We start from the raw sequence: 112,002 nt of genomic DNA on the forward strand, positions 1-112,002 counted from the left end.
TGTGGCTGCCATATTGACTAAACGGCTTGACCGATTTTCGAAATTGAGGTATCATTGGAAAGCTCTTGATGGCCCCTACAACATATCAAAATTTCAGACCTCTACCTATAATAGGGGCTGAGATATAGCGAAAACAAAATTTTGAGGTTATCCAAAATGGCGGACGGAGGGGTGGGGGGGTGGATTTGACTTCATAATCGGATTTCTTCAGGTCGATATTTAAACTTTGCCGTTTACCGCAAGTCTCTATCTATCACCGTTCTCTTGCAATTTAAGTTTATAATCCGGCCGGACGGACGGCCGGACGGCCGGCCGGCCGGAAAAAAAAATTTTTTGGCGCATACGTTTTTTGGAATGTGGGGACCCTAATTCGTGCTCATACCAAGTTTGAGCCCGATCTGACGACTTTCGATTTTGCTCGGTACACAAAAGCTGTGTCTGAAAGAAACACAGCTAAAATAACTAAAAGAAACATGCCGCAAAAAGCATAAATTATTTTTTAATTTCAACACATTAATTCTCCTGTTTATTTTATTACAAAATTTATTTTATTGCTATTTAAATTAATAAAAATTAAATAATTTAAAAGAAAGCAAAAAATCAGATCTTTCTAGGATAAAGCATTTTAATTCTGAATGAAAATCTGCTCGTGGTCATTCTTTGAAAATTTTCAATTAAATAGGAATTATTATACTTAAAAATCTCCCTGAATTGGAACAATAATTGAGCTGGATATTAAGTTAATACATGACCGCATTTAGAACCATGGCACAGATCATTGCAGAGTGAGAAATCAGCGATTAAGAGAAATTGAAGAAAATTTGAGTAATTGTTGGGCCAAGATTGACTTTGAATGAATCACGATTCATTCAATCTAATGTCTCGGATTTTTATTTGATTTGTCAGAATATTAATTTTTAATTTAGACTTTTTTACCCGAAATATTGATCAAAGGAGTTTATTTTATTTTGTGTGAAAATCCCATCATTTGAGGAATGAATAAAAGCATGTGTAACCAAGAAAGAATTTTAAAAAAAAACTAACAGAGATTCTCAATTTTTCTTTTAAATTATTTGTTAAACATTTCAATTAATTGTTTCAGGATTCTCACAAAAAGCAACAAATAATCATTTCCACTTTACACTTCAATTGCACCACACTGTGGTATTCTTAAACTATTGTTTGTCTTGCTAAAAATCATGAGATTATTGAGCACCTTGCCAGCAGTGAGTACTTTGTGGGTCAGATTTATTACGCTCTGTGAGAAATTACTTTAATTCATAATTCTTCGTTGAAATTACTCTTCTTAAAATTTTTCCGAAAATTGCCCCCACGTGCTGGAAATTTCTTCAAGATTTTTTCTTCTTCTTCTCTTTAATAAATAAATGCTTGCTTTTACTGCAACTGTATTATTTATTCATTCACTGCACTTTAATCTATTACATTGCTGGTTTACTTGGGTGGAGAGGAATTTGCAAACCATCGAGCCACGTAATTCCCTTTCGCCGTTGCTTATTTGCCTATTGACCCCCTATGTGCTATGTATCTATGAAGTATGATTGAGGGCTTTTTCCTCTTAACTGCAACGTGCTGATGTTTTTTTATTTGCTTATTTTTCTTTCAGATGAAGATGCAATTAATCAAAATTGTTAATTGTCTAAAAAACGAGCTGGTTACGGAAATGGCACTACATGGTGAGGTTTGTCTGGTGTTGTGTGGCAAAAGAAGTGCGACTGGCTGTGATTTGGGTAAATTGCAAGGAGAGAAAGTGGCAGCACATGGGTGGGATAACCCTCGGCGTGGGGTAACCCCGCAAGTGGCCAGAGACACCACAATATTTGCGATAGACCAATAGGTGAGCCATATATATGGTGCCATAATATAACATAATAATCCCCACACAGGTGCCTCTCGAGACACTCTCTCCACCGTCCAATATGCACCAGGTGCACTTCACTTGCACTTGCATGAGCCACTCTTTTTTAGTTTCGTCAACACTTTCTACGAGGAATAAGTCGCTCCTGCTTTACGCAAAAGTGCCCTAAAGATCGTTTTTTTCTTCTTCTTCTCTTACTCCCAAATCTCCTGTGAAAAGGAGTCTGTGCAGTGTAGTGTTCCTGTGTTGATGCTGCGTGCATCCTCTGTGATTTTCGCGCGCAAAAATCTTGCTCAAGTGAAGGATTTTCTGATAAATCTCCCTACATAGACATTCTTTGCCGGAGATTGCAGTGAAGAAAAAAGTGAAAAAAATAGTATTGAGTGTTTGTGAGAAAAGTGAAATCTCATGAAACACTTTACAGCATAGATTTAATTACCTATATTATATTATTTGTTATACATAAAGTATGCAGTGACCAAGAAGTGACGATAGAGTGCAAATTGTGCCATTTTTGTGGATTATTTAAGCACCTTCCACGAAGCTGGTGTGAGATATTTAAATCAATCAAAAAGACGTTTTTTTTGGAATAATTAAAATATTCCAAAAAAATAGTATCTTCCTCTGTTCTAATAAACTTTGAATAAATTACGTCAAAATGTTCTTTTTTTCAAAATTCAGGAAAATTCCTGAAAGCAAAATATTTTATTCAAATATTTCAATCATTTCAATGAATTTCTGCTTACGGTGGCAACGACTTAATTTTTCAAACAAACTGTTCTCGAGTGATTTTTTTTCTACAAAAATACTTCTTTAAAAAAACAGAGAAGATAATTTAATTTTCAGTCAATTTAACCATTTTCAGATCAATCAATTTTTAAAGTTATTTTTAAGACATTTTATTTAAGAGTCAAAGTCATTTAAAGTGTTTCACACTCTACGGCCAATATTATTGAATTTTATTATCCAATTATTGGCCACGCAATCTTTGGCCTTTTTTCTTCTTCTTCGAAACCTCCCACCATCCCCCTATGGCGCGGTTTCTCCACCGCATGTTTATTTTTCCAATTATTATCTATACAACAAAAATGAAGGAGGTATGGAAAGCAAAAAAAAAATAGTAGGGTATATAAGAAAATATGTAATGGATTTTCAAACACAGGGCCGCGACGACGTAATAGAAAAACTAATAATTTAAGAAAAAAAAAGTGAGAATAAAAGCCACAGTCTCACCCTCGTGGAAGGTGCAAAAAAATATGATTTCCCCTGTATGTGACGTGGGTTTAGCTATTTCATTTAGTTATAAATATTATGTACATAATATTCTTGTAGAAATGAAGAGAAGTTGGAAATCGTTATGTGAAGTCTTATATGAAAGTTGTGTGTATGGCCTCTGAGACGATGTATTGCCATTTACGCGGGAAAATGATCATGAATGCGGTTTTCCTCATCCTCTTGACTACATGGACGGCACAGGGGCATACGGGTGAGGATGAGCACCCCAATGGCATTGACTATGCACCCGGGAGCAATAATTCCCTGGGAGGTACCAACATGGAGACACCGCTTGATGAGGCGGTGAAGATTTTGCGCGAAAAAACATCCAATGCCGGTCTCTTTGATTTCAATCCAGACGATCTTGAGGACATCCATGCAAATCTCACGAGCACCCCAATGCCCATTACCACCGAGATGACGGAACGGCTGGAACCGACAGTGTCGCAGAATATTATAAAAATTGCCAAGAAGAAGGTGCGGATGGAGGTGGCACCAGAGGGTGGACGCATGGACAAGGATGACACCCCGTACACCTTTGATCTCATCACGCAACTCTTCAATCACAATCAGTGGAAAGTGGAGAATATTTCTCGTGAAATTTCACCAAAGTGCCAGGGAGATGTTGGTGTGTATCTGAGTGAGCTGAAATTGGGCAGAGCATGGGCATTAAAAGGTAATTCGCAATTGCCAAGATCAACTCTTGGTGCACCAACAGAAGATTACGCTCACAAATCCCTTCCATACAAAATTGCATAATGTCGTGCAATTTCATACCTCGCGCGCATAATTCCCCTCCCTTTTGCGCTATTATCAGATCGCGTCTCCCGTACCATGATGCACCCATGATCTCTCTTTGCAGTAGTAAATTGATCTATTCGAGACGCTAGAGCGGAATTCCATCGCGGGCTGCGTGGCTGCTTTTTTTCTTCTTCTTCTTTAGCCTTCTTCTGGCTTTTCCACTCAAAACCTCCATTGAATTTGCTATAAAACTACGCGGAGAGCACTTATCCCTCCCTCCAATGGACAATTTTACGCAATCCTCATGGATTCTGTGCGCGCTCTCTTGGGAACGACTAATTAGCTTTTTGTCTTTTTACCGTGGGTTACAGCCGAGACCTCTTCTAAGATCAATCACAAGTCTCCCCTCTACGGTGGGGGTTTATAAGTTATGTTAGAAAAATTTAAGTTTATAGTTATTAAGGAATGTTAATAATGATTATATCCTAGACGGTTATTCGGTCGTTAGGTCAATGAGAAAGATCGCAGAAGGACCAAAACTCAAAGATTCAGACAGAAATCTATTGAAGAGATTGTTTCTAACATTTAATTCTGAAGTTTGACGTCTTTTTTTAACTCCTATTGGATTTTTTTCCAACGATCAACGTTCGTTTCCAACTTTTAACTTTTATTTTCTAAAATTTTAGATTAGGTTTCTCTTCCAATGGTTGACTTTTGTATTCTAACATTTTTTTCCTAACGTTTAACAGTTTTAAGGATTTAACGTTTTTTTTGTAACATTTGAAAACCCTCCTTTAATTTTTAGTCCTAAAATAATTAATTTTTATTTTAAATATTTGAACCATCTGATTTTTGTGGGAATTATTAGTGTCTTAAAATTAAGAAGTTATTTCAGCAGAAATATTTAGCAATTCAGGCAATTCAGCATAAAAAAAATAATTTGAATTGAAAATTAAACATAATTAACAATGGAAGAATATTAAGTTTTAGCTTAATAGAACTTTAGTATTTGAATAAGAAAATCGGTATTTGATTTTTTTTTAAATTATTATCAGAATTTGAATAACATCTAAAAAAATTATTTAAAAAAATCAGCATAAAAATTCAATAAAATCACGCAAAGTTGATTACGTACTTCTGTATTATTCAGCTAAATCAAAATTCTGTAAATTCGGAATTTTTCTTGAGCTACTGAATATTTTTCTTAAACATGCTGTATATTGTTTTTAAGCTGCTGAATATTTTCTTCAGTTAACCAATATTTTTCTTGTGCAGCTGAATATTGTTCTTAAGTTGCTGAATATTATTCTTGAGCGGCTGAATATTTTTCTTGAGCAGCTGAATATTGTTCTTAAACTGCTGAATATTTTTCTCGAGCTGCTGATTTTTTCAAAACATTTCAATACGGAATTTGTTCTTTTCACTCTTTATTTAATTTTCAAACTTTCATTTATTTTAAATTTCGATAGCTCTAGAAAAGAAAATAAGAAATATTAAAAATATACGACCTAGAAACCACTTTCTTCTTAAAATTTCCTTTAAATAAGTTATTTTGTCATGGATTTCAGCATAAAATACAGAAGAGATTCCTCTTTAAAAACCATTTGTTTTCACCACTAGTTTGTTTTGCATAATAGCAATTGCAGATCATAAACTATTGGTACTAACTATGTACTCGCGTAGTTTGCTTAAAGTTTCTTCATATTCATTTAACATATGAGAGTTACTTCCTCATGGCTAACGTATTAATTATGTATTAGAAATTGAAGTGATGGCCATTTAAATTAACGATTTCGCGGTATTTTCTTACAAAATGCATTTTTTTCTGCAAAGAACCCTCCGTGTTGCATCTACAATCAGCATATGCGGCTTTTATGCTCTTCAACACTTGAGAAATTGATAAATTAATTAAAAATGCAAGGTATGCAATAAAAAATTGTGAAAAGGAAAATGTTTATTGCTGCCCCAAATGCAACAAAAATGGATGCTAAATGTTTCTCTTATATAGGATTAATTTGCATATTTTTTCTTGATGCAATTTTTTTTTGTAAATTTTATTGGATGCATTTCGGCATACAGTATTGAATGAATATTACTCAATTTGACCACTCTTGCCCTGCTTCTTGTTCTTCAGAGTAAATACTTTATAAAGATAATGTAGGGTGCTGAAATTGATTGAACAAGAAGGTTATGCAAGAAGAATTAAATTCACGCGATTGAAGGAAAAAAAGAGAGATTAAAGAAATTCTAAAAGGCAGCGAATGAAACATTGAATAATAAATTTTGCGTGAGATTGTTGAGAAATTCTTATGGATGTATTATGGCCTAAATTGAGAGGATATGCATTCCTTCGCCTAAACCTATAAACCCCCCGCACATGGCCAAAGAAAGACTTTGAGCTGTACTGCTTCATCTATTCTCAATCTCTTCTCCGATATTTTATTTACATTGTTGAGATTAGACGAGTTCTTTTTCGAGAAGTAAATTTCCCCCCGGTACGTGCCTCAATTCACCTGGAGGGCAATGTGTTTTATGAATAATACACCACTTAACCGTGAAAAATTTTTCTATTATATCAGATTTAATACATCCACTTGTAATTGAGTGTTTCGCTCCGTAGAACCACCGCCGCGTTCTCGAGAAAAATTGTGCAATTCTTTCGTGTCCTTTCCCACGAAAAATAAGTAAAAAAAAAATACAGAAGAACATAATACATATAGCAAATTCAGATGACATGAAGAGGAAAATGCGAGAAGAAGTCTATGATGAGTGGAAGATTAGAAACCGCTATGGTGTCGTGCAGAAAAAAATCGCATGCAAATTTTAGAACTAATTTAATTTCAAATATCTCGTGGAGTAGTAAAAAGTATTCGGACTTCTTTTTACAATTTTATTTAAACAACTTAATCTGATAGGGGATACAGGGGCGCAAACAGAAATCTATTCTTGGTGGGTGAGCTCAGAAAACAAATAATTATTGAACGGATTACAATAAAGCTCAAAATGGATTAAAAATAGGCGAGGTTTGAGAAGATTGAGATTAATTAAACCATAAAAATGGCATTTACCTTCGAATCAACAGTTTTCGATAATTTTTTGCTCAGTTCTTATGTTTGACGTTCTTTTTCTAACGTTAGATATTTCTATTCTTTTATTTGTTATTTCATTTCTAACGTTTACTGATAGATCTAAGATTCCATGTCTGTTATCTAACCGTTTTAATTTATTTCTTTGTCGTTTCTTTTCTAACGTCTATTCGTACTTTTCTGATGTTTGACGCGTTTGACGTATATTTTCTAACGTTTGGCGTTTTTTTTCTAACGTCCGAATATTCATTTTTTACGTTTTAAGGTTATTCTAATTTTTAACATGCAATTTGACATTTATTTTCAACCTTTAACGTATATTCGAACGTTTAACATTTTTAAAATCATTTGAAATTTCTATTTTGAATATTTTTAATATAAATTTTTAGACTGAAAAAAATTATTTATTAATTAATCTAATTAATCTAAACCTTCTGAACTTTAAAGATGTTTATCGATACCCAATCTCCCGAATTGAACACCTCCAAACACCCCCTAATTGAAAATTATATAAAAAAAATGTTTTTATTTTAAAATAAAAATTCCTTTTCGCAGTTAGTGACTCATCGGGGCGCTACCGGGGACAATTTTTATTTGGAAATCTCTTCTGGATGGGCTCAAAGCAGTACTGCCATGACATGAACAATGAATTGAGTCGGCATACCATCAAATTCCAATACACCGTAGCTAGAGTCATGATTAAAATGAAGCCTTTTATATCAAAGGTATCACACGACAAAAGAGCGCACGAAAAGAAGTGTGGTAATTGGGTAATTAACCGCCGCTTTTCTGACCACTTTTCTTCTTTTTTTTTCTTTTCTTTCGCGCGCAGACCAAATCCATTCAAGTAGGGCAATGCCTTCCTACAACGTGCTCAACGGATGATGTGAGATTGCTCCTATTGTCCGATCCTACGCTACGTACGTGCACCCAGCTAGCCCGGAAGCTGTCCAGCGGGGAGGATAGTTTCACGCTGAAGGTAACACAGGTGCGCACAGTGCCAGGGGAGTACAGGTATCAGGATGATAAGCGTCTCAAGGCACTCGCTATCACATGCAGCATCACCCTCATCATTATGCTGCTGGCGACAATGTATGAGTGTCGGCTGCGTGGTAAAAATGCTCGGAGGGAAATGAAAAACGTCCAGGGGGAGGATGGTGTTGATTGCGCATGCAAGAGTCACACAAATGGTCAGAGTAATAGCATCAGAATGTACGAGACTGGCGCCGAGGATAAACCGGTGGACATTGAGATGAGTGGACGCAGGGAGAAGGTGAAACTCGCCAAGGAAGAACGAACAGGTAAATTGATTTTCAAATCACGCGGCACCCCTGAGGCGAAAATCGTCATCACCACTAATTGATGCTCCCCATTGACAGGAATTCTCGCCCAATTGTTCCTCTGCTTCTCCGTGTGCTCCAATGCACGGGTCATCCTCTCCTTGGATAGGCCGCCACGGGATTCTCTACCCTTCCTGCACGGCATCCGCTTCATGTCACTCATGTGGACCATTATGGTGCACACATACCTCCAGGTCTTTGCCATCGGGGAGAATCGGGTGAGTAGTTTCTTGAGTCATGCCACATCGTCTGCTCTTCTCTTATTTTTACCCATAAAAATGATTTTTTTCTTTGCAAAAGATGCAGCATATTGAAAAGAAAAAACTATAAAAAATCATTGTGACGAAGCATGGTTTGTCAGTTTCACCCGTCTCACCAGTTTCTCTAAACTAAAGAAGAAAGATTTATTTTACTATGAATATTGAATTTATTCAATATAACACAAAGGAACTTTTGTTCTTGGAAGTGGTGGAATTATGTCTGAATAATTTTTTCTCATATATATGACACATAATTGAGCCTCCATAAATCAACAAAATTATTATCGCATTTTTATGTGAAGGGATTTTGCATTTTGCTAAAGTATTTGCTTATTCATAGAATATTTTTACACCTACTTATTCCATCATGTTGAGAAAATTAACAACAATATTCCCGATATTCCATACCTTTTAATAGCCAGTTGATTATTGTTGGTTTTACATTTTACAAGTAAATCATCAAAAAATCAAAATGACGGGGTGATTTTTCCATAAGAAAAGCTAATTTTTCACATTTTCATAGCATTTTTCAACGTTTTATTGGACGTTTATTTATTGGACTTTTCTATGTTTCAATTATTTAACACGTTAAACAACGATTTAATACTTGAAAATAATTTTTCTACACCACGTGTAATAAACAGTTGAAAAATTTAACCCGGCTGGCCTATTTACCAAGTTTAGTTTAATAAAACTTGGGAAAATCGGGAAAATCACATATATTAAAATTTCTAAATACCGAAAAGGGGTTTTGGGATTCAAACAAATATTTCTATTTACTGTTACAGCATTTTTCCTGACTATCCTATCAGTCTTCAAAGGGTTAATTACACACAGAAAAAGATATAAAAATAAATTAATTCACTACCAACAACAATATTTGCATTAAATTGCTGCCACACGTGCAAATTCGTTAATAATTTAGCAAGAGTGTAGTATAAAAATAATTGCAATTTTTCTATTTCATTTAATTCACATAATTTTATTTTTATTAGTTGTTTCTATTTTGTTGAATACTCAATACAAGCAACTGCATGGAAAGTAATTTGTTGGAAAAAAAATTAAATATATTTGCTCTTCACACACCAAACTTGTTTTTCCATAATGTTGGTGTGGTTTTTTAGTGTCATGCCCGAGGATTAAAAGTTTTTAATAGGAAGTGCGTATAAAATTACTTAACATTTGAGGAAATTAAATTACCTACTGCGAATTCCCTCCCGCAGACTAATTGCATAAGTCATTGCAGTGGGGGGATAGGGGTATGCAATTAATTTTAAATAAAAATTTTTGCAATAAAATATAATTTTATTGAGAATCTCTGTGGGAAAATATGATGCAGAGAATTCTTATTATTATATTCTTTTTTTTTTGTTCTAAATGAAATTAGAGCTCTCTCTCTCTCCATGCAAATGACTTCCCATGGGGACACAATGATGCTTCCCCATGCGAAATGGTTTTGTGTTCTTCTTTTTCCTCCACGATGACCACGGTGGAAGAAAAGAATAAATTTCACGTAACAATACGTTAATGCGTAAGAGATGGCAAAATGACCATGAACAAAAGAACAATTTGGCGCCTTTTAGCGCGCTTCTTTCTCACCGTGGATGGCCTTTCTCTTGTACGTCTCTTCTTTTCTTTCCAGTACACCCGTGATCTGGCAGAAAAGTCATTTTTCTATCAAATAATTGGGAACGCGACATTCTCAGTGGATTCATTCTTCTTCATTAGCGGTCTACTGGTCACACTTATTTTCTTGCGGAAGCACACAGCCAGTGGTGGAAAAGATGCAAAGGATTCGCGTATTGCAGTGAAGAGTAACATCTGCAAAAGTATCCTACTTGTGGTGTACAGATACCTGCGCTTAACACCCGCTTACCTCTTTGTTATAATTGCAAATGAGGTCTCACTCAGGTGAAGTACAACTGATAAATAAGCATGTTAGAGGACAGTACCAGGCCGTAGAATATTAGCATTACAATTCAAACATTTATTCACACAATCTGTGCAGAAAATACCGTCAAGTGGGGTGAATTTGGGGAGAAGCATTTGTCTACTTTTCCCATTTTTTTGATCAGTAAATTTTTTGATCAGTAAATTATTATTTTGATAAATTAAATGAAACATTTTACCGATCAAGTAGAACACTTTAATTGACAAATAGAATAATTTAGTAACCAAAAAAAAACAATTTTGTGATTAAATAAAATATTAATTTGATCAATATTGACACAGTGTCTTAAGAAAGAGTTTAATTTTCTGATCAAAAGAAATTTTTTGGATTGGATTAGCTAATTGGATTAGTGTGGACTAGCGATTAATCAGCCCATTTCTAAATTGTATAAATTACTTTCTTGATAAATCTGTTTAATTTTTTTCATTCCTTACTTGAACCTTTCATGAATATAAGTGGTTTTTCGTTAACCCTTCAAGGAACAAGACTTTTCCAGTGAAAAATCAGTTTAATATGGTTCTTTTGGCTTTAGTTTAAAGTAAATTAAGAAATTGTTTGGGTAAAACAGTTTGTGTGTTTTATTTTTCAATATCAATCCGAGTTTAACCGTTCTAATAACTTTATTATTGTATGCTTAGCAAACTTTGTTGACTTAGCCCATTAAAACGTTTTACTTTTGTATAATTAGAATGTATTTGATTAAAAGAAGAGTCTTAGAACGTTAAGACGTACGATTTTACGCAAGATTTTAAAAATTTTGGTTAAAAAATTCATTTTATAGACAATATTAAAGTCAAACTTCGTGGAAATTAAAAAAAAACTGAGAAAATCTAGGTTAAATCTTTATCAGATTTTTTTTTGTATAATAATTACGATGAAATAACCATTGATAAAACCCATCCTTGAAAATCTTCGCTAAGTCGTAAATATTTTATTTGCTGAAATACATTAATTACATAACTACAAAAAAACTACTGAACCAATTTCGATAAAAAAAAATTAGAAATAATTGTCAATAACAAAAGAAAATCAAAGATTTCAATATAAAAATTATTCCATTCACCTTATTAGAGCTATACTTAAAAGCTCTAATTAATCTCAATCTTGGAAAGCTTGTAAAACTGATCAAATTCACCCAATTTGACGGTATAAATCACCTTAGATGGGCACTCTGCTCGTAATCTTGTGTTTTTATTAAAAAATTTCACACTTGAGTGCACTAATTCTTTGGAATGTTCTTCATTTCGTACGAGTTGAGAAAGAGAAATTTCTCCATGTTCCCAATTCTTCTTTTCTTTTCTCCTTCCTAAAACTTCTTTTGCACCGTCTGAAATAGATTAAATTGATTCTAATGATGCGGTATTTTTGTAATAGAGAGGATGTTGATTGACCTTTGGAGGCTATTTTCACGTTGAAATTGGAAACAGTATGAGAGAATTTGGCATAAAATTCTCTTTTCTCGCCTAAAGTAGATTTTTTCTTGTAAGTGCGAATGAAAGTTATAGAGCATTAAAGAGATGTTTGTTGAATTCCAATTAAAAGTTTTTTGGATATTTTAAGCTGAATTTTGCTGACTTTTGAGTAGAAAGATTTTTCAAACTTTTAATCTTTTTGTAGAAATTCAAATTTCAAGAATGATCCATAAATGATAAGCTTTCAAGATCTTTTTTCTTGGCGGGAAATCTTAATAAAATTGAAGATTTATTTAGTTTTCTCTTCAGCACAGAAACAAGTGCAAACTAATAAGAAATATTAGCAAGAAAACTCCCCTCAAAACCCAAATGGCCAATGCTCTCAATTCTATGCTAAATTTATTCTCTTCAATGATGCAAAGAGACTTTTTGAGTTTGTCAATGAATTAGAGAAATTTATGCGTCATGCTTCTGTTTGGCATAGATCAACTTCTTGTCTTTTTTTTGTCTCTGTGAAGCCATCGCACAAAAAAACATTTACACATAATGCTAATTTCTCCGGCCACCCACTGTTTTTGCCGTACATGCGGAAATTGTTGGTGTGTAAATTCATTGAATGAGTATAATTGACGCACCTTATTAATTTGTTGTGATGATCAATTTTGTAGATTCACGTACGACGCCTCCGTTTTTGCACCTGGCCTCATAGACCACATAACGTGTCACAATTTCTGGTGGAGGAACATACTCTACGTCAACAATTGGTTCCCGTTTCATGAACTATGTAATTATTAATGTTTCTTTTACAATTTTATTGTGCACACATAGAACCATTAGATTCGCCATAATCCACCAAATTAAATCTCTCTTATATAGGTATGATCTGGTCGTGGTACTTGGCCAATGACATGCAATTCTACATTATGGCCGTACTGTTGCTTATCTTTGCCACGAGGTTAGTATTATGAGGGTAAAGAAAAAGATTTAAGCTGATTTTGGATTGTTTTTTTGCTTTTGAAGACATTTCAAGACATCCGCTGTGATAACTTTGGGCGTCTTATTCATCTCTTGGGTAACTGCAGCCACAGTTTCCCTGCACTATCGCTTCACGCACAAAATATCGGATCCATTTGAGTCATTTGATTTTCTTTACGACAAGCCATGGCAGAGGATTGGACCCTATATTATGGGTAAGTACAAACAGAAAAAATTAATTAATTTCGTTTTATATATTTAAAGTCTTATTTGGGATGATAATGAGGAAAGCAAATTACTTAACATCCTTTTCTATACAGTCAAATGGGGTAAATAGGAAAAACGAGCTCTGAAACTTAATCTTTATTTTATTAAGAGGTATTTCCCAATAGAAAACTCTCAAAAATTAATATTCAAATAAAATAAATTTCCTAATTTTTCGTTTTACTCATTTCCTATAAATTCTTTCAAAATGGCAGTTTGTTTTCAAAATTGTCTGCAGAAGTAAATTCTTGAATATAATTCTTAAAATTCCACGTAAGAAGTTCTTAAATTCTTATTTTCGATTTTTGTAAAAATTCAATCTTCATATGTTCTAAAATACAGTACATACAGTGGGGTATTTATTAACCTTTCAAACGATAGGTGGAATAATAAAGTAATAAGCGTAAGACCAAGATTTTGTTTGAAATTTGGAATGAAATTGTAAAAAAAATACGTTATAAGCCTGATTTTAGTAGCTAGAATGCAGAGTGTGAAATAAATATGCAAAATGTAAGAAAATTTCATAAATTAGAGTCTGAATATGATATTGAATTTATCGAAACGTCGCTGGAAAGAAGTATAAAATTGTAATAAATTGAATTCAACTTCAATTCAAAATTCAGAAACTCTAAATAGGTTGTCAAAGTCGTTGATTCAACCGTCTTTTCCTATTTGAGGCTTTTTGAAAAGATTTTGAAAAGATTGATAGGGTTAATTGCAAGAGGAAAGATGAGACCAAATAACACTCATAAGCACCAAAATGTATTTTATTACATGAATTTCTTTTGATACAAAATTAAATTAAGATGTTAACAATTATACTTGAGGTTTTTGGGATTTGTATTAAGTTATGTAAATTTATTGTGAAATTCACACCATCGGAGATTTAACGGTTATAATGAAGCATATTTTTTAGCATTATAAATACATATGTCCATGGAGGGCTTCCCGAAGAAGTGTCTCACCGCAGAATGTTTTTCTCTTCATACTTTGCATGTCTCTTTTTTTTTCTCCTTTCAGGGATGATTACTGGGTACATTGTATTCAGATTGCCAACTCCACCCAGAATATCTTGGCTCACCAACATGATTCTTTGGCTTCTTTCTGTGGGAATTCTCCTGGCTCTTGTCTTTGGCACATGGAATGGTGTTTTGAATATTCCACTGACCGCAATGTACGTGAGCCTCGGTCACTCAGGTAAGTGCGCGCCCCATCAAGTGGCACATCTCCTATACATCAATTTTCAATTCCATCCCGCACGAGGTCATCACCTCATGCGGATTTTTGGGGCGAAGGAAAAAAACGCTGCGTAATGCCTTTTATTGGGTGTTTACCTTCATGTTTGCATCGTGATCAGGTGAAAAAATATTTACAAAAGCTCTCTATTTGTTTTCAAACACCATTAGGAGGAAATTTTGCAGATCACTTTGGGTGGAAATGAGTTCAAGAACTGCAGGAGAGAGATTGGAAGATAAAAGATTTTATTTTTTTCTCTATGTGTAATGCAAAGTAGAACAAAATGTGGTTTGTAATCTCTTTGGGTTATATTAGAGAAATTTTTCTAAAAGATAGTTATGCTCATCTAAATAAACCATCTTGAACATGATTTATTCTTGGTTTGTGGTGAAGAATTCATTTTGTGATAGTAATGCGAAAAGAATCTATCGGCATGCAAGAATCTCTAAATTGGAAGGTAAATTGTTTTTGAACATCAAATGACCTGTAAAGGTTCTAAAAAACCTATTGCCTAGAATTGAAAATAATATAACTTGTGAATTTTCTTCTTTTGCTTTATTATTTTTCTAGCTATTTTGTAAATAAAAGATCTCTTCAACAAGAATTTAGAAAAATTTTCTTAGGAAATTATTTTCTAACGTTTGACGTTTCTTTTGAATGCTTTACGTTTATAACGTTTGAAAGTTCCTTTTCAAAATTTTTATAATATTTGTTAGCATAATGTTAAGTTTGAACCTCTTAAACATTTATAGGGTCTTTAAGTACCCAAACAACCTTTTTTTTCTTAGCAACGTCTTTGAAATTTTATTTTTATGTGTAAACTGAACATATTGCAATTACATTATATTTATGCTGCAACTTAAATGTTGGCATATTAAAAAGAAAATTGTTTAAAGCAATCATCTTTTAGGAATAATTTGAACTATAAAAGAAATATTGTTAGATAATGGTTCAGCCGGGTTATTTTTTTACATCTTGAGTAATTTATTTGTCACATATCACGTAAAATATTAAATCAAATTTTATTCGTGTATTATACTGCATCTCAGCGTAGTTATTAGTAATTTATTAAGAAAAAAAACTTTTTAAAAAGATTTTCAACCTATAATATAGCAAAATTTCTAAAACCAAGCGCAAAATTAAACGTAAAAATACATTTTTATTCATCCCAAAAGTTATTTTTAGCCATCACTCGACCCATTTTTTGAGAGCTATTAAGCTTTCTGAAAAATCACCTTTCAATATTCCTCAAGCAATCTCTCAAGCAAAATGAATATCATTTCGCGTGCCAATGAGATTAAATCTCTTTTTTTTGAGATGTTCACGCTAAAGTCAAAAAAACATTCAACAAATTTTTCCTCACTTCATTAATCAAAATGTGTAATAAAGCAAAATCCACGACGGCAAAAAAGCACTTTATGAGACACCAAATAATTTGACAGACACCAAGATCATGGATCTTGTGAGAAATATTTCACGGTGAATTTTTAATGAATGTAGAAGGAGAAAAAAAAAGAATTGATTGCTCTCGGGGGTCATGATCGTGCAGAATTCACGTGATACAATCGTCATAGATCTAGAACGCAATCAAGATCAATTTTCAGAGGAGCATTCTACTTGTAGATGATAATTTTCTCTTAGAAGGGGGTATGTGAGCAAAAAAAGAAAAATAAGGAGCAGCTATGCTGCATTGAAGGTTGATAATTAAATTTCTGCTGTCTCTCTAATTTGCCACATTAAATCATATTTTAATTGGATGATATAATCGATCGCAATGGGTTCAAGTTCTCAATGGAAATTGCGCACTAAATCGGCTGAATTGCGATTTTGAGATCACACGGCCACATGTTTGTGTGAGAAGAGATCTATATATATAGGGGAGGTTGAGAAGAAGAAGAAGATGATGAAAAAAATGTAAGAAGAACATTGCAACGATCGTCTGGACTGCGCTAATCTGTTCCATCTGAGTGATCGCATGGTGCGATTGCAAGCATAATTTGCATGATCAGCATTTTTTCTTTTCCTCTTCTTCCACAGCTTGGGGACTGAGTCTCATGTGGATGACACTCTCCTGCTTCTGGGGCTATGCAACATCAATCAACAACTTCCTCTCGGGCCGCATCTTCCTGCCACTCAGCCGGCTGACCTACTGCACGTATTTGATCCATCCGATGATCATGATGATCACATCCTTCCAAATGGAAGCACCCATCCACATGCAGCACAGCTTTGTCATCACAGCATTCTTCGGCAATGCCGTGATCTCCTTCATCACCGCCTTCATCGTGTCACTCATGTTTGAGGCGCCTGTGATACGAATGCTAAAGATCATCTTTAGGTGAGAGGACTTCCCCAAACTCTTTATTTTCTGTTTGTCTTTTTTCCCTTTTCCCCCAAGCTCCATTGTAATGAGGAATTTATATTAAAAAAAAAGAAGAATGTTGTTTCATTTAATGGCAGGGACTCTCTGCAAATTAATGGCTATTTATTCATTTCTATACATCTCTAACTCTGCAAGAGGGCCATTCAAAGCATGCTGGCTAATGCAAAAAGTTGAGAAAAAATTATTGAGACATTCCGCAGCATAATCAAATTCTCAACATTCTACACATCTCTAATTTCCGTGGAGAATTTTGTACAAAGAATTCAATGAATGAATGTGACAATGAAAAGATTCTTACCGGAAATGTTAACGCTGATTTTTTAAATAGATAATAATTCTATAAGATTTTTCTATTAAATCGATAAGATCGTCCGAAAGATTTTTATGAAAAAAAAAGTTTAGGTATTGATTATTGATCTGACCTTATAGATCCAGGGAATCATTTTTCTGACCAAAACGGAATATTCTTCTGATAAAAAGCAGAATTTTCTGACCAAAAGCAGAATTTTCTGATCAAAAGATTTGATTCGAAAATTTAATGAAATGTTGTAAAAAAAACTCGATTCTTTGTCATTTCTCATATTTTTTTTTTCATTTTTAAATTTTTCAAGATGTTCCGTGATGAAAAATTTTATATATTAGTTGGTATACCACAATTTCGTTTCAAAAGTGATCGCTTTGTGAATTTAAATTAAGTTTTAGAGAATAATTCCTAAAAGAGTTTTCTCGCTTTTAGCGTAGTCTGGTAGAGAGGATAATAAATGAAGAAAAAGTAGACAAATTTTCAATCTGAAATTTGCTGGGAAAAGTTGACAAAGATTTGTCTAAAAAGACACACAATGACGTTATTTTAGTGATTTTTGCGTCTTTGAATGCATGCAGAATAACATCTTAAAAATTATCGACAAGGTATAAGCATGAATGCTTCATGCATTGAAAGAGAGAAAAACACAATAATGACGTCATTGTTTGTATTTTTGGGCAATCTTTGCTAACTTTTCCCAATTGATTCCACTACAAAAAATGGAAAGTTTCCTTGGCGATTCGTTATTCTATTCTGATCTTTTATATGTACTTACGATTGGTCTCTCGAATGAGGAGTTTTTTCTATGAGAAGTGGATAAACTCCTTTAAATTAAAACTCTCCCAACTTTCGCAGCTAAAACATTAACTGGAGCATTATAATGAAAATTCATTGCTAAACAATTTTCAGCATGGCTCTGTCTACGTGATAAATTCTTCATTTGCCACAGCAATGAATGATCTTGGAAAGAACATGAATGATGATGAGTTTCATTAGGCAAAAAATGTGACACAATAATTGATAATCTCCGCAATGTTGTCAGCCTATGCCTAAATGATCGCCGTATGGCCACTCTCATAGATGATTTATTGATTGCCCTAGAGACTCGGTCAGTCGGACAAAATTCCCAAAATCTCTTCGCAGCAGCAATCTCCCGCCATCTAGCCACGAGTCATTTTTTGTATGTTCCTTCCTCAATCACTTCTTGCGGTAGTTGTTGATTGTGTTGGACAAGAAAAAAGCCACCTTCATATTTTTTTTTCACGCGTAATTCTTGGAGCAGCAAACACCGCGAGTCTAAGAAGGTATTTCACAATTTTCTCGAAAATTGCTGCATAAACGCAAAAAAATTGCCCACGTATAAGAACAAGTTTATATCGTTGAGGTTTTCTCAAGAATAGTGCAAAAGAAAAAGTATATTAAGGAAATATTTTCCAGTTTACTTTTAAACGTAATTAAATTACAGGTGTAAAGAGCTATAACAAGATGTGTAATTATGTGAAAAACATAAAAGCGGAAATTCTTGGAAATATTTATTTAAATTTCATTCACATTGAGAATAATTCTTAGGAAGTTTTCACTTAAAATAAAAACCAACAGCATTAACTCTCTCCGAAGAACTTTTCCCGTAAAATTCCACAGGCTTGGGAAAAGATTAGGAAATATGTTTTATGAGAAGTGTCTAGGAAAGCTTAGCGAGTCTTACAAGATTGAGAACAAATTGGAAGGAGATTGAAGTGAAAAGAGCGTTTCTATCAGTCCATGTTGCTCTTGATCCAATCCGTGTACTCGGAGACTTTTGTGTAGACACTGGGAGCTGTAACCCCATGCTCATAGGCACAAATCTGTGGACCAAATGATACAATCCCGATCACAAACCAAATGTCATCCTTCACCATCATCAAGGGTCCTCCTGAGTCTCCGCGGCATGCATTGACGCCTTTCCTTCCACCAGCACAAATTTGACTCTTCTGCAAGAAAAAAAAAAACGTTAAATGAAAAAATTTTTAGTAAATTTTTCAAATTTTAACGGTTAAAAGTCTTCTCCTTTAATTTTGGAACTGAAGGGGAGTATTAATAGGAGTCTCTTCAGTTTTCTTGGTATCATTTAGAGCTACAAATTTAATCAATTTTAAAAATAAGTTCAGTGTAATTATTATATTCAATTTAATTACAATGGAAAGTTCATTGTAGGGCCAATTATTGCTTCATTCGATGGGCTAAATAAGAAAAACTAAACTGACTTTTTCCATTGTTGAGAATTGAGGAAATATTGGAAAAAGAATGTTCAATATCTCAAAAAACCACGCCCTCATTGCAACATTGTCCCTTTAAATGTATGAAGCACATGCGTCAATGCTTTGATATACATTTTTAGAACTGTTAATTTTCTTTTTCTTCTTTTTATTTCCTTTTGGGTCGTTAACCAAAGTGACCACAGCAAAGACGAATATGTTTTATGGATCTTATACATTGAATGAAGGCGTGGTTTCTGATGCCCAAATTAGGAAATTCTTTCTGTTTTTTTTTAATTCATTTCAATTTCAAAATGTGAAGTTTTATAGTTTTTTTTTCAAATTATTTTTTTATCTAAAATATTTTTTGTGATTAATAAAATTGAATAGACTCCTTCAATTTTACGTCTTTGACTTGAACATGATTTTGCTTAATTGTAACGAATATTTTTCAAAAACATTCTCCAATTTTAAAGGAAATTTCATTGCAAAATTTTACGACAAAATTATAATATTACTTACAATTTGAATGTTGAAATTCCGATAGAAAAGCTGGCACTTATCGTGCTCCACAATACTGAGGATTGCCTTTAGCTTTGTGTCGCTGCTGGCACGTGTATCAATCCCATCACTTGCCCCCCATCCAGCTACGGAAGCATTCACGGTCACGCGATCGCTGCAGGGCAGGCAAATGGGGTGGATGAAGTCCGTAACTGGGGGTTTTTGCATCAACTTAATGAGCCCCACGTCGTTCTGCTTCAGCTCGGGCGTCCACTGTGGATGCCGCAGCACGATGAAATCATGATAGTCTATGGGTGGGTCGGCACAATCTTTATCCAGGGGATTCGCAAAGATCTGGCAATCAACTGCACTGCTCACATTGTGCTCCCCGAGGCGTACAAATGCCAACGTGGGCAGGAGGCAGTGGGCAGCCGTGAGGATTGTTCGGGTACCAATGAAGGAGCCACCACACCCCCATACATCTTCCCCATCGTCATCGTGATAGCTCAGCAAGGCCATCCACGGGAACTCATCAATTGCCGTCACCTCACCACCAACAATCTGTTGGCACACAGCGAAAGTTCATCAATAAATTCAATTTCCTTGTACACCAATTTAAGCAGCACCGCATGATTGAAATAACGCGCAAAAAAAAAGTTTCCGCGCAAAAGGAAACTTGTTGCGGAAGCATCAACGGAGGAAATTTCATTTCAACCAGCCGCCGCCATGCAATTGGAAGATGAAGGGAATTCCATTAACTTACCCTGTCAGAGAGTGCCTGGATGCCACATTTATTCTTACTGGTAGATGCTGTGTGAGCGAATGCGGGAGAAAAGAATGGATTAACATGAATATTTGTGCAATTAAACTCACCGGGATTTTACAAAATGTCTAGCTTTCATTACCGCATTCTCGGGCATTTTCAGTTGCACCTATTCGGTATGAAAAAAAAAGAAGAGAAAATTCCCTATTACGCTGAGGCATTAAAATCATTGCCAACAGGTGTGGATTTGGATTTAGGAGATCCCTTGCGCGAAAGATTTATTTTCCTTCTTTCAATAAATATTCTGTGAGAAATATTGGCATGTTCTGAATGAAAATAATAAAATAAATTTTCACGAAAAACCAATTTCGTCAGGATTTAACCCTTTCGCGTCCATTTGGTCACACTCTGACCCAAATGAGAAACATTTTATTTTCTTGAATTTTAATGAATTTATTTTTTTTGAGTTATAAATACGTTAAGATTACGTAGAAAAGATCAAAAATACATTTTGACTCCGAAATGGTCGTTGATAGCATTTTACAGAATAAATATCGCGATAAAATGACCCCATGTTTCAATGATTCTATGTTTCATGCAGCCGCGAAATGGTTACACTGAAGGACTTTAAACAGAAGGAAAAAGTTATTATTAATTCCTTAGTTTGCGTCTCATAATGCATATGCGTCTTCCCGCTTTTCATCTTCCTATAACTCCTCCATTTTTTTTTCTTTATAATCTTTAGACATTCCTGAAATCTTTTTTGTTGTATTTTTGGAATTTATTATTCCTATAATTACCTCATCTTAATAACCTAACAAAAATCTAAGGTTTACTATCTAAAGAAGCAAAGAAGCATAAGACGTATTCAATTAAAAACTTCATAGAACCAAAATGGCGTCAGGGTAGACTAAAGTAAAAAGGAATTCGTAGAGAATTAAAGAAATTGAATAATAATTCTATTAAACACAACAACTTCATCCATGTTGAGCAGTTTCATGACTTGCATTGCAATGCTTTTACATACTCCCAATAATCTCTGTAATTTAATTAAAGTATAAAAATAAAGTAAAATGGCGACAAGTTATTTATACAAGATATAGAGCATATGCAGTAGAGAACGCGCGCAAAATGGAGATCACGAATGGAATTCTCTTAACAAGCAAGTTCTTACCATAAATGTGGCATAAGAAACTTGCAAATTCTAATGATAACGATGTTGTTGTGGAAAAGATAGTCTAATTTGTCATATAACCATTTAGACTACTTCTCTAGAGCTTGTCTCTCTGGTTTGCAAATGTAAACACCTGGCAGGTGATGAGGTGTGCGAGTTCTTTGACCGTTTTGTTGACGAGATGGAAATTAATTTGAATAAAATGGAGCTACATTGATGACCCCATCTCGCGTCCATCAATTAACCTAATGCTGTGTTTTTTCGCAAAAAAATTAAATTAAGAGAGGAATGTAAAATGATGGAGTGTTCTCAATTGTTACTACGGAAGTTACCTGGCGCGGAGGAATGTAATCTTGAAGTGTTTGCCTGTGGATGGTGGTAAATGCAACGCCCTCACACACGCGTCGCCCTTGATCGCTGCGTGATCTTCCCGCGCGAGAAGCCGTTTGCGCTGATTCACTTTGGACTTACTTATACACATTGCGCTAAAACGGTTCTCTCAAATTGATAAATCCACATTTAATTTATTGATTAAACGAAGCTTTATTTTCATTTTCTCTCTTTTGACACGCTCACATCGCACCACTAAAGGTAATTTTCGTGTGGGATTTCAGCTGCAGAAGATATTCACCGGAGATTCTTTCTTTCTTTTTTAACTTAAATCTTGTGAGTTTGTGTGGAGAATTTTGCTGAATAATTATTGTTCTCGTGCAAGAGTGCCATTGGCAACACCCTGTGGGTCAATTTTATCAACACACAGTCCAATCTGAGAACCATTTAGAGGTGGTCGATGAGGAACTGAATGATTTTAAATTTTAATAAAATTTATTTCTACAAAATATTAGAAATTTTGGAATAAGGGAAGCTATTCATTTTTGAGGCTACGATCATAATTATGTAAAATATCATAAAATATCATATTTGAAAACCTAATGATCGCGGAAAGGATCTTTTTAAGTCATTTAATGCATGAAGCATATGCATTTTTGATCCATCAGACGGATTAACTAGCAAATTAAAAGTAGGTAAGTGTTGGGATTACTCAGACAATTAGTTTAAAAAATCTACTTAATTTATGTAGAGTAAGAATGTTTTTAAGGAGTTTAAAATTATTTTTTAGTTTTTTTTTTGTCTTGTTTGAAGTGTTACGATAATTTTCCGAAGGAGTTACACTGCTTCTTCCGGGAGCGTCAAGTCGTGGAAAGAGTATTGCATCGCCCACCAAAAATTATTTTTATAGAGAATTTCCTTAATTTCCTTCAATCTTCTAAGTTTTTGATTGAAGCATATGAGCATATGCTTTACATACAATAAAAAAAAAAAAAACAAAATACGGCATAAAGGGGGGTGTAGTGTTGGCAAGCAATTCTTCTCACATTGCGTTTTTATGTATGAAGCATATGCGTATTTGATTCACCACGCACTGATTAAACAGACATTTAGGTATTTTTTTACTCCCCTCTATCTTTCTCACAAATTTTTCAAGCATAAGCAACTGTCAATGAAATACGTAGTAAGAAAGAATGGAGCATATGCTTTACACAATAAAAGAACAAAATAAGGTACAATGGGGGCGTGATTTTGCATTATATTTCAAAAATCTATTTTTTCCTTAAAATAGAACATACAGATTTGAAAAAAAAAATTTAACAGCTTTTCTTTTCTAAGAAACTTCTGATAATGAGAAATTAATTTTTTTAGCAACAATTTATTGAAATTTTATAAGCAATTAAAATCAAACTATATATTGTACATAATCTACACATTCACCAACTTGGTTGTACTTTTAAGCTAAACAGGTTCTCCGTCGACTTTACTCGCGCGCCCGTAACAATCTTTTGCGCGATGTGATCTCATGTTTTCCTCAAATCCCATTACACGTTAATTGTTGGTGTCTCTAAATTGTTGGATTAGGAATCCACTCCTATTGGGCGGACAGGGCCAGCAAATGTTATATTATGGAAACAACTTACCGGTGAGTTGCAATGCACTCAGGTAAAGTAGAATAAGTGCTGCTACAACACTGCACCACATTGCTTTGGCTAAAAATCACTATACACGGAGGCGCTCACCACAAGTCTCACTCACCAATAGCTCCGCGGTCTGACCATCGCGAAACGGAACTGACACTTTTACGAGATCAGTGGGATTCTGACACAAAACTCCAGCGCGCGAGAGTTGGCAGTGAGTGAAAAAAAATCACGGTCATCGCGAATGTGGTGCGATGGAGAGACCCCAAACATCATCCCACCAGGTTGCCCCGCGGGAAAATCCCAAAATGGCAGGGAGTGCAATTGCAAGCGGTGTGTGGATGTGTTTGGATTAAATGGCGCCTCTTTAAAAAAAAACAAAGATAAATCCTTCTTGTAATCCCGAAAAAGAAAAACAATCTCACGGCACTCATCGCGTGAGTAATGACAATATTTGCTTCTTATGTTCATGCAGAATGTGCAGAATATGCTGCAAAAAGAGCTTTGATGGAAAAGAAAAGAAAAAAAAACAGCAGTCAGCGAAATTATTTCATGGGATTTTGATTTCTTGTCAGCTACGCGATATACATTATATTACTTATTTCTCAGAAATGCTTATCTTAACTCGCAATGTAGGTACATAACATTACCTATGTGCTAGTACAATTCAACGTATCTTGTTGACTTAATAACAAATGCCGTCCTGATTGAAACTTTGTTAACATTGCAGTTTTCACACATTTTTATGGTAAAAAATCGCTAGAATTTAGTCTATGGTTCTTGCTCAAGCATCCTATACATGAAAAGAATTCTTTTTTGTTATAATTTACAATTTTTAAGATGAAATAGGGCATGGAAAATTTCCAAGTGATAGAAATAAAAGTTGTAGATGGCGCTTTTTTTGAGAAATCGTTTCTTTATCAAATTGTTAAAATAATAAAAAAAATATCGTTACTTCTATAAAAATAGCTTAAATATTTTGGGAATTGATGGAAATTATTTACTTTCAAATTCTTAGTCAATAATAATTTGAAAGCTAATGAATATTGGTTGCAACATTAAAGCATATGCTTTATGAATAATATTTATTTCAAACAATTCTTTTTCTGAGTTTCCCCATTAACTTCTGAAAAGTAAACATCTGAAATGGTCAATTATTTCAGTTTTTCATGATTTTTTTCATCGTCTGATTTATTTGTCATGAGAGCATAAAAAAATGAATAAACTCCTTTCTAATAAATTTGTTCTTTTAGGCTTTTCCGACCAATTTCAGAATAGAAAATGTGGCTACAACAATTATTTATATGGGCATTTTGTAGAGTATTAATTTAGAATAGAAGATTGAAAAGAAGTAATTCAAATAGGACATAAATTCAACATAAAACTTTAAGAATAAAATATTTCTAAAGAATAATCCGTCATTAATCTCTTTTTTTTCGGGGGAAAAGTGTGTCAAAATCTAATGGGGGAACTTCTTCTGAAGAATGAGTATTTCAAGTAAACCAAACATTCTTTTTAGGCATCTCTGAATTATATTTATTTCTCTTTTTTTTCTCTGTGCCATTTAGAGACTTGTGCAAATAAGTGTGGATGGTTAGGTGGTGTTTTGTCTTAAAGAATTTGCGTTTCTTTTGTGCCACTGACGCCAAAGTATCCGCAACGAAAGGAACAATTTGCAATTAACTGTCTCTCTTTTGGAAATGCAAATTGATTTGACCCATTTTGCGTGCGCGCATTCGCGTCAATTTGGTTGACTTCTTTTCATCCCACATTAATTCTGTTTATTGGAGGTTTACCTCTCTTTTTTGGCATATGAGGAAGTTTATGATGTTCTGTGTTTGGCTTTAACGCCAAAGAGATTCCATCGCGGCGTATGACACTCTATATATTCCATCCAGAACTGTTATTCCTTCATTTTGGATGGAGCGTTTTATGGTAATTGTTTGTCTTCTTCTTTCGCAACAAAATCATCTCAATCATCTGGGTCTTTAACGTGTGTTTTGCTAGCGAAATCTCCTCATACATAAGCTTTTTTTTTATCATCGCACTATAAATTTGACAAAACATACTGTGTGGCTTTTCACAAAGACTTTTTCTGTTAGATGGGGTTTTTTCCCGCTCATAAAATGAGGCACAAGACGATAATTTATTTGTTTGCCATTGATGAGGAAAAATTCCACAATTATTTTACTTTATGCTCATTTCTCTGTAAACAAACTTCAATAAGATATTTGTTTGTCATTTTACGTGGAAATTCATCATGACACTGGAAACACATAAAACCATGGAAAAATAAAAGAAAATCCCCTAATTTTATAGAAATTTTTCCCCTATTTAATGGTACTTAAAAATCCCGTCATAATAAAATTTCCAACATAATGAAAATTGAGAAAATCCCAACACGTGCAATAGGGAGCTGTTTCAGAGGGCAAAAAGTTCCTATATACCTGTTCAGAATTGATCTGTAAATTACTTTATTATCCGCATTACCTTATGAACCAATGAGCCCAATAATGGGGGATTTATCAATACTAATGCAAGCGAGAAATTACTTATCATTGGAATTTCTTCATTGGTAAGTTTGATTTTTTTCTTGGCATCATCATCAGCATTGAAAGTTGTATACCGTTTGGCCAGGTGAAAGAGTATAATAATCTTCTGCACAAAAATTTTAATGATGGTTAACAGTAAAGAATTCTGCATAATAGACTGAATTTCAGAACCATGTTCTTTCATCGACAAAATTATCATTTTCTTGAATAATTCTCCTCTCTCGCATGCGCTAAAGAACCCAAATTTCCGCAAGTGAATTAAGATTATTGAATGGGGGGCATTAGAATTTATTGGAATTGGTGGTTCTTCCATAAAAGAAATTTTTTGATGACCTTGCAGTAAACACAGCATAAAGACGAATAACTGAATAATCGAAACTCACGTGTGTTACTTTATTTACTTTAACAAGTAAAAGGCACAAAGATATGGATTTTCTTTAGAATCTGTGATTTTTTAAATCTTAAATCGTTAGGTGTGTCCTTTAGAAAAATTACCGGGCGACTTGCGCCTTCTAGAAGTCTTGCAAATAGAAAAAAAAGTTAGCGAACATTGCCCATTTTAGTCTCATCATAACGTTTCAAAAGGGCATTTTTTTCTATTCTTTTCAATTGAAAGCAACACCCATATATATTTTAAGAATAATTTTCCGGGTTTTTCGTCGGTTAGATGGGGGTTTCTCATCCAGAAAACTCACGTTTTCCAGAGCTTTCGGCTTCTTTCGGAGCCTTCTTCAGTGGCTACAGAAAGTAGGGAATTTATTTACAAACATTTTCTTCTTAAAAATTCAATTTTCGCCTCATTCAAGCGTGGGGAAATTTTCCCTATCTCTGCGCGCGACAAAATTTGGCAGATCGAGAAGGCATCTATAAATTAACAAAAAAGAATTTATCTCTGTGGCCACTGAAGAAAGCTCCGAACGGAGCCGAAAGCTCTGGAAAACATGAGTTTTTCAGAATGAGAAACCCCCATGTAAGCGACGAAAAATCCGGAAAATTATTATTATCTCTACTCGTCGGAAAATCACTTCTTTTTTTACATTAATAGCCTCCTTTTCACTTTGCTATACACCTCGAAAATGAAAATTGAACTTTTAAAAGAATCCTTTATGAGGTTTCAGTGGAAAATAATCAATTAAAGTAATATGCACGTGATTTTATCATTTTTTTTTAATCTCAAATTCAATTTCATTTTAATTCTTTCACTGATTTTTTATAAAATAGGTAAATTCATTTGAAAATTGTATTAGTCTTGTTTAAGTTATAAAAGTGAAATGTTGAATTTAGTACAGACTCTGGGATGGGTTTTGTTCATCAACAAGTGGATCATGTTTCCTAATTTTGGATTAAATGAAAGGAAGAACATTCATTGGATTTATCTCTACGTCCAAAGAATTATTCGTCATATACCATTAATTGTGTTAATTTGTATTGAATTTTACGTCATCTACACAATTCAAATGTCTCTGATTGAGAATTATGAGATTATGAGCATGGCAAAAATTACTCAGGCATTCTTGATACTTTTTTTACTTTTTGTATCATTTGGGAATCTTTTGTATTTTCAATTTCGCCAAACGAGGCATCTTAAACTCTTAGAGGATTTAATTGAACTCGAGAAAAAATGTGAAATATTATTTGGGCCAATAAGTAATAGGAAGAAGAGAAATAAAAAAAATCTTTTCAATTTTGAGGCAACTTTTCGATCACTCTTGACACTAATATATATTTTCTTAGTTTCTCTACAACAAAATAATTTTGAGACAAAAAATATTTTTCATTTAATCTTGAAATATAATTTTATCTGGATAAATGAGATAATGTTCATATATGTTAAAGATTTAGTAAATATGTTTGGGTGCCTTGTACAGAACTACAACTTTGCAAATCAGCCAATTGATAGGCAAATACATATTTTACGTATTGTTGTTGATACGAAAAAAATTATAATGAAAATGGGATTATTTTATTCAATGGCAATTAAATGTATTTTATCACAAATATTTCTCTATACATGTTTTTGTTTACTCTATTTATTTCGTTTAATTACTGAACTTCCAGTTGAAATTTTAATCAAATCTTTTATATCTCAACTAATTAATTTATCAGCTTATATTTTACCATTTGTCATGTATTGCATATTTGTCAGAGAATCAGGAAATTTATTAAAAAAGGTAAATATGTTAAAATGGTCCTTACTCATCGACCAAGCAAACCCTTGAAATTTGCTTGAAATTTCAGTTCAAAATTCAAAGATTTTAAGGATTTATTTGGCGCTGAATAAGACCCAATATTGCAATTTATTTCTTCTATATTATAAAGATTTTTTTCCCTTTTTTGGTCAGTTTGATCGTGTATTCATAGATATAAGAAATATCTTCAAATACAAATCGGAATACAACCAGAGGACTCCATATGAAATTAGGCGGGAAATTTGTTTGAATTTTAATGCTAAAAATTTCCTCCTACAATACATGCATGAAGCGCAAGATATTGCAAATTGTGGATTTTTCAGCATTAATTCACCTTACATATTTTCGGTAAAAATATCTAATTTTTCAATAAATGTACAAGAATACTTTTATTCTCTTACACAGATTAAAAAAAATTTCTTTTTCCAGGCAATTTCAATTATTGCTTCATACTTTTTTGTACTTCTTCAATTCTATGAATTTGTACGTGTGGAAGAAGATAGATTTATTGTTATTGATGACATAAAATAATAAATTAAAAAACAAAATTATAACAATTTTATTTCCACCTTATAATATCCTTAAAAGCTTTTAATAATTTATAATAAAAAAGTGTATGCCACATGATATGTACACGGAAACCAATAATTTAAATCTAACCTTTATCTAATATCTCTTTGAAACAATTTACAATTACAAATTAGAAAAAAAAATATAAACTACTTTTATTTTTTTTGTTCAGTCCTTTATTTCAATTGAATTCTCTTTGTAAACGGTGGACGGCAAATAAAAGTTGAATAAAAATTCGATTAAAAGTGGAAATCTCACCGACGTGAAAGGGTTAATGGTTATCTGCTATTATCAACTAAAATCACACATTCTTTGATACAATTTTAGAACATTCGCACGTGCAAAATTCTCAGATTTCGAGAGTGAAATGTTGAATATAGTGGAGACCCTCGGATGGGTTTTATTCATCAACAAGTGGATCATAATTCCAAATTTTGGATTAAATGAAAGAAAATCTATGCTTTTGATTAATCTCTATATCCTTCGAATTCTTCGATATGTACCACTAATTTTGCTCATGTCTATTGAATTTTACGTCAGCTACACAATACAAATGAATCTCCTACAGAGTGACGAAATTACGAGAGCGCCAAAAATCGTTGAGGAATTATTGATACTTGTTTTACATTTTGTTGCATTTGGTAATCTTTTTTATTTTCATTTTCGCCAAAAGAAGCATCTCCAAATCCTAAAGGATTTAATTGAACTCGAGGAAAAATGTGAAGTACTATTTGGACCAATTAGTAATAGAAAGAAGAGAAATAAAAAAATTATTTTTAACTTTGAGGCAATTATTCGTTCTTTCTTAGTATTAATCTATCTTATACTAATTTCAGTACAAGAAACTAATACTGGGGCAGGTAAATTTTTTCAATACTTCTTGAAATACCTATTTACTTGGATAAATGAGATAATGTTCATATTTATTAAAGATTTAGTAAATATGTTTGGATGCCTTGTACAGAACTACAACTTTGCAAATCAACCAATTGATAAGCAAATAAATATTTTACGTGTTGTTGTTGATACGAAAAAACTTATAAAGAAAATGGGATTATTTTACTCAATGGTAATTAAATATATTTTAACATTAATTTTTCTTTATACGTGTTTATGTTTACTATATTTATTTCGTATAACTACTGAAATTCCAAAAGAAATTTTACTGAAAATGTTTTTATCTCAAGTAATTAACCTCTCAGCTTACTTTTTACCATTTGTCATGTATTGCATATTTGTCAGGGAATCAGCAAATTTATTAAAAGTGGTAAATAATGTTGTATTACAATTTTTTAAATTAATTTATGTTTATATTTTCTATCTTATGAAGCTTTTATTTTCCTTTTCTTTTGGACAGTTCGATCGTGTGTTCATAGATATAAGAAATATCTTCAAATACAAATCGGAATACAACCAGAGCACTCCATATGAAATTAGGCGGGAAATTTGTTTGAATTTCAATGCTAAAAATTTCCTCCTACAGTACATGCATGAAGCGCAAGATATTGCAAATTGCGGATTTTTCAGCATTAATTCACCTTACATATTTTCGGTAAGAACATTTTCCTTTTTTACACAAAAAAAGACAAGAATTCCCTACACAGATAAAAAAAAATATACAAATATTTCTTTTAGGCATTTTCAACCATTGCTTCATACTTTTTTGTACTTCTTCAATTTTTTGAATTTGTACGTAAAGAAGAAAAAATGTTGACTTTTAGAGATCACATGAAATGAAAAATTACAAAATGAATGGGAATACCTAATATTGTAGCTATTTTCAATTACATATTATATAAAAAAAATTTCAAAATTTCTTTGTGAACAGGGGGTAACCGACTATGCCCAGAATGTACCGCGAGACTGCACCGCGAGTGGCAAAAGTGGCAAGAGTGGCAATGAAAAAGTGGCATGACGTGCACCGTGAGTGGCAAGAGTCGGATACCCCCTGTTTGTGAAGAAAGTACGCTGTTGCATGTGTGATTTGTAATATGTAATTTGTAACAATAAAATATAATCTTTATCTAATAGAGAATTAATAAATCTTAATTCTATAACTGACAAAAAAAGGAAGACCTGAGGAAGGACATATTGACATCTCCTAAACGTCGTACATTATTAAAAGTAAGGGAAAAAAATGTCAAACCCTCTGTTTAAAAGGTCAAAAAAAAATATTTTCTCATCATTGGAAACATTTTCCCGGTTTACAAGAGCATAATTTTCTCATCAAAAGTTTAGACCTATGAGTCTATATTTCTTCTTGAATTTTTGTGGCCGAATTTAGCTTAAAAACTGTGCATGTTTTTTTTAAGAATTTCTCAAACATTTGAACTTTCGCAATTCATTTGGAAAATCGAAGAGTTTTTTTTTTCAGTGGCATTCTCTCATTTTGAGCAATACTGGGGGCATAATAAAAATTAAAATAGGCATTTTGACACAGTTTTGCCTGAAAAATTAGCAATAAATTTAAATGAACCCAAATTAATCTGCTGATGTTTCTTATGGAAACTTCTTTACAGTCTCTTGGCCATTGTGATGTACGCAAAATCAGCTTGTTTGTGAGTCAGAGAGATTTGCGTGCGCTGCAAGAAAAGTCGTTGGTGCGAATTTCCGTCTTTGGCAAAGTGACACGGATTTCTTGCATAAAGTGCCGAAAGGAGAAAATGGGTGGGTGGCTTATTGGCAACTTGAGATGCTTTTTGGTTGCCTCTGGGTCCAGCAGTGCAGGGTGGGTCGTTGCAGGTTGTTTCTGCAAAGTTGAAAAGATTTCTTTTTGCAAATTTATGTCTTTGGAACACCCAGCAGTGTGAAGAGGCGTCAATCACATAATATCCACCTGTGTGAATAATATGCCATCATCGCGAAACTTTCATTTTCACCTGGGATCACCGATCCTTGGCTCACAATTGAATTCAGTCAATCGTAACGATCGCACGCGGGATCTGTGCACGCAGAGCAATAGCAGAAGAAGAGTTTTTTCAAGAGAACCCACCGTGGTGTTTAGCCTAAATTTTCCTTCCCCTTCAAGCTGTGTGTGCGCTATTTTGGAGCCCCACAAACCAACGCGGTGTGCTCCGTGGTGAATGTGAAAGAAATTGCAGTGATTGAAAAGCCGTTAAAATAATGAAACAGTTACAGGTAAGTGAAGAAGTCTTTCACCTACTTTTCCACCCAATTTTTCAAACAACCACGATGGCGCTTTTCTTCATTTTCTCTCCACATCATTCTTTCTATCTGCCCAAAAGGAACTCTATGCGCGCTGCGGTGGCATTAAAAGTCCCAAACCACCATCATTCGAAAAGAAAAGAAATGATGAAGATTGTACCCAAAAAACAGTTAAGAACTTCTTCAATATTATGCGCGTGGAACTTGTCCCATTTCACTTTCTCTCCCACCAAAAAGAACAAACACAAATTCCCGCCAAAGCGTGTCCATTTTTGAATTTCTCGCGCGATCGCGAGCGCATTAATTCACAATAAAAGACAAACAGTTAGTCCGCGGGGCCGTATAAAATGGACAAAAGAATGAAAGAAGAAGGAGAAAAAAGTATGAAATGCACCTCTCAGGTGTGATTTAACTTGTGATGCTTCTCACAGATAAATTATTTTTCAATTAAATTGCGCGTTAAACCTTTAAAGATTGAAACATCAATTCCCCTCATCCAAAGGTGGAGTTTCTTTCCGCCTTCCAATGGATTTGATTTTTATGCTCACAAAACATGAGGAAATTAAAGCAAAATTAAGCACGATGCTGGTGGAAATCATAAAATTCTTTTTTTTATTTTGTACTAAAAGTTCTATAAAATATTTAAAAGAAATTAATGAAACGACACTATAAAATTTATTATTACAATATTATGAAAGGAAATTCATTTGAATTTACCTTTTGGAAAGAATTAATTGAAGAAAAAAGAGGGGAAACTTGGGCACACGGAGGAAATGATGTAAAGTCTGGAATTCTCTGCGAAAATGTTCTATTGAGAATTTATATTTTTTTCAAGACAAAGAAGCTTAAATTATTTTGAAAAAAAAAAATGGAAAACAAGGGGTGTTTATTTGTTGAATATTTTTATTAATTCGTGAATCAGAATATTTTCCAAGATCGATATATTTTCATTCTGTTAAGTATACTCCCTAATAAAAACCAAAAAAGTTTATTAGGCTTGAAATTCGTACAGTCAGGATAGAATTTAATATTCTGCTGGCTTGAATTTAGTATTTTTCAAGCTTTTTGTTCTTAATCTGAGCCTCTCTAATGAGAAAAACTTATTTTTCTGCTAGATTATTCATTTTGAACTTCAATTTAGTACTCTTCTGGCTAGAATTTAGACTTTTTAGAATTCTTGTTATTTTTTCTATTCTTTTTCTTCAATATTGGTTTGTTCATATTTTTTTTCTCATTGAAGAGAAAAAAATCCAGATCGTTATAAGACAACCTAATGCAGTTTTTTTATGCTCTTAAGTCTGCTTGTAAAATATTTCTCAGTGTACAAAATGATTAATTTCAAGTAATATTCTTTTTTATTGCAGAAATTCAATTTTTTTTAAAACAAAGAACAAATTAATTAAGGTAGATTTTTATTTAAGATAAAGCAAGTTTGTGACTTTGGGCAGAATAAGAAACTTGGGAAGAATAGTGGAAGAATTTCTGCAGAAGAAAATCCAATTCTTTCAATTATTTCCTAACGAACTTTTCGAAGTTTATATATAATTTTCTACACCTGGGACTCTTTTGCGGGGAATACGTATAGAGAATCTTAAATGTAAGAATATTACTCTATCAACAGAATTAGAAGAAGAAAATTTTATTAATTCAGTTTGTTTCTTCTCAAAGAGTAAGCAAAAGTAAAAAAATTTCACAAAATGAGTTTGTAAAATTCTTTAATATTTTTTGTTTGTTTCAACAATAAAAAGAATTTTCTCAATTAGAGAGCTTTTTGATGTTTTTTCTTCCAAGTAAAATCAATGCTGTACACCAAAAACTTGCTGCTCAGTGTAGAATATTTCCCCCTGCCCAAAAATATCTTACTTTGCATTTTTCATTTTCATTTAAATTTCAAAATGTTCGTTTTTAATTGCTTTTCGCTCAAAAGAATTTTATAGAAGAATTATTAGAAAGTAATGTATGCGCTGTGGAGGTATTTCACTTTTGAATAATTAACGCGAATGTTTCGCTTTTGTGGGCACAAAATAGAATTTACTTTCGGGATTTATTTTAATTAGAAGAATCTTATTTGAGATTCATCAAAATCTCCTCATAAAATTCTTCGTTTTATATTATTTCCCGGTCTGTGCACTCAAGTGAAATTCATTATAGAGATTTTTCTTTTTATGCGTTGCGTCATTATAAAACATTCATCCCACATCAAGGGAAAAAACTCGCACGCGCGGAGTTTTCTTATCAGAGAATTTTCATGTGTGCGGAAAAATAATCTTATAGTTAATTATAAATTGATAAAAAGATGTTTGGAAGTTGCGCAGTCGGTAGGATTCGAACCTACGCTCCCAGAGGGAATCTGATTTCTAGTCAGACGCCTTAACCGCTCGGCCACGACTGCCACGGGTGGGTCAGCGGGCAGAAATGAGGCTCACGCTGGTTGTGGGTTTTGGCGCGAAAGCAAATCTTGCCGTGTGTGGCTATTTTTATCTCATAGCAATTCGCATTTCTTGGCACAGATTTGGGCCATTGTACTGCTCCACGCAATTGCTGCGTCGCCCATCCAATTCCCCGACGATAGGCGCCAACAGTCGCAACAGAGATCCCTCAGTGAGCCACAGGAGCGTCTCCACAGCTACCACAATGTCAATGATTTGTTCAGCTACACCGGCACACGGTACCCAAAGAGGCGCCGGAAGCCCTTCAGGAAGCACCCATGCCTCCCACATGCCTACAGCCGACAAGCTGGAAATTATCTCGATGAGGAGCCCGATGAGAATGTTAATTCTAAATTCCTCGGATTTAATCTCTTCCTCACCGATGTGGACGTTGATGGGGTGCACTATAACCCCTTTGGGGGCTACCCATGCAGTCCGGGTCTCACAGATACATCGGGGCATCGACCTCAGAAGCCCCATCGACCTCATCGGCCACAGAAACCGCTCAGGCCGGAGAAACCAGATAAGCCCGTCGTTGAGGATTACGATGAAGGTAAACTTCTTCTTGTGACTCTCAATTTACTTCTTAGGGGAATGGCAATTTTTTTTTACTTGAAAAATAAACGCAGTTTATTCAATTATAGTGTTTAGCTGTAAGTGTGCAAAAAATTCCACAGATATGTGCACAACACCATGCGACAAAATAAGAAATCTTCGCGTACCAATATTTAAAGAATTTTTTTCGCAAAAATATCTCAAAGAAATCCCCAAAAATCAGAGTTAGAAGAAGAATTTGATAGGGGGACATTATAAGACATAGGAAATTAATTAAACAACAATTTAAGAATGAATCGAATGATTGAAAATTGGATTTATAATTAACGGTCGTTTAATTTAAATTTCAAGCACTTGACAATTTGTTTATTCAATTTTATCATTTGACATTCACTTTTTCTAACGTTTGATGCTTGTTTTTCTAATGTTTGAATCTAACTTTTGATTTTTAAGTTTGTCTTTTCTTTCCAAACGTCAATCATTTATTCTTACGTTTGACATTTGTTTGCTTTTTTTTTACTAACGTTTGATTCCTTTTCTGAATTTGACATCTTTAACATTTCATACTTTTCTTTCAAAAATTTTTATATTACCTATAACAAATTTTTTTCTTACGTTTCATTAGAAAGTTTTCTTTTCTAATGTCTGACATTTTTTTCACTAACGTTTGATATTATTTTTCTAACATTTTTACATTTGAAATCTTCAACGTAACGTTATAAACGTTACATTCCAGACATTAAACGTTTAATCTTACGCTTGAGATTATTTTTTCTAACGTTTAGTGTTCCTAAAGTTTGACGTTTTTTTAGACGTTTGAAATTTCTCTTCGTACAGAAATTTCTGTACAAAGCCTTCAAATATATATTTTTTAATATCTCAAGAAAAATTAAAATATCTCCCTGGCTACGTACTCAAAATATTCAAATAATTAAATGATTATAATTCGGCTCAGGTTATCAAATAATCGTGAAAGAACTTCAAAGACTTCTTTTAACTTCTAGGTCGATTTTTTTTATTATTTATTTATATTTCAGCAAACAATTTTGGAGCTGATTTGTTTTCTTTAAGTTGAAGAATTAAGATGATTCAAATTCTTTCAAATTTTAAAATTATTTAATTAATTTTCCCGCAGTGATTATTGACGATGTATCACCTGATAAGCCCGATACACCTGAACGACCATCGAGACCAGGGGGTGGACCTTTGGGCTTCTTCGGTGAGGGTGGTTTGTTTGATTTGTCAAATTTTGGCGGCCTCAATCGTCCTGGAAGTTTATTCAACACTCTCACCAATCTTGGATCACGTCCAGCTCTCACCGGTGGAAATGTTCTTGGGGATTCCGTGGATTCCCTGCAGAAGCCACTCATTGAAATCAACGTTCCAGATGCCATTAATGGCCTTGTAAGGAAAATTTTAAAGTTATATGAAGAATTGACTTGAATTTCCTCGGAAATTCAAAAATAATGTAGAATTTTTGTTTTAAGAAAATACCTAAAGACTATTTGGCTAAGAAAATAATATTCTTCTCTTAATTTTTGAAGAAAGTTCCAAGAAAGATTCAATGACTGGAACTGTTGAAATTTAAGAAAATCCTTACGCTCAATTACCATACATTGTGCATAACATTGTTATTTTTTAAACAAAATTCTAAATAATTCTGTAAAAATTTTACTTTTCAGAGGACCGGAAACTGGAATGCGCGCCAAGTCTTTGGAGATGTTTTGGATTCATTCTCTTCTCTAACATCGCTAATCTTTGGAGGAGGATCTTAAGGATCTGCTGGAACTTCAAATTTGTGCCATGGAATAATAAAGAAAAATCAGATTTTTTCTACAAAAACAATTTTTATTTAATTTTGAATTTGAGAGGGGATAGTAAGTTAAAAATTTTTGATCTTCAGCTTCTAGAAAAGTTTAATTTCGTATGCTTGATGGTCAGCATGAATGTTCCATGAATGATGAGGCAATGGTTCTGTGGGTAAGATACCCAGGAAGGGTTGACTCATGATTGGCAGCCAGGGCGATGAAACTTCTGGTGTATTTTGGGGGTCACCTAAAATCTGTACTGTAAAGGGAAAATGATTTTGTGTTAATTAGTTTGGGCGATAAATGCGGAGAAAATTGTGGAAACTCACCTCTCTGGCAACGGGGTAGAGATCGTTGATGTCGAATGTTGGAGCTCCCACCAAATGATGACCACCATGGCCACCATGGCCACCGTGGCCACCACCGTGATGATCATCTTCCTCTTCGCATCCCATATCAACTGAGCGGTAGTAGGAGTTTGTGTGACCTCCTCTGTAGCCACCGTGCCCTGGAAAATCACAGAGATTGCAAATTAATTACCTGGACCAAGTGGGTGGGACATTGTGTCTCTTTTGTGCCCAAATGTCAGCATTTTTGTACAATTTGTCATCTGCGGGAGCTTTGTGAACAACATTTTTAAATCTTATTTTTTTGGGTTTCTCTCCATGTCCGCTAATTGGTAATTAAATTGCCAACTATTTCGTAAGAATACAGACACGTCGCAGCTATAACTCACCACCGTGTCCACCGCCGTAACCGCCGTGACCTCCATGACCTAAAAATTGAGATTTTTTTTTATAAAGATTTCAAAAATTGCGTTAAAAATATCTCTGCATTTTATATGAATTAATAGGAATTTTGTTTCATTTTTATTTTTGAATAAAATTGATTTTCCTTCTGAGAAAATTTGAGCTTTTCATTGTAATCAATTGCAAATTAATATATAATTTGCATATGAAATTAGGGTTAATTGGAATTATTAAAATTAATACAGGTATTCAATTCCTTTTTTTTAATTTGGTAATTGAGGTGAGTGGGGTGGAGCTTTAATAAATAAATTATTTATGTTCTACCTCCTAATTTTTGAATAAAATTAATAATCAATTCGATAATTAATATTAAAGATAGGTACCAATATTGAGTTTAAAAATATCAGGGGTGTAGTCAGGTAGGGTGCGTGGGTCTCTGAACACCCGAAAAATTCATAAAGTTAAGATTTTTCTTAAGATACATAATGTAAAGAGCTTATTTTAATGAAATAAAACATATTAAAACTTAATAAAAGGAGAAATTTTAGCGATAAATAAACGTCAAACGTTAGAGAAGTAACATCAAAGATAGGCGTCAAACGATAAAACAATTATTTGAAGAGAAGTGTCAAACGATAAAAGAGAAATGTCAAACAATAGAAGTGAACTGTTAAAATATTTAAAAAAAAAAAAAAAAAAAACATCTAACGTTTGAATAAAAGTGTCAGTCGTTGGAAAAATGTCAAACTTTGAAAAATAAAAATCAAACTAAAGAAACGTGAAACATTAGAAGTAAATGTAGAAGTTTGAAAAAATTGTCAAAACGTTTTTAAAGAAAGTCAAATATTTAGAAAAAACAGTTGAACGTTAGAAAATATATGCCAGATGTTAATCAAAAGTTGTTAATTCGAATGCAACAGTCGATAATTTGATTAGAATACTCTATCTTTAAGTTTCTTTTGCGTCTTTTTTTTTATCCATTTTCAACATGTTTAAATTATTTAACAATAATTTTAACGTCTACATGAGTACGAGAGAGACAACATGACTGTTTTAGCTTAGGTATGATGGTTCCCTTAAATGAATTTTTGGCTACGCCACTGAAAATTAATTCAATTACTTTAGAAGCGTGGTTCTTTAGCTTTTGAAGCAAATTTTTTTTTTGATATTTACCAGTGGAAATTTGAAACGTTATTATTTGATTTTTCTTTCGTTAGTATTTTCATTACCATCAAATGTTTGGGGAGAAGAATATTCAAATGGAACTATGACACAAATAAAAGTCAATAGATTCCTTTTAGAGAAGTGACCCACTCCACATCCCACTCAATCATTATTTTGTTAATTTTATTGAAATTCCTAATAAATTACGTGAGGCAATTAATTTTCAATAAAACTCCCAAAACTGGCTCTAATTGAAATGTGAAAATTAATTTCAAAAATAGCCACTATTTTCCATTCCACGAAAAGGAATTCTGTAGACAATTTTGAATGGAAATTAGTGAATAGATTTCCATTTAGCTTCATATTTCAAAAGGATTCATATTCCACAGATTTAATATAGGTACTTCTAGGGTTTTATTTTAAACGCTTCAAATACTCTAAATGAATGTTTGTAATTGAGTGAAAATTAAATGCATCACATCAAATCTGAGATTAATATGAATGATAAAATGTGATATGAAACTAACCACTGCCACCCCCGTGTCCACCACCATGTCCACTCAGGGAGTAAACTGAAATGGGAAAGAGGAAAGCTGTTTGCATCACATATTCACACGTTTAAAATTAACAACGTTCTTCATTGAAAATCAAATAATAAACCCTCTCTCCTCAAGCTTCATGAACTTCAAGAATATTTCCACGAACAAAATTATCTGTTGAAAAGCTAAATGCATCCTTTTCATCATGAAATATCCTATTTTCTATCTAATTAGTGTCTGAAGTGAATTTTCCCCCTGCAAATTGAAACCATTAATGGCTCTCTACTAATAGTACAAAATACCAACTAATTAGCAACTTTTCTGCATCCCTCAATTTTTCAAACATTATTTTCCACATGTCCCCTTGTGGGCGAAATAAATTTAGCAACAAGCGTGGAAAAATGTTGCGCAAAATATTTTCCTCTTATTTGCAAAATGATTTTCCATAGAAAGGAAATTGCATTTAGAGTGCACGAAAGATGAGGAAATGAGCTCAAACCTTTGTATTTTATAGCACCACCCCCGTAGCTTCCGTAGCCACCATGTCCTGTGCAAAAAACACGGGAAAATATGTCAATTTTAGCTCATTTGAAATCTCCCGGCAGGAAGGTCAATTTTATGCAAAACAAAAAATGTCAAAGGCAGCAAAGCAAAATCAACAGGAAGAATAATATTGAAAAAGGGAGGGACTCACCACCGTATCCACCATAGCCGCCATGTCCACCGCCATAGCCGCCACCGTGCCCTAAAAAACAGTCAAACACTTCAATCCTGGGCTTTTAAATTGCAACCTCAAATTTAGATTATTTTAGCAGTTGGTTCACCCCTTTTTATACAAGCACAAGAGATTAATTTCAAAATCCCCTGAAATGATGTGTTAATTTGGCCAAAATTTAGCTAGAATATCAACCACAGAATGATTCAGGGGTGTGCGGGCATTTAATGTGTGTTTAAAGTGTTTTAAAGCTCCCTCGAGAGCCTCTAAAAGGGGAGAATTATAATTTGTGGATTACACCATATAGCAGGGAGCAGTATATTTTAAATTCCCGACTAAAGCCTAATTTAATATTTCTAATAACTTTTTTATGAGGGAAATTTTTTTAAAGGGATTAATAACAATTTTGGTATCATTGGGGCTAATTCAGCGACCAAGAAACTCTTGAAATTCGCTTGAAATCTTGAAATTTCAGTACAAAATTCAAAGATTTCGAGGGTTTTTTGGTCGCTGAATTAGGCCCATTATTTGATAAGAAAGCGTCAAATGGGGTAAATTAAATTTCTTTTTTACTTTAACTCATCTCTAAAATTATGGAAAGTTTTGAGATTTTATTGAGAGAAGAATGATTAGATGAGTAAGACGTACAGTAATGTCTCATAGACCGTGTTCTTTACGTAATGAGAAACATTTATCTTGATTTTGCAGAACTTTTCATTTATTCTCTCACAATTTACTGAATGAGATATTTTTCTTTTCCGTGTAAAAGAATTAGTGAATTTGATATATTCAGACTTAACTTCAGTTCTCTTAGCCGAGACACTTTTTTGTGCTATAAAAAATGAAATTTTCTCACTATGAAAAGTAACAAAAGAAAAACTCACAATTATCAGTAAATTGAAAGAACTGTATAGGTTTCTCTTATAAACTTTAAGAATTTATAAATCAGAGTAGTCTTATGGTATGTGCGTCTAGGCTATCATTGTATAAACTTGTCATTGCCATAATGTAAAATTTTCGAAGATCTCTTGTAAGACGTTCAGCCTCTGATATAAAACGCTGAAATTTACTATCAACTTCTAATTGCTATAAAATTATTCATAGCGCCATTATCTTTTATAATCACCCATGGTGATAAATTCCGAAAGCTTAGTATTTTATGGCAATTTTGTGAATCATTAGATGGCCTCCACTGCTACAAACTATAAAACGATAAACTTTTGGAATTCACCACTACAGACGTTAACATAAGATGAGGGCGCTGTACGTCAATTTTATAGCAACTGGGGTCAAGTCTAAGGAATTTGTAACTAAGACGCTCACGAATATGAGGACGCTGTTTGTCAATTTTTATAGCTACATATTTAGGCTTATTTTAATCTCTTAATTTAGGTAACATTTTTTACTTTAAATTATAAGAAATGTTTTTAATTTTTATGGCTGTATTTTAGGCTTTAAAAAAACCAAGAAGCTTACCTCCATGACCACCGTAACCATGTCCGTACCCACCACCGTGTCCATAGCCATGTCCGTATCCACCACCGTGTCCATAGCCACCACCGTGTCCGTAACCACCACCATGTCCATAACCGCCATAACCTAAAAATTAAACCGAGTTTCTATGAGAACACTCAAAATTACATAAAATTCAATTTTTAGGATATGCTACATCGACAGTCAACTAATATCTCAGAAAACTTTAACATACTTGTGAATATTAAATTTTTTTTTACATATTTTTTTTTAAATTATTTTTGTACTCCATTTTTTGTACTGACTAGCCCTCTGAAAACTGTTGGAGCGTTTTATTAATTAAATAAAAGTAATTTTTTCTTTCAAATATATTTGATGGTAAATGATAAAATGATTAAATTAATATGATTAAAAAATATTTTCACTAAATTTACATCGCTGGATAACTTGCGGCCTTAAAAGGGCTAAGAGCATTGTCTCAATTAAATAAATAAGTTATTTTTTTATTGTGATTAAAAAAAAATAATTTAAGTTTAAGTCTCTTTTTTCTGACAATTTGAATAATTTTTCTTTCATAAAATTGAAAAACAATCAAGGAAACTATCCTGAAACTTATTGGTAGTACAGAAACAATGAAGAGCTCCCAAAATTAAAAGATAAAGTGGTCAACTCACCATGATGCCCGTGATGTCCTTCAGGAACGACAATGTGCAGATTTTGGTGGTATTTGTGATGATAATGGTGGTGGTGATGCTGCTTCTTCTTCTTTTTCTTCAGGAAACTCCTTGCATCTTCGGGCATATTTTCATCTTCCATTTCTAATTGGTTTACACCGTAGTACTGTTGATCACCCACATATGGGGACACAGGTGCCATCATCTCACCCTACACAAAAACCGTTGGAAAAATTCTTTTAAAAAAAAACTGCAGAAAAGGGCTAATCATTGGTGGAATTTTATCTACATGTTCATTAAATTGATTCATTCCAAACTCATCGAATTGCTCATTTGGATTGCCTGAGCCAAGGAGGCTTAAGCCAAAAGGTTTAGCAATCTTAATGCCTCCAAGATTCCCGTACATGATACGTCCAACATGTCCCACCTTCAAGCCACCAATTCCTCTTCCTAAGGGTCCGCCAACCTCAAAATCACATACAATCCCTTAAAAATTCATCCCTCCACTGGGAATTTCAACATTCTTTTTTTTATTTAATTTTTCTACTCACCATTGGGGAATTATCCATAGCTTCGAGGTCATTTTCCTCAAAACCACCCTGCGCTCCTGTAAGCGCCACTGTTGCACACAGACCAAGGAAGGTCAAGAAATTCTAAAAAAGGAACAAGGAGGGCATGAGAACAATTTTCCATTCAAAGCGTGATCACAGAACTTGCCATTTTTCTTCTTATTAAAAAACTTCACTGCCACTGATTTTTTTTTCACAGAGTCCGTTGTGATGGAAAATCGAGAAGACACTGAGGGGGAATTTTAAAATTTTCAGGCCAATGGACGGGAATTTGAGGAGAAAAGCCCACAGTGCAATTTTTTGCAAATAAATCCCAACATTGGCAATTTTGCAGAACTCGTGAAAATTCTTCAATGCTTCTCAATATTTTCCGCAAAAGAATTATTATTAATTGATAAGATAAATGTCTTATACTTTATGCGCTGAAAGAGAAGAAAACAGAATGATGACGTCATCATGAGCGTTTCCGAGTAAAGTTTTGTCAGCTTTTCTCAATTCATCCTTGCAGTGGAAAATGAGAAGTTTCGTTGACGAATCCCATCTACTTTATTCTCTGTAAAATTACGCGTTTCCACGAATTTCCAATTTCCACGAACGACCAATTGACGTGAGTTAACCCACCGTTAGTACACAGAAGATATTCTTTTTGGGTACATAATTATGTTTTTCATTGAATGTGCGTGACTATTCTTTTTTTTCAATTAAATTATTCTATTCAGAAAAAGAAATTCAACAATTTCCATTCTTCTGGAAAGCTTTTTATCGATAATTCAAAATGCTCTTTTATTGTAAAAATGGGGTCAAACTTTTCTTCAATGACTTCGACTTATATTTTCATTTATTGTATAATATCTACTGAACCGATTTAATGAAAATTTGTGGAAATGGTGTGAATTGTGAAAATTGTGAATCAGACGAATTTTCTTTAAATTTTAGACAATGTTTCTCTATAGAAAAAAATCTTTAGACAGACCTTAATTTTTTAAAACCAAAAGTGAGATTTAAGCTGGACCAAAGTTTTCTTTAAGGATAATTTTCAGTTTTGAAGGCTAAAACGTATTTTGGATTGAACTTTGGTTTTTTTTAGCTTGTCTTTAGCTTCTTTAGTGTTAGTTCTGGGGCTAAATCCAAGAATTCATTAGGTCCGATTCAACCTATCTTAACCTTAAATCTATAAAGGACTTACCCTGGAAATTAAAGAAAAACTAGGAGTTATTGAAATTAGGTCTTTAGAAAGTTAGGCCTAGTTTAAATAATTTTAGGCCTAGCTTAAAAAACTTTGGCATAGCTTAAAGAACGTAAGCCTACAATCTTGGAAGCGAACTAGACTGGAATGCGAAAGGATTAAACCGGTTAAAAATACGAATCTAAACCGAAATATATGGGTTAAGTCATCATGAATCTTTTCTTCTAGCCTTTGCATTCATTATCAATATACTTTAAAAAAAAAGTCTTTAAAATCGGCCAAAGTTTGAGAAGTACTGCCGTTGATCAAAGTCCAGACTGAGGATCTTTTGGGTAGAAACTAAAAAAGAAATAAAAATTCCACCCGATTTGCTGAAAAAAAGTTTTCGACGCAACAATGTACAAAAATTGCCTCATCAGGGAGGAGGGGAAATAAAAGACAGAAATTCATTTGAACATATACATACATAATTGTATATTTATAAGTAGGTATGATCAAACATAACATTTTTTTCTTTTTCAATTACATTCTTCCTTTTTTCTTTAACTGTTAATAAAACTCCTTTTTTTTCTTAATGTCATTTCTTTTATATTGTAAATAATGTAAGTTATATACATAATATTTATATATCTTCATTTAATTCATTCTATTTTTTTATTTAGGTTTTATTTCATTTTCTTTATTTACTCTTCTTACTTCCCACCCATTGGAATTTAAGGATTGGAACTACGTAAAAATTATATTATTTCTTTTTTTTTAAAGGTAGTAAATAATTTATTCTCAATTTTTTTTGGTGGATTTCTTTTTTTTAAGTCAATCTGAAAGGACTTTTTGCACTCTCTTGCCGAAAGAAGGGAAAATGATTTTCTTTTCTAGATGTGTTATGTATAAAGAATGGAATGTTTTTTTTTATTTATTTTTTTTTTAATCTTAAGAGAATACTCGATACACATTTTCATTTTATAATTTTTAATTAGTTTTTCCTTTTTTTATACCATTACAATGAGTTTTAAAAGACATTTAATAGATTTTTTGACATTCACAGAGCTTTGTTTTTTTTTGTTAAATATATTTTCACTGTCACGTTAATTTCACTTTTTTTTCTTTATTTTTTAATTGTAAAATGTATTTCCATGTAACCAGCAATTTATTTATTATTTTTGTGAAAATCAGCATCAACTGTACAATGTTTTCACATTTTATCTAAAAAGCTGATAAAAATTTGTATCTTCACTCTCGGGCTCGTGAATGTAGGTCCACTTTTTTAGCTATATTCACGCTATGAAAAATTACAAAGAATCATTAAATGGTGTTGGTTAATTTATTTCAAAAAATAAAATGTGTTTAGTGACGCCATTGACATTAAATTGTAAATTCTCTCTTCTTCATTTCCTTCCAAGAAATTTATTTTCTTTGTCCATTTCATCCGTTTTATCTCCATAACCTTTTTTTATTATCCTGATGGCTATCATTTATGCTATTGATAGTATTTTTTATATATAAATTTCATAGCAAACATCAATTGCATTGTCTTTTTTTTTTGGTTAAAAGAATAAAAAACGACACAGAGATTTCAAAGAATTTTTTAGCCTCGGATGTCAAAGAAGGAAGCTTCAAAGTGTGCAATATGTTTTTTTCTCCTTCTCCCTTTTCTCATCAAGAATAAATATGTTCAACTTCTTTTTTTATTAATATATATATCATTGACATTCTAACTACGTGTAGGTATTTAATTAATTTTTTCATCGCTACAAAAAATCTCCCATCGATATTTTTTTCTTAAATGTTCTCCTTTATCTAGAAACTCATCTCTTTTTTTTACAGCGATATTCAGTATAAACTTTGAACAATGAATGTTTGTTGAAATTTGTGGTTTAAAAGAAAATTCTGAAATTATCATAATAAAGGGTCTTATTTTGCGACCAAGAAATCCTGGAAAACGTTGAAATTTCAGATAAATGCATTAAATTTCCATAGAAGAGACCAGAGAAGATCATTTGACTCTTAAATGTCCACTAAGAGCATCCTTCTAGTAAATATCACGATGAAAAAGAACAAATGTTTCAAAGTTTAATGTTTCACGCACAATGGTTACTATTGCAACCAGCATGAAACATAATAACTTTGTATCATTGATCTCTTTATCGCGATATTTATTTTCTTGATGCACTTGCAAGACTTTTCTCTGTGAAAAATGCCTTCTTTGACCTTTTTTTGCGTAAAATTAGTGCATTAACACAATACAGACTAATAAATAAATAAATAAAAATTCAAGAAAATTTATTGGTTGATACTTAAATGGTTAAAAATAATTTTATAAAAAAATCTGAAAGGGAACTTAGAGGTTCGAAGAGTAGATTTATTTCAAAATCTAGATAAGTTCGGAGCTAATAAAATCATGCAAGAAAAGCTCAAAAATTACATTTTTAATCTATCTTAACGAAAAATATTAATATTTTGACTATTTTGAGCTTTTTCACCCATTCATTGAACAAATAATCTTGAATATTTCCGTAGTTATTTTATTTCTTTTTTTTCTGTTAAAAATTCCCTCCTTCTGTTCAAATATTTAATTATTGACCAATGCAAAATATTGCTGCGAATTAAATTACAAATAACGTCATTTCACAACGTCTTATGTGTCATTTTTTTTTCAACTATAAAAAGAGACCAAAATTGCAGTTAAACAAAATTGATTACTCCTGCTATTTTGTCCCATTTCACGCAAAGAAAATATTTTAAGCTTTTCTTCAAATTCTTTTTTTTTACAACAAAAATATTCGCTGTTCATGTAGGCGCAATGTCTTGCAAAAAATTTTTCAACAACTTCAGCATAAATTGTGCAGATTCAATTCTTTCTTTATTCTTATTTACAATAATGCATTTCTCTCTGTGTTTAGAAATGATTAAAAATCAGAAAAGAATAGAAAATATAAATGTCTGATACGCAGCAAATATGGAAATGGATACATTTTCGTATTAATTAATTGCATTTTCATTCACTATTCCCCATCATATCTTATTTCAAACACTTTTAACCCATCTTGTTTCAATCGTTCTATTGCAATTCAAGGTGCCCCGGACACACTGTAAGCTGTAAAAGAATCTTCTTTTAACGACAAATAGTTAAAAATTGGCCTAGAAATACTCATTCATAGACGCTAAGCCTTTGTACGGTGCTCATACTTGTGATTTATATGTGTCTTCGTGGCTTATTTCACAACTAAACTGCCCATAAAATTGAAGTTGTTTGAACAAAAGAAAGCTAAATTGACTAAAATTCTTCTGAAGGAGTTTATTCATTTTGGGGACAAACAAAATTACGAACAGAAAATTATTATAAAAATAAAAAGTCAGAGACCCCTACTTTTCCCCAGAAATCACCTGAGAAAACGCTGAAATTATTTGATCAAAAATGTATAAGCCACGCCCCTATTGTACTTTCGTTTCACATCTAATCCACATTGAATACATAAAACATGCATCAGTATTTCGTTTAATAATTTCTTTTCCTATTGAGATCAAATAAGAGATTCTGCTAAAAACACGTGAGAAACATTTGGTTACTTTGTTTCACCAAAAAAAAATCTCCTCAAGCTTGCAAGAGCAAAAATTCTCGAGGAGTTAATTTGAAAGATATATAATAGAACAATTAATTTTTGTTCTATTTACATATTTATCATTAATTTTTTTTTTGTAAAAAAAAATGGTAAAGTCACACCTAGAATGTTTCGTCGTTCACGTTTCATAAATGTACATGAAACAAAGATAAAACAAAAAGTTAAGACTCCAGAGCAAAACAAACCTAACTGATTTAAAGAGAATGATTGGAGAGATATTCAGTTTATTTAATAATATCAGAAAATTAATTTTGCGAACTTTTTTTTCAGAGGTTTAAAAACAAACAAAAAATTCAATCTAATTTTTTTAATTAAAAAATTTTGCTACATTTAAGGTCTAAATTGAACCTTTTTATTTTTAAATTTTCAAGGAGTGAAATTATTTTTTTAAATTAACATTTCAGTCTATGTTTAAAAGTAAAAAGGTTCAATTTAGACCCTAAATTTAATGAATTCTTTGTTTATTTTTAAACTTCTGAATAGGAAGTTTGCAAAATTAATTTCCTGGAATTATTTGCGAGCTTTTCAGGAAAGTAAAAGCTTTTTCTGCCCTTGTATTTCTACTTATTTGTCACCAATTTCCCAGATTTGTTTTTCCAGGTTTTCCCCGTTGTCGTCAATATTTTTTAAGGGCAATAAAATGAACAATTTCCTTTTGGTTTACTTGTCTGGGGCATCTTGATCGCAGTCACATTCATCATTTGCGGGTGAATTGATTTATTATTTGCAATAAATGATTTGAATTGCCTTGTAAATCGTCCCATTTTCCCACTTCCTACATCCCGTCTTATCACCAATCAAAAGAAAATCTTCTTTTATAAACTTTTCCTGACCTTTTCCCCGCATTCTCTGGCATTTTAATGTTCTACAAATCATTACAATTTACATTTTTTCTCTGTTACTCTCAGCAATGTCATTAAAGTAGATGAAATATTACATTTTTTTTCATTGCTGTCAAATTCTCAACACCATTCTATTTAATATACAAATGTATACAGCGCAGGATATTTTCAATCATGTATCTATTTATTTGTATATTTTTATGATTTTTTTCTTACCTCTTTTCTCACTTAAATTATATTTAAATACATTTTATTTATTTAACTCTTTATTTGTGAATGTGTTTCCCTTTTTTTTGATAAATATTTATCCCAGATGGATAGGTTTCTTTCATTTTTTTTCATTTAAAACGAACTTCAAATGACATTTATATGCTCAAATAGTTTTTTTTCTTCAAATGCAATTTTGTAAATATTCTATTTTTTCCTTTTTAAGGGTTTTTTTCTTTTCTTTTTTTTGGTATTTAATCCAAATGAATAAATATTCCTAAATATTATATTATTTATTTATATATATTATTTATTTCACGTTACTCCTGCGCGGGGAGATGAGTTTGAGCATGTGGGGGTAGATAGATCGATTGCATGGCCGTGAGAAAAATGTTTGCTCAAATCAATGAACTTACCTTGACCTCTCTCTCTCTCAGTTTGCTGCATATCTCATTACAGCGTCTCCCCCATCAGCGTACTCGTGCTCCCTCCTTACTCCTCAGGTGAACCCTGCCCAATACCAGACTCCGTACCTAGCGTACCTAATTCAGCAGCTTGGCAAATGAGTGAGACGCGGTAGAAGTAGTTGCGCCAGAAATTTTCTTCTGTGATAATTTTGGGCACCAAGTCAAAGCGCATCTTCTCAAGGGCCGTATCTTCGGCCATTATAGCCTGTGCCACGGTATAGGAGACATCGTAGTCAAATTGGAAGTCCACACCAGCTGGTGGGGCACGGACAAAGTTACGCCTGTCTGCTGATAAACCAAGAATTTCCTCCTTGACCTTTTCACCGTTTGCAATGCCAACCCACGGGAGCTGCCCAGAGCCACCCTTTGCGGCATTTTCCTTCATAAATGCCTCCTGCTCTTTGGTAAATTCACCCAAAATACTCTGAAACATTAAAAGAATAAAAGATATTTTTAGAACATTTTCCTTTCATAAAAAAATAGATTTTTCCACGTTTTCCATTTTAGCATTGAAATCAATAGATTTGCCCGAATTCTGGAATTAAGATTATCAAGATCTTGATGTCTTGATTTTATTTTTAAACCCTGGAGGATTTTACTGGCCACTGTGGCCAATTTGACCTTTTAAATCAAGTGTAGGAAAGGTCAATTACTACAGGTTCGTCGAAAGAAAACTTAGAAAACATTTTCTATTTTAAAAGAAAATGAAAATCAAAGTTTGAGGTTAGAAATATCAGATCCTTTAACGATTAAATTGTAAACTTGCATTTTACATTGAGCTTTAAGATAAAAAAATCAGATTGTTTTCAGAATGAAGGAACAGTGGAGGGTTTATAAAAGTAACTTTATGTAATCGAAATAGCCAGATAATTCAATAAAAATACTGAAAAGACAAACAAATAAAAGATGGCGGAATTTTCACATCACGACGCCATCTTTGCTCCATATTTTTTTTGTTTCCCTTTTCACGTGTAAAATACTTATGAAATTGACGAAATTTATCTCTCAAAATCTGTTTAATCAATTTTATTTAAAAAATTGTAATTATCAAATACTACAGCTAAAAATCATAAAAAATTGTTTAAAAAATTCTTCAAAATGACGTTTTTGTGATGTTCCATCATGTATTACATGAATTTTTAAATCCAAACTAAATTTTAACATGTTCTAAAGAAAAATTGAAAGGAGCGAAAAACGAAATTTGATTTTTCAAATTATAAAATTAAAATTTTTGCTAGGTAGAGAACATAACCTCAACAAAAAGTTTTTTACGGTCCAATATGCGATTTGTGATTAAATGAAAATTTTTTTGGTCTATTATCACGAAAAATTCGCATAGATAATCACTCAATAAGAATCAAGAGACAAAAATTTAAATTTAAGGGAATCACAAAGTGAGGTTATGTTCTGTATGCTAAAGAGAATTCTATTTTTCGCAGTGAATTTTATATAAACATTAGGTCATTATATATTGAAATAAAATCAACGATAAGGAAGTTAAATTGACTAATTTTTCCCTTTTAAAGAAAAAAAATATCGAATTCAATTTCAAGAAGATGGCGACCATGGCGTCCTTTCACTCTACTTAACCTTCTAAATCTCAAAGTATTCGCGCTCATTTTGCTCTCAAAATGTGTCAATATGAAAAATCACAAAGGAAAATGGGGAAAATGTGAAAAATATTTTGCTCTGTGTCACTCACATTATCTTTCACGGTCTCCTTGATCTTGGCCCCAGCCTTGTTAACAGATGAGTAGAGGAATGAGCCAAAACTCTTAACCCCCTGTGTTACTTTTGTTGTCACTTGCCCTATTTGCCCAGCCTGGTCATCCTGTGGAGTTGTTGGCCCCGATCCAGGCTTTGAATCCGCACCTTCTGTTGCGCTATTTTTCACATAAAGATTTATTTTTTTTCATTTTAGCTTCTCCTCAAGTTGAGTAAAAATTTAGTAAAAGGAAAAAAAAGCAATGTAAAGAAATTTAAAAAACCATGCTCAAATGCAAGGAATATATTGAGAGAAAACTAAATAAGAGAAAAACTAAAAGAAGAGATTTTTTTATACAGAGAAATATCTCATAAGCTGAAGTGATAAAGAAAAAAATTAAAATTATGAAAGTTAAAGTGATAATTTTTCTATTAAGAGAGAGAAAAAAAGTAGAAGCAGGAAGCAAAAAGTTGTGAAAGAATATGAAATAAAATGAGAGAGAATAGAGATAAGGCAAAACTTATCAACTAAATGAATGATTTAATAATTTTTTGTACATATCCCAAAAGGAAAAGATAAATAAATGAAAGGGAGAATGAGTAGGAAAATAAAAAGAATTTAGGAAAAAAAGAAGAACATTCCAAACAAAATAACTACAGTACATGGTCCAATTTCTTTTTTAAACATATTACTAATTAAATGTGATTGATGAAGACCCCCATAATTTAATGAATAATTCGCTTCTTTTCTTTCTAGTTTTCATTTAAAAAAATGATTTATAATTTTCTTTTATTAAATTTTAAATTTATTATTTTTTTTTCAATTGAAATGACAATGAAATGTTTTGAAAACTTTTACAAGAGATTGAAATAACGTTCATAAAAATGTTGAAATATATATATTTTTTGCAATAATTCTTTACGGATAAAAAATGTAATATATTATATATATACTTGAAGAGAGAGGCATGAGAAATTGTGCTTGAAACACTCAGAAAAAATGTCGATTGTTTTTTTCGTTAGCAGAATTTATTAGGGGGGCCCATACCTAATATACCTAGATTTATCTTCATCATCCGCCGCTGTTGCCTCAGTCGCCTCGGCTGCTGTACCACCTTCTGTGTCTTTTGCCACCTCACCAGCTGCTGCATCAGCCGGTGCAGCTCCCTCCTCGGTCTCGGCATTCTTTTTACTAAAACCAGGAATTGTTGGAATCGATACAGATGGCATCGAGACAGTTGGCATGCTCGGCATTGATGCATTTCCCAGCCATCCCGTCATTTGGCTCTTTACATTCGAAAACATCCCACCGCCGGCCTTTGTTGGGCTAAAAATGCAATAATAGAATCATTTAAAAAATTTAAAAATTAAGCAAAACTTTTGACTGATGAAGGGTTAAGAGATCTCCGACATATCTTAAAGAATTTGCAGGGAAATCAGAAGAAGAATTGATCTTGAATTTATATCTAGAATGTGTTTGGAAAGTTAAAAGAATATTTCGAAGATTCTAGTCCGGCTGGGTTATTCATTTTTTGACATGACTAACAATTAATTACACTAGGCGTAAAAATTCATTTCTTTGTGAAAATATAAAATATTTATTTATTAAAAAGATATTTTATGCACAATACTGATTTAAAAAAAAATGTGGGATGTAAAATATAGAAAAGTTTTAAGATCATTTTAACGTGTCCCCCAATATTAATCACTCTGAAAGTTTTTTTTCTGCTGATTCGAGTCTTTAAATGGGCCAATAAATTCAAAAGTCTAAAGCAAATCTTTACCTCATTTTAACCTCAATTCTCTTCTATAATTAAATCATCCATAGGAAAAATTCTCAGAAATTGGAAAATGAGAAAATCTACAAATATCCTTGTACAAATAATATTATATTACGCCACATTCGAAGAAACAGAAAAATCCACCAGAAAGAAAAAGCGAAAAATATTTTCCTAAACAAACATTTCCTTTTTTTTCCTTTTGAGTATTATCCCCATTGAGATGTTGAAGAGAAAAATTCTCCAGTGTATTAAAAAAAAGCTCTACTTCTGTTGAAATGTGGTCTCTTTATATTGACTTAAATTCCATTTAATTATTTAAATGGTAGTTCAAATAAAACTAATATTGATATTTCGCGAATTATGGAGTTAGTTCCACATCAAATAATTCTCTGTTTTATTAAAAACGTTTTTAAATGACATTGGAGCACTTTTATAATTTTTTTAAAGTTCTTTTGCAAACAAAATAAAAAATATTGCATACTTTTAGGCATATTTTGGTTGTATACCAATAGCAACACCTCTGTTCTAAGATGAGGGAAAAGTTTAATAAAATCTTACAATGTTATAAGAAAGTTTTCCTATTATAGCACTTTGTCAATCTTTGTAAAGTTTTAAAGAATTTTTTTTTAAACTCCAAAATTTATTGTCATTACTTACACAAAAGTTTGCCTAAAAGTAGTTAAATACAACACACGCTTTCCTAGTAAATCCTAAGATTTTTTTTTTTTCGTAAAATTTCATGCAATAAAAATAAATGATGAACACGAGAAATACAAAAATATCTTTTAATACATTTTAATCCATCTTCATGTCATGATAAAAATCACTCAATTGTGCAATTTTCAGTGATAAAAGACGCAGAGAAACATTACATTCGCACTTCATACACCATATTCCTCCTTTTCACTGTTAATTTCATTTCAAAAGCAAATTCCATTTGATGTAGCTTTACTACGAAGGATATATGATTAATAGAGAACTTCCTGTATTCAGCATCTTTGCAGTAAAACCACCCACGCTAAATTTAATTTATTCCTTTAATTCCATCGCGGAAATATTTAACGTGTCTTATTTACTTTATTGATTGCAATTTAATTAATTTCCAGCGGCATCTCATTAAAGCATTTCATATATTGGCACGTATAACGTGTTGGGTGCAAAACGAAAAATACATAAACGCTAAATACAAAGAGGACTAAATCAATATATTATAGGTTGAAAAGTGAAAAGCAATTTTTCTTAACTTTATTGATTTTTTTTTGAGTTTAATTTGAAATGTCAAACTAAATCTCACTTAAAAGTTTATTAATCAGCATAGAGAGATTATCTAATTTTAGCAAAATTTCAAAAAAAAAATTAAAAGTGATTTGAGGACAAACAATTGAAAGTAAAAGTTTTTAGGTCAAATAAAATTTAAATAAATCTACGCTCAAAAAGTTTTCTTCTAAGTAATTAATTACGGATTCAAATACTAGCTACACAGATCCAAGAACTTTCAGGATAAAATTATTTAAATAAGAGAAATTAATTCAATTTTTTAGTTTAATTTTTTAAAGTGTTTCAATGCACAAGATTCTTGCAATTTTTTTTATTCACAAGTATTGGGCTATATTCAGTCACCTAGAAACCTTGAAATTCGCTTGAAATCTTGAAATTTCTGTACAAAATTCAAAGATTTCAAGGATTCCTTGGTCGCTGAATAAGGCCCATTGAATGCAATTTTTTTTAGAATATTGAAAAGAAGAATTTTAAGAATCCTTCAAGAAGGATTCTTAACGATTCTCTTTATTAACGGATTCTTCGTTTTTTCTTAGGATTTTTCGAATTTTTCAATGCAAAAATTTCTCTTAAAACTTTTCAAAGCAAAACATTTTTTTAAAGATTTTTTTCAATGCATTTTTTTATTAGAATTTTATGAAATAAAAAGATTTTTTCAATTGATTTATTTTGTATTTGGTAACACAATTGCTTTTAGAAGCATTCAGTGCAAACTTCTTTTCAAATTGTGCAATGCAAATTTTTTTTTAAAGAATTCTACAATGCAAAACTTTATTTTAGGGGAACGTGGCCCAATTCGGACCTCTTGCGGTTTTTTTTAAATCCGCCATTGCCTTAAACTTTAAATGTGGAAAGTTATGGGAGGAAAAAGAGCATTAAATGGGCCTATAGTGTGGTTTTCGACCTTTAGCAGTTTCTCAAAAGAATGTCACATATGACGTTTCGAAGCCATTATTCCTTCCTCATCAGGTACTTAAGTAAACTGAACAGGAAAACTTTGTCACAAAAAAAAATTAAATTCAATGCAGTGTGGATAAACAAACGTTCCTTAAAACGTATCTGACTTGACATATATTGCTTTGTATCTTATACCATTTTTTGTCACTGTGCGCGGACCCTTGAACCTTGAAGGTCCGAATTGGGCCATGTTCCCCTAAAAATTTTTAAAAGCAAAACATTTTTGACAATTTTTCAATAGAAATATTTTTTAATCTCTCAATATTTTTTTCTAAATTTTTTTCTTAAATGTTTTCAATGCATTTTTTTTAGAATTGTTACCTAATGCATTTTCTTTTTAAATCCTTACTTATCGTTAGATTAAGATTAGAGAATAATTTTTATAGATTCAAGCTCGATCATTTATCAGTATTTTAGGTAAATCCAATAAATTAGTTTAAAAAAATTATTCAGATTTTTCTTTAAAACACAGCTTAAAACCTAATTAAAATAACTTAATTATTAGGATTATTTTGTAGGTCAAATTCCTTTCAATTGTTTACAAAATGTCAGTAAAAAAATTCCATCTCATTGATTTAATTCAAATTAATTTTCATAGAAAATTTCTTTAAATTGAATGAAAATTCTTTGTATTGGAAAATCATGTCCATGGCTTAAGAGAATTTTCTGTGAAAAGCATCGCAAATTGAGTCGTTGCAAAATATTTCTATTGAACTATTGATCCCAGTAGAAAATAATTAAATCCCCCTTTTTTAATGTGAAAGTTTAATGGAGAAATTGAAAATCATTTTCTATGAGATTTCATGGAATTTTATTTTAAACAAGAACACTCCAAGGGGTTTGTTTTTATTACTATTTTTGCGTCCTTCACAATCCAGCCTCCTCAATCAACATATCACCCACCTACAACTATGTACAGTACAACATCAAATCCAATAAAAAATCTATTGGATACGCAATTTTACTCTCAATATCTCCCACCCAAAGGGCATCACCTTGAAAAAATGGCGCATCGCGATGTGTTTTGATTGCATTTTGATTGACTCTTCGAAATTAAATTTGTGAGAGTTGGTTTTTTAAACGCGGGGAGGTTTATTAATTGGAAATCCCGGAGTAAATTTCCCGTGGGGTTGTCAATGAACCATCACCTACGCGAATTTTCCAGCTGTTACCCTTAGTCCCTGCAGCAACAAAATGCTAACAATGCGGACAACGTGTCCATATTGCCATGAAGACTTTTCACTTTGACTCTCTCTCTCTCTTTCACCTTTTACACACAGACTAATCTCAATGAATATTTGACGATTTCTTTACTCCCTTTGCTGCTACATATGGGATTCACCCCCTCCCCTGTTGTAAGATAAACAATTAGAGCGAGGTATATATTGTAGGGGGGTGTGGGAGGGTACTTTCTTTTCAATTTCTTTTAGCTTTCAGTGTAGGGCATGAGGGCTGAGTGAGAAAAGGGAGAGAAGAAAGAAGAAAAAAGAAAAAAAACCTCCCAAATCCACACATTCTCGCTTCTTTACATAATCGGGGGTGGTTTCGTAGTGTTTTATATGTATTGAGGATGGGTATGTACGTGAGACTAATCGATCCACTTGTAGCCAGACTAGGCCATGGAAGAATCTGACAGTAAAAGACGTTTTTTCCTTCATTTTTTTCCACCCTTCACAGCGTTTTGGGTCAAATGATTGAGCAAAATATGATTTTTTTCACTTCCACACGGAACTTTTACAACTAAATTTGCGACAGAAGGAAAAACTTTGGTGGTTTGAAATGGAAAAAAGAAAAGAGAAAAAAACATTTACCTTTGACCAGCATCCTCTGCAACAGGCACAGCAGCAGCAGGATCCGTGGACGGAGCCTCAGCAACTTCTGGTGCCGTTTGCCCCTCTTGCTGTGCTGGCAGTGTCCCATCCTCCTGTTCACCTTTCTTCCCACCCACCCAGGAGGTCACTTGGTTGGTCAAACCCGAGAACATCTTGTTTCAGAAAAAAAGGGAAATTTGCACCACGAGAAAACCTCTATTTGAAGGCAATGCTGAAAAAGGGGGTCGAGTCCAATGTCTTTTCTTCCTCCTTTCACGCTATGATACCAATTTTATTTTTTTTTCTTTCTTCGTCCACACGCCTCAGCGTTCAGATGCAAACTGAAATCACGCTGTTATCAAGCACTAATCACCTTGCACCCACGGGCACTTCTTTCACCACTCTCTGTACCTTTTTCCCTTCGATAAAATCCCAAATCAAAATGCAATGTCGACTTGCGATGTGATTTTTCACGTTAGTGCGCTTCTTGTATCTTCGCACAAACCATGCGCATTCCATCAAACGATCAATAGTGGGCTGCCCAAGGGGTTGCTCATTACCACTAAAAAGAAAGAATTAAAATCATGCCAAATTGGGTTTTATCAATTTATTCAATTAGAACGATTAAAATGCTCAAATTCGAAGGATATTTGAATTGTTAAAATTCCTTTAAGAAAATTTTTCAAAAATGACAAATAAAATAAATTGTTTTTTAGATTTTAGAACTTCTGGAATAAAGAAAAAGGGTTTAAGGGGCTCAATGAATGGTATGGATGCCAAAGGTCATAAGGTCTCAAATTTAAAAAATCCTTTAAAGTTATTTATAATAGCTTTTAAAATTTCATCCATAAATTAATATTTCTTATCTAATTATTTTGTTTGTTAAAAAATTACTGTAGAATAACTTTTTATCTTAAAATCTAAATCTAATCTAATCTAATCTAGGCTAATTGTTTTTAAAACTATTTTAATAATTATTTTTGTCATTAACCCTTGGAATGCGGAGCGGGGTCGTTGAACGACCCCAGCCCTATATTTCGTGCTATAACTTAATAAATATAAAAGATACCATTCCCATCTTTTGGAAATAAGTTCCTTGGTTATCTGAGGAGGTTGTGTAAAAATTTCAGCGCAATCCGTCCACCACAAGAAAAGTTATTAAGGAAAATGTAGAAGAAGGGAATTCAAAAATTGGTGTAACGGCCATGCTGCGGAAAATTTCTTAGAATGAAGTTAGTCACATCATAAATCATATGGTTGAAGGGGGTTGAAGGGTTGTGTTTACTTTCTCACTTTACCATCTCAGTGTCAGAATTATCGCGAATAAGTAACATAAACAACATAAAACATAATTAGAAGCATATAAATGTGCAAAACAATAAGGAATATTCGAGAAATATTGCCATTTATCACGGTGCGGGAAGTGAGGGGAATGTGGGGAAGTAGTGAAAAAAATAGCAGTTGCGGTCAACTTCGTGGCAAATTTCTCACGAAGAAAGTGTGAAAAATGAGTGAAAAATGTTTTTCCCTAATATCTTCTTCTGCGTGTTTCCGGGTGGCGAATTTGTGATGCAAGGGGCAAGAGGACTATATAAGAAATCTATAGGCACTAACCCGACAACTCCAGGTTGTATAGTTTTGGAAAAAATTGGCCTTCTTTTTGGGGTCGTTCAACGACCCCACCTTCGCATTCTACGTAACTACCAAGGCCTCCGCATTCCAAAGGTTAAAATAAATTTCTAGAACATTTTTTTTTTATTTTTTGTGTGAAATTATTATTTTCTTTTATTATTTGCCGAATTTTCCCAAATTTCGTCAATTTTTTTTCTACAATTAAAAAAAAAATCAAAAACGTTATTTTTGTACTTTTTGATTTTTTTTTTTTTTTCACAGTTTCACAACATTTATTTACATATTGTCATCATTCTTATATGAGACATTCAATAAATTTTTCACAAAGAGTTACAAATCACGAGTTACAATTTGGCGCTTAAATGTAGTTCAAAAAGCAACCACTGGAACCTTTTGGCACTGATGGTTTCGGAAAAAATAAGACGGATGCATTTCGCCGCTATCCGTCTCTGTCACACATTGAGTTTTTCGCATTTTTCTCGCGTTTTTCACTGAATTTTCACTGGAAATTGAATTTTCTGGAATTAGGAGGCGACGCCGCGTCGATTGACATAAAAAATTCCAAAAGTTAAAAAAAACTAATTCCGGGGAAAAAAAGTCGTGTAAAAACTATAAAACGAAAACAGCCGGCGGCTTTTCCCCCCCAAATTAACTTCTCGGAAAACCACTCGAAAAACCCTAAAAAACCCCCGGAAAGTGCGCCCCCCACCCTTACAAACCCCCCTGCGGCGGGAAAACTCGGAAAATCGAACCAAAACGCGAAAAAATTGAGTTTCCCCGCAGCCGCGAAGTTTTTTTTTTCAGCGCACTGTTCAAATTTTGTCCGTGAGTCAAAAAATACGTAAAAATGCTTTTTCTGCACGGACAAAGAGCAAAGCATCAGAAAAGCTGGCAAATAAGCAGTAAAAACGCGAAAATCAGCTGAAAAACCGGAAAATTGCACCAGAGCTGGAAAAATTGAATTTTCCTGCAACCGTCAAATCATTTCAGCGTAGTACTCCAAATTTACTTCTAGTATTCACCACACGACTACAGCGCTCGCATTATTCAGATTTTACATTTTTCACAATAAATTTTCACGATTTTCCTCAACAAATCTGCAATTTTCTCTATTTTTTAACATTCTTATGAATATTGCAAATTATTTTTTTTATTTATTAATCCTTAGAAAGGTAATAAAGAGCATTTTTCTTCTATAAATGAATGAAAATTACCTCAAATTAGCATGTTTAGAAGCAAGTAAATGCTTCTTGATGATAATTCACACGTTATTAGATCCTTAGAATTCTTTTTTACAGGATAAATTCCATTAATTTGCGAGAAAACTTCACTGGAAAATGACGAAAAGTGCCACAAAAACCAAAACAATGCAAATCTGAATTTTGACAAGTCAAGTCTGCAGCAGCGCCATCTGTTCGAGCTGCCATCTCGGGTTTTTTTATTATTTTGCAAAAGATTGCAATTTGTGTAATTTTTTCGTGTTTTTCCTTGAAAATTGGGGTGAAAAGTGGATAATTGGACACTGGAAAACCTTTAGCGGTGTTTAAACTAAGCAGTGAGTGTTTGTTTCGCATTGTTTTTGGGGAACTTTGACGGGAAATTGAGGTGAAAAAAAAATCTTTGAGTGCATGTTTGGGATTCTTTGTTTTGGCCAGCGGCATTTTAGGCATCTTCTTGTCGTTTTTGCAGTACCCCCAGCTGATTTTTGCATTCACCGCCATGGGTGGTGCGTGGGTGTGAGGATTATTGGAGCGTTTAAATTGTCAGGGAAGGCGCATTGAGAGCGCAAATTGTGTGAAGCCACCAGTCTTACTAAAAGTGAAGGAGGAGGAACTTCCGGACGCCAGGATGAATTCAATTCCATCGACGGCACCCACATCGGCAGATGCATGCCTCAGTATTGTGCACAGCCTCATGTGCCACAGGCAGGGTGGTGAGAGTGAGGGCTTTGCCAAGCGTGCCATTGAGAGTCTCGTGAAGAAGCTCAAGGAGAAGCGCGATGAGCTTGATTCCCTCATAACGGCCATCACGACAAATGGGGCACATCCCAGTAAGTGCGTCACCATTCAGCGTACCCTCGATGGACGTCTGCAGGTGGCCGGGCGGAAGGGCTTCCCGCATGTAATCTACGCACGCATCTGGCGATGGCCGGATCTGCATAAAAACGAACTGAAGCACGTAAAGTACTGTCAGTATGCTTTTGACCTCAAATGTGACTCCGTGTGCGTGAATCCCTATCACTATGAACGCGTTGTCTCACCGGGCATTGACCTGAGTGGGTTGACACTGCAATCGGGCCCCAGTAGGATTGTTAAGGATGAATACTCTGCTGGTGGTTTGGTACCGAGTCAAATGGAGATGGAAGCACTCGATACGGGCACCATACAGCACCATCCACCACCACCGATGAACAATTCATCCTACGCTGGATACCAGCAAGGTGAGAAAGTTCCCCAATTTCAGGAGCTTTGAGGGATTTTAATGAATTAAAAAATCAAACATAATGCGTCCAGTTATAAGAGTTGGTGTCCCACAACGTGTAAAAGTTTGTTTATGCGTTGTAATTTAATTTCTGAGTTGTAGGAGAAACTGGGGTAATTCGGTGAATTTTTGGGAGATAATTTTTCCTGAGTTCCATGGAAATATTTGAGATTTCCCATGACTACTATCTTATAGAAAATTTTCCGGGCTACAACTTTGTCTCAGACGATTTTTCTCTATCTCAATGGGAAAATGCTTTTTCAGGCCATTTTCCAAACCCTTCCAAATTTGCCTGTTCCAAAAATCCTGGGGTAAAACGGTTAATTGCGTTTTTTGTTCGCGAATCTTAATTTAATGAAATTATTTTAGCAAGACACTTATAATATCTATTTTTTTTTTTAATAAAAAAATACAAAAAATTAAAAAAAAAAACGTTAAATTTAAGAAATTTCCTTTTTTATTTTTTTAGTTTATAAAAATTGGTAATAGGAAGTGATTAAACATCCCAAATTGTATATAATAGTTATACTAATTAAGGGAAATTATTCTTTCAAAAATTTAAAAAGTTATTTTAAAAAAAACACCAAATTCACCATTTTGCCCCAAGCGGTACTTTTTACTATCAGTGTTCTACGAGAAAACTCGGAAATTTTTTTCGGAAAATTCAGATTAGATTCGTGTTTAGCAATAGTTACTCTGTCTCAAAATGCATTTGGATCAAAAAATATTTCAGAGAATTTCGCCAAAACTGAATTTGTAGTTGAGTGGTCAGAGTAACTTTGAGGTTAGAAAAATTTGTTTTTCAAATAAAAGCCAAAATATTGGATCAATTATTATGAAACTTTCTATGCTTAGGCAGGGGTATGAAGTGCAACTACTGACAAAATTAGACAGATAAGCTCTCACTGCTTCTTGAGATATTAATTTTTATTTTTTTTTTCAAATTCACCATTTTACCCCAGTTACCCCTATTAGTAGGCAAAGTTGATTTTCTTTTTATGAAATTCATCACTTTGAAAGATAAAAATGCTCATATCTCAAGTTCTATAAGACCTACAGTTTCTTGACTAGTTTTGGAAAGGTATTGAAATAAGCTATGATGACGGATTTTTGTTCTACCAAAACAGTTTTTTGATTTTTTTTTATCCTAAAAGAATGGTTTTAGACATTTCTGATGTTCTAGAAAGTTGTAGAGAATTGCAAAACCTTTAATTTGATACCGGATTGAGCAAAATCGGACGAGCAGAACAGGAGATATGGCTCTTAGAACTTTTCAAATTCAAGAATTTTTCAAATGGCGATATCTTCTAAACGGCGACATAGATTTTCTTCATTTTCGGACTGGTGAAAGATATTAAGTCTGGCTACAACATATCAAAATTTAAAGGAAAACAATAACAGATGTTGGGAGATATAGCCCCTTAAAGTTAGGCAATTTTTGTTTTTGTTTTTAGCGCCTCTTGCGGATGTTTTTGAAACTTGAAATGTTCTAGACAGTTGTAGGGCTTCTCAATACCTTTCATTTGATACCAAGATGGTCAAAATCGGTCAAGCCGTTCTCGAGTTATATCGAAAAAACACTTTTTGCTTTAGGCCGCCATATTTGCTAAACCGCTTGACCGATTTTCAAGTATGAATTGTTGATGAAAACGTCTCATTGAGCTCTACAACATATTAAAATTTTAGACCTCTAGCTATAACGGAAGTGGTTGAAAGTGTTTCAAAATGGCGGCTGGCGGCCATTTTGGATTTCGAAAATATGAAAAAAAAAAATGAAAAACATTCACATTTCGTAATGTGGGATGTCTAAAACGTGCTCATACGAAGTTTGGTATACCAACTTATTTGTCCCTTTAGGACCTCATACAATGACAGTTCCACCGGATGGTGGTCTCCCGTCAACTGCATGCATCCACCCGGGGCAGCAGGTGCAACAGCAACCGATTGTTTCACTCGCCGGCATGGCGGCAACAGCTCAGGCGAATGTTATGCCATCCTCAGCACCTCCCGAAGGGGCATTGCAAGCTCAATCGCCCCCGCAGACCTACTATGCAGGTACACCAGCTGTACCACCAGCAGCGGCTGAGCAGCAACTCCCCGTGGAGGCACAACCACAAGCTACAGCAGGTAGCAGCATGACAATCATCCAGACATCGGCATCAGCATCGGGGCATCCGCAGAAGAATGGCTACGTTGCAGCAGCGGCATCGGGAGCAGCGACACCTGGTGCGGGTGGTGGTGGTGGTGGAGCAGGTCAAGTGCAATCAACACAGCCATTCACGTCTGCAGAATCCATTCAGGGCACCTGGACGGGTTCCAGCACTCTCACCTACACGCAATCAATGCAACCACCGGACATGAGGCAGAATCAATCAATGTTCTGTGAGTTTCTTCGCGGAAAACTTTCTCAAATCTCTTCTTGCTAAACATTCTCTTAATGGAACCTTTCAGGGTCACATGGGAACTCCCATATTCAGGGGGAAGTCTTTGGGCATCAGCGCTTGCTGTCGCGTCAACCAGCCCCTGAATATTGGTGCTCTGTGGCGTACTTTGAGTTGGACACACAAGTGGGGGAGACGTACAAGGTGCCGTCGTCAAAGCCAAATGTCATTGTTGATGGGTACGTTGATCCCTCTGGGGGGAATCGCTTCTGCCTCGGGGCACTCAGCAATGTCCACCGAACGGAACAGAGTGAACGCGCCCGGTTGCACATTGGCAAGGGCGTACAGCTTGATCTCCGCGGCGAAGGGGATGTCTGGATGCGCTGCCTCAGTGATCATTCAGTCTTCGTGCAGAGCTACTACCTCGATCGCGAAGCAGGACGAACTCCCGGTGATGCTGTTCACAAAATCTATCCAGCTGCATACATTAAGGTTAATTGATGTCTTTTCTTGCTCAATTGAGATGAATTAATTTCTTTTTATTTGTTGTTTTTTTGTTGTTGTGAAAAAAAAGGTCTTTGATTTGCGCCAATGCTACAGACAAATGCAATCTTTGGCCGCCAATGCTCAAGCAGCAGCTGCAGCACAGGCAGCTGCCGTTGCGGGGCTCCCTGGATCTCAAATAGGCGCTCCACCACGCAGTAAGTACAAAATTATTTGATATTTTTTAACCAAAGGACATTATGCACAAGACATGGGCCAAGTACCTAATTCAAATAAACGGAGAAACCAATTTTGACCCATCCAGTTTTGTAGGGAATCAAAAAAGAATAAAGAATCGCCAAAAATATTCAACATTTTCTACTGGGATCACAAAGAAAAAAAAAGCCAAGTTTCGTAAACAATTCAAAAAAAATTGGCGACCATTTTCCATTTTGTCCCTTTCAATGCATGAAATGTCAAACTGGTTGGGTCAAAATTGTTTTCTCTATTTTCTCGAATTAGGTACTTGGCCCATATCAACTGCATGAACTCCTTTCATCATTTGGTTAGTAAAGTTAACACATTGAAAACCCGTGAAAACCGATTTACATTACGCATTCAATGTTTTTTTACGCAACGTGTAATAAAGTCATTCTGGGAAAAATGTTCCCGGCTGGGCTAACGTTGAGTTTAATAGCATAAAAATCGCATAAATAATTTTTATTTTAATATAAATTAAAATGAATTGAGCCCGAGGAATTTTGGAGTGTTTAAAAAACATAAAAATTGCCTGAGAAATTGTTCGTTTTTTTTTTTTAGAGAAATTTGAAATTAATATCAGTAAAGTTCTGATGAAAAATTTAACCCTTTCGCGACCGATTGATTCAGCAAAATTAATAAATTACGCAATATTTTTTTTATTTTTGGAGCTTTTATGTTTGTCTAACAAAAAGAACTTCTGTAAAAGTTTCAAAAATTTCATGAAATGTTCAAAATCTTGGTGAAATTTTTGAAAATTTCATGAATCTAGAGTATTTTTTTAAAGCTACAGAATATATTAGGAAAGATAATTATTTAAAATTCACGTATTAAGTATTTCAATTAGGGATAGAATAACGATTTCTAGAATTCAGTTCCTGTTAGATCTTCCTTTAAAAAAAAAACAAAATGGCGCTGAAATTTATTTTTATCTTTTAGAAATTTTGATAAATCATTTTAAAATATAAAGTCAAAATTCTTCTTATCTAGCTAGAAAGAATGTTTCTGGGATCTGACTAACAACCTAAAAGTTCAGACAGGTTAATTTTTTTTCTTTTAGTGTCAAAATAATTTAATTCCGGATAAAACTTCTTCTATAATAAATAATCGAAAAGAGAATTTTAAAATGTTTCTATAAGAAAAAACGTCAAAAATATGAAACGTAAAGTTAGAAAAAATGTCAAAAACTAAAAAAAGAAAAGTCAAACGTTGAAAATGTCAAGCATTAAAAAAAATCACAGCTGAAACGTCAAAAGTTCTTGACAAGTAATTTTAAACATTAGAAAAGAAACTTTAAGCGTTAAAATTAGTAAATAATACTTTCAAAATACCGTTAAAGGCTTAGAAGATACGTCAAGTTTAATATTAAACGTCAAACAAACAATAACTTTACCTACACGTTAGAAAATAAACGGAAATAGTAGTAAGAATTGCATAAATTATCAAAAACCGCTAATTCGAATGCTAGAGAAACATTCTTTTCTGTCAATTCCTGCCTACGTCTTTGTAAAAATCAACAAAAATCGAAAACATAACGATTTTTCAAAGTTTAATTCTTCATTAATCCAATTTGGATAAAAAAGAGATAAAATCTAACTAAAAATTCAAATTTTCTTAGTTTAAATCGGAATTGTAAAAACGAGAAAAGTTAATCTAATCTTCTGAATAATTAGTTTTCTTATGAAAATCAGTTTCAAATATTAATCGAAAAGCAAGGAATTGAAAATAAAATTTTTAGGAAATTCTAAGAAATGTATCACTGATCGCCAAAAAACTGCTGGGCCGATTTTTATCAAGCATTTTTTAAAACTATACTAGTTTATTTATTCAAATTAACCCATGCTAACGAGGTCATAGATCTTCTGTACGTAGGACCTTCATTTTCTAGAATTTGATTAATAAGCCTATAAGAAATATAATTCCTGAAAATAAAATTTTTAGCCCCCATGGGGGCGTCGGTAGACACCGTATGATATATCATACGTTTAACGAAAGGGGGTTGAAAAAATCTAATTTTTTCTCAGTGTTGAAACCAAAACTTTAATTTATTTAAATGCATAAATTACATAATTTATGTTAAAATGAAGTATTCTGGCTATATTTTGGACCAGAATTAATTAATTGATCCAATAGAACTCCAATCTTTGGGTTTCAGAATCAACTCACCGCGTTCTTGTAGAGTTCTAGCTCTAAGAAGATAGAAGCTGAACTTGTCGTGGTTCCCACAGTTGTCCTCATCGCTAACAGTTGCGTAGCCAGGAAATAAAATAACCATCTCAAGTTGCATGGTTGGCTCTAGGGCGGAGACTTCTTGTGAGCATGCTGACAAGTCTCCGGACAGAGCCGGATGTGCTATTCTTCTTCGTTCTCAGACCTACAAAAATCAAGATTTTCGCTATAATTTTTATATTTCCCGGTGTTAGATACTTTTTAATACTTACGATGTATCTGATTTAGCACTTCCTGACATTCCTTTTCACTGAAATTTATATTTTCATTCCCAAACTCTTAAATCTTCCCTCACAGAAATAAACTCGCACTATAACCTAAAAAGTACCTCAATTCAACCAACGTATGATATATCATACGCAGATGTTTATCACGTAAAATATTGAATAATTTGCGGCCGGAGACGGATATTTTGCTTAATTCACAAAGTTTTATTAATAAATAAGAGATTTTGCACAAAATATTACGGAGAAAAAGGGAATTTTCACTTAAAATACACACATTTTGGTTTCCGGACAACTTTGCATTTGGATACACTTAGATTTTTGTCAAAAAATAACATTATTTTATGTTTTAGACACCCAGGAAAATTAATATAAAGAGTTAAGGGTATATAAAAGTGGAAAACACTAACCCGGAAGGAAAATTTTGCGAATTCGCGTCATAAAAATTAATCAAAAATTACCAATTTTGCGTATGATATACAGTCGTGACCTCGTGGTAGGACCGTCGTCAAAATGACTTCTCCGCGGTAAAACGGCTTCAGAATGAGGAAATTTGCCTTCGCAGTGGGACAATTAGTACTATTGGAAAGGTAGGATACTAATTGTCCCACTGCGAAGGCAAAATTCCTCATTCTGAAGCCGTTTTACCGCGGAGAAGTCATTTTGACGATGGTCCTACCACGAGGTCACGACTGTATCATACAAAAAGTGAGGATGGGTTAATTGATCATCAGTATATTAAGGGGAAACGACTTAATTTGAACTTCCTTAATTAATACCCTTAATACCTTAATTGTTTTTATTTTATTAATAGAGGATTTATAAGGACACGAAGAGGTCTGAATTGGGCTACGTTCCCCTAACATTAGATTTTTTAAAGTCATTTTTTGGTTTTTTTAAATAAAAACTATTTTTTTAATGTTAAAATTCCTTATTTCTGCTTTAGAGTTTATTGGTTTTGTTCCTGATCAAGCTCTATGATCGCTGGAAAGGATATTTTAGAACAAAATGTAATCAAATCTGTCTCTTTAGGTCTCAATGCAGCTGCTGGGATTGGTGTGGATGACCTTCGGCGTCTCTGTATCCTGCGCCTGAGCTTTGTGAAGGGCTGGGGTCCTGACTATCCGCGACAGAGCATCAAGGATACTCCATGTTGGGTAGAGGTTCACCTCCATCGAGCTCTTCAACTTCTCGACGAGGTACTCCACACAATGCCCATCGATGGACCCCGCACCGTTGAGTAAGAAAGGAGGAAAGGATGAGCCCCCTAAGCTGACTTCTCAGAGCCATTTTTACAAACTTATTATATTGCATTATGTAAATAATTTAATAGAGAGAAAAAAAACATTTAATTGAATAAAACATTCACACATTGCATTTTTCCCCGTGTGGGGGCGTTATGATTGGTTGTTGTTGACAAAATTAATGGAATAGGAGCCACTCTTCTCATCCTTCACCATGCGGAAGTTATTCGTGGAGAGTCCAAAGGGCTTCAGGATGAGATTCCCCACATCCTTGAGCTTTCCCAGCATCTCCTCTTTTAGCTTTTCGTTGCGTTCCTGCACCATTTCCGTGAGACGTGCCGACGCGAAACGGGCGTCTGTATTGCCGGGATCAAGGGTGAGGATACGCTGGTAATCCTCGAGACTCTCCTCGAGTTTCTCCAACTTCTCCAGGCACACTGCTCGCCTGAAAAAAAGAAGGGTAAGTCGGGGAAAAAAAAGAAATGTGCGTGTCAGGTGTGGGGTTCGAACCCACGCTCCCTCTCGGGAACCAGAGCTTAAATCTGGCGCCTTAGACCGCTCGGCCAACCTGACTGCGCTTAGTCACGGCACTAAGATTCACATCATCTTTTAATGCGCCAAACTCATCACAATTCCCTGACCAATGTTGACCAGGTCAAAGAGGAATCCCTCCTCGGAACTCACCTCTGGAGCACTTTTAGGTAGTCTGGCTTCAGCAAGAGAGCCACCGTGCAGTCCTCAATGACGCGCGAGAATTCCTCCAGCTTCACATTTGTGGCTGCTCTGTTGGCAAAGAAAACTGCCCGCTGTTCCACAGAGTCAACAGGGCAAATCTTCACGCCAGCACTGTACAGGATGAGGGAATCCTCGTAATTCCCTTCGCGGAAGCAACGATTTCCTTCACTTTTCAGCTGAACAATCACATCCGTGAGGTTAGGAATATTTGTTTCTGAATCACCATCCGGAGGCAGGGATGTCTCCGTTCTATCACACTCCTCCATTGTGTCCCTTTGTCCCGTCTCTTGGCCCAGCGTACTACTTTGTCATCTATTTCAAGGATTTTATGGAATTTTCCTCGGGAAAATTCAATGGAAAACAAAACAACAAATTGCTTCAACTATTTTATTAGACTGTCCCACAAATGACCTTCACTTCATGCTCAAGTTGCTCAGTTTTAGTGAGAAAAAAACTTACCTGAAGCTTAAAAGTGCTGAATATAAATTAATTTTTAAGCTGGAAAAGTTTTCTTACATTTTTCTTGTTTCTTTTCTCATTTAAGATTAAATTAAAGGAAAAAAAAAGCAAGATTGATAAGATCTCAAATGATTTCCGTAACGAAACTTTAGTTTTGTGGAACAAACGAAACCAAAAGAAAACGAAACAATATTCGCTGAGAAAGGGGAACTAAAGTAGTTTTACAGACTTAACCTATTAATCTTAATTTCTTAGAATATAAGGAAAGCAGAAAAAATTTCATTTGTGGTTACTTGAAACGTTAGAAACGCGTTCTAAGTTTTTAATGTTACTGTGGACAAACAAGCAAGAAATTACAGCAAAAAAGTAAGTTAAACTGGTTAAATTGTTTCTTTTTTCCAATTGAAATAAAATTAAAAATTGACAAGGCCTCAAAGCTCCAAAACGTTTGAAGAAAACAAATTAAGAAACAAAACCCAAATGTTTCACAGCAAAGAAACGAGAAATAATGAAACTTAATGGTTTCGTTAACGTTTAAAACAAACAAAAAAACAAAGAAATATACGAAAATATTGTTTTGGAAATAAAGAAACTTTGATAGAAAACATTTTCAAAGAATTAAATAATTTTTCAGACCATAAGGACAAGACAAAAATTATCAGAATGTAAAAAAATCCAAAATGAGCAAAAACTAGTTTCGCGTGAAACATCAGAAACGCGTGTACCAAGTTCTCAAAGCAGCATTGGGATGTCCTAAAAAGTTCTTTTTATGAAAAACTCTAGGTGGTCGAAAATTGAATATCAAAACGGTCAAAAAGCTTAGTTTATCGGCGCCATGATATTTTCATTTTCTAGATTATTTTAATTTTAATAAAATCATCAAAATGATAAGAAAATGCAGCAATAAGTAAACTTGAAGGATTTTTAATGTGAAAAAAATTGAACTTAACCTCACTTTATGAATAATCTTGTGGTTCAGAAAGCTTCCGGAACTCCTTGTAAATTCTGCTAACATGGAAGGAAGACGTAAGAAACGCTAAAACCTTAATTTCTTAACAAATAAAAAACAAACATTTATTTATTTTCTCATTTATTTCCTCTCTCATAGTACAGCAATTACAATTCCTGCAAAAGCTTAATTATCAAAGATCAATATAATGTACAAAAATGTGATGAAAAAAGTTATATTTTACCTTATTAAATACTTTTAGATCGAACTCTTTACTGGAACTCTGTGCGAGTAACTGGTCTCTGTACATTTTAATTAAATATATTGTATATTAGTTTTATCCGTTTTTTTTAATCCCAAAAAGGGTTCATCATCATACCACGAGATACATTAATTTTATTGTTTTTTTTTTTTTTAGAGAAAATGCATATAAAAAGCCACTATAATACTATTCTCAAATGCCTCGTATAATCTTAATTATATAAATACTTTTTTTTCTCTTTCTCTCTAAAGAAATGCTTTGATATAAAAATGCTTATTTTTTTATTTTTTTATATAAATATATAAAATGTTTTTTACTATCTATCAAGTCTTAAAGGGACAGGGAGATATTGTGAGAGATTTTTTATTTAAAATTGCATTCAGAAGGAAAGATGGGGAATGAGTTGGAATTTAAATAAAATTAGGGTTATTAAATGGTTACTAATTGAACAAAAATTTCCAGCAATTGAATACTTCTTAAGTCAATCAGAAACTAAATAGAATATTCGGCAACTGAAAAAAAAAAAAAATAAGTTGTCAGCAACCAAATTAAATTTTTGGAAATCGAATAAAAAAATACAGCAACCGAATTAACAATTCAGCAGCAGAATAAAATAATCAGCAATGGAATAAAATTGTCAGCAACCGAATAAAATATTCAGAAACTAAATAAAATTTTCAGCAGCAGAATAAAATAATCAGCAATGGAATAAAATTATCAGCAACCGAATAAAATGTTTCACAACTTAATAAAATTAATCGTAACCGAATAAAGTATCAGTAACTGAATAATGTATTGAGAAATTAAATAAAACAGTCAGAAACCGAATAAAATATTAATAAACTAAAAATAAATCAGGAAGAAAATAAAATTTTCTGCGACCGAATTAACAATTCAGCTACCGAATAAAATTATCAGCTATTGAATAAAATATTCAGAAACCATATAAAATAGTCAGCAACTGAATACGTAAATTGTTAGGAAATTAAATAAAATATTTCACCACTTAACAAAATTTTCAGCAACTGAATAAAAAATTCAGCAACCGAATAAAACTATCAGCAACTGAATAAAAAATTCAGCAACCGAATAAAAATATCAGAAATTGAATAAAAAATTCAGCAACCTCATAAAATTTTCGGCAGCAGAATCAAATTATTAGCAACAGAATTGAAGTATTGACAACCGAATAAATAATTCAGTGTCTTAACAATTTATTCAACGTTTGATTAAAAGAATCAGCAACTAAATAAACTAATTCAGCAATTGAATTTAGAACTGCTTAATAAAAATTTTATTTTTCTATCCTTTATTGAATTTGACTGTTAATTTATAATTTAAACTGAGTTTTTTTTTTAAATAATTATAAATTAATTTTAAAATTCAGATTAATTTTTTTTGCTGAATTTGTTATAATATAAAAAAAATACTGAATGTTTTTATTTTTCATAAAATGAAAGTTTTCTCTAAATTGATTTAAATTTCAGCATATGACCGATCTTATCTAAAAAAAAAAACACATCAAAATTCCATTCAAGCTAACTTTGCACTCAAGCTGTGCATGAATCATCCAATGGCCATTCTGCTTGAGATTCTCAACCAATCAGAGAGAATTTTTATTCTTCTTCTTCTTCACTTAACCTTCAACAAGAAGTCTTACCTTCAATTTGATTGGTTAAATGAATAATGTTCCTCCCAGACTTTGAATAAAAAATTCCAATCAATCCATCTCCCAAGTGAATGCAATTAATAAATAAATCACATTTTGCATGAGAAGAAAGTACGTCTTGTGTGATTTGTGCTTTGTTTTAGAAACAATTCAAAGAAAAAATAAACTTAAATATAACTAGAGATATGAAAAAGTATAGAACCATCTTTTGAAAGAAAATATAAAATCTTCAAAGATTCGATATGTTTTACCTTAATAGAGCAAGATAATAGATTTCCTCGATTAATCACTAGATAAATTGATAAATAATCTCATCGTATGTCCTATCGTTGGCCTCGTCGTGCATTAGTTGATGCCAATTGTAGGCATTCTCCTCCTCCTGTCACACACTCGTCTCTGAATTGAGTTTGAGGACAAATTTGTTGCTTTTGGGATCAACAACCTCCTCGGAGACGTGAAAATGCGGCAAACGGTGCACCGTGACAACGAGGGAGATGTCACTCTGGATGAGCTGGAAGGAGCACCCGTCGGACAGAGGCCGCGAGAGGAGTTCATCGCAAATGAGTGACCACGATTGCACTGGGCGACGTTCCTTTTCACTCTGCATCACCGGAAATTCCACGAGGTAGGGCTCCAGGAAGGCACGCGGGGCTAAATCGTGCTTCAGACAGTGCGCTAAGTGTTTGAGGATTGACTCCACCGTATGCCGTGGCTGTTGTCGCGTGACACGCAGATACTTCTGCAGAGCACGAGCCATTGATGGGAAGACCGCTTGGGCAGCTTCCTGCGGATCCAGCGGAATAGCCGGGGCTGGTTCATTGTGCACACGCTTAATGTGCGTGAAGGCCTCCTCGGCGGCTGTTATGAGCCTCGCACGTCGCTTCTTCACCCGCCGTTCGTACTCGTGCTCCTCGTAGAAGCGCTCATTGTGACTCGAATCCCTCCGTCGAGCATGAGCCGCCAGAACGGCACGAGATTGACTCTGCTGCTGCGACGCATTCACCCCATCAACGTCGTAGTATTTGAACGTTGACAGCGCCTTCCGTTGGGATTTGGACACCGGAATACGCTCAAGATAAGGATTGTATATTGTGAATTCCGTGTAGTACTTCTGCAGCACCCACACAGCTGCCCGTTGGATACTAAACTGCCCAATTGTGTACGAACGACTCTCCCCATCTGGGCTCCGTACCACCTTCACGTAGTACACGGGCTGCTGGTGCCGAACCTCCAGCAAAATCACCGCAATGTAGTGAATAAAGAGGAGAGTATCGGCGAAACTTGTGGCAAAGGCAACGAGGGATTTGTAGTCAGCCGCCTCGGCACCCTCAATGATTGCCTTTGTTCCCTCGGTGACTTGAACCACGTAGAAGAGCCAAAAGGCGAAAGTTGAGACCAAAACAAGGAGGATCACCGTGGCACGAAACAAGAAGATTCGTGGGAGTGTTGCAGCTGGCTTCCGTAGAAAGATTGCCCATAGAGCGAGTGCCAGGAGGATCATTCGAACAGCCAGGGAGACCAATTGTCCTGCAGCAAGGATAAATCGGTTAAGGATTTCATTGGAGGTACATCTTGAAGGATTTAAAGGACTCTCAAAAGTCCTCAAAGGGTTAACTTTCAATTCACTAACAATTCTCATTTTTATACGCCACGCAATGTTTGTTTGACATTTACCCGGCCGGCAAGAATTATTAAAATTTTTCTTAATTTTCTCATGCCTAAAAATTTGTCTAAAATGCCTAAAAAAATTCAATATTTAACATTTTAAAGACTTTCAAAATTCTAAATTACGAAGAAAACTAATAAATTGAAAATTAAAAAAATAGTAAAAAGAGAATCTTGTCAAATAGTTTTAATTCATTAATTTAATTCTGTTTAATTTATTACAAAGCTGGATGTTTTTTTGACAATGATAGTCCTGACAAAACTTCAGTTTTTTTCTCTTAAAAATGGATAAATGTTTAAAAATATTTTCAATATATAAAAAATTCAAATAATTCTCTCCACAATAATTGCTAGAATGTTTCAATTTAAAATCATATTCGAAATCATTTTATATAAAAGAAAATGTCAAATAAAATAAATAGTAAAATGTTAGTCAGTCATATAGGCCAGCCGGGTTAACATTTTACGACGAGTATAATATTACATGTCACGTAAGAAAATATAACACAAAAGGGTTTCTTTCCAGTCAGGAAATTCATATTTTTATTTATTTCAACTATTTTATTACGTTCTGAACTAAGAAGTTTTCTTTTAAAAGATTTATAAAAATGTAGCTGTTTTTTTATTGATAAAAATACATTGTGTGATAAAGTAAGATACATAGAGCCAGCCGGGCAAATATTTTTCGCTAAAGGAAACTATTATACGTCGCGTAGGAAAATACAAATCAAGAATATCCTTATTCTACGTATTTTATCTTATTTCAATACAGTCCAGAGTAGCAAATTCTATCGATTTTGTTACTATTTTTTTTTGAAAAAATCACACAAATAATGTGAATTTGTTTACAAAAATATCAAAACATTTGGTGTTGATGTAAAAAAAAAGTATCAGTCGAGAACGTCGAGAATACAGGCCAGCCGGGTAAACATTTTTTGACAAGGAGACAAATTATTACACGTAGCGTAAGAAAATACTTATCAAGGATATCTTAATTCAATACTATGTATTTTTAATTTAATGCGTCAGGGTGTTTTTTTTTAATTATAAAGGTTTGAAAAATATTGCAAAAATGCTTTTTTTTTTAGAAAAATAGATAAACATTTTGTGATAAAGTAAAGAACATTGGGCCAGCCGGGTAAATATTTTTCGACACGGAGACTGTTTTATACTTCGCGTAGAAAAATACAAATCAAGAATATCTTAATTCTACGTATTTTATCTCATTTCAATACAGTCCAGAGTAGCAAATTCTATCCATTTTTTTTTTAATGATAAAAAAAAAAAGAAAAATGTAATTTTTTCTAAAAACTCACTAAAATGTGAATTTGTTAAAAGTAAAAAATCAAAATATTTGGTGTTGATGTAAAAAAAAATCAGTCAAGAATATAGGCCAGCCGGGTAACTTTTTTTTTGACAAGGAGACAATTTATTACACGTTGCGTAGGAAAATACATATAAAGGATATATAATTGTATGTAGATTTTAAATAATTTAATGCGCTTAATACCTACTAGATGTTTTTTTTTTAATGAAAATGATTTAAAAAGTTTTTTTTTGGAAAAAACTGAAATATCATTTTGTGATGAAGTAAAGAGTTTAACCCTTGGAATGCGGAGCGGGGTCGTTGAACGACCCCAGCGCTATATTTCGTGCTATAACTTAATAAATATAAAAGATAGCGTTCCCATCTTTTGGAAATAAGTTCCTTGGTTATCTGAGGAGGTTGTGTAAAAATTTCAGCCCAATCCGACCACCACAAGAAAAGTTATTAAGAAAAATGTAGAAGAAGGGAATTCAAAAATTGGTGTAACGGTCATTCTGCGGAAAATTTCTTAGAGCATAAACAACATAAAACATGATTAGAAGCATGTAAATGTGCATAACAATAAAGAATATTCGAGAAATATTGCCATTTATCACGTTGCGGGAAGTTAGGGGAATGTGGGGAAGAGTGAAAAAAAAATTGCAGTTGGGGTTAACTTTCTTGGCAAATTTCTCAAAAAGAAATTGTGAAAAATGATTGAAAAATGTTTTTCCTTAATATCTCCTTCTAAGTATTTTAGAGCGACGAATTTGTGGTGCAGGGTGCAAGAGGACTATATAAGGAATCTATAGGCACTTTTTTTTTTTTTTAACGACCCATATGGCATATTTTATTTCCTATCCACATGTACATAGGGATATTTAATAGAACTCACACATAACAACACTTCAATACAGCACATAAGACAGTCCACCTTTGCTTCCTGCCATACAATTCACCCCCCAGAACACTACACTCTGGATCCAGCCTCCCATCTAGACGAGAGGTCAGTGGCATCACTTCTTTTGAGACGCTTGTAGATCTTCCGATCCAGCAGGGATTTCGCTAGTTTGTTGGGATGCTCGCAGATTTTCTTTTTGTACTTCTTGCACATTTTAGTGATCTCCTCCGGAATTGTCGCGACGCCAAGGTCTCTGTGGATAATTTCATTTCGAACGTACCACGGGGCGTGGGATATGCTTCTGAGAATTTTTGACTGGAAACGTTGGAGGACACTGAGGTTGGACTTGCTTGTGGATCCCCAGACCTGAACACCATACGTCCAGATCGGTTTAAGCACTGCCTTGTAGATGAGGAGCTTCGTTGAGGGGGACACTTTAGAGTGTCTCCCTAGGAGCCAGTATAACTTTGAGTGCATAATTTTCAGTTGTTTGGCTTTTGCTTGCACGTGCCGCCCCCACGTCAATTTCCTATCAAAGTGGATGCCAAGGTATTTCACGTTATCCTCCCTTGGAATCTGCTTCCCATTGAGACTCACAGCCGGACAATTCGATCTCCCAAGAGTGAAGGAAATGTGGGCCGATTTTCCCTCATTCACTTTTATCCGCCAGCGCTTCAGCCACTTCGCAACATCATCCAGATGCCCCTGGAGCTCACGCGATGCTGTGTTGGGATTCCTGTGGGTAGAGAGGATGGCAGTGTCGTCGACGAAGGTAGCTGTTGAGACATACCTCGAGGTGGGGACATCACAAGTGTAGATCATATACAACACCGGTCCCATCACACTCCCTTGAGGGACACCGGCATTGATATTGCACAACTCGGACACTGCCGAGTTATGTTTGACTCTGAACCTCCTCTCCGACAGATAAGACTCGAAAAAATTGTAGTAATATTTCGGCACGTACATTCGGATCTTCTCCAACAGCCCTCCATGCCACACGCGGTCGAATGCCTGTGCCACGTCCAAAAACACTGCAGAGCAGTACATTTTTTTGTCCAGGGCAGACTGGACAATGTTGGCAATTCGATGGACCTGCTGGACTGTTGAGTGCGCCGCCCTACACCCGAACTGATGGTCCGGCATCACATGATCCCTGAGGTGGGGCATCAGCCTCCCCAAAATGACCCTCTCACAGACCTTGGACAGAATCGGGAGCAAACTTATGGGGCGGTAAGATGACACCAGGGTGTCATCTTTCCCTGGTTTCGGAATCATTTTGATAATCGACGTTTTCCATTGGGCAGGAAAATATCCAACTCGCAAGACAGCGTTAATGATGTATGTCAGTAATCGAATACAGACCTCCGGGAGCTCCCTTATCATCTTGCCCGATATTAGATCACATCCCGGTGCTTTTTTAATGTTTATCGCTTTGATAACCACTTCAACGTTCTTGGGCTTTATCTTCACCCTCTCCACCTCAACAGATAGACTGGAGGGAGAATTATCCCGGGCGGGAGGGTCTATAGGCACTAACCCGACAATTCCAGGTTGTATAGTTTGGAAGAAAATTGGCCTTCTTTTTGGGGTCGTTCAACGACCCCACCTTCGCATTCTACGTAACTACCAAGGCCTCCGCATTCCAAAGGTTAAAAAAATGTCAGGAATCTACCAGCCGGGTAAATAATTTTCGACGGTAATATACTATTTATTACATGTCACGTAATAAAAAAAATCTATACATCTTAACCATTTTATTACGCTCCGAATCCATAAATTCAAGCTCTTTTTTTATCAAAGAATTTAGAGACTTGCCAGAGGTCCACAAAGGGTTAAAAAATAAAAAGATTTCTTCAATTGTTTTTGCACCTACCTTTGCATTCGGCATTGCAGGCAAGTAGCTGACTCCTGGCAATGGGAGTGAGGTCAGCATTGTCGAAGGCTCGAGAGAAAAAGCCCAATTTGGGCATCATCACCATGGCCAGGGGACTGAAGTAGGCCACAAGGCACAGGATGAGCGACAGTGTGGTCTCCATATATCGCTGACAGGCAAACCCCATGCCGGACTCACTGCCTCCCTGCCAATTGCTAACATCCTCCATTGAGACACTCTGCTCGGACGTATTGCCCGTGACGGCGGTGGTGTTCTCCCCCCAATTCTCATCCTGCGGCAGGATTTGCACCTCAATGATTTCCTGGCCGTCGCGGGAATCGTCGAGATTGACGGTGGTCTGAAAGGGTGCCATATCGGGGCGCTTCCCTTTGTGATTCCGATGGGAATGTCTACTCCTGTGACTCCCGGATTGCTGCCTTGTCGTACGTCGCGATCGTGAACTCTGCTCCGACTTTACGGACTCCGCATCCATACCGAACGTCGTGGGCAAGGGGCTACAGATATTGCGGCAAATACACTCCCCGCGGGGTGTGAGCTCAGTGACAAGTGTTGACAGTTATTTGCACGCCAGGAATTCACCATTTGATGCATCAAGACGCGACGAAGAACAAGATCAGCGATACGACGGTGAGGGCAGTGACCGCAATCACTCTGAAATCTCACGTAAATGAAAATTTCTCATGAATGCACATCAAGATCACATCTCTGGCCAATCCACCAGCTCACACCGTATCCAAACTCACCGGAATTGTCTCGGAGAATGATTAATTTCACTGCAATTCACTTGTGGGAGCTGCGATTGGCATTTTTTATGGAGAATCAATAACTTTCCCGTGTGGATGCCTCCATTCAGCCTAATTTCCTCACTTTTCACTCATTTTCACGCACTTTTTGCACTTTTCACGTACACCACGGGGCAAAGGGAACACTACGGGGTGATTTTTGAGAACTTTCCGGGGGAAATTCTTATTAGAAATTGCAGAAAATTGTATTTAATTGTGAAAAGGAAACAAAGCCAGCGTCGTGTCAGTAATTACAAATCATACTGAAGTTTTGATATTACACAGAATCGTCGAATAAATGAGCTGATGTCATATTATTTAAAAATTTCCAAAAAAAATATTTTTTCATATTTTCTCTGTTTTCTTCATAAAAATTATTAAATATTAATGCGATTGAACGAGAAATTTGCCAATAAAGCTGAAAAAAATAATGAAAATAGCGAAAATAGTTTCTTTCTTGAATCTTTGACAACGCCATCAGCTCATTTTGTCGACGACTGTGTCAAATAAATTCCAAAACTTCGGTGTGGTTAAAACTTCAGTGTGGTAGTGAGTTGTGAAGTTTAGGGCGGCTATTTTTGTAATTTTTCACACAAAAAACAAAGAAAATTGCCTCGAAAATGCCTCCAAAGCGGAGGAGTAGTCGCAATGAGCATCAAGCTGATCGCGACAACTTCCTGCAATCATTTGAGAGTAAGTATTTCCGCGATTTTCATTGATTTTCTCCCAACTTCCGCGATGGCTTCACTTTTGTTTGGGGGGTGAATGTGGGAAGAAAAAATTGGATTTCTTTTAAAATTCTTTCTAAAAAAGAGACTTCCTGTGGGGAAATTCAATGGAAGTCCTTTGCAAGGGTTTCAGGAGAACCTGTGAGGGAAATTTGGGGGGTTAGAGGTGATCGCGGAAGGAAAATCCACAAACAAAAGCAATCTAACCTCAATGTTGTTTTTTTCTTTTGCAGAACCAACACAAATTTATCGTTATTTGAGGGACAGGAATCGTCTTTCGGTGAGTAGGAAGGATTGGGGAGGGATGTGGGATTGATAAGCTAATCTCTGGGTTTATTGCAGCCTATTTTCCTTCATCGTACACTGACGTACATGCCCCAGAGAATGTCGAGGACACACAAGAGACGCTCAACATTCAAAATTGATTCCTTGCTCACGGAGAAGCTGAAGAGCATCAAGAGGGCCAATTGTCCCGATGACTACCTCTCAATGGTCTTTCTGGGCTTCTTTGAGCGTGCTGTGGACTCATCGTCAGCCCTTGCATGCGAAAGTGTTCGCGTGGAGACGATTTTGTTGAAGATTTCCCACAAGAAGCGCAAAGAGAGCTCATCGTCCGTCCTGAAGACTCTTGGGGTGTCCGAGGTGACTGTGGGATCGTCAGTTAGCCAGAAAGTGCCCGTGTTGAGCCTGTCGACGGATATGTTTGATTCCGAGGAGGGTCAGGTTACGCACATTCTACTCTTTCGTGTTCAAACACTCTCCGGAAAGGATTCCCAGCTCTATGGGACGGAATTGATGATCTTCGACAAGTACGGCAGGTGCCTCCTGACCGAAGGGGAATACCAACTAACACTGCAGGAAATTACGCAGCCCACCCTGCAGGCAAATGGGAAGAGCCCCCGGAAGTATTCCTCATGGGAGAATCTCTCAATGTTAACAGCTGAGCCACCTGCAGTGGAGGATTCCTTTGACAAAGCACCAATCCTGAAGTTTATGCTGTACTGGACGGAGAAACCGCACACGGGAATTGTAGAATTTGCCGAAATCTCCCAATTCTCCCGGAATCACGATCCATCGAATAAGGAGAACGATCCCACGGGTATTGGGCACAATAACAACGTCTGCCAGACACTCGCAAAGACCCAGAAGGTCACTAATGCAAAGGGGCACAATATTTTTGGGATTCCGGAGAATAAGCTTCAGATTGCCTTTCAATTTGTCTACAATAACATCTCGCGCCAGACCACGGAGCCATCGCCATCGCTCCAGTGCCCATGGTGTCATGTTAACTGCATGAGTTTGTATTCGATGCTGAAGCACCTCCAGCTATGTCATTCACGCTTCACATTCAGCTTCGTTCAAGTGGGGAATGTGGCACGAATTGATGTGAGCATCAATGACAGCTTCGATGGCTCCTACATGGGTTCCCCGCATGATCTCATTGGCCCTGCGGGATTCTCCTTTGCCCGCACGGGCCCCGTGAGACGTACCACCGTCACAAATATCCTCGTCTGCCGTCCGAGGCGTCTCAAGCCATCCCTGAGTGAATTCATTGAGCTGGAGGAGAATGACCTCAATGGGCAGCGCCCCTACATCACAGGGCACAACAGGCTCTACCATCACACAATGACATGCCTCCCGGTGCATCCGAATGAGCTGGACATTGATTCGGAGGAGGAGTGCGATCCACCGTGGCTGCGGAAGAAGACAATGCAGATGATTGATGAGTTCACGGATGTCAATGAGGGGGAGAAGGAACTCATGAAGCTCTGGAATCTGCACGTCATGAAACATGGGTGAGTCTCACAGATTTTTATCCTTTTGCAATATTTCCCTTGATTGTTAGGCAAGAAGAAAAGAGCCTTGGAAGAAATTTTTGCAAGATTTGAAAAGGTTAGAATTTGAAATTTCAGGGTTTGATAAATTATTGAATTATTCCATTGATAAATTCATTCATTTGATTAATTATTCTGCTTGTTTTGTACTAATAATCTATAAAAAAAAAAACATTTTTTTTAGAATTAGGTTCAGGTTAGTTTTTCAGAAAGAAAATATTCACATTTTTAAAAAAAATATTCTGTAAGCAAATTTTATTCTGTCAGCACATTATTGATTATTCTATTCCCTAAACATTTATTCTGTCAGCAAATTTTTATGATTTTTCTGATTTTTTGTTTTCTCTCAACAAAACCTTCTTTTGCATACTTCATAATATTTTATTCTGTCAGCCCTTTTTTTATTCTGTAAGAAATGGTTTTGATTCTTCTTTGAAATACCAAATATTCCGTCAGTGAGAGTTTTATTCTCTTGCTATATTTTGTATTTTAACAATTTTTTCTATTCTGTTGGGAAACCTTTTTGTTTTATAAGCAAATACTTAATTTCTATCAGGTTTTTTAAAAATATTCTGTCAGCACATTGTTGAATATTCCGTTCGCAAATTTTTAATATTCTCTCAGCAAATTGATGAATATTGTCAGCATATTGTTGAATATTCTGTGAGAAAATTGTTGGTTATTCTGTCAACAGATTGTTGAATATTTCCGCAGCAAATTATTAAATATTCTGTCAGCAAATTGTTGGATATTCTGTCACTAATTTATTAAATATTCTGTTTGTAAATTGTTGAATATTCCGTCCGCAAATTGTTAAATATTCCGTCAGTTAGTTGATAAATATTCTGTCAGCAATTGGTTAAATATTATTGTAAAAAAATTGTTGAATATTCCATCCACAAATTGTTAAATATTCTGTCAGCGAATTGATGGTTATTCCGAAAGAAAATTGTTGAAAATTGTTGTTGAGTATTCTGTCAGAAAATTGTTATATATTCTGTTAGAAGTTTGTTGAATATTCCTTCAGGTAATCGTTGTACATTCTCTCAAAAAAATGCTTATATTCTGTCTTTTAAACGGTCAGCAGTTTTTTTTTATTCCATTTAATAAACTTCAATTCTTTTACCAATTTTGTTTATTCTGTTCACAAAATTTTATTCTTTCAACAAATCTTTATATTCTGTTGAATTTTCGCTTCTGCTCAAAAATTCATGTTTTGTAAGCAAATTCTTGTATTCTGTCGGTCAGTATTTGTCTTTTGCTTACAAACAATTCAGCATTGTAAGCATTTTGTCTTCTTACAAACTTTATCTTTCTGTTGGAAAGCTATTCTGTGAGTGAGTTGTTACAGGAAAATTCTTGTCTTGTCAGCAAAAAAATATTTGTAAGCAGATTTTTATATTGTCAGCAAAAAATTAATTTGTAAGCAGTTTTTTATATTATCAGCAAACTATCTGATTACTTTGATTTTATCGACAAATTCTCCTTTTATTTGCTTACAAACTGCTCATTTGTCAGCAACTTCTCCTATTCTGTCTGCAAGTTTTTGTACTCTGTCAGCATAGGTATATTCTCTTGCTTAACTCTTGACTTTTGCTTACAATCTCATATTCCGTGACCAAGATTTTTGTATTCTTTTAGAAAATTCTTCTATTCTGTCAGAAGTTATTTATATATTCTGTCAGCAAACCAAAAAAAAAAAAACTTTCAAAGAGTAAATTTTTAGTCAAACAAAAAGAAAAAAAAATTAAAAGAATTCAAGTAAATAGAAAAGAAAATTCTAATTAGAATGTATTCTAATGAGAAAAGCTCAAAGATTTTTAAGCAGGAAAAACCATTTAGCAGCGTAATTAAATGATTTTTCCATTTTTAAATTGTTGAAAATATATTCTTTTAGTTTCGTTGGTGACTGCCTAATACCGCTAGCGTGTGATATGTTTGTGGAATTGAAGGGACGTGAGATTCTCGAGAAGAATCTCTATCGCAATTTCCTTCTGCATATGTGTTCACTTTGGGAATATGGCCTCGTGGCGCCAGATTCCTTCTACAAAACAATGCAGAAGCTACAGAAGATCCTCAGTGACTACCAAGAGGGTAAAAATGTCCTCACGGATGCACGTGCGAAGCATTTGGAGCATTGGAATGCGTTCGGGGTGCATCGGCATGTGCAAATGATGCAGAAATGCCCAAAGGAGGAGCGCAAGGGGGGCGAGGGGGGGAAGCAGAAGGACACAAAGGATTCGGCAGGGAAGGAGGCTAAAGATAAGGATTCATTTACAAAACCCAAAACAGAGTGTCGTGGTGTTGCCATTAAGTCAGCATCGAATGTTACAGTGCCGCAAAAACGTAAAATGTCCGTCACAAGAACAACGTCCAGTGTGGAGAGTGGGAAGAGGAAGTTCTCCGAGAGAGGTAAAGTTGGCAACTTCCCAGATTTACCCGGAAAATCACGAGAGAAAAAAAGTCAAAGAATTCTAATTTTTGCTTTTTTTTTTTTCAAAAAAATAAAATTGTTTTGAAGATGATTTAGCATCACCACCGCGACGTCGTAGTTCAGGGTCAACATGGGCGGGTGGCGCAGAGAAACGCGCCAAGATTGAGCTGAACAGGAGGAAGTCCCTGGGAGGTGCGGCAACTGCATCCAAAACACGACTGGCCGTGTCACTTACCAAAGTCGATAGGGAGCTGAGTGGCAGGAAATGAGGCGCCTTTGCGACATTTTATTATTTATTATCTCGTCTTTAGGTTTCACCTCCCTCATTTTTCTTTATTCTAAGTTCTCTAACTGCGTTAGAATCAAAGTTCTCGACCTATTATAGTTTTTTTTTTACATTTTCACCCACACTGGCTAGAAATAAATATTGGAATTACGAGAAAAATTTTTATTTTGATTTTTTTAGGAAATTCTGGTTACTTAAAAAAATTATTTAATTTTTATTGAACTGCCTAAAAATATATTTTGGTCTTAAAAAATGTCGTTTGTGATTATTTTAAATTTCAATTACCATTTGAAATTTTCAAAGTGCTAAAAATGTACTGAATATTACATCTATTTCATTGAATAAAAATTAGAAATTGGCCAAGGCGTTTTTTGGCATAACTATATGTTTTTATTGTCTGAAAAAGACTGAGAAATGTCAAAACTCTGAAAACTTAAAATTAAACCTTGAAAATTTTCAAAATTAAACACAATTAGAATTAGATAAAATTTCAACGTAGAAATATTTAATTTTTCAGTTGAAACTTTGAATTTCAGTAATGGGCCTTATTCAGCGACCAAGAAACCCTTAATCGTTTGAAATTTTGAAATTTCAGTACAAAATTCAAAGATTTCAAGAGTTTTTTTGGTCGCTGAATTAGGCCCAATATTTGATTTTTAAAATTTTAGTTTGTAAATGTAAATTTCAAGATTGAATACTTTCAAAATTTCAACGAGTTTAAATTCAAAGCTTAAAACTAAATTTCTGAATTTTTATTCGGAGTCTGAAATTGAATTTTGAGCTCTGAATTTTTAAGAAAGAAGTTGAAATTTTTAAAATATAAATAATTTTAAAATTTACAAAGTGAAATAATGAAATTCAGTTAACTGAAAATCATTGAAATTATTGAAATTTAAAACTTGAAATAAAAAAATTAAGTTGAAATTTTTGATAGAGACTTTAAGACGTTTCTTCTTTTTTTTTTGAAATCTTCAATTAGACACTTAAATTAAAAAAAAAAACGACTCTGAAACTTAAATTTTGCGTTGAAATTTAAGATTAAAAAACTGAAATAAAAATATTCAGGTAATGATATTTATAATTTCGATTATGAAATGAAAAGTTTCAGGGTGAAATTCATGATTTAAAATGTTTCTAATTTTTCGAAATATTTTATTTCACATTGAAATTTAAAATCAAGACACCGAAATTTTAAAACTTCAGGTTGAAATTTAAAATTCAGTGGCTGAAATATAAATTTTTAGCTAAAGAAAAACTAGAAATTTGACCTAAATTCAAGTTTTTTTTTTAGAAAGTCTGATTTAAAAAAAAATTGTATTAAAGGGTGAAAAAGAATCTAAAATAAATTTAATCTTTTTGGCAAACTTTTGTGACAAAAAATTGATAAGTTTTGGCACAAAATGTATTTAAAAAAAAAAAACTAATTTCTTAGTTTTTTTTTGTATAATAAAGACTGATTTTTTTTGTCTAGAAAAAATGAAAAGTTGAAAATGTTTTATAATTTTTTTAGATAAATCAGTAAAAATTGTATTTTTTAAACAAACTGAACAAAGAAAGATTTTTTGACATATTTTCAATTAATAATTAAAATTTATTACACGAAAATCTTCAATTGAGGAAATCATTTTTTTGGATGAATCTGGAATAAATAAAAAAAAGTCTTCAATTCAAAGGATAATTCAATTCATTCAATCATTAAAATCATCCCCATCTAGCCAGTGAGTGGGTGAGAATTAAATAAGGAGAGGAATTCGCATTCCAATTGTTTAGTTAAAGACTTCTTTTTTTTTTGCGAAAAATGTTTTTTTATTAGTCTTAAAACGTGCTGAATTTATATAAATTCCAGGATTTTCCTGGGAAGAAAAATTTAATATTATGTAAAATATTGATCATCTTGGCTAAATTCTAAGAAAAAAAAATCTTGTGAAATAAATAAATTTTTACAGAGAAAAAGGACTTTTCTTTGGGGCATTAAATGGGTACCTTTGTGATTTGGATGAGGGTGAGTTGGGGTACACGCTCGTAGGTGAAATACTGCGGGATGTTTGTCATTGGAATGTATTCCAAGCGCCAGCCGCGAGAGTAGCGGAGTTTCTCGAATTTCCGCAGGAAGTACTCAAAGCAGGGTGCCGATGTGTCTAGATCGGCGAGGGTGAAGACGAATCTCTTCTCGAGGGCAATGAGGACGCACATTGGGTGATTTGAGTGGCTGAGGAGGCGATCGAGGGTGCTGATGAAGGCATCAGTGATGTCATCGTCGTAGATCACATCGGCAGCCAGGACAAAGTCAATTCCAGCATCTTGATGGGATTTGAGTGTCTTTGTCCACACGTCGGGACGGAGGAAGTTCAATTCTTGGACTGTGACATTCCTCCGGAGGTTCCGTTGGACATTGCGCCGGATAACGTTGAGGATTCCACCATCGCTGATATCCGTGCAGATGACTTGCTTAGCGTAGATGCCTGCCACGATGCTGGTGAGTCCACAACCACTCCCAACTTCCAGTACCAACTTTTTGCGGAAGGAATCACGTCGATGGAGGATGTAGTCAGCCAGGAGGAGGGCTCCGCGCCACACCTGCAGCCCCACCAGCTTCAAATTTGTCGCCTGGGAGTGCTCTAGCTCCAGCACAGACTTTGTTCTGCGCACCACAACCAAATCTCCATCTTTATCCACCTTGGGGTGAGCTTCCTTCCCAGCCTTGCTAGCTTCTGGCCGTTCTGGGCCCTCTGGCCAGATAAAAAAGAACTTAGAGATGGAATCTGGGCAGATAAAAAAAAAGAATCTCTTCAAAGGATGCCTTCAATCTCAACATCTTCTCAACAACTTACATCCATTCCTCCCAGCTTGACTCTTAAAATCCGTTTCGCTGTAAATCTCCGAGGAGACACTAAATTCTTCATTTTGGCACGACATTTGGGACGCAAGACGACTCCTTCAGCTAATGCTCCTCCTCAGCTGCCCAGGGGGTACTGAAGAGTCTCCTGCTTTTGTGAGCAGTGGGGAAAAAAAAGTAAAATTTTGGTAGCATCTATCAACATAACTATTTGTCTCTCTACGCCTCGCACAGCGTCCCGTTGAATAATGAATCTTTTTATAAGTTGTTAAGGAGGGAAAGAAAAGAAAAACATAGCTGATGTCTTGGCACTCAGCACTATGTGAAATAATGCGAAAGGTTCTCACGGCAACAATATATACAAAAAAATTCGCATATTTCAATACACAACAAAATTTTATAGGAGAGAGTAGCAGCTGCACGAGCCACCACGAGGTTATGGCTCATGTGGGGTTTTGTACATTTCCTGCAATTTATCAACTTGAAAAATAAATTGGAAAGTTTGGAAAAATTGAATTTTCTCCGAAAAAAAAATTATAAGGAGTATTAAAAAATTACTTTTAATCAAAAAGTAAATTTTTAGTAAGAAATTAGGATTTGACGGATTTGGTATTAAACTTGGAAATATTTTATTACGCGTAGTGTAATAAATTCAGGACTTGGGCGTAGAAAAATTTACCCGGCTGGACTTTTGTTTCTTTACTCTTGCACTTTTCTTTGCTTTGAAAGGAAGTGATGGTTACAATATTCTTACTAAAAATACTTAAGCTTCTTTTTTATTCACAAATTAATAATCAAACTGATAATTTAATTCAACAATGTACCGATAAAGTAAAAGGAAAAATCTTTAAGAAAAATTCAATAAATTTGATTTTAAAAGAGTTATGTAGAATTCTTAGAATAGAACTAGAGCTTTAATTACTTTTAAAAATCGGTGAATGCTCAAATCATTTGTTTAGGTCCTTTGTTTTTAATTAATTTCCTTTTCGGCATCAAAGGATTAATTTTCGAATTCTAATATCTAATATTTTGTATGATATCAGTGGTGTTTAAAAAAACTACCCGGCTGGACTGTTGGACGCATTGTTACTGGTAAGTTATCGAGTTACTTACCTTACAATAACATTCAGTTTTGTTTTACTTTTAATGAAAAATAATTTTCTTTAAAAAAAATTGTAAGAGAATTGTGTTATATTTATTTATTTTTAATAATTTAGATTGATTTTTAAATAAATATAATTAATATTATTAAAATGTTTTCACAGTTCTTTTTTTATTAAGTAAAAAATATTAAAAAAAATATTTACAATAAAATTGTTGCGGTTTGGAGTTGATTCTGTTTAAAATCTTTTCTTATAATTTGAAAGTTATTTTAAGATTCTGTCAGTAAATGCTTTTAAAATCTTTCTATTGTTGTACATTGAATGGGAAAAAAGTTTTTTTGTATCCGTAAGTTTTCATAAAAGTCTTTAAAGATTTCTTGAAAATTATTTTAATTTTTTAACGCGAAAATAAAAAGAAAACAAATTGTCAAAATCTTAATTTTTTTTAGAGAATATACCTAGTAGAAATCTTAAAATTTTCGAATTATAATAGAAGGAACGAAAAGATTTTTAGCAGATCTACTAGCTATCTAGCAAGGAGAAAAGTAGGGTGAAGCACCTTTGTCTTCTTTAAGGCAATCTGACACAGTACAAAAGAAATTTTTCTTTTTCTTTTTATTTATAATAAAAGAAGATATTATGAAATTTGTTTACTTGAGAAATTTCTTTTGCGCTGATCTTATATGTTGATTACAAATGACATGATAATGATAATGATGTTGAAGAATTTTCTTTGTTGAACTTTTTCTGCGCATAAAGAAGAAAGTCCCACGATGCAATTTCCACCTATGTGCATGGAAGAAGAATTCCATATTTTTAAACATTCATAAAATCTGGTTAAATCTTTGGGATGATGAAAGAAATAAATCGTAAATGAGGTTGCAGAAATTGCAAAGAGTGGTTGTGCTATTGTTTGATGAGTTCCATGAGATGCAAATTGCTCTTGGAGGTTGAGTACAAATAAAGGAAAGATTTAATATAATTTTATTGTCACGCCGCGAGACGTGGTGCAAAATACTCTCTATTTAGGATTGCATAATGGAAGCATCCACTTGGCAAAATGATCTTAAGATATACAAACATTACCCCGGTGTGGTGAAGAAATTGTGCAATACCTTCGTCAAATACCATCAGCACCTCTTCTTTGAAACCTTTTGCAACATAATGAGCATGAATTATTTGCTCAAAATCTCCCTCAAAGGCCGCCACGTTATGCGCATTTCCTCTCTGAAAAAAAAAAAAGAATTGTCCCACTAATGGGCTCATTTTATTAGATCATTTCTTATGTTGCTCTATTCTACCGCTTTTCTATGGCACCCAGATAATTTTGCCGGTAGTAGAAAAACATATATATTTAAAGAAGAACGAAGAAGTAAAAAAAACCTGCTGTAAATTATTTAAGCGATATATTTTTCAGGTCAGGTTCAAACTGTTTATTTTTACAATCTTGGACACTTTTTTCCCGCATTTCTTTCTCTCACCCATCGACATTCTATATATTTTTCTTATTGTGCTAAAATAGAGAAAGAGAGATACATATAATTATGAAGAAAGAAAAATTCGTTCAAAGGCAAAAGCTTTGACTGAATGTTTGTTTTTTTCATACATTGTATGATACAATTTAAGTTAAATGTCAGTCTTTGTGGGTAAGAGTCAGACTTATTCATAAATTAGAATAGAAATGTTAAATTTTTTAACCCATTACAATGGTGTAATTAATAATTAAATGGGGTAGAAAAATGTACCCGGCTGGCCTAAAAAAAATGCGAAACATGCGAAAATTGTAAGACTTGAAAAAATATAAAATAAACTGCAAAAAAAGCCAATCAACACATCTTTCATAAAACTCGAAGAAAGTAGAAAAATCCTAGTTTCTGGATTTTTCAGGCTTCGCAATTTTTTTCAGGTTTCTTGTGTTTCATAGAATTAATTTCAGATTTTATAGCTTTTGCTGAAACATTTTACGGTTTCTTTTACTCCACAGAAAAAAATTACAGAAACAATTTCAGTTTAATTATATTCTGCGTAACAATTTTCGGGTTTCTCAAGTTCCACAGGAACAATTTTAATTTATTAATTTTTTAATTTTTACAGAGGAATTTTTGGGTTTCTCTTGTTCACCTGAATTAATTTGAGATTCTTCATGTTCTGTCGAATTTATTCTGTTTTCACAGATTTCGATTTTTTTACATTTTGAGGAATATTTTGTAGGTTTTTTGGTTTCTTCTGTTTCGTAACACTGTGGTTTGAATTTTTTTTCGACATTCCGAGGAACAATTTGAGAATCTCTCGCGATTTCTCGAGACTATCTTTGAGTTTTTTTACAGTATTTTTGTTTTTCGTGTTTCGTTGAACTTTTTCGAAACTCCAGCTTCGAATTTCTTACATTTTGCTGAACAATTGTTTTTTCCTGTGTTTCTTAGAACTATTACAAATTTCTAACATGGAAGTTTCTTGTGTTTCACGCAACAGTCTTAGAATTCTTAACATTCTGCGAAACATTTTTCTTGTTTCTCGTGTTTCTTTGAATTATTTTCAAATTAACATCCTTCGGAATGATTTTATAGTTTTGGAATCTTGACAATTTTTATTTTCTTAAAAATTCCTTTGAAAAAATTAAAATCTTAACTCAGAAAAAAAATGTTAAAAACGATCAATTACAATATTGAGACACTCCAATCGTTTCAACGTGCTCAGGCTATAAAGCTATTAAAATTAAATTGTCATCGTTTTTGTATACGAGGAAAAACAACTTGCAACATAATTTTCTCTACTAATTCACCTACTAAATCACACGGCAAACAATTAAAATAAAGTATAGCATGTTTTTGCAATGAAAGTCAGGTGCGAAAAATTGGAATGGCGAATTTTTTTTTGGCACAGGAAATGGGTTTCACTGAGCGGGAAGTTCAACATAAGTAATTTTTTTGCAAATTGGGCGAGGGATCATTTTTTTTCTCGTGTAATGTACAACAAAAATTTCCTCCCACTTTTGGTGCGAGATGGTTTTTGCTGTGAGTGTGGGTATATTCACGAGATGTTGTGAAAAAAAAAATACGTTGAAGAATTCAATTTCTCAGGTGTGTGTGTGCGTGTTTTCTTTGACCTCACGAATTGCGAATGGAATTCTTTGTATACGGCTTCTTTTGGAGGTCACGGTTAAATCCACAAACGCGATGTCCACACCAAAGACGGGCAGAGAGACTCTCGCCGGGCGATCGAGATGGTTCGAAGGGGGTATTTTGTGACTATTTGGAGAGAAATTGATTTGCAACGAGACATTTGAGTGTTGAAAAGGCGCAAGAACATGCCAAAGGTAGAGAGATTCATTCATAAGGTGATCATGCATTGATTCACACCAATGATTGGCGCAACGTTCTCTGCGGTTGCACTCACTCTATCGGAGAAAGGGGTCTGTCAATACAGACATTAATGTCTTTTTTTAATTAATAATTTTTCATCAGGAGATTTACTTACAGTGGGACCCCAGTACAACGACCACTCGGATGTACTCTTCACACTCATTATTTTCAATGCGCGAGAGTAGTATAACCAAGTGGTCGTTGTACTGGGGTCCCACTGTATAGTTTTTTTTTTACTTAAGAGGCTTTAACGATTTTAGAGAGCCTCTAATGGTATTTTACCATTTTACTGAGGAATCAGAAGAATTCTTAAATTAACGTTAAACAGTGAATTTAATTATTCACGTTCGGCCAAAGTAAAGTAAAAAGAAGAAGATTTTGAAGTCTAATAGTTCAAAATATTGATAAAGGCATCCTTTTTTATCAATATTTAATTGAATTGAATTATATTCTAATAGTAATAATCTAACTTAAAGACTGAACATAACCTAAAAATTAATAAAGTCCAAATCGCCCAAATAACTTCAAAAGACGCTCTCAAATACCCCCAAACTTTGTTTTTGCGTACATCTCTGTCTCTTTAGGGTATTTTTTTGTTGAAAATTTTATAATAGAGATTCTTATAAGCTTTCTAACGATAGTTTTACATTTAATAATCGGTCAATCCGGTCAATCCGTTTAGACAATATGGTCACCCAACGATTTTACGGTTCTACTTGTCGGAACTTAATCATATCGGATTCAAATAAAAGGTTTCAATGAGATCTACTTATCATACTCTTTCTAAGTACTTCTAATCTCAAGTTTGTTTTTGATACATTATTAAGTAAATATATCGCAGAATGATAGAGAAAATCATAAGATTTTTTCTTTAAATTATTTTAAGTTAAATTTTGTTTTATTTTACGTTTGATTTTCGATTTCAAAGGGGTCTCGTTTTTGATTAGAAAATTAGGATTTTTGTAAAAAAGTATCTGCTTTTGATCAGGAAAATGTTCTTTTTTGGTCAGAAAAATATTCTAATTTCAAGTGGAATTCTTTGATCAAAAGATTTAATCCATTTCAAAGTAATTCGTTTTCATTGGCAAAAATTGGATTTTGTTCTAAAAGATTCATTAAAATATGGTTAAAATAAAAATCAAAGATAGAATTTTAGTAGGAATAAGTAAGAGGTTTTATCGTAGGTTTAAAAACAAAGCGAAAAATCTGTAAATAGTTAGTACACTTCCCAGTGATATGATATCCCCCTTTTGATGTATGTTCACAGTGTGTGATGATTTCAGTGGGGAGTCGCACGGATTTCTTTGAGATGGCTCGCGATGGTATGCCAGTCTTTCTCATTCTCTAGTCGTGGACAGGCATTCAATGTCTGTGGGTTTGTCTTCAAGAAAACATACCTCAACCACACCAAGCTCTTCTTCGTTGCGCTGAGCTCCGTGTATTAAAAGTCGGTGACTCAAATTGTATTAATTTTGCTTGGCAGTGAGACCCAGTTTTGCTTCTCAACCAAAGTGTTTTGCTTGCTTTTTTCTTCCCTCCACTAAGACGAAGAATTCATCAAATATAGCGCCAAATTAGGAGAAAGATCATCAAATTTGATCTCTGTAGGAGCGCAAAGAGGAGTACCAGTGCTATATACAAAAATATATTTAAAGAAAAAAAGTGCGTGATATGCAAGAAGTGATCAAATAAATAAATACCAACTTTCTGTGCTTGTTAAACGCAACGACACATTTTATCACACCCGGATATTTGCTGTTATATACCTCCTAATTATAGTTGATAGATATAGCTCTTTCAACACATAATAATTTTCAAGTTTAGCGCGAGACAATTTCTCCCCTTAGCGCGTGTTTTATCACAAACTTTTTTTTAACTAATTATCTTAAAACCTTCATAATTTCGTGTAAAACGTACATGAGTTCATGTTTTTACTTTTTCTTTTGTTTTCTTATTACCAACTCTTTTAAGAGTTTAGTTATGCTCCACTTGCTAATTTCGTGAAATCCTGTGAACGAGAAGGTTCCACTCATTTGCCCATAAAAAAAAGCCTATCCATTAAACTCTCATTCATGAAAGAGAAGTAAGGCGAAAAGAGCTTTTTTTAACTCATGTTTAGGGAGACTGGTGAGGAGTGTTTATTAGCAATTAAATCAAATAAATAGCCTCCCGTTGTTTTCTTGCAATTATTAATTGACATGCTCCGCATAATATCTTATCTTGTCTTAAAGACTTTTTTGTATTCGTTCAATGGGGCTTAGAAGATTTATTCTAATTTGTTTTTTTTTTCTCTTTAAAATACAAAGGTAATTTTCCTTTTCAATGACTACCCCCTCATATTATTTTTATTATAACAGTTTTTGTTATTTAAATGAAAGGATTAGTTCCATAAGTTTTTTTCTTTTGTACCTTTTAGTGGTTATTACCTAAAGAAATAAATCTATAAAATTAAAGAAAAGATATTTCAGCTTTGTGCCACTTTTTATTTATTGCGCATATTTTAGCAAAAAAAAATGGAACAATAAACATAAAGAAATGCAATGAATATTTTTGTTCATATGTAGAGTCTTCCATAATAAATTAAAACTTAATCTCTTACAAACTTCTTCATAAATCAATTGAAAAGAAAATTTTAACAGAGTTTCGTAATAATAATGCTATAAATAAATTTAGATGATTATCACGTGAAAAGGGCTAACCTTTTAAAGGCCATAAATTGATCTTACGATAAGATTTTCTTTCTCAAAATTTTGTAAGTATGTAGTTTATTCAAAGCTCAGAAGGTTTTATTAATTTGATCTAATTTTACAATTTTTTTAAAAGTTGTTCTAGAGTGAAAACTAAAAAAAATGGGACTGAATGATTGATTTTCAGCGATTCTTTAGACAATATTTTCCTTTCAATCGACTTAGAGCGAAATGTGTCTTGGTTAGGAGGCTTTTAAGTACAAATGTTAATTTTTGTTTTGAACTAGTAAATTAAAAAAAATACGTTTTATTATAGAAATGATTTTTTTTTGTATAATGTTACATTTTTGGTTTGTCCTTTCATTTTTCTTTGAGTCGGACATCATTTTAATTATTTACACTGCCCCATTGATTTTAAGTAATTTACAGTGCAAAGAAAAGTCAATCATAACGCATCCAGTTATAAGAGTTGGTGTCCCACAACGTGTAGAAGTTTGTTTATGCGTTGTAATACTATTTGTGAGCAATATTAGTAGGCAAAGTTTTTTTTTGTGAAATTCAGCAATTTGATGCATAAAAATGGTCATATCTCTAGTTCTATAACACCTACAAAAATTTCATGACTAGTTTTGAAAAGGTCTTGAAATAAGCTATAATTTGACATATATCTCAATGATTTTCAAGGTCACCTCTAGAACACAAAATGGAGGATATTTGTTTCACAAAAAGAGTTTTTTGCATTTTTCGTCCTGAAGGAATGGTTCTAGAGGTTTATGATGTTCTATAAAGTTGTAGATAATTGCAAAACCTTTAATTTGATATCAAATTGAGCAAAATCGGACAAGCGGTTCAAGAGATATGGCTATTTGAACTTTTCAAATGCAAGAATTTTTCAAATGGCCATATCTTCTAAACGGCGACATAGATTTTCTTCATTTTCGGACTGGTGACAGATATTGAGTCAGGCCACAACATATCAAAATTTAAAGGAAATCTATAACAGATGTTCGGAGATATTGCCCCTTAAAGTTAGGCAATTTTTGTTTTTGATTTTAGCGCCTCTTGCGATTGTTTTTGGAACTTGGAATGTTCTAGACAGTTGTAGGGCTTCTCAATATCTTTCATTTGATACCAAGATGGTCAAAATCGGTCAAGCCGTTCTCAAGTTATATTGAAAAAAAACTTTTTGCTTTAGACCGCCATATTTGCTAAACCGCTTGACCGATTTCCAAGTATGAATTATTGATGAAAACGTCTCACTCAGTTCTACAACAAACTAAAATTTCAGATCTCTAGCTATAAGGGAAGTGGTTGACGGTGTTTTAAAATGGCGGACGGCGGCCATCTTGGATTTTGAAAATGCGAAAAAATGAAATTTTACACCCACATTTCTATAGAAAACTTCAAACCCGAAGTCTCTATCTGTTACTGTTCTCGAGATATAAGGCAAAGTTTGGACCACCGGCAGGCCGGCCGGCAGGCCGGCCGGATCAAAAATTTTCCACCACCATTTTCGTAATGTGGGATGTCTAAAACGTGCTCATACCAAGTTTGAGCCCGATCTGAGGTGGTCGGTTTTTCCGACGATTACAATACTTGGTGTTGGCCACGAAGTGGAACACCAACTAATAGGTGAAATGAAGCAAGAATTTGTAATTAAATCACATTAATGACAATCATAAAAATAATCATAAAATTAGTAAGAATAATAATAATAAATTGGAATTTCTTAAGACCCTTTTGGTTGAATTGGCATCAAGCTTTTTTTTTTGCTAAAAGCAAAAGCAGATAAAAAATATCTTTATGAATTTTATTAGTGTCTGATATAATGTTCAGAGTCCTTTTGATTGAGCAAACAATAATAAACATCCAATTTTACCAATAGATGGCGGTAGAACAAGCTACTGGCGCGAGTTTAAAATTAATTAATGATTTCTCCAATTGAAATTATTTAAATCAATTATTTCGTAAACTTCCTTGTTAATTCAAAGCTCATCTCACCGAAAGCCAATCATAAATCAAAACCGGAAGATTTTTGGACGTTGAAGTATTTTGTAATAAATAATGGTGAAAGAAATTATTTCAAATGCTTTTTTAATTTGAAATAATTTAGAAAAGTAATGTGTCGCTGCGTTGCTCAAACGCATTGTCCCATGGTTCATTTTGAAAGTCAATCATAACGCGTCCAGTTATTAGAGTTGGTATACCACAACGCGGATGGGTCAGTCTATGCGTTGTAATATAATTTGTGAGCAGAATTAGTAGGCAAAGTTGATTTTTTTAATGAAATTTATCAATATGAAAGATAAAAATGCTCATATCTCTGGTTGTATAAGACCTACAGAAATTTCTTGACTAGTTATAAAAAGGTATTGAAATAAGCTATAATCTGACATATATTTCGATACATTTCAAGGTCACCTCCAGAACATAAAATGGCGGATTTTTGTTCTACCAAAACAGTTTTTTGCACTTTTTGGCCTCAAGGAGTGGTTCTAGAGGTTTCTAATGTTCTAGAAAGTTGTAGATTATTGCAAAACCTTTAATTTGATACCAAATTGAGCAAAATTGGACAAGCAGAACAGAAGATATGGCTATTAGAACTTTTCAAATTCAAGAATTTTTCAAATGGCTATATCTTCTAAACGGCGACATAGATTTTCTTCATTTTCGGACTGGTGCAAGATTATTAGTTCTTCTACAACATATCAAAATTTAAAGGAAATCTATAACAGATCTTCGGAGATATAGCCCCTTAAAACTAGGAAATTTTTGTTTTTGATTTTAGCGCCTCTTGCGGATGTTTTTGTAACTTTGAATGTTCTAGACATTTGTAGGGCTTCTTGAATCCTTTCATTTGATACCAAGATGGTCAAAATCGGTCAAGCCGTTCTCGAGTTATATCGAAAAAACACTTTTTGCTTTAGGTCGCCATATTTGCTAAACGGCTTGACCGATTTTCAAGTATGAGTTATCGATGAAAATGTCTCATTGAGCACTACAACATACTAAAATTTCAGACCTCTAACTATAAGGGAAGTGATTGACGTTATTTCAAAATGGCGGATGGCGGCCATCTTGGATTTTGAAAATGCGAAAAAATGAAATTTTACACCCACATTTCTATATAAAACTTCAAACCGGAAGTCTCTATCTGTTACCGTTCTCGAGATATAAGATAAAGTTTGGACCACCGGAAGGCCGGCCGGCAGGCCGGCCGGATCAAAAATTTTCCACCACCATTTTCGTAATGTGGGAAGTCTAAAACGTGCTCATACCAAGTTTGAGCCCGATCTGAGGTGGTCGGTTTTTCCGACGATTACAATACTTGGTATGCCACGATTGTGGTATACCAACTAATTTAATAAACAGTGTTTACCTACTATGTATGTAATGTAGCTCCCCTCGTGATGATGCGTGCTCATTAAGTTTCTGTGATGGTGGTAGTGAAGGAAAGTGGCGTCAATTTGGATGTCTTTCCGCATGGATGTGAAAGAACTATGAAATGATTGTGCAAAGGATACTCAACTATTTGCCATGCTTATCATTTTTATTGTTAATTCTATCACCAAAATATGATGCTGTGGATGCTGGTGGTGCCACCAAATATTGGCAAAAACGCGAATTAGGTAAGAAAAATTTGATTTTTCTCTATTAAGTAAAAGTGCAGAAGAGTTTAGACGTAGAGAGAGATATTAAAAAAAAGCTTTGGAATTTCTCTACTGATCCATTTAAGTGTAATTAGAGAGAGAAAAAGAGACATGATTGATCCACGATAGCAGAGGTGAAGCTCACTTTATGAGTGCCCAAATGTGGACATGGAAATGGTGAAAGTGTAATTATATTTATAAGTTTAATTTTCAATTTCATTCAATGCACCTTTGTATGATGCACGATTATTTAAATTGATCATTGAGATGAAAATTGCATCGTTCAACAGTTGAGTCCTTGGTGCGAGAATGGGCGCCCCTGGTGTGGTTGGCGCCGGGTGAGAAATTCCTCCCGAGTGCCGTAACGGATTTCCTTCATCACGTCCATGCGGAAAAGTCGCGTGCCAAGGAGAAGATTAAAGCTCCACCACCACCACCAACGCCGGAGCTTGAGCTGAGTGACAACAACATCCGCCGGAATGGCCATGATGCGTGGGAGAAGCGCAACAAGAGAACATTCCGGGGGGAGAATCTCCTTGTGGACTATATAATTGATATGCCCGTTGGGGAGAATTCTGAAAATTGGTTTCTCGTCACTAATGATGATATTGGTATGTTTCAAAATTAATCCTGATCATTAATAAAGTCAAAATAAAGGCAAAAATACTCAAGATCGGATTTTTTTCCCTTTAAATTCTAGAGGATCTTCTGGACAATGATGTTTCCTTTATTTATGGACAAATGCCAAATCACGGATCTGTTCCCATTTATGCTCTTGTTTCTCTCTGCCCTGATCCCCCACCTGGTCATTCTGAGTCTCCCACTAGTGCATCAGGGACTGACAATCTTGGTAAAATATTCATTATATAAAGGAGTTTATTCATTGATGTATGAGACAACCATTTACACGAGGAAACGTAGTCTTGCAGAGAACTGAAAAAGACTTAAAAATCACTAAAGAGACTTCTCATTTTTCACTCAGAACAGCTGAAAAAAAAATAAAACGGGAAAGATTTGTTTGAAAATGCACATAATGACGTCACTTAGTTGGTTTTTCTAACACTTGGAAGACCAAAACTTCTAACCTAAAACTTTACTCAATTTTCTTTCAAAAAGAAAATGTTTTTCTAAGTTTTCTATCAACGAACTTGTAGTAATTAAAGTCGCTTACACATAGCTGAAGAATTTATTACTATAAGTTTGATAGACTTTGTTTTATATAACGAACTAAAAAATTAAAATTGGTAGGAATTGCCAGTTTTGTCCTTCAAGTATTAAACCTTTTTCATTGCATTCACGCTGATACTTCTTCGTTGAAACTTTGTCCAAAAATTATCGATAAAGCATAAGCATGAATGTTTCATACATTTAAAGAGAGAAAAATACAATAATGACGTCATTGTTTGCATTTTTATGTAAATCTTTGCCGGTGTTTCCTAGCTGATTCCAGAGTGGAAAATAAAGAAAATCTCTTTGGAGATTTCTAATAATTTTTTGATTCATGAATTAAACATTTCCCGAATATTTCCTCAAATGACAGATATTCCCATACAGAAACGAATAAACTCCTTTAGTCCTTTAATAAAGTGCCAGGGAAATAATTTATTTGGGCATTTTTGTACAGATCTCTCCATAAACGACATTCCAAGCGGGAAGGTTGAGTTCAAGACAAATCCCTACATTCCCCTCCAGAAGCCACAACCCATTGAGAATCTCAACTATTTCACAAGTCAAGATGCTATTCCGAGTTACAAAGTTCTCGATAATCACCTAGATGGGCGTACAAAGGCCCAAAAGAGGCGCAAGAGGGAAGTGGCCGTTGTTATGGCACAGAGTGTTCACGGCAACACTTCCACTTATGGGGCTCCGGAAGTGATGAATGAATTGGCCGAGGAAGCCCCAAAGGTGGAAAATATCTCGAAAGTGGTGGAGAAAGATGAAGAATGGAGTGTTCCGGTGAATGTACCTCTTCATACACCATACAAAGATCATCGAGATGTGGATTATTATGCAAATTATGTGCAAAATGATGATTTTCAGCAGCAGCAAAAAGTTAATATTCCAAATGGAAAAATTAAAGATAAAGAGGTGACCTATCCGCATCTCTTTGTGACTTATTGGATGTTCTATCCCTACAATCAGGTAATCAGTCGAAATTAAGACATATATTCTACTGAGGGGGTTTGCAAAAGATGGAATTTTCTCTCTTTATTTATGATATTGTTATTCTTTTGTATAAGCCTTGTATGTAGCTTAGATAGGCTGAGGCCTTAAAAGTTTAAAAATGAAAATTCAAAAGGAGCTTTTTCAATTTATTTTATTTTCTTTATTAACCCTGTAATGACAACGGAGGATTTTTGTAAGATATACATATGCCTCCACTTGCTATAAAATTGACAATCAGCGCCCTCATTTGCCGTAAACGCATATGGTATAATGAGCATAATGGTTCGTAGCTTCATTTTATAGCTCTTAAAGGCTCTCTTTTTAAATCGTCCCATAATACCTGTAAGTTGTTGGATTACTCAATTTTATAGTAAATAAAGGCAAATCTTTAATTTTATGGGAATTAAAAATATGAATAAAATCCATTTAAAATTTGAGTTCATTATTTTAAATGGAATTGTTGGATTTTATTGATAAAAAAATTAATTTATGATTTAATACCCGGGACACTTTTGATGCTATAAAAAATTAAAATTTAGTATTTGTGTTATTATTATAGAGAAATCATTAGAGGAATATAAATTCAACGGTTTAGAGAACCTTTTAAAGTGTTCATTTTTTAATCAGTTGAAGAATTAAAGAAACTCATCCTATGGATTTATAAAGAATTTTATAGTATGTGTCTAGAGTGCCATAAAAGTTCTAATTATAGACAAAAATGCTGTGGTTCGTTCCCCCAATCAATTGACAATAAGGTCGAGCTCCATGTGCTATAATGTAAAATATGTTTTATAGGATCTCCCCCACTAAGCTGAAATGGATGCGAAAGCATTTGAAGCATGTGGGATGACCCTTAAAATAATAATAATAGCTGATAATAATGTGCTATAAAACTGCGAATTTTTGCAAGTTACCACCACAGGTGTTAAAGAAATGCGAAGGCGCTGTTTGTCGATTTTATAGCAATTATTGATGAACTTTGAATCTAACGATAAATTTTATAGGACGAAAGAACAACGTAAATAAAAGGTATTCTGCCTTAAAACAGTTTTACATTAAAAAATTTTACAAAAGTCAATTTGTCGCGAAAGGGTTAAAATCAATGCGGTGTGACGAATGAGGTGCATTTATAGCTCCATTAAACACATTGTTAGGAGAAAGATTAATAACTTTCATCGCTCATCTACTATTGGAAGCTATTAGTATTCTCATTTTTTTTCTCGTACTTTCAATTCAAGATTAATTACGCAATAAAGTTAATGATTTTTCTAAAAAAAAAAAAAGAAACGTTGAAGAATAATAAAGAATTTCTCTCTGAAAATCAAAAGGGGTAATAAAAACTTTTTTTAATGGATATATCAATTTTAATTAATTAGGAAAATATTTTTTTGTGAAATAGGGCAAGACAATTTGTTCAATAAGTCTGGGACCTTTTGGACATCTTCCCATCCCTTTGTTCTTTGGCATGTGCTTTGGAACGCGAAGAGACTTTGGTAGTCACGTAGGTGATTGGGAGCATATGAGCCTCTACTTTCGTGGTCGTCGTGAACCAGATGTGAGTGCCTTGTACGGCGTAGAGTTAATTTTATTATCTCTACAAATTGTTTAATTTTTCTCTCGTAGGAAATGTACGTTTCTGCCCATGATGCTGGTGCTTACTATGAGTACGATAGACTGACGGGGACATTTGAGTTTAAGCGGCAGGAGACACGCGTTGGTATCCTACAGAAGCCCGTTTTCCCACGCACTGTCGTCACATCGGCAAATCACCCCGTTCTCTTTGCCGCCAAGGGTTCCCACGGGCTGTGGACCGCACCGGGGAAGCACAGATTCATCCGTGTACCACGTCTGTACGATGTGAATGGCTTTGGGATTCCATGGTCGACGTGGGTGAACACCGAAATACTCTACGAGGATGAAATTTCAGCTCGTTCTGCCTTCCATCAACCACATTGGATTCAATTCAAGGGACGCTGGGGCAATCCCAAGAGTAAATGCCATCCCCTAAAGCGAATTGGATTGAATTTCTGCGAATACAGCGATGGACCGATGGGTATTAGGAGAAAGCCACACTTCCACTGTACAAATTAAGTATGGTTGCGTGGAAATTTCAAGTTATTTATTTATTTTCCTTTTGTAATTTCCTAAAATGTTTTATAATTTATTTGACCTCTATTGAGGGAGATTTTCATGGATCAAAAGAAAAATTTGAAAGATTTATTGAGAATTTTTTTTTGGATTCTTTCCTGTTTTTCTTTTAATCTAGAGGAATCTCTGGAAAATTTTATTGGATGAAAGTTTGATTGTTTTGTAAATAAAAGTATATTGTATGAATAAATAGATTTATGTAGTAAAACATGATTTTTAGGGGGACCTGGGACAAAAAGAAATTTTTAATGAAATTTTCCTCACAGAGGACTAAAACGCCAATAAAAGAATAAAGATTTTGAAGTAAAAATCAAAATTTTACTACTGGATTTTGCACAGCTGGACTATTTTAAAAAGGATATGGGAAGGACTTTTAATAAATAAAATTTGCAAACACTTTTTTCTCACGAAACTTTCACGAGGAAGATGCGTAAGAATTTCCTTTCTAGAGATAGTCTAAAATTTAATATTTAGCGATGTCTTTTTGCGAGTTTTCTCTTTTAGGAATTGATTCAAATACTTCTTTTATTTTTTGAGTAGAAATTTAGAATTTCTTAGGAAATTTAAAGGACAATAATTAGTTGGTATACCACAATCGTGGCATACCAAGTATTGTAATCATCGGAAAAACCGACCACCTCAGATCGGGCTCAAACTTGGTATGAGCACGTTTTAGACATCCCACATTACGAAAATGGTGGTGGAAAATTTTTGATCCGGCCGGCCTGCCGGCCTGGACTCCACATTTCACCTTATAGCTCGAAAACGGTAACAGATAGAGACTTCCGGTTTGAAGTTTTCTATAGAAATGTGGGTGTAAAATTTCATTTTTTTGCATTTTCAAAATCCAAGATGGCCGCCATCCGCCATTTTGAAATACCGTCAATCAGTTCCCTTATAGCTAGAGGTCTGAAATTTTAGTATGTTGTAGTGCTCAGTGAGACGTTTTCATCGATAACTCATACTTGAAAATCGGTCAAACCGTTTAGCAAATATGGCGACCTAAAGCAAAAAGTGTTTTTTCGATATAACTTGAGAACGGCTTGACCGATTTCGACGATCTTGGTATCAAATGAAAGGTTTCAAGAAGCCCTACAACTATCTACAACATTTTAATTTCCAAAAATGGCCGCAAGAGGCGTTAAAATCAAAAACAAAAATTGCCTAACTTTAAGGGCCTATATCTCCGAACATCTGTTATAGATTTCCTTTAAATTTTGATATGTTGTAGCCTGACTCAATATCTTTTACCAGTCCGAAAATGAAGAAAATCTATGTCGCCGTTTAGAAGATATGACCATTTGAAAAATTCTTGAATTTGAAAAGTTCTATGAGCCATATCTCTTGAACGGTCTCTCCGATTTTGCTCAATTTGGTATCAAATTAAAGGTTTTGCAAAACTCTACAACTTTCTGAAACATCAGAAACCTCTAGAACCATTTCTTGAGGACAAAAAGTGCAAAAAACTGTTTTGCTCAAACAAATATCCGCCATTTTTGTTCTAGATGTGACCTTGAAAATTATTGATATATATGTCAACTTATAGCTTGTTTCAAGAACTTTCCAAAACTAGTCAAGAAATTTCTGTAGGTCTTATAGAACTTCAGATATGAAAATTTTTATCAATTTCATAAAAAATAATCAACTTTGCCTACTAATTCTTTTCCCCAAATTAAATTACAACGCATAGACTGACCCATCCGCGTTGTGGTATACCAACTCTTATAACTGGACGCGTTATGATTGACTTCTTCTTTATCAAACTGATATTTTTTGCATTTTAGGAGTGATTGAGGGGCTGCATACCTTTCTTTTCAACATAAATTTCAATTTTTAATAGGGCAAAACAGCTGTAGGGGAGACCGGGGCTAATAAAGTCACTTAAGAGTTTGGAAAAAGCCTAAAATATCATATTTCCTAGCTAGATAGAACAAAATGATCTGAGAAAGAGTTGTAGGGCAGTGAATTTCCTAAAGAAATGAGCTGTACATTTCGCTTTATCTATTTGGGATATTTTGAGCTTTTTCTAAACCCTTAAGTGACTTTTTTAACCCCGCTCTCCCCTAGTTACTGCAACGTTGGTCTACTGTAATAAACTAAAATATCCGCTTAACCAAGTTGGTTTGAAGGTATTGGACGTTAGGATGGTAAATTAGTTTTCTTACCAAACGATTTTGCAATAAAATATGTCCTCTTAATTCTTTTTTAATGATACTTTTTAAGCTGAATCAATAAGATACAGTGAATGACTATACTCGTACAGCAATTGATTGGTTAGTTCGGTAGAATGTTGTTCGGAATTCTCATTTATTTCCTGAGCAAAACTGTCTCAATTTTTGCCGAAATTTTCCCAGGTGGATGCCCTTTGTTTCCCACCCAACGTAATTTTTCTGAAAATGGAGGAGAAGAAAGGATGTCTTTCAATGTTGTTGCACTTTTACCAATGTTGAGTGAAAATGGTCACATTTTCAGCACATACTATGGACAATCTGTTGATTGTTACACCACAATGTTGGTCATGGAGGATTCAGAGGAGTTCAGTAGAAATTTTTTCTACCAAATAATCCCAGATGGAATTTTTTCTGAAAAGTGTGAAGATAAAATCAGTCTTTTGGTGGAAATACGTTCGGGTGGAGTTTATGATTTCTACAAGACATCATACAGGAGTACCATTGACTACCAAAGCTACCGTCCATATGAATGTGTAGGGAATTTTACAAATGTGAAAAATATTAGTATTTTGTACTACAGCAAGAGATCTGTAGTATTGGTGGGATGTGAAGAACGTACAAGAAATCAACATGATCTTGGGATTTTACTATTAGCCCACGGTAGTATGTTTGACTTGGCCCTCGGTAATTATGTTTACACGAATATTATTGAGGAATCCTTCAAGAATATTGACTATCTAGGTATTCCTCAGGAGAAATTTAACATTTTCTCCGCTAAACCCAAAAGAGATAGTTGTTCTAAAATCTGTGAGGATCCCCTTCCGTGCCATGAGAAGGTTACGAAAATTAAAAATCAGACAAAGTGGAAATGGTTCATATTGGGAGGCATTGTGAGTGTTCTGGGGATTGCAGTTCTTCTTATTATTTCATTTCTGTTGTGTCGAAAGATACAAAGTCAGAGAATCCATCCAATTAATGCATAAACGTTTGTGATTAAAGTTTTAAGTTGGTTTGTAAGTCAGTCCTAAGGTTTTTAGTCAATTTTTTTTTAAGTCTGTTAATAAAGTAAAACAAAATAAAATAAATTTATAAATTTCTTTCTCTCTATTCAATGCAATTTAAGATTTATTTTTATTCAAATTGAAGTTCTTTAATCAGAAAATCTTACATATTTTCCAAGACAACGCAGGAAAATCCAAGACCGATTTAAAACCTTAACACCGACTAGTAGGGGAAACTGGGGTAATTCGGTGAATTTTTGGGAGATAATTTTTCCTGAGTTCCATGGAAATATTTGAGATTTCCCATGACTACTATCTTATAGAAAATTTTCCGGGCTACAACTTTGTCTCAGACGATTTTTCTCTATCTCAATGGGAAAATGCTTTTTCAGGCCATTTTCCAAACTCTTCCAAATTTGCCTGTTCCAAAAATCCTGGGGTAAAACGGTTAATTGCGTTTTTTGTTCGCTAATCTTAATTTAATGAAATTATTTTAGCAAGACACTTATAATATCTATTGAGATTGAGAGATTTGTGTACCAATTAAAACTTTTTTTTAATAAAAAAAAAATACAAAAAATTAAAAAATTAAAAAAAAAAAACGTTTTTATGAAATTGCCTTTTTTATTTTTTTAATTTATAAAAATTGGTAATAGGAAGTGATTAAACATCCGAAATTGTATATAATAGTTATACTAATTAAGGGAAATTATTCTTTCAAAAATTTAAAAAGTTATTTTTAAAAAAAAAACACCAAATTCACCATTTTGCCCCAAGCGGTACTTTTTACTATCAGTGTTCTACGAGAAAACTCGGAAAATTTTTTCGGAAAATTCAGATTAGATTCGTGTTTAGCAATAGTTACTCTGTCTCAAAATGCATTTGGATCAAAAAATATTTCAGAGAATTTCGCCAAAACTGAATTTGTAGTTGAGTGGTCAGAGTAACTTTGAGGTTCGAAAAATTTGTTTTTCAAATAAAAGCCAAAATATTGGATCAATTATTATGAAACTTTCTATGCTTAGGCAGGAGTATGAAGTGCAACTACTGACAAAATTAGACAGATAAGCTCTCACTGCTTCTTGAGATATTAATTTTTATCTTTTTTTCAAATTCACCATTTTACCCCAGTTACCCCTACCACTTAGTAGTGAATTCCGCCCGTATTCAGCGACACAGAAACCCTTGAAAACTGTGAAATTTGTACTGAAATTTCAAGATTTCAAGCGAATTTCAAGGGTTTCTGAATAAGGCCAATTTGTTTCTTAATTTTTGTGATTTTTTCGCGTCAAACAATTTTCGGGTTAATGTGTGTATATAATTACCATATTATGTATACAATTCTTTTATTACATTATTTTGTAATAAAATGTGTATCCTTAATACCTTTTTAATGACACCCTTAAATCACATATCTACCATATCTAAAAGAAACAAATGAATAATCATTTATGTGACAGAAGTTGAGTAAAATGTTGCTCTGTGATATTATAGGAATTATCCTTTTTTTCCTCCACAAAAATACTTCAGTTTTGGCAGAAATATTCCCAGGTGCATGTCCCAATTTCCGGGCGCAACGCAATTTTTCCGAAAAATAAAAACTAGCAATCCTGTCTTACAATGTTGCGGGACTCCTGCCATTGTGGAAGGAAAAAGGACATATTTTCCGGAATTTCTATGGATTACACGTTAATTGCTATCGCGTTGCAATAATGGTGAATGATGCTGAAAATTTTAGCAGCAATTTTTACTACCAAATAACCCCAGGAGGATTCAATTTTGAGAACTGCAAAAACACTACCAGCCTTTTGGTGGAAATACGTTCGGGTTTAATTAAAAAGTTCTACAAAAGATCCTACAAGGGTACTACTGACTACCAACTGTTTACCTGCAAAAGAGAAATTTCAGACTTATATAAAAATGTCGGAATTCTGTACTTAAGTAAAAAAATTGCTGTGTTGGTGGGATGTGTAGAGTTAGATGAATATAGGCATGATTTAGGAATTTTACTGGTAGGACATATAACCCTGGAATACCCCGAAATTCTTGAAGAAACCTTCAAAATAATCGACTATCTAAACATTCCACGAAGCCGATTTTTAACTTTTGCTGACGCGCCAAATAACACGGAATGTCCTGGAATTTGTGATGATCCCTATCCGTGCTATGAAAAAATGGTATTAACTCAGTTTATGTGGAAATTATTGGGAGGCGTTGCCAGCGTCCTAGGGATCATAGCCCTTCTCATTATTTTCTATTTATTTTATCGAAAAATTAAAAGTCAAAAAGTTCATCCACTTAATGCATAAACATTTTATTTATATAATTATTTTTCCACTATAAATTAGTTGTTTCTAGTTTGTGAGTTTCTTCAGAGCATTTGCTATTTTTACTATTTTCCTCTTCATCAAAAATTTCAATATTTTTAACAAATTTCGAATTAACTATGTTGAAACAAAGTGCCAAGGTGTTGGCGAAGCATGTTGAAAAGTTTAATAAATATCTGAAAAAAAAGAAGAAAATTTTGATTTTATTTAAAGTTTAAGTATGTAACAAATTTTGAGTTAACCCTTTATGTCGATTGGGTCGACCAACACGTTAAATATTCCCTTTTCTCACATTTCAATGAATTTAGTTATATTTTTTTAAACTGGAAATACGTTTATTATGCGTAGAAGGGTTAGAAAGAGTCAAAGAAGACATTTTAACCCTTTCACGCCCATTAGGTAATACATAGACTCAGACGTGAAATGTTTAATTTTCCTAAATTTTGTCTTTATTTAATGATTTTTCCAAGTTAGATTGTTGCATCAAATTCACGAAATAGAGACCAAAGAAGACGTTCTGACTGAGAAACGTCCTCTGAAAGCATCCACAAAATAAATAGCACGATAAAAATACCGAATGTTTCATGTGTTAACCCTTTCACGACGTCATGAAATATAGAAACATTGAAACATTTAATTTATGTATCACGATAATTATTCCTGCAGATGCTCCCAGAGGACATTTCTCTTTTTTAAAACGTCTTCCTAATTCCTTTACTTTAAAAAATAATTTGTATTAATTTTTATTAATTTGTAAGGTATAATATTTCGCGAAATGGATTAAGTATATAACCTTGCAACTAAAAAAAAAACTAGTAAACTGTCCTTACCTAAGTGATGGACCATTGTAGAGCCAACAATTGCCACTTGTTGTACAGGTTTTACCCCAGAGGTCGCATGTGCTGTCAACAATGGCGCCAAAAACAACTGGGATGGGTAGAAAACCCAAAATACTACAGAACGCCATATTGATTCCCAATGAGATTGTTTTATCCTTCTCAGCTACGCATCGAACGCTAAGTAGGAAGCTTCCTGTGACACCTGTAGCCATTATGAGTCTCAGGAAACTCATTGTAATGAGAAAGAGTGTAAATTCTCTTTGACAGTTAATGGGACAGGCTCCTTCAGTTGCATAGCCTCCTAATGCTTTTCCATTGGTTGCTATGCACGAGCAATTTGTGAATATTTTAGTTGCATTCTCGGTTACATCTTCGTTATCACTGCATCCAGCATGACAGGATGAAATGTAGGTTTTTCCATCTTCCCCACATACTGGGGCATACTGAACAAAATCGCAGTTGCAGTTAGCACTGCACGAATCTAAGTTTGTGAAATTTTCAAAATTAATGGCCATTTCTTTGGCTGGACAGCTTAGTTGGGAGTAGGTAATGTTGCACAAGATCTGCACGATGCTTATTAAGCAATTCCATTGGACGATTCGTTTGGCACTTGGTTTAAAACGTGAGACTACAATACCTGATGCTATTGTGCCAATGCTCGTGAAGATAAATCCAACAGTTCCTGTGTAGAAACTGAAAATCATACAAAAAACAATTAAGATTCGATTGTTATTCAACTGTCATGTTGGGTTATGTTGACATTAAAAAAAATCAAACGTCAAAACTGTCAAAACGGTAAATACTATCTAAACACAACTTACTTAGATTCAGTAGGTGTTTTCTGATACAGAGATTCAATGTATTTCGGTGTATAGATATAATATGGTTCTGTTCCGTAAATTGAGCAAATAGCAGTTAAATTGCACAGTACGTAGACTTTATTTGACAGGAGACGCTTTAGGGTTGTTTTGAAGTCATTCCAACTAGCTGGTAAGATACTTTCATTGGCAACTGCTCTACCTTCAAGCATAGCAAGATGTTTCCTCTTTGCTGCATCTGGCAATGTTTTTGGGAATAGTGCAGTTAGTAGTGCACTAGACAGTAGCCCTATTCCAATTACAAGCCATCCAAACCACCAGAGACCAACCCATCGGGGGTCAGTATTTGGTATAGTGGGTGTAAGGGAAGGATTAACGAAGAACTTAAGACAAATTCCCGCAATACCAAAGCCAACTAGTGGGCCTGTCATGCTGAGAAAGAATAGTATGCCTGCGAATTAAAGATGGCGGTTATTGATTTAGGGAAATTTCGTTAAACTCTCAAAAGCTAGAACTTTTTGACACATTACTGCGTGATTAACGTACTTATGAGAATGGGGCTGTCTTCCTTCTTTACATTATCATCCATGTAGATTGATGTTAGGCTTGATACGATGGCTGACCCAAAGCCTGCAACAATTTGGGCACCAAAGAAGATCACCTGAGGTGCAATGTGCCCCTCATCGGTGTCACACTTTGCTGCCCAATTTGCATCAGTGTTGCAGAGATCCTTTCTCTTTTCGCGTTCTAGTGCCTCTTCTAGACCACCTAGGTTAGGGTCGTAGCCATGTTCAAGCGTTAAGGTTTCCACACTACCGCCGCCATAGATAAAATGCGGCAATGCCATGAAGAAGCATGAAAGGGCTGTTGTCAGTAGACCTAGTCCAATCCATCGGGGTTTGTGACCTTTACCAGCAAAGTACGTTATGCAAATGGCTACAAAAGTCAGCATCAGCTCATGCCCAATGGACTGATAGCCGATGTTTCGGCTGGGAATCTTAAATCTCTTTTCAAGCGTTGATATTGTACCGTAGAAGTAAGTGAAGCGGCTAATAAAGACAGCTCCCGAAATGCCAGTTATCGCAACATAAACATTCTTATTTGCGAATCTACAAAAGAGATGATAAAAAGTACTTGACAGACATTTTTTTTTTCGTCGTGAGATGTTGAAGAAATCTCATACGGCAAGATTTCGCCATTTTTTCTTTCCTTTTTTTATCATTTCAATAACAGAAGCTCACTTGAAATGATTTATTTAATCACACACACCTGACACAGATATCAAATGAAAAATTCAAGAAAACTGATAAGAAAATGTTGCTACATAGATGAAAAAAAAGAAGTAGCTCCCATTTGAGATAATTAATTTAAATTTAAAAAAAAATCTTAAGGCGCCATTTTTGAAGACAAAAAGATCAGATCAGTCTGTGATCAATCGGATCAATTACATCACTTAATCAGCCACTTAATTCACTTTTAACCCTCAATTTTAAACACTTAATTTAAATTGAGTAAAACTGCGCTCACTTTTGCAAGAAAGACCAGTTAAGTGGTCCAAGTCCGCATGTTGTATCCTTAGTTAGTGGTAGATCCGCATCCAGGGAATTCTTCCTGAGATGCGGAATAAATTTTTCACCTTCACATTCTTCCTGATTAATATTCACATCTCTATTCTCATCACTCTGCGGCATGACTGCACTTCTCACCAGCAACACAAATCTCCCACAACTAATTCAATTACTTTTTTCTGCGGTGTCGGAAGCGGTTTTCACGCACTTATTATCTTGATGACCACTAAAACACTCGACGGACGGATTAAATTTACTCGTTTATAAGATAATGCTGTACTTCAAATATTTGTCATCTTGTCTGCCAGATGCTGATGCTCAGTATCTTTTACATGTAGAGTAAAGCAGGGCAGTTTTCTATCGGATTTTGTTGAGCTTTGAAGCTTCTAACCCCTGACAATTATTTGATTTTTTTAAAATCTAACCTTTAGGATAGTTTTAAGATGATTTATTGATATAAGATTTTAGGGCATTTTATTTTGGAATTCTACCGTTTAATGAGAGAGTTTTGATATACATAGGTAATTCTATTTTGAAAAAGAGTTAGATCTTCATTCGTTCATTGTCGTTGATTAATTAAAACTTCCTCCTTTCAAAAGACGTGAAGCTATTAATCAATTTTTGTCTATTACCCATTAACCCTTTCACGTCTTCATGAAACGAAGAAACATTTGATTATTTTATCACGACATTTATTTTAAAGATGTTCTCAGAGGACATCTCAGTAAAAACGACTTCATTGTTCTCTTATTCAATAACCTAATGTATTTTCAACTCAGGAAAAAATTAATTAATTTAAATATAGAAAATTTTATTGTTTCATCTTTGAATTAGCTTTTGACCCAAGAAGAAGGTTATGAGGAATATTTTTTAAGTAAGCGAGTTCATTTTTCGATACATTCGAAATCTTCAAAATAACGCCACTATTTTGTTTAAATCTCTTTAAGTGCATGAAACATTGGTGCTAATGTTTCATGGATATTTCTGTACAAATCATTTTATAGGTTTTATTTTTTTTTTTTTGATTTGTCACTCCTGAAATCAACAGATTCAGGAAAGAATCATGTCTCGGAAAATTCGTCAAAACAAACTTCGCCGAAAGAAAACTTAGAAAAACATTTTCTTATGAGGGAAAATCAATGTCAAAGTTTTGAGGTTAAAACTTCGATCGCGCTCGTTGAATAAATGAACTTAATTATTTTTCAAAATGGGATAACCGTAAATTTACGTTGAAAAGCTAAAGAAAAGGTTTTAAACAAGGAAATGTGTTTGGGAAAATCTACAGAATATATGACGTGATGAAAAGTTCAATTGTTTCAATGTTTTATGCGGACGAAGAAATGGTTAAAAATACCTAAAAAAAAAAACATTTCTAGCAATTTGTTGAATGGAATTCATCCATCTATGTATGCAGGTAGTTCTTGATTGAAAATATAGAAGAAAAATTGGAAAATATCTTATTTTTACTACACCCTTATAGTGCCAAAATTACCCCTTCTTACTGTATATTAATATAAATTAAATTGATATTTTTCTTGCATTGTATTCTGGAGAAAAAATAAAATTTTCTTACCGCAATCTCCGCAGAAAAAAAAATCTCCTCGGTTTCAATTCCTGCCTTTTCATATTTCCTTCTGTGACTTTTGTCTGCTAAAAGCTATGCAGATAGGGAATGGGAAATAAAGGGTTGAAATGCGAAAGCCGGGTTCTTTCATTTTCAATTTACAAAGATTTACG

General features: G+C 34.0%; 11 protein-coding genes and 2 non-coding genes across 28 annotated transcripts; 4 read left to right on the forward strand and 9 right to left on the reverse strand.

Annotated features, from left to right (window-relative positions):
* Positions 1-1,987: 1,987 nt before the first annotated feature.
* On the forward strand, positions 1,988-16,814 carry LOC129795848 (nose resistant to fluoxetine protein 6). 2 transcript variants are annotated; one of them, XM_055837361.1, is made up of 11 exons: positions 1,988-2,343; positions 3,209-3,827; positions 7,534-7,703; positions 7,811-8,279; positions 8,358-8,536; positions 10,221-10,489; positions 12,610-12,725; positions 12,818-12,896; positions 12,962-13,131; positions 14,201-14,377; positions 16,454-16,814. In XM_055837361.1, the coding sequence occupies exons 2-11, from the start codon at positions 3,248-3,250 to the stop codon at positions 16,756-16,758; spliced, it is 2,514 nt and encodes an 837-aa protein (XP_055693336.1). In that variant the 5' UTR covers positions 1,988-2,343; positions 3,209-3,247; the 3' UTR covers positions 16,759-16,814. The 2 variants fall into 2 exon arrangements, with proteins under 2 accessions (XP_055693336.1, XP_055693335.1); XM_055837360.1 differs by having other exon boundaries at positions 2,114-2,425; positions 16,454-16,808.
* A 1,808-nt stretch (positions 16,815-18,622) lies between these two features.
* On the reverse strand, positions 18,623-24,272 carry LOC129795892 (serine protease easter-like). Its single transcript, XM_055837429.1, has 5 exons — positions 23,749-24,272; positions 20,744-20,770; positions 20,602-20,648; positions 19,860-20,399; positions 18,623-19,073 (listed from the first exon to the last, which is right to left on the reverse strand). Exons 1-5 carry the CDS (start codon positions 23,807-23,809, stop codon positions 18,858-18,860), a joined length of 891 nt encoding a protein of 296 aa, XP_055693404.1. The 5' UTR covers positions 23,810-24,272; the 3' UTR covers positions 18,623-18,857.
* Positions 24,273-34,531: 10,259 nt separating this feature from the next.
* On the reverse strand, positions 34,532-34,613 carry Trnas-aga (transfer RNA serine (anticodon AGA)). The gene has a single exon. It is a non-coding gene; the product is annotated as a tRNA-Ser (tRNA).
* Positions 34,614-37,032: 2,419 nt separating this feature from the next.
* On the reverse strand, positions 37,033-43,241 carry LOC129795889 (uncharacterized). Of its 8 annotated transcripts, XM_055837421.1 has the most exons (12): positions 43,045-43,146; positions 42,879-42,980; positions 42,617-42,793; positions 42,328-42,538; positions 41,657-41,779; positions 40,160-40,210; positions 39,965-40,012; positions 39,454-39,498; positions 37,750-37,788; positions 37,440-37,521; positions 37,343-37,397; positions 37,033-37,272 (listed from the first exon to the last, which is right to left on the reverse strand). In XM_055837421.1, exons 1-12 carry the CDS (start codon positions 43,045-43,047, stop codon positions 37,261-37,263), a joined length of 948 nt encoding a protein of 315 aa, XP_055693396.1. In that variant the 5' UTR covers positions 43,048-43,146; the 3' UTR covers positions 37,033-37,260. The 8 variants fall into 8 exon arrangements, with proteins under 8 accessions (XP_055693396.1, XP_055693395.1, XP_055693400.1 ...); XM_055837420.1 differs by having other exon boundaries at positions 37,343-37,521; XM_055837425.1 differs by lacking the exon at positions 42,617-42,793 and having other exon boundaries at positions 37,343-37,521.
* Positions 43,242-44,527: 1,286 nt separating this feature from the next.
* LOC129795888 (synapse-associated protein of 47 kDa) lies at positions 44,528-59,763 on the reverse strand. Of its 4 annotated transcripts, none has more exons than XR_008751162.1 (6): positions 59,596-59,763; positions 56,750-57,311; positions 51,971-52,249; positions 50,921-51,101; positions 49,168-49,642; positions 44,528-49,077 (listed from the first exon to the last, which is right to left on the reverse strand). XR_008751162.1 is itself a non-coding variant. In XM_055837418.1 (6 exons), exons 3-6 carry the CDS (start codon positions 56,920-56,922, stop codon positions 49,244-49,246), a joined length of 1,032 nt encoding a protein of 343 aa, XP_055693393.1. In that variant the 5' UTR covers positions 56,923-57,090; positions 57,161-57,311; positions 59,596-59,741; the 3' UTR covers positions 44,528-49,243. The 4 variants fall into 4 exon arrangements, 3 of the variants coding, with proteins under 3 accessions (XP_055693393.1, XP_055693392.1, XP_055693394.1); XM_055837418.1 differs by having other exon boundaries at positions 44,528-49,642; positions 56,750-57,090; positions 57,161-57,311; positions 59,596-59,741; XM_055837417.1 differs by having other exon boundaries at positions 44,528-49,642.
* A 29-nt stretch (positions 59,764-59,792) lies between these two features.
* On the forward strand, positions 59,793-67,814 carry LOC129795857 (mothers against decapentaplegic homolog 4). Of its 2 annotated transcripts, none has more exons than XM_055837371.1 (6): positions 59,793-59,986; positions 60,071-60,821; positions 62,720-63,244; positions 63,314-63,735; positions 63,818-63,944; positions 67,470-67,814. In XM_055837371.1, the coding sequence occupies exons 2-6, from the start codon at positions 60,230-60,232 to the stop codon at positions 67,679-67,681; spliced, it is 1,878 nt and encodes a 625-aa protein (XP_055693346.1). In that variant the 5' UTR covers positions 59,793-59,986; positions 60,071-60,229; the 3' UTR covers positions 67,682-67,814. The 2 variants fall into 2 exon arrangements, with proteins under 2 accessions (XP_055693346.1, XP_055693347.1); XM_055837372.1 differs by having other exon boundaries at positions 59,808-59,936.
* Positions 67,738-68,818, reverse strand: LOC129795907 (tetratricopeptide repeat protein 1). The gene is made up of 2 exons (XM_055837456.1): positions 68,366-68,818; positions 67,738-68,126 (listed from the first exon to the last, which is right to left on the reverse strand). Exons 1-2 carry the CDS (start codon positions 68,680-68,682, stop codon positions 67,835-67,837), a joined length of 609 nt encoding a protein of 202 aa, XP_055693431.1. The 5' UTR covers positions 68,683-68,818; the 3' UTR covers positions 67,738-67,834.
* On the reverse strand, positions 68,171-68,254 carry Trnal-uaa (transfer RNA leucine (anticodon UAA)). Its single transcript has one exon. It is a non-coding gene; the product is annotated as a tRNA-Leu (tRNA).
* A 1,130-nt stretch (positions 68,819-69,948) lies between the features above and the next one.
* Positions 69,949-78,571, reverse strand: LOC129795868 (vang-like protein 2). 4 transcript variants are annotated; one of them, XR_008751158.1, is made up of 5 exons: positions 78,268-78,571; positions 77,504-78,175; positions 72,007-73,282; positions 71,747-71,887; positions 69,949-70,598 (listed from the first exon to the last, which is right to left on the reverse strand). XR_008751158.1 is itself a non-coding variant. In XM_055837385.1 (3 exons), the coding sequence occupies exons 2-3, from the start codon at positions 77,994-77,996 to the stop codon at positions 72,138-72,140; spliced, it is 1,638 nt and encodes a 545-aa protein (XP_055693360.1). In that variant the 5' UTR covers positions 77,997-78,175; positions 78,268-78,571; the 3' UTR covers positions 69,949-72,137. The 4 variants fall into 4 exon arrangements, 1 of the variants encoding a protein (XP_055693360.1); XR_008751159.1 differs by lacking the exon at positions 71,747-71,887; XR_008751157.1 differs by having other exon boundaries at positions 71,747-73,282; positions 78,268-78,561.
* Positions 78,572-78,820: 249 nt separating this feature from the next.
* On the forward strand, positions 78,821-83,969 carry LOC129795851 (polycomb protein Su(z)12). The gene is made up of 5 exons (XM_055837366.1): positions 78,821-78,999; positions 79,268-79,314; positions 79,377-80,830; positions 82,767-83,281; positions 83,391-83,969. The coding sequence occupies exons 1-5, from the start codon at positions 78,927-78,929 to the stop codon at positions 83,570-83,572; spliced, it is 2,271 nt and encodes a 756-aa protein (XP_055693341.1). The 5' UTR covers positions 78,821-78,926; the 3' UTR covers positions 83,573-83,969.
* A 1,401-nt stretch (positions 83,970-85,370) lies between these two features.
* On the reverse strand, positions 85,371-86,870 carry LOC129795893 (methyltransferase-like protein 22). The gene is made up of 2 exons (XM_055837430.1): positions 86,421-86,870; positions 85,371-86,351 (listed from the first exon to the last, which is right to left on the reverse strand). Exons 1-2 carry the CDS (start codon positions 86,503-86,505, stop codon positions 85,561-85,563), a joined length of 876 nt encoding a protein of 291 aa, XP_055693405.1. The 5' UTR covers positions 86,506-86,870; the 3' UTR covers positions 85,371-85,560.
* A 5,349-nt stretch (positions 86,871-92,219) lies between these two features.
* On the forward strand, positions 92,220-101,743 carry LOC129795864 (uncharacterized). The gene is made up of 7 exons (XM_055837381.1): positions 92,220-92,552; positions 96,977-97,206; positions 97,518-97,838; positions 97,928-98,077; positions 98,852-99,369; positions 100,793-100,948; positions 101,017-101,743. Exons 2-7 carry the CDS (start codon positions 97,083-97,085, stop codon positions 101,482-101,484), a joined length of 1,737 nt encoding a protein of 578 aa, XP_055693356.1. The 5' UTR covers positions 92,220-92,552; positions 96,977-97,082; the 3' UTR covers positions 101,485-101,743.
* Positions 101,744-107,002: 5,259 nt separating this feature from the next.
* LOC129795854 (solute carrier organic anion transporter family member 74D-like) lies at positions 107,003-110,650 on the reverse strand. The gene is made up of 5 exons (XM_055837369.1): positions 110,225-110,650; positions 109,244-109,806; positions 108,701-109,148; positions 107,871-108,572; positions 107,003-107,216 (listed from the first exon to the last, which is right to left on the reverse strand). Exons 1-5 carry the CDS (start codon positions 110,386-110,388, stop codon positions 107,051-107,053), a joined length of 2,043 nt encoding a protein of 680 aa, XP_055693344.1. The 5' UTR covers positions 110,389-110,650; the 3' UTR covers positions 107,003-107,050.
* Positions 110,651-112,002: the final 1,352 nt, after the last annotated feature.

This window comes from Lutzomyia longipalpis, chromosome 4 (assembly GCF_024334085.1).
Source record: "Lutzomyia longipalpis isolate SR_M1_2022 chromosome 4, ASM2433408v1".
Taxonomy (NCBI): Eukaryota; Metazoa; Arthropoda; class Insecta; order Diptera; family Psychodidae; genus Lutzomyia; species Lutzomyia longipalpis.

Excerpts from the sequence above, each read along its gene's own strand:
- LOC129795848 (XM_055837361.1), top strand. The coding sequence starts at position 3,248 with ATGAAAGTTGTGTGTATGGCCTCTGAGACGATGTATTGCCATTTACGC. Across the intron at positions 12,726-12,817 it reads GTTCCCGTTTCATGAACTAT|GTATGATCTGGTCGTGGTAC; the intron begins GTAATTATTAAT and ends TCTCTTATATAG. Across the intron at positions 14,378-16,453 it reads CGTGAGCCTCGGTCACTCAG|CTTGGGGACTGAGTCTCATG; the intron begins GTAAGTGCGCGC and ends CTTCTTCCACAG.
- LOC129795892 (XM_055837429.1), bottom strand. The coding sequence starts at position 23,809 with ATGTGGTGCAGTGTTGTAGCAGCACTTATTCTACTTTACCTGAGTGCA. Across the intron at positions 20,771-23,748 it reads GAGTGCATTGCAACTCACCG|GTGCAACTGAAAATGCCCGA; the intron begins GTAAGTTGTTTC and ends CATACCGAATAG. Across the intron at positions 19,074-19,859 it reads GGAATTTCAACATTCAAATT|AAGAGTCAAATTTGTGCTGG; the intron begins GTAAGTAATATT and ends TTTTTCTTGCAG.
- LOC129795889 (XM_055837420.1), bottom strand. Across the intron at positions 42,539-42,616 it reads TGAATCAATTTAATGAACAT|GGTGAGATGATGGCACCTGT; the intron begins GTAGATAAAATT and ends GTTTTTGTGTAG. Across the intron at positions 40,013-40,159 it reads CGGCTATGGTGGATACGGTG|GACATGGTGGCTACGGAAGC; the intron begins GTGAGTCCCTCC and ends TTTTTTGCACAG.
- LOC129795888 (XM_055837417.1), bottom strand. The coding sequence starts at position 56,922 with ATGTTCTCGGGTTTGACCAACCAAGTGACCTCCTGGGTGGGTGGGAAG. Across the intron at positions 52,250-56,749 it reads GCAGAGGATGCTGGTCAAAG|CCCAACAAAGGCCGGCGGTG; the intron begins GTAAATGTTTTT and ends TTGCATTTTTAG. Across the intron at positions 49,643-50,920 it reads AGGAGACCGTGAAAGATAAT|AGTATTTTGGGTGAATTTAC; the intron begins GTGAGTGACACA and ends TTAATGTTTCAG.
- LOC129795857 (XM_055837371.1), top strand. The coding sequence starts at position 60,230 with ATGAATTCAATTCCATCGACGGCACCCACATCGGCAGATGCATGCCTC. Across the intron at positions 60,822-62,719 it reads CTACGCTGGATACCAGCAAG|GACCTCATACAATGACAGTT; the intron begins GTGAGAAAGTTC and ends TTGTCCCTTTAG. Across the intron at positions 63,245-63,313 it reads GCAGAATCAATCAATGTTCT|GGTCACATGGGAACTCCCAT; the intron begins GTGAGTTTCTTC and ends GGAACCTTTCAG.
- LOC129795907 (XM_055837456.1), bottom strand. The coding sequence starts at position 68,682 with ATGGAGGAGTGTGATAGAACGGAGACATCCCTGCCTCCGGATGGTGAT. Across the intron at positions 68,127-68,365 it reads TACCTAAAAGTGCTCCAGAG|GCGAGCAGTGTGCCTGGAGA; the intron begins GTGAGTTCCGAG and ends TCTTTTTTTCAG.
- LOC129795868 (XM_055837385.1), bottom strand. The coding sequence starts at position 77,996 with ATGGATGCGGAGTCCGTAAAGTCGGAGCAGAGTTCACGATCGCGACGT. Across the intron at positions 73,283-77,503 it reads CTGCAATGCCGAATGCAAAG|GACAATTGGTCTCCCTGGCT; the intron begins GTAGGTGCAAAA and ends TCCTTGCTGCAG.
- LOC129795851 (XM_055837366.1), top strand. The coding sequence starts at position 78,927 with ATGCCTCCAAAGCGGAGGAGTAGTCGCAATGAGCATCAAGCTGATCGC. Across the intron at positions 80,831-82,766 it reads CTGCACGTCATGAAACATGG|TTTCGTTGGTGACTGCCTAA; the intron begins GTGAGTCTCACA and ends ATATTCTTTTAG. Across the intron at positions 83,282-83,390 it reads GAGGAAGTTCTCCGAGAGAG|ATGATTTAGCATCACCACCG; the intron begins GTAAAGTTGGCA and ends ATTGTTTTGAAG.
- LOC129795893 (XM_055837430.1), bottom strand. The coding sequence starts at position 86,505 with ATGTCGTGCCAAAATGAAGAATTTAGTGTCTCCTCGGAGATTTACAGC. Across the intron at positions 86,352-86,420 it reads TCAAGCTGGGAGGAATGGAT|ATTCCATCTCTAAGTTCTTT; the intron begins GTAAGTTGTTGA and ends TTATCTGCCCAG.
- LOC129795864 (XM_055837381.1), top strand. The coding sequence starts at position 97,083 with ATGATTGTGCAAAGGATACTCAACTATTTGCCATGCTTATCATTTTTA. Across the intron at positions 97,207-97,517 it reads TTGGCAAAAACGCGAATTAG|TTGAGTCCTTGGTGCGAGAA; the intron begins GTAAGAAAAATT and ends ATCGTTCAACAG. Across the intron at positions 98,078-98,851 it reads ATCAGGGACTGACAATCTTG|ATCTCTCCATAAACGACATT; the intron begins GTAAAATATTCA and ends ATTTTTGTACAG.
- LOC129795854 (XM_055837369.1), bottom strand. The coding sequence starts at position 110,388 with ATGCCGCAGAGTGATGAGAATAGAGATGTGAATATTAATCAGGAAGAA. Across the intron at positions 109,807-110,224 it reads AACTGGTCTTTCTTGCAAAA|ATTCGCAAATAAGAATGTTT; the intron begins GTGAGCGCAGTT and ends TCTCTTTTGTAG. Across the intron at positions 107,217-107,870 it reads TACAATGGTCCATCACTTAG|ATATTTATTAAACTTTTCAA; the intron begins GTAAGGACAGTT and ends CTTTTTTTTCAG.